At 39.1% G+C, this 144,179-nt stretch overlaps 1 protein-coding gene across 4 annotated transcripts; it reads left to right on the top strand.

The window, feature by feature from the left end:
• The first annotated feature begins 3,029 nt into the window (after nucleotides 1-3,029).
• LOC136874732 (tyrosyl-DNA phosphodiesterase 2) lies at nucleotides 3,030-112,346 on the top strand. 4 transcript variants are annotated; one of them, XM_068227792.1, is made up of 7 exons: nucleotides 3,030-3,076; nucleotides 3,524-3,673; nucleotides 40,178-40,269; nucleotides 54,048-54,191; nucleotides 71,090-71,300; nucleotides 100,412-100,582; nucleotides 111,478-112,346. In XM_068227792.1, the coding sequence occupies exons 2-7, from the start codon at nucleotides 3,539-3,541 to the stop codon at nucleotides 111,787-111,789; spliced, it is 1,065 nt and encodes a 354-aa protein (XP_068083893.1). In that variant the 5' UTR covers nucleotides 3,030-3,076; nucleotides 3,524-3,538; the 3' UTR covers nucleotides 111,790-112,346. The 4 variants fall into 4 exon arrangements, with proteins under 4 accessions (XP_068083893.1, XP_067004499.1, XP_068083892.1 ...); XM_067148398.2 differs by lacking the exon at nucleotides 3,030-3,076 and adding an exon at nucleotides 3,088-3,123; XM_068227791.1 differs by lacking the exon at nucleotides 3,030-3,076 and adding an exon at nucleotides 3,271-3,303.
• Nucleotides 112,347-144,179: the final 31,833 nt, after the last annotated feature.

Here is a 144,179-nt window from a genome sequence, read left to right on the forward strand (position 1 = left end):
GATCCTGAACAGAGCCCTTAGCCTGCAATCTCCTTCTCCTTAAAACATTAGACCACCTATCTTCTACAATTCCCCAATTTCCTTCCCATTCCTCCTTTACACCAACTGTATCCTGTACATTATTTGAGTGAGGCCTAGTTTCCTTCCTGTCCCCTGAGAGAATCCTAATTATCTCCCTCAAACTCTCCGACTCCTCCCTCATAATGCCTGGCCACACCCACAGTTCCTACACTTGCACTGCGTAGCTATTATTTACGGAATCATGGGAAGAAAAGGAAACATAAAATAACTTATTCTGTGCAAATAAAAATGAAAGGAAAGAAATATTGCCTATAAAAATGAAAGGAAAGAAGTATTGTCTAGGATAGTACACAAAGATCACACAACAACAATGTAATTAATATGAGCTACTACTACACTACTATACTACTTAGTTGTACGAATTTTTTCTACAACACCCTAACAGAGTGAAAATTGCTGTTAATTACTGAAAACCGAAAGTAATGCATAAGAATTAGGTCTACACAATTCTAAACTTCTGTTAAGTCTACCCTAATTACTGCAACAGAATTCTAGTAAGAGAGTTAATACAGATAAACAGATACTATAGATACACAAATATTTCACTGTAATAGAATAACACACTAATTTATAATAAGATCCCTACTATAATACACTACAATGATTTTAAACTATGTTCAGACGTATCCTAATTATAATACAACAGGTTATTACTATGCACAAACTGAAATGGAAATTACAATTAAAGTTTGAAATTCGCAAGACTGCTCAAAATAATAGAATAAGCACCCTAATTTCTAATAAGTCACTACAATACACTACAACAGTTTAAAAACTACGTTCAGACGTATCCTAATTACAATAGGTTATTATTATTAAGCAAAAATAGAAATGAAAATTGCAATTAGGCCTAAAGTTTGAAATTCGCAAGAACTACCGTACTCAAGGATTACGAACAAAGTTAAACGCGTAAACAGAAGATTATTTCTTTAGTATTATTTTATCCCACTATGCTCTGATAGAAATGAAACCTTGCGTTTGGTTAAATGCTTAAGTATCGAAAGGATTGCCGTACACAAGGAAAAACACGAATATAACAGGCAAGATACTATCTAATATACCTTATCTTCACTACAATTCTCAACTGAAATGTAGTTATGTGATTATTACAGCTGGTGGATTCCTATTATTTTCGCTACTCCACGGGACGGAGAATAAAAGTGTCTTTAATTGGGCCTACTGAAAAATACGAGGTTGTCTACAATAATTTCTCAAAAATGTTTCTGTCAAAACTACTCCAGGGACTTTAATTGCAATTACAGGGATATATGAACTTTATTATTGTTAGGTAACCGCTCATAAATACTGAAAGATCGAGGGAGCGAAATACAAATTACGGATACTTTAACTACCTACTCATAACTACAAATGATTAGAATATAAGACCAGCTGATTTTTATTTATATTTACTTGACTACACTATTTTATACACTCTTTGTTCACGACTGTTGCCAACAATGCAATATTTGAATATGAGGAGCGACAATAATCAATAACAATACAACGACTGTTAACTATTACCGTGTAATCTCTTTAACTTCTTTCTAAATGGAAATTTACAGGCGTGTCGTGTTTTTTAATGTAGTAAATTATTACCTTCGCGATGGTTTGAGCGGATATCTATACGAAATACCGGAGAAGTTTCGGCGGGAGTTACGATACTATTCCTTATGATAATCTGTGTTTGTAAGTATTTTACCAACGAACCTACAGATATTTACAAATATATTTAAATTTAATATTATTACCTAAAGTATTTCCTAAACGTAGATTCGAAACAAGGTACACCTAGCTGGCCTACTTAACCTAGAAAAACGTAATTTACTGAAGACCAATTGAATTTAATTAATATCACTACTCCCAATTTCTACCAACAAGCACGAAACTTCACTATATAAATAGCACTAAATGAATCACAAATACACTATATTAAGCTATTTCAGTAGGTGTTAACTACTTTATCACTACCATAATGCAAGAGCTCTCTCAACAGCCAACCGTTCTCAAGTGCATCCAACAATGCAGAAGCGGCCATGTGAAAATAAGAAACCACGCAAAACCATCCTCAGTGTTGCGGGCAGTGGGGTTCTAATCCACAATCTCCCGGATGCAATCTCACAGTTGTGCGCCCCTAACCGCACGGCCAACTCACCCAGTAGAATGAAGGAAAAATATATTAAGGATGATGGCAAAGTTTGCCATTTCCTTGTAAGGAGTAAGTTTAAAGGAATATTTTGTAGCCTACTTGTTGGTCCATTGGTTTGTTGCAATAACATTAAGGCCCTTTCAGTGGAACTGCACCACGAGCATACACCATTAGATTGGAAACTTTTCACTGACTCCTCAGAACAATGTCCGAAAGCTGCACTTTTCCAGAACGGTAATTTAACACCTTCCATTCCAATTGCCCAGTCTGTAGTTCTCAAGGAAATGTATGACAAAATGAAACTGCTCTTGAAGGCAATTTCGTATGATCGTTACCAGTGGAATTCTAAGGTTATCGGCATGTTGGTGGGCATGAACGTAGCTTGACAATGTTTTCCAGTTTCATACGTTTATGGGATGGCCGTAGTACAAACCAGCATTACATTAAGAATGTCTGGGAACTAAGGACAATTTAAGCATCAGGAGATGTTCTGTTAAATACCAACCCCATTGTGAATACCAAGAATGTATTTCTTCCATTTTTACTTTTAGAATTGGGGAACACAAAGTCAGAAGGGAACAAATTTTTCCCAAGAACGCAAGTAATATTCGAAGACTGGCCTCGGTAAACGGAAACCTAATTATACGTTGAACAGATCAACACCTCCTAGATATCTATGAGATTAGCTAAAACCATATTTAGACATTTCGATTTATATCTGTTCTCGTCATTTAATAGGAAATACTGTATACTAATATCACGGAAGACCAATATTTCCCTCTAAAATATAAGTCTTCCTTGACGAAAAATTGGTGATTCTGTTTTGAAAGGTTTTCGTCGGACTTTATAGTACGTATTATTTTATATCTTAGTTGACATGATATGTAACCGGTCTGGTAGGCTTTCTTTTATCAGTCAGTTTGAAAATTGACCTTTTCGGATGTGTGTTTTTGTTATAAGGAGTGGAATTATGATTTATTTCGGTATTGACAGAAACACAAGTTGCGTTGTGTGGGGATACGTGAATAAGGGTTTTGGGTTAGGAAGTAATAAATAAAATGTCATACAAGTTAAAGGTCTTCTTTTCCCAACTTTATTAGTGCATTTTAATTTGCTGCCTAGTTTTCCTGCAATAAATATAAACTGTTTCTATTAAATTTTAAATGTATGGAGAGAAGCAAATACTATAGCCTAGCTGTCATTCTGTCTTTGTTTCGTTGCACGCTGATGGGATGTTTTAATATTATGCTTAAGATTTCATCATCCCTAACAAATCAATATACTGTTTCATTTCAGGTATACATTTTCATTATGAGCGACTCTGATGACGGTGACATACCTGATCGAGATACTTGTCAGAAATTAACTGAGCAGTTTGCAGAAATAACCGGGACAGACGAAGCCTGTGCCCAGTTTTACCTGCAGGATAGGAAATGGGATTTAGAGGTAAAATTTAACCTCTGTTTGTGACAGTAAATTGGAACACGTGGCTTCAATAAAGACTTTACTGCAGGGTACCTAACTTAAGCACCATCACTGGCTCTAGATTATTCCATATTAAATCAACATTTCATTGAAATATTACCATGCCATTTCTGATTTTAACTAAATTTAGAGTAACTTAGTGATTACTGTTGAGTGTTTGGCACATCAAAACAAGGTCCTTAAACTTTTTTTGTTTTTGATATATCAATCAGTTTTGAAGTTAAACAGCTTTAAAATTTCCTTTACGTGCGCCGTAATAATTGCCCTGTAAATTGAGTCAGAATTTACCTTTCTTGAAATTTTTTGATGGGTCATATTTAAGAATTTTGATAATAGTCCTAAGAATTTGTTTGTATTGATGTTAAACTCTCAAAATTTTGTCTTCAGATGGTAATTTGTTAATGTGCTTCAAAAGCTTGAATGTTTGTTATAGAAATACAACGTTGTAATGTTTTATGTCCCACTATCTATCTTTGCCACGTTTGGAGATGCCAAGGCATCAGAAATGTTGCCTTATTGGAGTTCTTTGATATGCTATTAATATACAAACACGAGGCAGATGTATTTTAGCATCTTAAAGTAGGCCTACCACCAGACTACTGGAATTGAACTTGCCAGTATGGAATTGGAAATCTAGTGCTCTGCCATCTGAGCTATTCAGTGCCACTTATTTTATTAAAGCTTGTGTTGTTATTTTTCACTTATTGTCATAGAGCAGTACTATAACCAAAATTTGTGTGTTTATTTATTAGAAGGGTATTTATTGTCTTCCAGGCTATTAGACTATGGTAGCATTTGGACGATTGTTAACATTTTGTGTAATACACAGCAGGTCTTGTTAAAGTCTGGCATTGAGGTGAAATTGACATCCTCTTATATAGCTGCAAGTGCAAACATAGCCTGCATAGTTCAGAATTTTGCAGAAATGATACGGCCTCTAAGCTGCTGCTTGTTTCGTAAGTACTGGGATCCAATCTCAGTTTAAATGCAGTCCTTTCTTGCGATTGAAATTGATGCATGCTACTGTTTCTGTTGCCCTTCACTGTAAATGAGCCTACAACTGGGAAGTGATAGCCAGAACAACAGTTTCCTCGAATCTTAGTTCATAGTCCTGAAGAGGGAGTGGATGCTTAGCTGCAGCATATTTCTCCAATTGGTTCAGATGACAGTGACACTAATTATGTGCCTGTATTCTGTTGTTAATACTACACTTACTAGTTACTATGTACCTTCCTGAAGAAACAAGGAACATTGTTCCAGAGCTGGCAAGGGAGGTCCTTGGCTGAACCTAACTTCTGAGCTATTCTTGTTGAGTTGGAAATGATAATTTTAATTCTGTGGCGCTTGAGGACATTAAGGTCAGACAAGGATGGTATGAAAGGTATATAGGCTGTTTTTTCCAGAAGATCAGGTTCTTGCTTTGAGTTGTGTGATATGGCAGCCGTGAAATCCTTTCATTATTCCGCTAGAATATGTAGTATTTGTGAAGTTTTGACATTCTACTTTCTTATAATTATAAGAATATTACAATACAAAAAATGGAAATGGATATATTACTGTACATGCAAGTTAAATCAGCTAGAAATTTACAATAACCGACTTACTGAATGTAGTCCCTGATGATTTTAAAGTCTTTTAAAAAAGACTGCCTGGTTTTCTTAATTATTGACAATGCAAGGATAGTGCTAATGGGCGATTTCAATGCGAGAGTTGGTAATAGAACTGAAGTATACAAAAGGGTGATTGGTAAATATGGGGAAGATACTGCAAGCTAATGGGAATGGTAAGCGTTTGCTGGACTTCTATGCTAGTATGGGTTTAGCAGTTACGAATACGTTCTTCAAGCATAAGGCTATTCACCGCTACACATTGGAGGCTAGGGGTACCAGATCCATAATACTATATCTTAACCGACTTCGAATTCTGGAAGTCTGTTCAGAATGTACGTGTTTTCCCAGATCCCAGGGAATCACTGGACATATGGAGGGAATATTTTGAAAATCTCAATATAAAAGGAAATCTTCCCGGTGGTGTCTCTAACAACCAAGCTCATGGGGAGGAGGAAAATTATGTTGGTGAAATAACGTTTGAGGAAGTGAAAGGATGGTAAATAAACTACATTGTCACAAAGCTGGAGAAATAGATGAAATTAGACCTGAAATGGTGAAGTATAGTGGGAAGGCAGGGATGAAATGGCTTCATAGAGTAGTATGATTAGCATGGAATTTTGGTAATGTACCTTCAGATTTGACAAAAGCAGTAATTGCACCTATCTACAAGCAAGGGAACAGGAAGAATTGCAACAGCTATCGAGGTATCTCACTGATTAATATACCAGGCGAAGTATTCACTGGCATCTTGGAAGGGAGGGTGCGATCAGTGGTTGAGAGGAAGTTTGATAAAAACCAGTGTGGTTTCAGACCACAGAGGGGCTGTCAGGATCAGATTTTCGGCATGCAGCAGGGAAATGAAAAATGTTACGAGAGGAATAGACAGCTGTGTTTGTTTCGTAGGTGTAGAGAAAGCATGACAGGGTACCGAGGGAAAAGATGTTTGCCATACTGGGGGCACTATGGAATTAAGGGTGGATTGTTAAAATCAAAGTCATTTATGTTGACAATTGGGCTTCAGTGAGAATTGATGGTAGAATGAATTTTGGGTTCAGGGTACTTACAGGAGTTAGTCAAAGCTGTAATCTTTCACCTTTGCTGTTCGTAGTTTACATGGATCATCTGCTGCAAGGTATAAAGTGGCAGGGAGGGATTCAAGCAGGTGGAAATGTAGTAAGCAGTCTGGCCTATGTTGACGACTTGGTTGTAATGGCAGAGTGTGCCGAAAGTTTGCAGTCTAATATCTTGCAACATGAAAATAGGTGCAATGAGAGTGATATGATAATTAGCCTTTCGAAGACTAAATTGATGGTTTTGTAAGAAAATATTTTTGACCTAATTGATACCTTTTTATTTTGCCTTTCCAACAATACATGTTTTGATAGCTTTGCGATCATCATCAGCTGTATGCACAAAAGCGTAGATAAAAAAAGCATTAAAGTAAGCACATAATAAAATCCTTGTTGACTTCAAAACTATTGTTAGTAAAGGACTTATGGGTTGGAGTGGGGTGTTTGTGGAGGGATGTGTATGGGTGTTACAAGGAAGTTAATTTAAAATAAGTCAAAAACTTCTATCTAATTGAGATAAGAGGTCTTTAGTATCTATTTAAGTCCTGAAGGCATAATTAAAATCACTTATTGTTTTAATACTAGAAGTTGGTGTCATAATCTTCGTAGAACGTGCTTTTTTTCATTGAATTCTAGTCTTCTTCCTAGTCGCATTGTACTGTGCTGGAAAATATATAGAAAAGGTTGATCCACTTGTTTGTTCTTTTCTAAGCTCAAAAGGTGGATTCACTGTTGGTTTAAGTTAGTTGTGTTCACAGATATTTCTTGTTGCATGATCTGTAACTGGCAGAAAAATATGCGCCACTTAGTTGAAATCGTCTCTGGAAGTGTTATCCAATAAATTGTTCCTTGTTAAAATAACGGAAAATGATTGAGAAATTTTTTAACTTACCGTACCCCTTACCGATTCACTTTCTTTACATAAAATCAGCTTCATGGTCCGTATCGCACTTCAATAGAATGTGAATGCTGAAAAACATGGAAGATTCTCAGCAATGGGATCACACATGACTGCCACAGGTCATAAATTTACCAACATAGAACAAGACCTGACCATCATAAAAAAGTTAAAAAAAGGGCAGCTTAATGAACACATATGAAGACCTGTACATTCATCTAGACCAACTTGTAAAGAAAAATGATAACCTTAATGAGGCTGTAGAATATAAGAATCCATTATATTATCAAATTCTAGTATATTTGAAAATGCTTGAGAAGGATCACGAAAAAAGAATTGGAATTTCTCCACCTACAGATAGCCCTACAACTTATTCCTCCTCAGTTGAAGCTATAGGTGACAGCAAGGAAGTTCTTGACACACCTATATCCCCCGCTCCTCCACCTCCTCAGGTGCAAGAGCAAGGAAGAACGCATCATCAATATTACACCTGGCGCAAAATTGTGAAAGAATGACAGGAGTTACTGTTCCAGAGGAAAGCAGGCTTAATAAGATTTGACAACTAGGAATTAGTTATATTTTCATCTACATTAATAATAAGAGCCGCACTGTGATATCAGGATTTCTTCATTTCGATAATTACTTATAAATTGTATAATTTTTAATTTATAAATTGATCTTTTTTCATGAATTATTAAGAAAAGAATATTTATTAGGACAATTTCTCTATGGAATATTGTACAAGTGTTTCCTTGACGACTGCTTTCTATTGTAGAAATAATTTATATATTTTCTCTTGAGTTATTTGTTTGTTTTAATCTTGTCAATCTTATGTTAATTTTAAGGACACTTCCTCTAAAGCATTACTTTGTCAATTTTATATATTTTTCATCTAAACAGTGTTATGTGGCTGAAGATGTTGATAATATACGAAACATGTACCACTTTTGACCATTAAAAATTGCCTTAAGCAATCATTGTATCGACTAGGTGGAAAATAAATAAATACTTAATTGTGAATCACTTTCTTTACTCGCCGTGTTTAAGGGCGTGGGTCTGTATCTACTGTTCTTGATCTGGTGTAATAGTGGTATGATGTGATCTGCTTGCTATCGTGATTCAAAGGGGAAAGGGGAAGCAAGGTCGTGTCGTCATCTGTTGTTTCTAGCGTTGAGGGGTTTCTGGGTGTGACATAGTCCTTGCGCCTGCTTGTTACACTTGTTTGGTGTGTTTGTTTCCTACCTAATAAATCCATATATCTCGGTATAAGTTTGTATAAGGGATTTCTCTGTTCATTCGTCTCATTAAGTTCTTGTCCTTATTTGTTAGCTTATCAAGAAAAATACGGATATTTTCTAAACTGTTCATCAGTCTTCCTTTATTTAATCTATTAATAATTGCAAGGTCTTGTTGGATGTCTCTAAATTTATGACCCGTCTCTTTCATGTGTACACCTATTGCGGATAACCTTCTATATTTTTCTGCGTTGACGTGTTCTTGATGCCTTATTGCAAAGTTCTGTCCAGATTGACCTATATGCGTGGCCTTGCATTGGTTACAAATCAACTTATAAATTTCCTGAATCTTGGAATCTTTCTTCTTTGTACTTGTTAACTGTGTTGTGGTTGAAAAATCTGTGCCTAGTATTATTTGTTGAAAACGCTAGGTACCTTGATGTCTTAGCCTATTTCTTAAATAAATTTGTAATTGCGTAAATGTTAGGATTGTTGTAGGTGAACTTTACTTACTTTTTTGTTTTCGCTGACTGTTTTACTAAATTTATTTGTTGTTTGCATTTACGTTTGGCGATTAACCCGTTAATAACTTTAAGACTAAAGCCATTAATCAAGGCCTGTTGTCGGATAAAAGTAAGTTCTTTATTTCTCTCTTTGTTGATTAAAGGAACCTCGAAGGCCGTATTTATAAAGCTATAACACGCAGATTTCTTCTGTGAGTCGGGATGTAAAGAGTTATTATTAATCGTGGTTGGAGTGAATGTAGGCTTCCTATGTATTCCAAAGTAAAATTGGTTTCCTTTCCTAGTTGTTTTAACATCTAAAAAGTTGATCGAACTGTTTTTTTCTTCCTCAATAGTAAACTGTATATTTGGGTCTAAGGTGTTCAGGACTTTCAAAATATTAGGTAAGACTATCATTAAAATCCTTATTAATTATAGCGTATGTGTCATCTGGATAGTGCACCCACAAATCAAGCCCTTTAGTGTGACCTAAGTTGTTTTCTAAGTTGTTCAAATGGTTGGCTAGTAATGCCTGAGGCTGGGGCCCTCATAGGGAGGCCGTCGTATATGTTGTTGTTAACTAAAAAGTAGTTCTGGTTAAGTACGAATTTAAGGATTGTCATGAACTCTTCTATTTCAGGTGTGCTAATCTGCTTGTGTTCTAATAAATTAGTTTTTATGATCTTAATAGTCTTCTCTATAGGGATGTTGGTGTAAATGTCTTTTATATCAAATGAACAAGTGACGTGAGGAGGATTGATTTTAAAGTCCTTCATCTTCTTTCAGAAATCACTAGAATTTTTTACGGCTATTTTAGTATGAGAAACATAATATTTTATGAATATATTGCAACGTTTTGTACGTGGGGCTCTTACGGAAATTGATTACTGGTCTAATAGGTATCTTTTTTTTTCTTTTTGTGCAACTTCACCATGGCTCTTGCACCATGGCTCTTGCCATAGGGAGTCCTGGGTTCATATTCACCGGTTTCTGCGATTCCTGCTCACTTAGAAGGAAAGTAGTTTGTTTGAGTATTCCTTTCAAATTTCTTTGAATCCGTGAGGTGGGATCTTTATTTACGACCTTGAACTTGTTATTGTTGAAAAAAGTTTCAGTTTTCTCAATATAATTGGTTTTATTTAATATGATTATTGTTCCTCCCTTATCCGCTTTAGTTACGACTACGTCACTTTGCCTGATTTTGTGTTGTAATTCATTGTGTATCCTAGTGTTATCATTTTTCTTAAATTTGTTTATTAGGGAAGAGATTTTTTCCTTTGCTTCATACCTCAAGTCGTTTTGTACTTCGACTGGGAGAATTTGTATGGCTGCTTCAGTTTCTGCTAAAGTCTTTTACTAACAACAGTTTTAAAGTCAACAAGGATTTTATTGTGTGCTTACATTAATGGTTTTTTATCTAAGTTTTCGTGTATACAGCTGATGATGATCGCAAAGTGTTCAAATCATGTACTGTTATTTTTAATGATATTATAAATTGCTAAAGGCAAAATAAAAAGGTATCGATTAGGTGAAAAATATTTTCTTACGAAACCATTAGATTATATCATTGATATGGCAATGAAGTGGATAGTTTGCAAGACTAAATTGATGTCAGTAGGTAAGAAATTAAACAGAATTGAATGTCAGATTGGGGATACAAAGCTGGAACAGGTCGATAATTTTAAGTATTTAGGTTGTGTCTTCTCCCAGGGTGCTAATATCCCTTTTGCTCCCTGCACTCACAATTGTGAGTGTAGATTTAACATTGCCAGTTACAATTTTTTTTTTTGTTGACTTCGTTCACTCCGCTCTCACACGAAAGTGAGGGTTGTGGTTTATGTGAAACAACTGCAGTCTGGCGGTATACCTCAGAATCAAAGTTGAAAACAAGGAGTCTCATTGCTTGCTCTGTAACAAGATGTCACAAAGAGGTAATTATGTTTCTATTTTAGTCAATTTTTACTTTTAATTATTATATTGTTATAAATTATTAACTTAATACTCTCTAGAATTAAATTATATACGTTTATTTCCAATCTAAAAGTATTTTGGATATTCAGTTCATCTATGAATTATGCACTCACGTTTGTGAGTGTTGGGAGTGTACGTGTACCACTCGGCTTTGAGGTTAAGTTCGTCAGACATGCATTTATTGCTATTAAAGTAACTTTAGCTACCTGTCTGTTGTTCCTATTACTAACTACAGACTCGAACCATATTTTTACTTGCTGGCTGTATATTTTCACGTAGTTGTAACTGTTTTAATTTACATTACAGTCTGTACTATCTGTCCCTAATTTTAAGAAAAATGTACTTCAAGGCTCTGTAGTTTTTCAGATAAACTACGGGCACTAGAAAACCTCCTAGATGATCCAGGGGCTATTCAAGATTAATTAGACATGTCAGATATTGAGAAATTTGATGACAGTGATGACCAGTCAGCATGGCAACCAGAACCTTGTGCAGATTGTTCTAGTTCAGCGTCTGAAATAGAAATGCCAGTGAACCCAGTTCCTTCGCCAAGTGTCTCATGGTCTAAAAAGACATTAAAATGTAAACCTGGTCCTGAATTTATTTCTATAGAAGGAGGAAATCCAGTTTCGGCGAGTCAAATTTACGGATTGCTACTTGAATGGGAAGGTACCAGAAGAGATGATGGACCTACTAATGTTCTGGTTGGCCATTGGAGAGTATATTATAGGTGGACCCAAGAGAAAAAGGTATGGCGATTTCAGTGACCAGAATGGGAAACTTCTCCCCCACAAGACATACCTGCATGTATGCCCGAAAAAGACAAACGACTTGATGGTTTTGAAAATTATCCAGTTGTAAATTATCCAGTTGTAGATAATTTGAAGACGCCACTATATTGCACACTTCATGGCTCTCAATGGAGATCTCACACACAATGCATGAAATGCAATGTTTACCTCTTTTTAAATAAATACAATAATTGTTTCCGTTTCAGTGAAGTAGACATACTAATGCAGTGCAGATATTCCGTTAAGAAAAATCCTAAAGTGACACTTACCTTGCTGTAGTCAATGTTTATGTTGTTCTAATTTGTTATATTTCTGGTTACAAACTATTAAAAATTTACTTCAATTAAGGATATGATGGCTAAAATTGATTTTTCATTCACGAAGCACATTTTATGATGACAAATGCACGATCTCAACCATCCTCATTGCCTTAGTGATTCTGATACTCACAATTGTGAGGGTCATGGTTTACTACTGACCCCCACAATTGTGAGGGGTCAAGAAATACCCCTAGTGGCGTTTGTAAATGCGAAAAAATTAATTTTTGGTAATATTTAGACCATATTCACTTAGGAAATGGCAATTACTCACCCGTATTCTCATAGTATATGTGTCGGGAGTGAAAGGGGTAAAGCAAGTGAGATTGAATCAAGGTATAGTAAAGCTAATGCATTGAGCTCGCAGTTGCGATCAACGGTGTTCTGTTCGAAGGAAGTCAGCTCCCGGATGAAACTGTCTTCATATCAGTCTGTTTTCAGGCTAACTTTGCTTTATGAGAGCGAAAGCTGGGTGGACTCAGGATATCTTACTCATAAATTAGAAGTAATGGACATAAAAGTAGCGAGAATGTTTCCTGGTACAAACAGGTGGGAACAATGGCAGGAGGGTACTCAGAATTAGGAGATAGAGGCTAAGTTAGGAATGAAATCGATTAATGAAGCTGTACGCATAAACCAGCTTCAGTGGTTGGGCATGTGAGGCGAATGGAGGAGGATAGGTTACCTAGGAGAATAATGGACTCTGTTATGGAGGGTAAGAGGAGTAGACAGAGACCAAGACGACAATGGTTATACTCAGTTTCTAACGATTTAAAGATAAGAGGTACAGAACTAAATGAGGCCACAGCACTAGATGCAGATAGAGGATTTTGGCAACATTTAGTAAATTCACAGAGGCTTGCAGACTGAACATTGAAAGGCATAATGGTCTATAATGATTATGTATATATTTACTGTTTATTAGTGCCATGTTCTAGGCCAAATAGAAGTTAAATTATTTGTGGCTGACTGTGCAATGCATACCAGTTCTTTGATATACTCCAAAGCTTGCTGACTTGCTGATGAGTGGGAGGTTTTCCAGGAATATTCATCAGAAAATGTTTCTTCATTCTTGTCATCAGTTAACCAAAACCTTCTATAGCACTTCTTGAGCTGTATTAGGAACATCCATATGCATCTGTAACATGTGGTCAAAATTCCCTATAGATTCAAGCTAAGAAGGTAGCTACGATAAACTTCAGGGAAGGATTCCAGTTTCTTCATTTGGTGAGATATCCTCCGTAACGGGTCTTTTGTCTTCTCTCTTCTACGGCTTTTGCTACATTGTGGTGGGGTCGTGGCTGCGAGCCGTGTAGCACGTGTGGGTTTGGCTTTGTTTTATGGCTGGATGCTCCTCTTGATGCCAACCATATATGGAGGGATGTATTCACTATTACATTTTGCTGTGTTGGTTGGTAGTGCTGTGTGAATATGAAGAGGGGTGTGTTTGGATAAACACAAACAACTACGATACTCCCTAATTCAGAGGAATTAACCAGATGTGATTAAGATCCGACCCAAACAGAAATCAAACCCGGAATCCTCTGAACGAAGGGCTTTAGTGCTGACCATTTAGGCAAGGAGCCAGACAGTGGCAGGTCGTCTTTTTTTTTCTGTATTATTTTTTTATGGAATTTCCTACTTCTGTCACTGTAGTAGCATGCTAATTGTCCAATACATAACCAATATAAATGGTCCGTTATTGGACATTATAAATTTATAATGTCCAATAACGGACCATTTATATTGGTATTATAAATTTGCTCATTCAGGACAAATATTTCAGATTCCCTATGGAAATCAACATCTATATCATATCAATACATAACCATAAAGGATGTCCAGCTTCGAGGATTCAAAGATGTCCAACATAGAGGATATATTGGGACATGTAAGAGCATAGAAATTTGTCTGGTACCGAGAAAATATGGCCAATATAATAAGGTGTATAACATAGAGGTGTCCAAATACAGCCATTTTACTGTACTTCCAAACTTGTTTATGTATTTGCATCCTATCCTTGCCTCTAGATGGGAGCTTCATTGATTCCATTCCTGATCCGGTCGAATAAGTGGAAACAAACTGTGGATTTTCATTTTCATAACAATGTTGGCATCCTTAACTTCACCACCGATCATACTCATGTCATTGAACCAATACGTGATACACAACTAACTCTGCAGCTGAGGGAGCTAACAGATTGGAACTCAGGGGATTCACTAAGGATGTGACAGCATACTAATATTGATTGGACTGCTTAATTGCAGAAGGAGCTGGGTGTGGATCCTCTCTCATAGTTTTAATTTCACAGTATTATTGCACATCCTGGACCTTCAAACTCTTACACATAACCTAATTTTGACATTGTGTTTGACTGAAGTTAGGCCACTTTATTTATTAGTCAATAAAAAGTGCAATACAAAGCTTGTTGGTGGATGTGCGGTTAGGGTTATGTAGCTCTGAGTTTGCCTTCAGTGGCTGGTGAGTTCGAATTCCACCGTCGACAGCTCTGAAGGTGCTTTTCCATAGTTCCCCAGTTTTACTCCAGACAAATGCTGGGGCTGTACCTTAATTAAGGCCATGGCTCTACCTTCCTAATCCCCCCTTTTGTATCCGTCCATTGCTGAAAACATTTGATGTGTTAGTGTGACGTTAAACCACTAGGAAAGAAAATGTAATCGGTGATAAATGATGGTTGGGGGTGAAATGTACATTTTTCAAATTACAATTTTGGGTAAAATATGCTATTTTAGTTCAGAATCATAAAATAAGCCTTTACAACCATTTTCCTGCAGAATATAAGCATTTATAAACACTATCAAACAGTTAAAATTGCTTAACCCGCCAGTGCACGGGTTGGGTCTGTGAGACCCATGCGCTGCTATTTCCTAGATTTTCCGATTGACAGCAGGAGCTTCATATTTCCGGCTTCTGCTACCTTCCTGTTTTCACCGGTGTAGTACTCCTGCAGACGAATAAGGAAGTGGTTGCATTAGTACGTGGGCTGTGACAAGTTATAGTGCTCTGTGGGCCTGTGAGACCCAACCCTTGTAGTCATGTAAGTTTTTATATCATAAGCATGTTGGTTTTTCAATTTTAACCGTGTACATAAAGAAGATTTAATGTTGGTTTATAGGGCAATTATATTGTAGCGTCTTGTCCAAATCCGTGGTGTAGTGGTTAGCTAGCCTGGCTGTCTTTCATCTTAGTTCCTTGGGTTTTTAGTACAAACGTGAGACTGAAAACAGGTTGACCTAGGCCAGTGAGTTCGTTTCTTCGTAGGTCTAAGAAAAAGGAGTGTTATGATGCCAACAATCCACGTGATATGGAACGAGTTACCGCATTATTGGAGGAACCATTATCAGATGATATATCCAATATCACTGATTCTGATGCAGAACCCGAGTTTGTTATTACAAGTGACCATGATACAGACTCGGAGACTGACACCGACATACAAGAAGAAGACGAAGAGGTAGAAGGAAATGAAAAAATGAACCAGTCTGAATCCAACAATCATTTCATGGGTAGAGATCAAACTACAAAATACAAGAAAATGAGACCCACCCCAAATGTCCGTTCAAGAAGGCACAATATTGTGCATAAACTGCCTGGGGTAATAGGGGCTGCTAAAGGAGCAAAAGTAGTTACATAATGCTGGAATTTGTTTTTCAGCAATGGTATGATCAAAAGTATTGTTATGTACACGAATATCTTCATTGTGGAAATTTCTTCCAAATATGAAGATCTGAATGACTGTAAACCTATGACAGTTTCAGAAATCAGAGCACTTATAGGACTTCTGTATGGTATGGGTTTCCTTCACGGTGGAAGAATGAATATTCAAGATTTCTGGTCTACCGATGGCTTGGAAACAGATCGCTTTCCAGTGACTATGGCTTTCAGACGTTTTACATTTCTTCTGAAATGTATTCGCTTTGATGATGTGGGGACCAGTCAGCAGAGAAGTAAGGTGATAAATTGGCAGCTGTAAGAGAAATGATGAAAACATTCAATGGAAACTGTAAGAAAGCCCTACTACCTTGGGGAATTCATGATATTAGATGAGATGCTTTGGTCTTTCCGGGCAGGGTGCAGTTTTAGAATGTACATTCCACGAAACCAGGTAAATATGGAATTAAAGTATTCGCTCTAGTTGATGCAAAGATGTTTTAACATACAGTTTAGAAATTTACTGTGGTAAGCAACCTGAAGGCCCGTATCAAGATGTGAGTTTCAGACCTGCTGATGTTGTAGAGGGAATGTGCATCCCTGTGTCCGGAAGTGGACGTAATTTAACAGTTGACAACTGGTTTACCTCTTACCCTATTGTCAAAAAAATGACGCATGAACATATTACCATGGTCAGTACTGTTAGAAAAAATAAGAGAGAGTTGCCCACAAGCTTTGTTGTAGCTGCAAAACGAAAACCTTACAGCAGTTTATTTGGCTTCCAAGAGGACATGACGTTGGTTTCCTATGTTCCGAAGAAGGGAAGAACTGTTGTTTTCCTGTCGTCGATGCACAGCAATGATAAAATTGACAAAAGTATAGGACAGGGTCATCCAGCAATTGCGCTCCGAGAGCGCGCCTGCGATTCACAATTAAGTATTTATTTATTTTCCACCTAGTCGATACAATGATTGCTTAAGGCAATTTTTAATGGTCAAAAGTGGTACATGTTTCGTATATTATCAACATCTTCAGCCACATAACACTGTTTAGATGAAAAATATATAAAATTGACAAAGTAATGCTTTAGAGGAAGTGTCCTTAAAATTAACATAAGATTGACAAGACTAAAACAAACAAATAACTCAAGAGAAAATATATAAATTATATCTACAATAGAAAGCAGTCGTCAAGGAAACACTTGTACAATATTCCATAGAGAAATTGTCCTAATAAATATTCTTTTCATAATAATTCATGAAACAAGATCAATTTATAAAGTAAAAATTATACAATTTATAAGTAATTATCGAAATGAAGAAATCCTGATATCACAGTGCGGCTCTTATTATTAATGTAGATGAAAATATAACTAATTCCTATTTGTCAAATCTTATTAAGCCTGCTTTCCTTTGGAACAGTAACTCCTGTCATTCTTTCACAGTTTTGCGCCGGGTGTAATATTGGTGATGCGTTCTTCCTTGCTCTTGCACCTGAGGAGGTGGAGGAGCGGGGGATATAGGTGTGTCAAGAACTTCCTTGCTGTCACCTATAGCTTCAACTGAGGAGGAATAAGCTGTAGGGCTATCTGTAGGTGGAGAAATTCCAATTCTTTTTTCGTGATCCTTCTCAAGCATTTTCAAATATACTAGAATTTGATAATATAATGGATTCTTAAATTCTACAGCCTCATTAAGGTTATCATTTTTCTTTACAAGTTGGTCTAGATGAATGTACAGGTCTTCATATGTGTTCATTAAGCTGCCCTTTTTTAACTTTTTTATGATGGTCAGGTCTTGTTCTATGTTGGTAAATTTATGACCTGTGGCTGTCATGTGTGATCCCATTGCTGAGAATCTTCTATGTTTTTCAGCATTCACATGTTCCAAATATCTAACTTTAAAATTGCGGCCGGATTGTCCTATGTATGTATTCTTACATTCAAAGCATGTGAGTTTATATATTCCGGAATCAAAAAATTTATCTTTTTCCGAGAGATTTATTGTATCATGGTTGAAAATACTATGTTTCATGTTGTTATTGGTGGAAAATGCAATTTTGAAATTTTTTCTCTTAAATAAATTTGTTATTACATGAATGTTTGGATTATTATATGTGAACTTGATATATTTTTCAGTTTTACTAGGTTCGACTGCTAATTTAGATTGTTGCTTCTCCGAAAATTTATTAATTATTTTATCAATCATGTTATTGTTGAAACCATTCAAGAGGGCTTGTTGTCGGATAAACAACAGTTCTTTATTCCTTTCAGATTTGGATAAAGGAATACTAAACGCTCTTTTAACGTAACTATAATATGCTGATCTTTTCTGTGCCTCAGGGTGTAACGAGTTGTTCTTGATAGTGGTCAGTGTGAAAGTGGATTTTCTGTGTATTTTGAAAGAAAATCCTTTTTCTTCTCTTGTTGTGACTATGTCCAGAAAATTCAGTGATTTTTCAACCTCTTCTTCTAAAGTGAATTTTATATTGGAATCCAAATTATTCAATATATTTAAAACTTTATTGCTATCGGTGAGTCTGTTATCTATTATAGCGTAAACATCGTCCACATAACGTGTCCAAAAATCCAAACCCTCTATTTGATTAATAATTTTCGTGTGTTCCAAATAGTCTAAGTATATATTAGCCAATATTCCTGATGCTGGGGCTCCCATTGAGAGTCCTTTTTGTCGGTAAATTTTATTATTAAACGTAAAATAATTTTGATTTAACACGAATTTTAAAACATTAATAAAATCTTCAATTTCTGGTATGCTTACTAATTTGTTCTTCGTTAAATTCTTCTTAATGATTTTGATAGTGTCTTCTATTGGAATGTTTGTATACATGTTGGTTATGTCAAACGAACATGTCGTGTGAGATGATCCAAGTTTAAAATCTTTTAACTAGATTGCAAAAATCCACTGAGTTTTTGATAGGTGTTTTACAATGAAATACGTATTTACTTGCTAGGAAATTATGTATAAATCTAGAAGTTTTATAAATGGGGGCTATTTTTGAAATTTATGATAGGTCTAATCGGTTCTCCCTGTTTATGTAATTTCGGTAGTGCTCTTGCAGTCGGGAGTCTAGGGTTCATATTTATTAATGTTTGCACATCATGTTCATTAAACAAGAAAGACGTGCTTTTTAATAGTTTTTTAAGATCCCTCTGAATACGTGATGTCGGGTCTTTATCAACTGTACTAAACGAATTGTTATTAAAAAATGTTTCTGTTTTTTCAATATAAACATTTCTATCTAGGGCTACAACTGTTCCTCCTTTATCTGCTTTTGTGATAATTAAGTTATTTAGTTTGATTTTTTGTTTCAAGCTATTAACCGCCTTGTTGGTGCCTCGAAGTGATTGTAAACCTTTTACTAAAATAGGAATTTTCTTCTTAGCTTCATACCTTATGTCGTTCTGTAAGTCTACAGGTAGATTCTGTATTGCTGTTTCTGTTTCAGCTAATGTGGTGATTAAATCATAACTTTTGTTTGAACTTGGCCAATTGAAATTAGGGCCTTGACTTAAAATAGAGGTTTCTTCTTCATTAAATTCTATCCCAGACAAGTTTTTAATTGGAGGTGGATAAACACTATCATCAAACGTAACATTAGGAACTAACCTTCTTTCTTCTCTATTAGATGCTAAATTTTTCAACTTAAATAATTTATTATCCAAAATTTCTTGTTTCATTTTAAGTGTGTTCTCCATTTTTTCATTGATATGTTTCTGGAAAGAATCCCATTCCAGAGGAAGCAAGTTCAGTGGTGCTGAGAGGTGCGCGAAGTACATTTTCTCATTAAGAAGTTTCTTTTATACATAAATTGAATTTCTCTTTTTAACCATATTTTATTGACCTTCATTTGAGTAAACTTATGATGATTAGAATATATAGTTTTTCTTTGGGCACTTTTTAGAAAACTGGGAGTCAAATTATTTTTAAGGCATTCCTTCAAAAACACTATATCTTTTGTCACTTTAGCTATTTTCATCTTTAAGTTGAGGTAGGTGTTAGCTTCTTTGCTTGCCTGGTTGGCATTAGGATTACATAAAATCAGCTTCATGGTCCGTATCGCACTTCAATAGATTCACAATTAAGTATTTATTTATTTTCCACCTAGTCGATACAATGATTGCTTAAGGCAATTTTTAATGGTCAAAAGTGGTACATGTTTCGTATATTATCAACATCTTCAGCCACATAACACTGTTTAGATGAAAAATATATAAAATTGACAAAGTAATGCTTTAGAGGAAGTGTCCTTAAAATTAACATAAGATTGACAAGATTAAAACAAACAAATAACTCAAGAGAAAATATATAAATTATATCTACAATAGAAAGCAGTCGTCAAGGAAACACTTGTACAATATTCCATAGAGAAATTGTCCTAATAAATATTCTTTTCTTAATAATTCATGAAACAAGATCAATTTATAAAGTAAAAATTATACAATTTATAAGTAATTATCGAAATGAAGAAATCCTGATATCACAGTGCGGCTCTTATTATTAATGTAGATGAAAATATAACTAATTCCTATTTGTCAAATCTTATTAAGCCTGCTTTCCTTTGGAACAGTAACTCCTGTCATTCTTTCACAGTTTTGCGCCGGGTGTAATATTGGTGATGCGTTCTTCCTTGCTCTTGCACCTGAGGAGGTGGAGGAGCGGGGGATATAGGTGTGTCAAGAACTTCCTTGCTGTCACCTATAGCTTCAACTGAGGAGGAATAAGCTGTAGGGCTATCTGTAGGTGGAGAAATTCCAATTCTTTTTTCGTGATCCTTCTCAAGCATTTTCAAATATACGGGGAGCACTGGGCAGTCAGACTAGCGCTCCTTCCCCTACCACCACTATAGTGTGGCAGCGAGGAGATCTGAGACGGACGATGTTCGGACCGCGCTGACTACATACGTATGTACAGTCGTGCGTCTGTCGGCTTTTGTGGGTTTGTTGACATCATATAAGGCTGTTTTGCCATAACAAATAGACCGCATATACAAATCGAAAGGTACTCCAATGTATGGAATATGCAGGAAACGAAATCAAGTGTTAAGTAAAGAATGCAGTAATGCGATTTATTCAAATTGAAATTTGGACATATCTGAGAGGAAAATTCAACAAAATTTTACCAATATTGTACCAATATTCTTAAACAATTACGCAAGTTTCTATCGCTCATCGTTGCACGATGTTTACTTTTGGTAAGCTTAAGAACCGAAAAGAAACGCTCACAAATGTACGTTGAGCCGAACATTGACAGAACTTTACGTGCATCTTTATATAAAAGGGGGTATTCTCCTTGCGGAAAGCCACTATAAAATTCTTCCAAACTTCGTGTCATTAGAAAGCGGTCTTTAAGACGAACATTGCACTGCAGTTCAAGCTACTCTAATTGAAATAGTTGTGGAGCACTGTCTGCACTAAGAGAAAATGTTCAAACAATTACATCTAACACTGCTTAGGGTTCTGATAATTCTGAAAATCTCTTTTCAAACTCTTCCTGTAATTGGCGAATTGCCTGCAAGTACTCATCAAAGTCTACACCTTATTTCACTGCTTCAAGCAATGGAAAATGTCCTGTGTTCCTTGCACGCAACTGGTTTTCCCACAAAACCAATTTTCTTTTGAACGCTTGAATTTCTTCCACCAAATCGCAGATATTGTGCTTTTCGCCCCGAAGCGAAGTTTTTTTCTGTTTGCTATTGACTTTACGTCGCACCGACAGAGATATGTCTTATGGCGATGATCAGGCAGGAAAGGGCTAGGACTGGGAAGGAAGCGGCCGTGGCCTTAATTAAGGTGTGAAAATAGGAAACCCGGAAAACCATCTTCAGGGCTGCCGACAGAGGGGTTCGAACCTACTATCTCCCGAATACTGGATACTGGTTGCACTGAAGCTATTGCAGCTATCGAGCTCGGTAAGCGAAGTGTTCAAGATGGGCAGTAAAGTCACTTAAAAAGACCCAGTCCACCACCCACTTAGGATTACGCAAAAGAATTTCGGGCAGCCCTTTTGTGTCATAAAAGGTATCTATTGCATTCCGCAAGCAAAAAACTCGATGAAGCACCTTCGTCTTGCTCAGCCATCTTACTTCTGCATGGCACGGGATATCCGGATACTCTACTTCGAAGTCATCCAAGAACTCTTTTTTTTTTGCTTTACGTTGCACAGACACAGGTAGGTCTTATGGCGACAATGGGACAAGAAAGGCCCAGGAATGGGAAGGAAGCGGCCGTAGCCTTAATTAAGGTATTAATTAAGGTCAGCCACAGCATTTGCCCGGTGTGAAAATGTGAAACCACGGAAAACCATCTTCAGGGCTGCCAACAGTGGGGTTCGAACCCACTATCTCCCGAATGCCAACTCGCCCGGTACTCTTTGAATCGACGGTGCATGAGTCCATAGGATCGAAGAAAATTTACCACTCGCACAACTGTTCCGATTACGTCTTTAAGCTTGGCGACTTTTGCACAGATTGCCTCCTGGTGTATCAAGCACTGGATCACCGCCATTAGGGTAGTACCGCTCTGTCATTTTAAATTTTACATAGCTGAGGGACCCTGTTCGTAGACTACGTAATGCAGATGCTCAATCCGTCGTTACTCGTCAGCCGCTCCCATTTTAATCCCATTGACTCAAAAACACCCCCCACTGCTTTGAAAATATCGAAACCGGTAGTGGTGTCTTTGAGAGCTACCAAGTCTAGGAAATCCTCGGTGAGCCGAATATCGTCATCCACCCTCGAATGAAAATAACGAGCTGAGCTGTGTCTGCAATGTCGGTTGATTCATCGAGGGTGATGGAAAAGGATACAAAATTTGCTGCCTTCTCCATTAATTATTGTTCCATATCAACGGTCATATTGTCTATTCTGCGAGCCACAGTGTGAGGAGAAAGAGATATTTTGTGAAATTTCTCAACTAGCTCCATAGGACAAATACATGCCGCTGCGTCCATTAGGCACTCCTTGATTACATTCCCTTCCGCGAAGGGTTTCCCAGCTTTGGCAATTTGCGACGAACATTTGTAGCTTGTTCGTAAAGTGGGTCCACCAACCTCATTCTCCTCAATCTCCTTTCAGACAAAAATACGGCAAGTCACAACTTTAGTGATCTTCAGATAATTCAATCATTTATTCATTCCCGTTTGTAAACAAGCATTTAAAAATTAAAACAATAATACAGAACAGTGCTGCTTGAAATTTTCGTTCAATTCTTCCAACTTCGATTGGCGACTGGCGTCATTCAACTCACTGTAAATATCCCTGTGGTTGGCACTGTAGTGCTGTTACAAATTTTGTTTTTTTTTAAAACACATAAAATCTCAGTGGCACACTAAAAAATCGGCTGCTCTCTTCGGCCCGGCGGGCAGACCGCTCGCTCAGCTAGCCAAGCTCCTCCCACCACTACCGAAACAACCTTCCCTCAAAGCGCTCGGAGCACTGGCTTAGAGCGCGGCCAGAGCGCTAGCGCTCGGGGAGCGCTGTTTGGATGGCCCTGGTATAGGAGAAAAGAGGAAGCCTGAAATAGTCGCATTCTATAATTCAACTGAGGGTGGTGTAGACTGTGTAGACGAGAGAACGGCATTCTATGATGTGCCTCGAAACACCAAACGATGGACAATGGTGGTTTTCTATGCATTGCTGAATATTGCAGGCTTTAACGCATATTTAATATTCAGAGCTAACAACCCTAACTCTCCAGACGCAAGGAACAGAAGACATTTTAAAAAACTCTTGTTTCTTCTAACTGAAGAAAATATAAGGGAAAGAGCTGTCTCAAGATATCTTCCAAAGAGCATTCGCGATACTGCAAGAAGGATATCTGGGGTGACGGAAGAAGCAGGACGTGAAAACACAGAAAATAAAAGATGATGTTGTGCATACTGTAGAGACAGGAAGACCCGCTACTCGTGCTATTTGTGCAGAAAGTTCCTGTGTCTTGAACACTCTGTATTTGTGTGCAGTGAATGTAAAGCTGACACATGAATGTTCCAGTGAACTTTATGGACAGTGAAGATTAGGTTATGACGATTTCATAAATTTTGACTTGATAAGTTCTGAATTTTGTGATCAAATAAAATATTGTGTGTATATTTGCAGTGGTTACAGAAATGCTTTGTAAAATGTTAAATAAGTGTTAATCATCAATGGTTTTCTGACAGCAATGTGTTTATAATATTATCCGAATAGGAGAGAATGAATACTGAAAAATAAATATATATTAGCTTACTATAAAAAAATATTTCATGATGGGTTTGTGAGACCCAACCCGTTTACTCATGTAACTTTTTGTGACCCGTGCACTGGCGGGTTAACAGTGTGTATGCTATGACGTATAACTTTTTAATAATAATTTCTTTAATGCGTACAGTGTGTAAAGAATTAAATTACATCAATCTTTTACAAGTGATTCCAATCGTTGTTTGCAACTTGACTCATGGTACCTAGTACAGTGCGTGCCACATCTCAAGCAGACACAGTTCATGCGTGGTTTATGATAGTGCTATATGTTACATAATTTATAAAGAAACCCATGAACGGAGAACCTTGTTAGTAGGTTCCACAGATCTTATGCACATTGAACTCACTCATGATTTATCATGGCACTGGTGGAGTAGAAATCTTGCCTGATGTTGGCTTTCTTCGACCATAGGTCTCGAATGGCCGGGAGTAACAACTGTATTCTTAACTCCTCCATATAAAATTACTGTCTGGATAACTCGTGCACAAGCTGGGCTATAATTGTTATTTAGATGTTCTGTTTGTGTTTCTCCTTCATAATTTACCACATATAGGTAATTTGTAGGTTGTATACTTGCCCATTGACAGCTTCGGGCCTCATCCTACATGATGAATGAATAAGCAAATTCTCTGCAAAAACTTGGTGAACTGCAAATTATGAATATTTGTGATTCGTGAATGATCTTTGTTGTTTTGCTGCACATCATGGCAAATACAAAAAAATGTTACAAATGAAATACCATCAAACTCTTGAGTTGACCACTATGTAGATTTTATTATTGAACATGTTTATTGCCAAACTGTCTATGAGCCATCGCTGTCAAGACAACTTTGTCTTACCATCTGACATGGACATACTGAGCATATTGTGTGATGTTAACGATGCAGCAGTCCATGTAACCAAGAAATAGGAAAAAAATGCAGTGTCTAAGTTTTACCAGTTTGGCCTTGTTAAACTTGATTAAAATACATAAAAAGTATGTATTTTTATTTCCAGAATTTGTGCTGAACATCAGATTATAAAAATTATTTTTCCTTATTAATGTAAAATTTGGCAAGATGAAGTTGTATTCCTGTACAATCACCCACCTGCATGGTAACACAGTGTGCAATGCTTTTGGCGCAAATGTTTCTGACACGTAATTGTTGACCTATGTAGAATCTTATGGTAATGATACCGTTCATAATGGGGTTCATGATTTTACTTTCGTGATTTTCTTTCTCCAAGTCTGTTGGTCTGTTGCTATAAGCGTAGCCTTGTGAAAACATTTCCCCACCCAAGGCTGCAGCTGATCCACCGATCTGATTGGATGTCTTCCTCGCGGTCTGTTGCCATTAATCTTTCATTCCACCACAAGTTTCTCCAGGCAGGCAGTTGTTGGGGAAAAGGAATAAAAATAAGCACTGTTGTAGGATAACATAAAAAGTAAGGGCCGATATCAGAATAACTTGTCGCGATCATCAGAGGGCTGTCAGATACATCAACCTAGAGGGATTCTGTTGTATTTATTGCCAACTAAGCAAACATGATAGTGACACTACAAGATACAGATATTGTTTTCCTTTTTAGATACTCGTTGCACTAATTCAGATAAGATTTTAATGACTATGAGATAGGAAAAGGCAAGAACTGGGAAGGAAGAGCCATGTGGCCATTATAACAGCCCAGTATTTGTGGGGTGTAAAATTGGGGAAACGCCAGGCTGAGTGGCTCAGACGGTTGAGGCACTGGCCTTCTGACCCCAACTTGGCAGGTTCGATCCTGGCCTAGTCCGGTGGTATTTGAAGGTGCTCAGATACGTCAGCCTCGTGTTGGTAGATTTACTGGCACGTAAAAGAACTCCTGCGGGGCTAAATTCCGGCACCTCGACATCTTCGAAAACCGCCAAAGTAGTTAGTGGGACGTAAAGCAAATAACATTATTATTATTTACCAGGAGGTACACCTCTACTTCGCTCATTCAAAATCAGTGCCTTAATAAACTCCTCTGTTGATCAAAATATGAAACAGATACTATATGAAGTTGGAACTTTAATCAGAAAATGTCAACACTGAAATATTAAGTAATTGCATTATGGTAAAGTTTCCTAAACTGATTGAATTTCTCCTTGTTTTGTTTTGCTATACATCAAGAAGTTTGGACATTTTTCCACAGATGACGCTACCAAAAAACTATGATCATGCACTCTGGTGCAAAGTAAAGGAAGTTGTTATTGGAGGAAATTTTTGTGTTTATAGGTTTTCTCACCTTTCATTTTTTTTTTTTTCTTTGTAACTCTAGGTTTGCAACACTTCTGTCTCATTCCACCAGTTTTAAATCTGGCCAATGAAAAACTTCTGTAATTTTCAACCTATCACAGGCTTCTTGTTCGATTTTGAGTGTAACTTTTGAGTTTAATCAATAAAATTGAGAGGGTGTGTACGGATTAGCTCAGAATCCTCTCGAACCTTCCCTGAGGGTATATAAACTGCACTTTTCATGTTTCCTTGTCAATTGATCGTCGTCTTTCTAAGTGTGTGTGTTAATGCAGGAGGCACCTCTTTCTTCGGCCAGCGGAACATCTACAAGGTAATGGCCACATAAATTCTCTTGTCTGTTGCTACCTCCGCAGCTTTATCCGAGGGGAAGGTCCGAATTCTTAACTTTGTAACAAACTTTTCTAAAATGTAAATCTTCTTTCAGCTAATGTAAAAATTTCGTAAAGTCTTTACTGTAAATTGGGGGTAGAGAGTGAGTTACCCTCTCGAGCTCCCCTTGATCTTGGTTTGAGGTGACTACGTTTTCATAATTGTTTTCTTCCTGTAATGTGTTAAAAATGATTTCCATGCGAGCCACCTCAGTAGTTTGGGGATAGCCCGTTTCATCGGCCGAGAGCCCTGTAAGATTTTATATTTCATTATCTGGAGCGCAGTGTTCGCCTCCATTCAGTTTGTGTTCGGGCCATTTATTTAACCTGTTCTTTTCCACAAGGGCCCTGTAGGTTGGGTACTGGATACCTCTCTGTAATATTATTTATATTATTTGTAATTCTTGCCTTGAGAGGCCAGAGAGTGTTAGATTTTGAGGTAATTTTGCCTCGTGTAGGCTGGAAGAAACTGAGAGCCTGTTAGCTCTTTTCAGGGTTTTGTAATAATGAAGAGTGCCTCTGGAAGGCTAGATATTGTAATTTAGGGAGCAAGTGCTCTTGAATTAGGGGATTTCTGCCCTTGACTAAGTTGTTCCTCATTTTTAAGTGAAAATTTTGTAAAATTGAACTCGTTGCTCGGAATTGTAGACTAAGGGCTTGAAGCCCCAAATCTGTAAATATTCATTAATCTTGCATTTTTCCAAGTCTTGTTTCAAGATTGCAAATTGTACCTGTCATGTTGTTATTTGTTAATTTTTGAAATTCTAAAGAAATATAATCTTTGTTAAAGTTCTGATTCAATTTTTGATGTTGTAGTTAGACCCATTTAAGCCCTCACCTTCTTTCACCATCTCTGCGTTCCACAAATACCCCAGAACAATTATTATTATTATTATTATTATTATTATTATTATTATTATTATTATTATTATTATTGTTACCGAGTTTTTGTGGTAGTTAAGCATGAAAGAAGGTGCTGGGTGGTGAATAGGTCTCAAGCTACTAAAGAGAAATTAAATTTTAAAATTTAACAAGGTTATATTTTCTTTTCAAAATTAGGTAACAACAAATAGAACAGGTACTTAGTAGCCGAAATACAACTTGAAATGTACAATTACAGGGATTAAAGAATTTGGGCTTCGAGCCCTGAAAACACAATTCTTGAGCAACTAGCTCAACTTTACGATATACCAATTTTAACAAAAGGGGCAGAAGACCCCACTCAAACCCTGGAGCCCTTGCTCCAAATTACACAGCAAAGCCTCCTCGAGGCATACAACTCTCAGTTTTAGAAAAGAGCCACTCGCTCTTAAAGTTAAGCCTCTCCCAGGCCACACCAAACTCAACTTTCAAGTTGTCCTCAAAGGACATATACACAGGGGTAAAATACCCAACCTACTGAGGTCTATTAGGTGAGAAAAGATTAATACATGACCTCTAAAATACAACTTGAGAGGAGGCGAACTTGCACTCCTAATACACTTTGCTTTTAAAACCTAATCTGGCTCTGGGCCACTAACGCAAGGGCTAATCCCATACTACAGAGGTGACTTAGAGAAGAACACTTTACATTACATAAACGAAGAAAAGTTTGAGAAAATAAGTTCACCTCAAAACAAATGTGAGTGGGAGCTCGAGAGGGTTAGCACTCTCTATCCCAATATGTAACTTTACAAGAAAAAGAAGAAAAGAGTAGTTACATTTTAGGAAAAGGTTACATGATGGAAAACGCTTCGAACCCGCCGCGAGAGTTAAACTGCCGACCTAGCAAGAAAAGAAGATATTAATAGGCCATTACCTGGTAGTAGATCGCTGCCGAGGAAAGAGGCGCTTCCCGCCTCCTGCTATGTACTTAATACACTGAAAGATGGAACAGAAGTGGCCCGGAGACCCCAAAATCAGCAGTTTATATCCTCTCGCGGAAGATTCTAGGCGTTAGGGGAAATAAAACACCCTCCCACAAAATCTTTATTGGTTCGGGAAAAGAAACCCCTACATAGAGGAAAAAGAAACACATTATTGGTGGAAAATTAATTAAAGAAATTCGGGATTGGCTAGATCCAAACTAAGGGGAAAAAGAGGGGTATACAGCCAACTTAAACAATAACAGAAAGAAATTTAACAAGAAACAAACTTTTGAAATAAAAATTTCTCCAACAAAATAGTTCTTTGATTTCGCACTAGGTTGCACTATTGTAATTCTTCAGTAGTGTCCTCTAGAAGAGAAAGTTCCCACTTCTTACTTCAAGCGAAACAAAAACACATCAAAAGTGACACAGTTCAAAAACTCAAAATTTTTCCACGTGGTGACATCTTCTGAGAAAGTAGAGAATTAATAGAATAGATAAAGTTCAACCTTCCTCCAGAAGAGGTGTTTCAACTGGCGCAACTTTTAAATAAACAGAGTAGAGGTGTACCGCCCGGTACAGACCTCCCCCCCCAAAAGTTCCTCCAAGGGGTAACACAGAAGAACATAAACTTTGTTTCCAAAATAAGGTCCAAGTTTTGATGTTGATATTAAGATTAATTGCGGAAGCATTTATAAGATTTTAGTAATTTGGTTGGTTGCAATTTCAAAATTTTGTTGTTGCCGGTGCAGTAAAGTTTTTATGTTTGTAGAATTTGTATTTCTGAAGATAAACTTTTAATACTTAAAGGTGAAGAAAAATTTTGCAATGTCCACCAAATATTGTTGTTAAATTCCCAAATGTAATTATTGCTTATGGTGACTGTCCATGTAGTTGATGTAGATTGAGTCGGATGGCCAGACCGGCCGTTGCAGCTTGCGTCCAACGGAGGCCGCTCGGACCCCTTAAGTACCCTGAGATACCGCTCGCCCGCACTATGAGGGGAGCAGAGGTGTTGAAGTACGCCGCGCCCGCGGTGAACAGATACAGGCTGCGGGCATGTAGCAGGTCGTGCGCCGCACATCAGCCTTGGCCGGGAGGTGAGCTCCGGCTCGCCGTGCACATGTCGTCCTCGCTGGAGAGGAGGGGGCCCATCCCCCTCCCCAGTCGCTGCACGGCGCTGCGCGGCTGCGGGGGCGCTGAAACATTAAAGCTAGGCGGCAGAATTGTGTTGGACAATTATTTTCTTTGAGGGTACAGGCTTGTAGAGAGAGTGAGGGGCCAGCGGCGTGCAGATATTCATGGTATTCATTAAGCCACTGTGTAGAGTGGAGCAGGAGACGGGAGCGTGGTAATGGCCGTGGCAAGAACAGGATGGCAGTTTAACGGGTCGGGGCAGGTTTTACATAAGGCTTACATCTAAAACCAAAATATTACAGAAGGGGCAGAATGCCTTAAAAGTGAAACTCAAAAAAAATATAACCTTCATATCCTTTCAAAATAATATGGAGCAAGTTAACACAGAAATTACACCGGTTTCACCTGGGACAGGTGAACTCTAAATATCCTCTCGGTGGCTGGATTACTTAGCAATAAGGTAACCGGCGTAAGAAAATCGAGAATGATACAAGGCCCATGAAATCTGGGGGCAAGCTTGCCCGCGGGAACAAAATTTTTGACCATAACCTGGTCACCTACCTTCAAAGTGGTGGGTCTCCGTCCACGATCATACCTTTCCCTAACCTTTTCATGAGACACTTTAAGATTAGCTTTAGCCTTCTTCCAAAGATCTTTAATGTTGTCCGGATCTATTGTCTCGGGCAGAATGTCATTCAGAGACCAGAGGTTAGAGAGCGGCGTGTTGGGAACGAACTTAAACATCAAAGAAGCTGGAGTAAATTTGTGAGATTCATGAACCGCCGAATTCAAAGCAAAAGCTAACCAATGCAGGGACGTGTCCCACCTAGAATGATCTTCATGATGATAGGCAATAAGTGCGGACCTGAGATTGCGGTTAACCCGTTCAGCCAGAGATGGTTGAGGGTAATAAGCAGATGTAGTTACATGAGAGATGGACAAGTCAAAACAGAATTTACGAAACAGATTTGATGTAAAAGCTTTAGCATTATCAGATACAATGTATTGGCACGGACCAAAAGAAGCAAAAATAGAATTTAGGCAAGTAATGGTGGACTGAGCGGTAGCCAGCTTAGTCGGAAATAACCAGGAAAATCTTGTAAAACCATCTACACACACAAAGATGAACTTGTTGGCATTACCCTTTGACTGGGGGAAGGGTCCCACATAATCGATATGCAGGCGTTCCATGGGGCGCGACGCTTGATGAGAAGACAAAAGGCCTACTTTAGTGGACATGGTGGGTTTACTGATCAAACAAGATTTACAAGCTTTTACAAGTTCTCGAATTTCACCGTCCATACCTTTCCATATGAACATTTCACGAATCTTTTCACGAGTTTTAAAGATTCCCAGATGCCCCCCCAATGGGGTCTCATGATAGTATTTGAAGATCATAGGTACAAGAACCGCTGGAACAACAACTTTCATCAACTTATCATGCCTCGAAGGGCAACATAGAACACCATTCCTCAGAACATAAGGGACAACATGTTCCCCAGAAGAAAGGGTTTCCATTATAGGAGCCAGCGTCGGATCTTCACGTTGGTATTTCTCAATATCCCTAAAAAGCATGGGAGCACCTGTTAAGATGGCATTAACACCAGATAGTATGGACTCGGAAGGTGATGAACTATCGACCGGTTCGTGGGTCTCGACGTCGTTATGAAACATACGGCTGAGTCCATCAGCAACAACATTTTCGGTACCTCTGATATGTCGTACATCAAATTGGAAGGCAGAAATACGGATGGCCCAACGGGCTATGCGACCAGTACGACGCGGCCTACCTAAGACCCAGCTTAAGGCTTGATTATCTGTCTCCAGGTCGAATTTGACATGTTCCAGATAGAGACGGAACTTTTCTAAGGCGAATAAGACTGCCAACCCTTCGAGCTCATAGATGGAATACTTGGCTTCTTGAACCGATAGAGTCCTAGATGCATAGGCGATGGGACGCCTCCCTAGTTCAGTCTCTTGAAGAAGGACTGCAGCTACAGCTGACGACGACGCGTCCGTTTGGACGATGAATTTCTTCGAGAAATCAGGCATAGCAAGTACAGGGGCATTACAGAGAGCTAATTTAAGATCTTCGAAAGCGGCTTGTTGAGAAGGTCCCCACTCGAATTTGATGCCTTTCCTACGAAGAAGGTTTAAGGGCGCCGCTCTATTAGCGAAGTTAGGAATAAACTTCCTGAAGAAATTCACCATACCAATGAATCTAGCGATACCTTTGATGTCCTTAGGAGGTTTAAAATCACGGATGGCCTGTGTTCTAGAATGATCGACTGCTACACCATCAGGTGACACAATATGCCCTAGGAATGACATAGAGGGCTTAGCAAAGGCAACCTTGGACAACTTAACAGTTAACCCAGCCTTACGAAGGCGATTGAGTACTTCTCGCAAATGATCTAGATGTTCTTCAAAGGTTTCGGAAAATACGACGACATCATCCAAATAGTGATATAAGTACTCAAATTTGATGTCGGAAAAGACCCTATCTAGTAGCCTAGTGAGCACAGCTGCCCCCGTGGGGAGCCCGAAAGGCACGCGGTTGTATTCATATAAATTCCAGTCCGTGGCAAACGCTGTAAGATGTTTAGACTCTTCGGCAAGGGGAATTTGATTATAGGCCTGATTCAAGTCCAAGATGGTGAAGAACTTGGCCTTACGAAACCATGAAAAGCAAGAATGAAGGTCGGGAAGGGGCACAGATTGCAACACCACCTTCCGATTGAGAGCCCTGTAGTCAATGACAGGCCTGAAGCCTCCTTGGGGTTTCGGGACTAGAAAAATAGGCGAAGAATACGCTGACTTAGAGGGCCTAATAATACCATCCTTCAACATCTGATCGATGATTTCTTTCAGAGCCTTCATTTTAGGTGGAGATAGCCTATACGGTGGAAAACGGACAGGAATTGAATCCGTGACCTCAATTTTGTATTCAATAAGGTCAGTAACACCAAGAGTATCAGAGAACACCTCGGGAAACGACTGACACAGTTTCCGAATACTATCAGCCTGCTCCTCAGGTAGATGTCTAAGGTCTAATAACATCTCATCCTGGGTAGGCGAAATAGATGAACATGATACAGAATTACACTTTAACAAGGGAATTCTACAATTGGACGCAAATTTGAATATGCACGACCTACTCTGGAGATCGAGCACAAGACCAGTGTGAGAAATGAAGTCCGCTCCCAATATGATGGGGCAAGACAAACGCTTGGCCACAAACAATTTGATCTTCCATGTAAACTTAAAAACCCGAATTTTGACATGTATGGAACCTAGAATTTCTAATGGAGATGAATTAGCCGAAACATATTGAACAGGAGAAGAGACATAGTCAGGGAGTTTACAAACAGATTTCAATTTAGAATACCAATCAGCCGAAATAATGGAACAAACACTGCCTGAATCTAAGAGAGCTGTTATAGGCTCGTTATTTAACTCAATCTTAAGAAAAGGAACAGGTGCGGGGGTATCCGCCGCAATCCTAAGACACTCTTTAGGGCATTCAAAAGATGAATTTGAAGGCTGGTCGTTCTCTGCATTTACAACCTGTTTACTAGGGGCTAAGTCTCGGGAAGATGGATTAGTCGGCTCAGCCGACGCCACTAGTCACTTTTTATTATTGGAATAGCTGGAATTTGCACCAGAAGTTGAGCAGGAGGGGGTGCTATTTGAGTTTGGGCAATTCTTGGCGATATGTGAGAAGGCCCCACACTTAAAACAGCCTTGTGATGACCCTACTCCATTCCTTGTCCCACTTGACTTGATCAGAGGACACTTATTCCGCAGATGGTCAGGCGACCCACAAGCATAACATTTACGGGGATTGACTGGTCGGCGAGGTGGAGGCCGAGTGTTACTAAAGGAAGGCGGGGGTTCTTTCGCCACACGCAAGGAATCGGCATACCTAACTCCTTCCGCAGAGACGGCTAATGCTTCCAGTTCAGAGAAGGTTTGCGGGCACGCCGCGAAACACAAATATGACCTGTAGGGTGGTGAAATCCCTTCAACAATAGCTTGCACGATCTGATCCTCAGGGAAGTGGAGAGCAAACACCCTAGTATAAAACTTAATATCTTGGATGAAGTCTGCCAGGTTTTCATCCAAGCGCTGTACCCGATAATAGTATTTCTGAATAAGGGAGGACCTGGCCCTAGCCGGGATGAAGTTAGCTAGCAAATGGGCGTGGAAATCCTCAATAGAGGATTGCTCGGCAATGGCTCTAACTATTTTGTCAGATAGAACACCAATAGCATAAGGATAGATAATTTGCAAAATTTGACATGGGGAAAGAGAAAACACAAGGGCATGATCCTGAAATTCCACTAGAAATCTTAAAAATGAAATTACGTCACTGGTGGTGTTGACGGAAAACTTAGAGATACCTCTAAGCAACATTGCCAATGGATGAGGCAAGCTGCTGAACCCAGGTGTCATAGTCGTTAAAGGTTTCAAGGGCAAGGAAGTTAATTCAGAGCGGATGTTACTCAATGACGCACGGCGTTCAGATTCGTTGTTCGATGGGGCAGAGATAGTTTGAGCAGCAACGGTTATCCTATTGACTTCTCCCTGAGGAGGCTCTTCCTCGTTACCTACATTCACCGTGGCGGGTTGATCAGTTTTGGGAGGAGCTTCGCCGGTTAGCAATTGAGTGACCTTATTAGACAATTCAGAAATAGTTTCAAGGAGCGTATTAGCTTGCTTCCTCTGAACGTCATTCACCTTTAGAGACAATAGATCATTAACTCTATTTGCAAAGTGATACAGCCTGCCTTGCACACGCTTAATTTGATTAGGAGATGGATCGTTTTCATCAAAAAAGCTGACTACCGATGCTAGCCCAGTAATATTCTCGACAATCGTGGAAAGAGAGTCGTCAATTTCTTTCTCTCCCAAATTGGGGATGGAAATGGGCAAATCAAGGGACTCTCTAAGCTTGTTAGTGTCTATTGCAACCGTGCCTCCAGATTGAACGTTTCTGATAGTTAACTCATATATCAACTCCTCTTTGCGCAAGTAGTTAAGGAGGAGAACATCGCGAGGGCCGGGCATGATGACAGAACAATTTTGAAAAACTCAAAAAATTCCAGCAACTGAGAAAATTGTTAGAGTTCGAATCAAAGCAATGTTTAGCCGTCAAAAGGGGCTAAATTGAGACCCATTCAACCACGCTCTGCTACCACTTGTTACCGAGTTTTTGTGGTAGTTAAGCATGAAAGAAGGTGCTGGGTGGTGAATAGGTCTCAAGCTACTAAAGAGAAATTAAATTTTAAAATTTAACAAGGTTATATTTTCTTTTCAAAATTAGGTAACAACAAATAGAACAGGTACTTAGTAGCCGAAATACAACTTGAAATGTACAATTACAGGGATTAAAGAATTTGGGCTTCGAGCCCTGAAAACACAATTCTTGAGCAACTAGCTCAACTTTACGATATACCAATTTTAACAAAAGGGGCAGAAGACCCCACTCAAACCCTGGAGCCCTTGCTCCAAATTACACAGCAAAGCCTCCTCGAGGCATACAACTCTCAGTTTTAGAAAAGAGCCACTCGCTCTTAAAGTTAAGCCTCTCCCAGGCCACACCAAACTCAACTTTCAAGTTGTCCTCAAAGGACATATACACAGGGGTAAAATACCCAACCTACTGAGGTCTATTAGGTGAGAAAAGATTAATACATGACCTCTAAAATACAACTTGAGAGGAGGCGAACTTGCACTCCTAATACACTTTGCTTTTAAAACCTAATCTGGCTCTGGGCCACTAACGCAAGGGCTAATCCCATACTACAGAGGTGACTTAGAGAAGAACACTTTACATTACATAAACGAAGAAAAGTTTGAGAAAATAAGTTCACCTCAAAACAAATGTGAGTGGGAGCTCGAGAGGGTTAGCACTCTCTATCCCAATATGTAACTTTACAAGAAAAAGAAGAAAAGAGTAGTTACATTTTAGGAAAAGGTTACATGATGGAAAACGCTTCGAACCCGCCGCGAGAGTTAAACTGCCGACCTAGCAAGAAAAGAAGATATTAATAGGCCATTACCTGGTAGTAGATCGCTGCCGAGGAAAGAGGCGCTTCCCGCCTCCTGCTATGTACTTAATACACTGAAAGATGGAACAGAAGTGGCCCGGAGACCCCAAAATCAGCAGTTTATATCCTCTCGCGGAAGATTCTAGGCGTTAGGGGAAATAAAACACCCTCCCACAAAATCTTTATTGGTTCGGGAAAAGAAACCCCTACATAGAGGAAAAAGAAACACATTATTGGTGGAAAATTAATTAAAGAAATTCGGGATTGGCTAGATCCAAACTAAGGGGAAAAAGAGGGGTATACAGCCAACTTAAACAATAACAGAAAGAAATTTAACAAGAAACAAACTTTTGAAATAAAAATTTCTCCAACAAAATAGTTCTTTGATTTCGCACTAGGTTGCACTATTGTAATTCTTCAGTAGTGTCCTCTAGAAGAGAAAGTTCCCACTTCTTACTTCAAGCGAAACAAAAACACATCAAAAGTGACACAGTTCAAAAACTCAAAATTTTTCCACGTGGTGACATCTTCTGAGAAAGTAGAGAATTAATAGAATAGATAAAGTTCAACCTTCCTCCAGAAGAGGTGTTTCAACTGGCGCAACTTTTAAATAAACAGAGTAGAGGTGTACCGCCCGGTACAATTATTATTATTATCATTATTATTATTAAAAATTGGGGAACGGAAAACATTCTTCAGGGCTGCTGATGGTGCATTTTGATCCTACGATCTCTCATACAACTCATTCGGTTACACAGTACCATAGTTTCATCTTATCGGGCGAGTTGGCTGTGCGGTTAGGGCACGCAGCTGTGAGCTCGCATCTGGGAGATAGTAGGTTTGAACCCCACTGTCGGCAGCCATGAAGCTGGTTTTCAGTGTTTTCCCATTTTCACACCATGCAAATGCTGGGGCTGTACCGTAAATAAGGCCTTGACTGCTTCCTTCCCATTCCTGGGCCTTTTTTTTATCTCATCGTCACTATGACACCTATCTGTGTCGGTAAAAAAAGTTAACAAGTTTCATCTTCCCTTTGCCGATGCTATTTAGATTACATTCACTCAAACAACATTATAATCAGAGCTGCACTTCCTTATATGGTAGTGTGTCGCTTTACTTTCTATAATGTGAGGCTTTGCCATATGTGTGTAATATGAAGGAAGACTACATCTGACATAACATTTGGCGCGCACAGCAATGAATTTCAATGGTTGTGACAAGAAAAGAGTTGCATGGAAGATACTTCTATTTCCATTTTTGAACCAATATTGAAACTTTAAATGACATCTAGCTAAACACTGGCTGAACATTGTTTATGCAAGGAACATTGTGCATAATTTAGACATTGTTTAGACAGATATTGTCTAAGACTTAAAACTAGTCATTGTTTCTGCAGTTTAACCATAAACATTGTCTAAATACCATTTCTGCAATCGGCCGTAATAGTTTATAAAGAATGTTGGTTATTTTAATAATATATTAAAATGTCGTATACATGTTTTGCCACTTTGTCATTAACCTTATCGAAAGTTTGTTTTGCTGCCTAAAACTTAGATCAGTTAAAACGTCCTTATATTAGCCATTGCTGCCTTCAACCAGCATTTCTGAGATAGTCCGTATCTCTTTTATCTTTCAGTACATGTTTAAGTTGCGTTGGTGATAGTGTGTCTCTCTCGTAATTCCAAGTTCACAGGTTCAATTTCAGTCAGTGTAGTCAGCAAATCTTGGGACTTTTATGTCATTGGCTTGCTGGCACAGTCAGCGTCATCTGACAATATTAACTTTCCTTAGGAACCTACAGTAGGTGTAGAGCAGTGGCGTATCCTGGAATCTCCACTGAGGCATGCAACTAGTAACCATGCAGTTAACACAATGTATTAAGTAAATTTCAATTCTACTCACCCTAATTACATGTAGGTGAACTCGAGCCAAACAGTTTTACTGTAAGTTTCTGGATGAACGTGCGTACACAATTCTTGTTTTCTCTTTTTAAATTTACGAGGGTCCGCCTCTGTGGTGTAGTAGTTAATGTAATTAGCTGCCACCCCTGGAGGCCCGGGTTCGCTTTCTGGCTCTGCCACGAAATTTGAAAAGTGGTACGAGGGCTGGAACGGGGTCCACTCAGCCTCGAGAGGTCAACTGAGTAGAGGTTGGTTCGATTCCCACCTCAGCCACCCTCGAAGTGGTTTTCCGTGGTTTCCCACTTCTCCTCCAGGCAAATGCCGGGATGGTACCTAACTTCAGGCCATGGCCGCTTCCTTCCCTCTTCCTTGTCTATCCCTTCCAATCTTCCCATCCACTGCAAGGCCCCTGTTCAGCATAGCAGGTGAGGCAGCCTGGGCGATGTACTGGTCATCCTCCCCAGTTGTATCCCCTGACCCAGAGTCTGAAGCTCCAGGACACTGCTCTTGAGGCGGTAGAGGAGGGATCCCTCGCTGAGTCCGATGGAAAAGCCAACCCTGGAGGGTAAGCAGATTAAGAAGAAGAAGAAGAAATTTACGAGGGAAGGTAGAGGTCTCGCGGCTTTAACTATTTGCATCTTTTCATCAAACGAACGGCCAGTTAATGGCTTTTCAAACTGATTTACAATTATATCCGTTTTAGACTCGTCCATCGTTAATACCACATTGCGCAAAATATAATAAAACACCAAAAACGACGAATAGCACAGGAACAGCACACACAGAATGAACTCACTAATCAGCAAAACACACAATGAATTAACTCACTAGTTAGCCACAACTCAAGCACTGGAGGTCACCCCAGTGGCATTGGTCAGTTTCGTCACGTTGGGTTCTCGCTGGGGGTAATCTGTGTGTCCCGTTCGCTGTAAACATGTCGATTTTCTCCAAGTTGCTAACAGATGGCAGAGGGTAGCACGGGTATGGGGTGACAAATTCTGACCAAGTTTCAATTGCAGCGACATCGTTCGGAGGGTTTTAGAACTACGTCTGCCACTGAATGCAATTTTAAGATTGAATGCCTTACGTCGTTAACTCCTCCATTTGCTGTCTCTTTCTTCCGAGAGTGGAGTAGACGGCGAGACTACACCAGCACCACACATAATCAAGCAACAGAACTAGTACAGTTGCGCGGACCTTTTGAACTTCTGAGAGATGAAATCGTTAATATTTGACCTGAAACAACCTAAAATCTTAAATCAGACAGTTCTTTGTGTTATCATAACGCATGCAATGAATGCCTTGCATTCAAGGAGAATACGCCCCTGGTGTAGAGTTATGCTTTAGTTGCTAAACAACAAAATTGGGAGGCAGATGCTACCTGTATTGCACCCATTCAGAAGGTCTGCATCTGAATAGCTGAGATGGTACAATTTATAATTTATGTCCATCTATGCAGGTGCACAATAATGTAATTACAGTTTAACACATTGGAGACGACAACCATAGAAACTAGGCGATTTGCTTAATTGGTGCTGACGGAGCTTGAAGAACCTATGGATGCACGATTTCCCTCAGGAAAAAAATAGTAGCCACTGTTTCAGTGAGCGGTGACTTTACCAAAATACTGATGGATGCTTCTATAAACATAAAATGTACTAGTTATGAGCAGAAGTTAATAGCTCTTCTTTCAAGGTATTGATAACACAGCCACATTCCTATATAACCTGAGGCTGAGTCATTGTTCACTTTCAACTGTGAAACAAGTGGAAAGCACGTGTCTGCGGACAGGAAGAATGTGTGTTCAAGTAACAGGCTTGTTTGTGTAATTCTTGCAAGTATTTAGCATATCTAATTCAAGTGTACAAAATGTAGACAATACATCCATACTGGTTGTTCTTATGGATTACTCAAGTTATGATATTGAGGAAGAGGATAACACACACCAAGTGAACGTGTTGATTCTGATACTTCAAGCATGTAAACATAGATAAGGAGCTTATTTCAAATTGGTGTGCAGTGGGTTCTGTTATATAGTTTTATACCACTCCCTGAAAATTTGGGTTGTTGCCAATGTACAGATAACATGCACAACCCGATGCGAGCCCATCAAGTGACGAATGGTGGGAGAGCAAATTACTGGTTGTAAACAACAATACCCGTGCTAATTGACCAATTAGATTAGAATCTCTATTAGGCCTAGTATGTTTTAGTAGATCTGTCCACAATATTTGTCAAATTTCAAAATATTAACCTGACTGGCATCCATAGTCGTTTGTAGAACTTATCGTCTTCATAAAGTTATATTTAAAAATTGCTGCACTGTTATGATAATTAAATCTTACTTTTGTGTCGAGGATAGTGTGATCTTTCTAATATTCCAAAACTTGTTACAATAATTGAATTTCCCAACGTTGAAAAAATTTCAGAAAACATTAAAAATTGTGCAATTTCTGGAGAGTAGCACATTGAAGTATGGTCTTCTCCAATGTGTTAATCTTTTGTAGACATTTCTCTAAATGTTTGATTTTGAGCAACTGTTTGTCATATTTACCATAGTTTATTTTTTTATTACAGCGCTCTGTGAATGCTTTCTTTGAAAGTACATCGCGTGGTGGCATAAATGCTCTTCATGATGGGGATGAGCCTGAACTTGTTATTAAAGTCGAGTAAGTATATAAATTGTATTTGGAGGTTAGAAAAGTATTATTTCTTAGAAATTGTTAGAACTTTCCATTTCTTCTGCGATTATTTAAATTTTTTAAATTGCAGAAATACAAAATCCATTCATTTTAAAGATGATTGGGGTATTGTTACAGAGAAATGAAAACTAGTCACCCATTTAATACACTTTCTAAGTAGGGGACTGGTGCCAGGACATTTTCTAGTCTTGAAAACTCTCCGTTCTTTATGTAGAAAGTGTAGAATCAAAGATAAGGAAAGAGCTAAACAAGAATTTTCAACATAGCATTCTAAGATTTCTTGGTATTATCATGACCATAGCATAAATACCGTATTTACATCTGTGTTTTGTAGTTATGAAATGTCCGCCTCCGTAGCGTAGGGCTACTGCAGCTCTGATGATGTCGCACAAATAAGTGAACAGTTTCGTGTCCTACCCGCGCATTGCAGGCATGTATCAGTCAAGCTATATGTCTCTGTTTTCTAGTTAAGAACATCTGCCAGCGTAATGGTTAGCACAGTTAGTTGCCGTTCTCTAGAGTCTTAGTTTGATTCCTGGTACCGTACTGCCAGAGAATTACGAATGGCAGGAAGGTTTATATGAGGTAAAAATGGTACATGTTACTCCCCTCCCCTCCCCTCCTCGGGATGACGAAATGAGTTTACTTTAGTTGAGAGATATCCACGGTTGTTGCTATTAACATACACTTAAGAAAATGGAAATTGCAACACCTTGAAGGCATTGGTCATTTGTGTTGATTTTCAAGATGTAGAACGATGCCATGTAGGTACGTAAACGGAAGTTTCAGACCCATTGGATTGTTGCTGCAGATCTCCCTACGTGACTGGTCGCGGAGGAATCAACTCCAGTATACGGACTCTGGTGTAGAGTAGTTGACTTGCAGTCTGTGAAGTGAAGTTTTCCCCGTCAAACATGATTCGACGACAGAGAAGAGCACACTATCAACAACTGTCGCTGTTTGAGAGGGCTCGGATAACTGGGCTGTGTGAGGCTGGATTATCGCTAAGGACTGTCGCTGAACGTGTTGGCTGATAGGCATCTGCGGTACGTGTATGGCAGCCGTGGTCAAATGAAGGTACCCACACTCATAGACCTGGCACAGGCCCAGCGTGACAGACAACTGTGAGAGAGGATTGCCCGTCATTCGGATGGCCCGGATGGATCCCCATGCAACAGAGGCGCAAATTCGAGCAGCTGTGGCACCCCGCGTTACACAACAAACAGTTGGTAATCGCCTGTGTGCAGCTGGCTTGCGAGCCCGTGTCCCTGCAGAAGGTGTTCCATTGACCCCACAACAGCGACGTGTAAGGCTGGCCTGGTGTCGAGAATGATCGATGTGGGTCGACGAATAGCATAGGGTCATCTTTAGTACTGAATCGTGCTTCTGTCTTGCCTGCAGTAATCGCCGGAATCGTGTGCGCCGACGTACCGGGGAGAGGGGCCACCCAGATCTTATTGTCGAGAGATACACAGGGCCAACACCAAGTACTATGGTCTGGGGAGCTATTGGCTTTAATGTGAAATCATAATTAGTGCTTGTTGAGGGCACTATGACTGCTCGACAGTACGTTGATGGGGTACTCAATCCAGTGGTTGTCCCTATGATGACAAACATTGCTAATGGGATGTTACAGCAGGACAGTGCCTGGGTTCACACTGCACGCATCTCCAGAGAAGCTCTCCACGACATCGCAACCTTAGAATGGCCCGCCAGATCACCAGACCTCAGTCCTATTGAGCATGTGTGGGACATGATGGATCGACAACTGGCCAACCGTCCTCAGCCACCCACAACACTGGAACAACAGACCTGCGCAATTTCAATTTTCTTCAGTGTAGCAAGTGAGATCATTAACAAAGTGGTCATTTAATATATCGTAACTAGTACCAATATAGTTATTGTTTGGAGAGTAGTAGTTTTAAGTTTGATTAAAAACTACCCAATCATAACGATTGTTTTACTCGCAACATACTTAACAAACAATAATAATGACTTGCACAAACGAGACGTTTCGGAAAAAGCATTGTGACTTTGGGGACTCTCCAGGATGTGAAGTGGACAACTGGTGCAGAGTGGTTGGATAAACGCCATGCTCAACAGAGCGAGCTAATGAAAACCTATTTGATCAATCGAGAAATTAGTAAACGCCAGAATGTATAATGAAACTTTTCGTGGTCCCCAGTTGGCCCAGTAGCTAATAATAATAAATAAATAAATAAATAAATAAATAAATAAATAAATAAATAACTTGTACCGGATGTACACCCGCCCCGTACGTTTAAATGTAGCGCCTTGGAGAATGCCGTCTAAAATCTATAATACCAATATAAATGGTCTGTTATTGGACATTATAAATTTTCCAGCTAACTCATTCCTGGTTGCCAGAGTTTCGCCCTCGTGTGCTAGGTTGGGCTCATCAGTTGGTACCTAGCACACCTACCAAGACGCTGGCTAGTGCATACCATGGAGACCACTGCATAGGCTAATTGTAGCCACCGGCTGTGCCAGTACACTCTGAGAGACTTTGTCTCATTATCAAAAATTGATGCCTGCTTGGCCATCAGATGATAGATGTTGATTCCCGTAGGGAATCTGAAATATTTGTTCCGAATGAGTAAATTTATAATACCAGTATAAATGGTCTGTTATTGGACATTATAAATTTTCCAGCTAACTCATTCCTGGTTGCCAGCATTTTGCCGTCATGTGCTAGCCCTATTATGCACTTTATAAACTGTTACAGTGATGGCCAACCAGCAAGCATTAAACAAGCAAACAACCAGTTGGAGAGTGTGGACTGTCTGCTTACCTTGACAGCATAGTCTCCAGAGACAACTTAACCACAAGAGAGATCACCAGCAGAATGCAAGAGAGTTCCATCTTCTACCAACGGGTGAGGACTCTTCTTAGGCAAGATAAGATTCCACCTCAAGCAATATTAGGAGTATTTAGCAGAAACTTCATACCAATTTTACGGTATTGAACAACATACTCTTTTGAAGAGAAACCAGTCAAGACTGCAGGCATCAGAAATGAAGTTCCAGAAGACCACCGGGATGGACAAGTTAAAAAATGAGGAGGTGAGGCAGGAAGCTAGGATGAAGACATCTCTACTAGACAGTTAGCACATCCAAAACTATGGTAGTTTGGACACTTGATGAGAATATGGACTCTACAAGAACAGCCTGAGCCGGGCTGAATGGGTCTGACGGCGCTGGCCTTCTGACCCCAAGTTGGCAGGTTCGACCCTGACTCAGTCCGTTGGTATTTGAAGGTGCTCAAATACGTCAGTCTCGTGTCAATAGATTTACTGCCATGTAAAAGAACTTCTGCAGGACAAAATTCCGGCACCTCGACGTCTCCGAAGACCGAAAAAGTACTTAGTGGGATGTAAAGCCAATATCGTTATTATTAGCCTGGGCACTTGGAAAGAAAAGGTGAAAGGAATAGCCAGGTTGAAAGACCTTAGAACCCGCTGGATGGGTATGGTTAATTTTACAATTTTTTTTAAACAATTTTGCTTTTATGTTGTACCAACACAGGTAAGTCTTATGGCAACAGTGAGATAGGAAAAGGCTAGGAGTGGGAAGGAAGTAGCCGTGGCCTTAATTAAGGTATAACCCCACCATTTGCCTGGTGTGAAAATGGGAAACCATGGAAAACCATCTTTAGGGCTGCTGACAGTGAGGCTGGATATGGTCAAGACTGACATTGCAGCTACGGGAAGGACATTGGGTGATGTCATAGATACCAAGACATTCATGGATATAGGAGAGTGGAGAAGGCTTGTCGACAGTAACTAGAACCACAAAGAGATGATGAATTGGAGAAGACAGTGCTGCTTAATCTGGGGAATTCCCTGTGTTGAATCACTCCTGCAGTGATTGTTGAGTCTGTATTATTGAGAACAAGAGACTCCATCATTAGCAATTCAGTAATTTCTTCATACAGTACTGTACTCTACACTCCGCACGGCCTTACTTCTAAATTGAAGTTTCGCAAAACAAATGAGCATCGCCTTCCCTCTGTTGCCAGCGCGTTACGCCTGCGAGAACAGCTGATGCAATATGACCGCGGTAAACAGCCATTTTAAATTGTAATACATACTTAGAAAAACAAATGAATATGGATTGAAAACAAATTCACAAGAACTACACTTTCTAACAATATCTGGCACTAAAAGATAATATATTATTAACAATAAAAGAGAATGAGGAAATAATACATCACTAACGGCTGATGGCTGGGACAGAAAGGAGGTTATGGCCTACAAAGGGAACACTGTACCGATCTGAGTCACTGCAACCCTCCAACAATATGAAAAACACACTAAGTATTGAAGGAAAATGCAAAAGATCGCGAACCGTACCGAATACCATACACGCTGAGCGAGAGAGGTTAACCACGTGGCGAATGTTAATATTAGAGTTGGCAACTGGGTTTCGAGATCGTGCTCTGCCGATATAAATCGATATGAACGGCAGCTTGGGATTGGTTGGATGTCTATGCTTCAGCGCATAACCACCAGACAGAGCCAAAATCTGCTAAAACGTCAATTTAGAAGTAGAGCCGTACGGAGTATAGTATAATGTACCAAACGAAAGTAAACTACCATCTTCATCACATTCAATCAGAGTGTCAGAGCATAAGGCTATTTGTGCACTGGAAGCAACTACACGTTATTACGAGATTAGGCGGCTGTGTGTGTACTGGCACGACTGATCCCAGTGTGAAGAGTGTAATGAAACCGCATCCACTGTAAATGACCTGGAGCAGAGTATTTCATGCGATGACAAGCGGCCAATCTCCTTGAATAGGACTTGCCACTTGTAATAGCCAGTACACTATGGTTCCTACAAGCACTTAGTTATCTCCCAATATCATATGCAACATTATTATTGTTACAGGGATTCCGTGGTTTACATAGGTGAAAGAAGGCGTGGGCATGGATGGGTCTATATAAGACAATTTGAAGATTCATTTAAAACTATAAAATTATAGCTATGTTCCTTTCTCTGCTATTTTTGGTTTCTTTTCAGATGTTAAATTTTAACAAACAATTCATCAAGCGAAAACAAGGTTTCAATTACAGAAGTACTGTCGGATTTTAAATTATGGACACTCGAGTTTAGGCTTTAATTACAAACGAACCAATAGGCCTATTGCAATACAAGTTATACCAATATTTCCCTTGTTTAATTCTACATTAGCGTATATGACACACATTGTTTTCGGCGTTCATTAAATATTTTTTATTTGTGGTTGTAATAAAAATTACCTGGGTTTTTGGCTTCTTCTCTAGGAAGCGCTCACTTAGGAATATATACAAGGAAAATTACTTGTCTGATGGTAATGCAATTTTTATATGTTATAACCACATGTATTTGTAGTGTAATACTCAAGTTACAATTTTTTTCAACCATCCCAAAAAATGTTCTTATCATTTTTCTAAAGCAACTCTTTCTCAACCCATGATAAACGTACAACAGCAAACTAGGGCTTGTTTTGAAGCACTCGGTCATGCCAGTCATGGTTATCAGAAACTACAGCAACTGTAACCGTACAGTTAGGTACCGAATTTATGAAGTGTAATATTGAAAGGAGGTTTTGTGTACGCCAGACCGTGCAATTAACAGCAGGCCGGGTGGTGAAAACGGGCGCAGTGTTGCCGCGCTCAGTAGTAATCACGCGCGCAACGAACACAGTACACTCGCCCCGGGTAGTTGTGCAACGGAATGCCCATGACCTTGGTTTATCCGCAAGCTATTTTCAGTTGTCCTATGTTCTGCATGTTTGCCACGTCACTTCAAGATGCCTCCGAGACCGCCGTTATCAGAGGGTAAACTTACAATGATTTTGAGTGCCGTTTGTTTCTTTCAATGTGAGGGGAAAAAAGTAGGGGACAAGAGGTTCCCTGTCTACAAGAAGGTGGCAGATTGTTTTGGGTTATCGCTGTCGTCAGTGAAGAGAGTAGGAGCTGCTTCAAAGTAGAATGATGGAAATAAGTCATCTAGGTCAAGAAAGCAGTAGTGTGTGAGACCGGGCCGTCCGAAAATCCATCTCGATGATTTTACTTTGGGCACAATACGAATATGCACGATTTTTATATAAGATATTACCCACAATTAAAAGCCTACGCATGAAACTGTTAGAAAATATGCTGGATTTTCCTGATATGTCAATTTCTACGCTTTTGAAAGTAGTTCGAAGCTTGGGATTCCGATTCAAAAAACTAAACAGGAAACCAGTGCTAATGGAATCTGTGACAGTTGTTGCATCCCGACATACCTACCTTAGACGAATTAGAGACTTAAGAACACAGGGCTACAAGATCTTCTTTACAGACGAGATGTGGTGCGTACAGAACCATACTATGAAATATGGGTGGCAAGAAAACGTGGTTGAAGCTTTAGAAAACAACTTTGACAACTATAATCAGCAAATTTATGGATGGCGTGGAGGGTTCAAAACACCATCTGGAGCTGGGAAACGCATCATAATTTTACACATCGGAAGTGAAGAAGGATATCTTGACGGTGCAGAACTTTGTTTTATTGGCAAGAAAGGCAGTGGTGATTACCACAATGAGATGAACTCGACTCATTATGAAGAATGGTTCACGAAAGTCCTGAGTTTATTGCCTCAAAGGTCGGCTGTCGTTATAGATCAAGCTCCATATCATACGATGGTCGATCCTTCATCTAAAAACCCAAACATGTCATGGCTGAAACCTGAAATTAAATCCTGGATAACATTGAGGAATATTTCACTACCACCTGGAGTTGATGATTATAACAAATTAACGAAATCAGAGCTGATTGCCCTTGCCAGGCCTAATTTTCAAACACCGGTAAAGAAGCTGGAACAACTGACTAAACAACTTCGACCAGATGTACAGCTTGTTTGGTTACCAGTGGCCCATTGCGAGCTTAATCCAATTGAGCTCATTTGGGCTTACATAAAAGGGAAAATAGCAAAAACAAATCTGGCTAACACATTAGAAAATGGTAGAGGTATGGAAGCAATTAACGCTTTATGCCGAGAAGCCTTATGTACTGTCACTCCTGAACTCTGGAAACAACACATTAAACACGCTAAGAAAATTGAAGACCACTACTGGGAAAAAGATGGACTGTCTGAAAACGTCCCTTATTTCGAGCCAGTCATAATCAACATGAATAACAGCAGCACCAATTTTGGAACACAGTGATTTTTCAGGCGAAGAAAATTGATAGAATTAAATATTGTAAATATATATAAATAATAATGCAAATAACTCTTGTAAAAATTGTACAGTGTGATATTTCTAAATTAGGAAGTCAATCATTTTTAAACCTGCCTTTGAAGGTCCAAAGCCCTTATGAGAAAAGGTGATGGGAAGTGGAATTTGTAAGAGGAAATAAAATTAAAGGTTGAAAGTAAACGAAAAGCTGTGTTCGTTGCGCGCGTGATTACTACTGAACGCGGCAACACTGCGCCCGATTTCACCACCCGGCCTGCTGTTAATCGCATGGTTCGCGTACACAAAACCTCCTTTCAATATTACTCTTCATAAATTCGGTACCTAACTGTACGGTTACAGTTGTTGTAGTTTCGGATAACCATGACTGAGTGCTTCAAAACAAGCCCAAGTTTGCTGTTGTACGTTTATCCTGGGCTGAGAAAGAGTTGCTTTAGAAAAATAAGAACATTTTTTGGGGTGGTTGAAAAAAATCGTAACTTGAGTATTACACTACAAATACATGTGGTTATAAAATATAAAACCTTCATTACCATCAGACAAGTAGTTTTCCTTGTATATATTCCTAAGTGAGCGCTTCCTAGAGAAGAAGCCAAAAACCCGGGCAATATTTATTATAACCACAAATAAAAAATATTTAATGAATGTCGAAAACAATGTGTCTTATATAAGCTAATGTAGAATTAAACAAGGTAAATATTGGTATAACTCGCATTGCAATAGGCCTATTGGTTCGTTTGTAATTAAAGCCTAAACTCGAGTGTCCATAATAAATCTGACAGTAGCTCATTAGTTTAGGTACAATGTAGGGAAAAACAGAATAGGCCTAATCAACAAATTGCCAATTAACAGTCTGAGCTTAAAGCCCCCAATTTACAAATATGACTTGAGCACTACTGCTCCATTCACTCAATTATAAAGGAGACAGATCTCCCAATTTCATTTACACCACTAGGAGACAGAGTATCCAAAATACACAATCTTCCAAGAGCACCTTTTGATCCACAAAATTATCTAGGAGGCTACTCTCCGAACATTATCACATTATAACCTTCCAAAGGCACCATTAACACCTTTACATTAGTAGAAAGACCATCCATGCTCAATAAAATTTACCTGTAACTCCCAGGCCTATCAAAGGCACAGCCTACATTTTACAAATTCGAGCAGTATTTACTGTCTGCTATGCTCAACAGTCTTAACATCTTAATATAAAAGAAATGAAATCGAATTTCACAGGGGTATTGAATATCCATTCTACCTGGCCTTTGTGAAAAACAATAGCTTAAAGTAACTGGCCCAAACAATCAAAGTGGTGTGGAGGCGGACACTTGCACTCCTTTAAATTTGCAGTGAAAAGCTGAAAACCCTATTTGGGCTTATGGCCTGAAGTTACAGAGGCTAATTCTATGCTACTGAGGTGACTAGGTGGAGAAAATATTTAAGTTACAAAGGTTACAAACAGAAAACGGTTACAAAATCATAGTCGCCTCAAAATCAAGTTGATAGGGAACACGAAAGGGTAGCGCACTCCCTGTTCCCTGATTACATTTAAGTTCCGTTGGTTTGTTTGAGATTTACATTAGAAGTTTGAAATGTACATTTTAGAAAATTGAAGTTACATAATTAAAGATTGGAAACCTTCCCGTTGAGCTAGCTGTTAAAAACGATCACTTAGTTAAACCAGGACTGCCATTACCTTGAGCTGATGGACTACTTGATGATGGACGAGGCACCCCGCCTCCTTTATAAACACACACTCTAGACTGGGGCGATGAATAAGACAACCTGTTCGAAAATGTGCCAGCTTTTATATTCGAGGGGAAGGTTCCAGAAAACTCTAGGCCAAGGCCTGACACACCCCCAATTTTGATTGCTTAATTATATAAATACAATTGGCCAACATCTTAAGTTGGCGGGAAGGGATAGAAGTGCTGCCAACTTCAACCTGCCAAAAACAAAGAACAATCAACTCGGTTTAGGAAACCTAGGAATACAAAATTACTTTATCAATTTAGTCGTCAATCTTCACACCAGAAGGCATAACATAAATTTATAGTAGACACATCTGTAGAGAAATGTCCGAACTTCTTGTATTAGTTGCTGCAAGTTTTAGATTTAAGATGGCATTCTTCAAGGCGCTTCATTTGAATGAACGGTGCAGGTGTACCTACCGGTACAATTATTATCAAAGTACCAATCAACATTAGTCATGGCTATAGATGGTGAAAAGCGGATCAGTGCAGTTTTTTAAAAACACCCCTATGGACTATGAAAGATAAGCACTATCATTCTCGAGATATAAAATTCAAACTATGGGCGATGTTACACAGAAAGCGGGTGCTGATAATGGTATGCAGTCTACCCCTTAGTCCCTTTTCTTGATGTGGACTCAAGGATGAGGTCAGATGAATTTACATGGCGTGTTTTACGGCCAGATCCCTTCTTGATGCCGACCTCAGTTGTGGGGCTAATGATGGTGAATGAAACTGGGCAAGGAGGTGGAAGGAATTGTCTGTGGCCAATGAATAGGAATCATCCTAATACTTGCCTGGAAGTGAAGATGGGAAACTACAGAAAACTATTCTCAGGACAGCCGGCTCTGGGACTCCAATCCCAGCGTCTCCTGAATGCAGAGCTAGACTTCATAGCCGAAGCGCGGCCTCTCCGCTCAGTAAGTGTTGATAATGGTAAGTAGTCTTGTAGTCTTATAAAATTATGATTTATGTATAATATGTTTATAGTTTCAATAACATGTGCAGCTCCTGTTGTAAATGATCCAAAGCAGTGTAGCTCATCTGCTGAACAAGCTAAATTGGGGCCACCAACACCAAACACAGAAAAATGAATGATAAAAATCTTCATGACAGCAAAAGTTCCTTGAAACAGAGAGCAAAATTACAATTACGTGTTGAAAGTAAAGCCGTTAAGGACGACAGCGATTTCCGATTTTTGGTAAGCCTCATTCCATACATGAAGAAGTTTCCCGACAAACAAACATTGGCTGTGAGAAATAAGCTCCAGCAAGTTTTTAAAGATGAGAATGATTTACATCAAACTTCTTTACACATGCTGTCAACGTATACATATGACCCCATCATCCTGATCCATTGAATCAAAACCTGAAATAAGCCCACTCAGTGACATTCGAGTGAAATCTGGCTCTTTAGATGTGGGCTTACGATAATGGTGTAATAAGGTTACAGGTACATCATAACAAACATAGTCAGTGTTAAAAGTGATGTGTGTGGTGGAGTTGCAACAAATATTTCTTGAGGATTATACAATTTTAGAACAATGAAAAGGGAAATTGTTGAAAACATATAGAAATTAAAAAGGTTTTATATTCCTGTTTTACTCTTGTTAAGTGAATTTTTCTGATGGATGTGTACGTTCCTTACTTTTGTATGTTACATTGATATCGTAAATTACATTCTTAATTTGATTTTTGATTCTTTCAAAAATATAAAATCTTTAAAAAACTATTCACATCACTTACTACAGATTCACAGTTAAATGTTTCAGAGGCGTTGTCTCCCTGAAGGTTGACATTTTGGCTTTTCTTGGTTCTATTGTGTTCAAAATGTAGTTTCTAGATGTTTTTGGACACATAATCATCATCATCATCATCAGTTAACTGTCTCCAGTTTCCCCCAGGTGCGGTGTATGAGCGCTTGTCACTTCAGTCATTCCGGTACCATTGTTCTTCCTGTGTGGCAGTTGTTTACTTTAAGTTTCTTACATGGTATATAATCATCACCGTTGATTGGAAAGCAGGATGTTTCAAAAGCAATAGTAATGATACGCCACCGATTCCTCTAACAAAGATGATCACACCAACATCTTATGTAAACAAAATTTGAAACGAGCAGAGTAAAGGGAGCTACACTGTGGGAGAGAGAGAGAGAGAGAGAGAGAGAGAGAGGGAGAGGTTCGTGATAGGTACACAATAAAAAAAAGTGACCATTTTATAACGTGGATAAACAACTGTATTAGATAAATATAATTGTCTTTGCGCAGTACACACACACACACGCACACATAAGATATAAAAATATCACAGATAATCATGGACGAACTCCATTATTTCTTTTCCTACTTTCTGATTTTTCTTTAAGAGAAGAAAAATTACAATATTCACATTAAAGGTGGAAATACAACAAGAAGGGCAGTGAAAGAATAACTGGCTAAGATTATACAATTCTCAAAATTGTACATACTGTACATTATCGCATCAACAGTATTCTTTTTAGGAAACGTGGAAAGTTTTCAAGAATGACATTTACAATAAAAGTATAATATTTGGCCACGTATGAAATACATCACCTCCAGGGTGTTTTATAAAAGCCTAACAATTGTTCTAAAAACATAAAAGTGAAAAAAAAATAGGTGGGGAGGTTAAAGGAGATTAGAGATTAGTAATAGCTAGGGATAAGAGAGAAGAGTAAAGTTCAAATCCGACTGCGTAACTTAAAAAAGTTCATCCATCTGTTACTGTTATTAATAAATGCACTGAGCAATTATGTCCACAATGGTCACTCTGAGTCCACATTAAAACTTTTCAAAACACATGTCGTGAAAATTTAAATAAGCTGCAGATGGTAAATAAGAAGCTCCAATAATGGATAAAATTGTTAAGGTACAGATCAAGGCCTCCAAAAACTTGAGATTTAAACAGCATGCCTGAAGGGCTAATTTAGAGTTCCAAAGAATAGTAAGCAGATTTTTAGCTCACTCAGATCCCAAGTAGACGATATTAGAGTTCCAGTTGGACGGAAAATGTCACGTATCGCACGGAGAAGCCGCACGAGGCCAATAGTCCCTCCACTCACACACACTGTACAAAGGTCGATGCCAGGCTGACCAGATGAGCGAGGCTGTCCGTTATATTTCCGTAAGGAAGCGGAGACTAATAGGTTCGAGAAGTTTTGATGACGTAGGTAGTAGAAGATAGGCGCAGAGAGACAGTCAGTATGCAGTAAGTTACAGTAGCAGAGACGGGTGAGCACAAAATGTTTAGTCAATAACATCAAATAATTAATACGTAGAAGCGTAGATGGCAAAAGCGGGCTAGAATATTGACGTAGAAAGTAGATGATCATGTAAAAACGTAGATACGAAGATTATGTCAGGAGCATATAGATACGAAGATTATCGCAGGAACACGTAGATACGAAGATTATGGCAGGAGCACGTTACATATGTGCTTGGTTCCAATCCACTCCTCTGTGTTCTAGATCTTATTTGACTTGTTCGATCCATCTCTTTCGAGGTCTGCCTTAAGGTCCTTTGTCGTCTAAGGTTTTCTCCAAACATTCCTTAGCTACTGAACAAGAATCCATTCTCATTACATGGCCATACCTTTTCAATCTTGATCTGATTATGGTATCACATAACAATTCTCTTATTTGAATCTGTTGGCAAATCCTCTTATTGCGTACCTTATCTCTCCTGGTTTTTTGTAGCATTGTCCAGAGGATTTTCATTTCTGCAGCTTGGAGTCTACTTTTATCTCGGCCTGTGATCATACAAGTTTCAAGGCCATAGGTTGTTATGGGAAAGAAGTAAGCTTGATAAAGTGTTTGATTGGGTAGTATTGGAATGTGGCTGTCCCAGAGAAGGCTTCTGACCTGATAGTAAAGGACAGCTCCTCTTTGAACTCTGTTTGTGATTTCAGTATTTGATCGGTTATTTTCAGTCAGGACACTACCAAAGTATTGGCAGTGGTTAACTTCTTGCAATTTCTGTCTGTCTACTGTGATATTTGCTCCTCACTTTTGTCTGTTGACTGTCATAACTGTTTCCTTAATTCTGATTTTAAGTCCAAATTTCTTAAAATTCCTTAATTTTTCCTTGAACTTCTTCCTCGTTACCTCCCCAAATCTCCACATCATCTGCAAATGCAAATGCCTTGAATGCACTGTTCTTGCTGTGCTGTTTCACTCTTTTCATTATCTCATCCATCAATGTGATAAATAGTAGAGGTGACAAAGTGCAGCTTTGTTGCACTCCTTTACTTCCGATAATAATCAAAGAAATGCTGGTGTTCTTTGCCTATATCATTGTACAGATGATGGAATTCTCCTTTTAGCTAGTACTGTATTGGTTTACCTAACACCGATGTCTTCTACTGCGATTTTTCCTCCATTGCCTCATCAAGTAGGGAATCTCCAAAAAATAAACTAAATCCATATCATCCATCTCATAGAATCTTTAGTGTTTGTAGTAATTTAACTATGCCTACTACAGAAATTCACCCAAACCTGTATGGAGTACAGATGCTAACTGAGAGTCGCACGAAGTTGCCGGCAGTGGACGACCCCAGTCGTACATAGTCATACAGAGCAAAGTTGGCTGTGGTTGCCTGATCGTATAGTCGTGCGTAGTCACTGAAGAATTTCTCCATTTACTGTTGTAATTAATGTATTTCATTTTTTAAAGGTGTATATCAGAATTTGATATAAAGTCATCTGTATAGTAACTACTGTATTTCTTCTTACAGTAAAGCCATGGCAAAGGCTCTGGGCATGGGTCAGCCTACTTCTGAACCCCCATCAAAATTTAGTCTGATATCGTGGAACATAGATGGTCTTGATGAAATTAATCTCAAGAGAAGAACAAAGGCAGTGTGCCAAATTATTTTTCAGTGAGTATAGTGTGTGTTATCTACATTTTTTTTCTTGAAACTTGTGCTTCATTGAATAATTGGAAAAAAATTTCAAACAGTAGTGGTATCCTAAAAAAGGCATGTTATCTTGTAGTTTCCTACCCTAATCCAGATCTGTTACAAGTAAATTCCTCTTCACTGTTTCCTACCCTTCTGCTCTGCCCCTTGTGCTATCATGTATGTTTTTTATTTGCACCATCACTGTGTCCTGATCTTCCTACAGGTTTCTTTCCTTCCATCTTCATATCAAACATCTTTCTTGGCATTATTAGTTCACCCATTAGTATAAAATGAAAGAAAGGCTTATTTCAGTTAATGATCCATAAATAATTTTTAAGACTTTAAAATAGATTGTTTGGAATAAATAAATGTAGACCTTAAAAAAAAAAAAAAAAAAACACAAGGATTTGTACTAGAATGACAGTCTTTTTTTCACTTTGGTATGTAGTGGAAAATTTAAGACAGTCATTATTCTTACTATCTTAGGAGCAGTCTGGTGAAAAAGGAAGTAAAAATAAAAATAGTGGACTTGAATAAAGGCACATAACGGTGTTTTCCGCATAAGAAACTGATTTTATGTTTCAGATATTTTGGAAGTCGGTGGCTGAGTGTCGAATGTGATGACATCACTTCTATTTTTCACTAGCTCACAAGGGAACTATCCATACGGTCATATCGAAATCGACAATAAAATTTTGCAGAGGGGATGAGAGACCATAAAATAATGATGTACAAAAATTTAGCTGCCATTTCAAACTGGAAGGTGTTGAAATCTTGATACATAATCTGTGACAAAGCAATTACTGTACAACCCTTGCAACTTGTTAGCTCACTCGGCGCACAGTAAGGTGGAGTTGCAGTTGTGCTGGAGAGAGAGAGAGAGAGAACAAACTGGCAGGCTATCATCCGCCATGGTCACTTTATAGTTAGGGAACGAATGTGAAACATTAATGAGCTGCATTAATCGCATGATAAAAAATATTTTTGGCATCATGCACAACAGATATGCACTTTAAGGCCACATTGTTCTTCACAGTTTTCCTTACGTGTTTGAAGGCCATAGTTCGCAAGCACTTCGAACTCAGGAGGTATCTCCATTGTGTAATTGGTTTGCGAAACACAAATATTTAATTATGTCCTTGAACTGTGGGGTGGAAAATTGAAAATGAATGAGGGATTGCAATTTCAGTATGGTGTTTCTCTGATGAACATCAAATTGAATGTCTTCACAAGCTGGCACAAAGTCTGTTAAATGGTGATACAAAGCCTTCCAGTCCTAGAAGAAAAACTTTTCCAAGGGCTGTATTTTCCCTGTAGTGCTGAGAGGAATCTGGAGAATTTCTGTACTCTTGTCTGAGGAATGTCTTAAAGACAGCTTTTATCACTATAAGTAGTCCAGGTATCTGACAGCAGCAAACACTTCACTTCTACGAACGAGATGAGGGATTCTTTAAACCAATATTTCAATTCCTTTTCCTCATTTTTCATGATTTTCTGGCTATTACAATTATATTTCTGGCATAAAACATTTCTTTGGGTGAGTGCACTAACTGACTGAGCAACTGTTTCTGTATGTTTCCCACTGTTAATTTTACGTTAAGCATGTACAGTATCAGTAAAACGAAGGTTCATAGAAAAAATAAGTCGCATTTCGCTTACTACCGATATTTTATTCAAACTATGTGAACAATACATTACCATAACAACATAAACATAGGAAGCCATTTTTTACCCTGCCGCAACCCCTCTGCCAACCCTGTGCATCCACACTTCCACACCGGGCGAGTTGGCTGTGCGCGTAGAGGCGCGCGGCTGTGAGCTTGCATCCGGGAGATAGTAGGTTCGAATCCCACTATCGGCAGCCCTGAAGATGGTTTTCCGTGGTTTCCCATTTTCACACCAGGCAAATGCTGGGGCTGTACCTTAATTAAGGCCACGGCCGCCTCCTTCCAACTCCTAGGCCTTTCCTATCCCATCGTCGCCATAAGACCTATCTGTGTCGGTGCGACGTAAAGCCCCTAGCAAAAAAAAAAAAAAAAACCACACTTCTCTCACCATAGCATATGTACATTGAAAACACAACATCCTCCCACCTTGATTTGGTGGTTAACAAATCAAAAAAAAAAAAGAAAAAAGAAAAAAACGCATGTAAAAATGTATATACATACAAGTCGGAATACTACAAAAATGAGGGATATATACAATACAATGAAAACCTACTGAACAATAAGCTCAACCATTACAAATCTAATCTTTCAGGCACCTTTATCTGCCTGCCACTCCTGCTAGTCCTTGGCATTCCTTCACTCTCAGAAGGATCCTGGGATTCCTCAGTTTTATCTGATGACCTAACTTCCTCTACCCAGTCAGACGACACTTCTAGAGGGTATACCCTTTGAATGGGCCTAAGTAAGACAGATGTTGCAGTCTGCAACCGTACTAAACGAGTGACATTGTCTTTACCTGGCAAAATTTCAATAACTCGTCCCAAGGGCCAATCTATACATTTGACATTATCGCTCCCTACAAGGACTATGTCTCCTAGTTTGATTTTGCTCTCTTCTTTCTTTACTCCTGGCCTCAGGATTAACAGCCCTAAATACTCTGATCTAAACCTTTTACGTAGATCTGCCTGTACTTTCTGGCAATATTTCAACCTTCTGTTGAGAGACGTTTCTTCAATAAAATCACAATCCAGCATTTGAGTTTCTTTAACATCCTGCAAAAACAATGAGGGTGACAAGGGAAGAAGTTCACCATCATTCTCAGAAATATATGTTAAAGGTCTGGAATTCACAAGCGCTTCTGTGTCACAGAGAACCGTAGACTTTTCTTCATAAGAAAGCAGGGCTCTGCTTAGGACTTTTCGGAGAATCTGTTTCATCACACCAATCAACCGTGATGATCAACTTCCACTCAATTTTCCTAACACTACTGTACTGTATAATTCTATTCCAATCAACTGCATTGAGCTCATTCGAGGTTCCAGTCAAGTTCCGACCATTATCAGAGTACATTATTGCGGGTCTCCCCCGGCGTGCAATGAATCGTCTGAACCCCTGCGTAAAGTTCTCTGTTGACAATGCAGACAATTCAAGGTGTACTGCCCTATAGACGGCACATGTGAATAAACAAATCCAGGCTTTGGTAGCACCTTTCAGGTAGAGTGGCCCTGCAAGATCAACTCCTACCACTTCAAATACAGCTGAATCCTTAATTCGATCCATTAGCGGCGATGCTGTAGGGGCATTTAGATTATGTCCCACCTGTCTTAAACATACCACACATTTTGAGAGTATTTGGATGGTTTTCCTGGCTTTCAAGATCCAAAACTGTTCCCTCAAAATGTTAATAAGCGTTTGGACTCCGACGTGCGAGTTCTTCTTGTGTTCACTCATAATTAACCGGTGAACCACTGGATGAGAGGTTGGCAGGATCATGGGGGCACAAAAATATTCCTTATCTTGCCTATTAACTAGTTTTTTTTAAAGTCTCAGAATCCCTTCATCATCCTTAAATACCTTTAAGGCAGCGAGGCATTTGTCATCCTCTGCGATGAACGACTCTTTTTGTGTCGGACGTATTACTACTTTTTCCGCCATATGGATCTCTTCACCTGATAATTCTCCCCTCCTCATTGATCCTGTTTTCTGTGAGTTATGGATGGACCTCCTCATCCACGCAATCATTCGTACGATTCTATCGTAGCTTGAAAAATACCTATAGTACCAGCTAAAACCATGATACTTGCACTGATTGTTGTGTGTCTCCTTGGGTGTATGACACCATTCACAGACAACCGATTCCTTCATAAGACAGCTCACCACCTGTGTCGACTCGTCTATTTCTTGACGAATCACCTGCTCGTTCACAACTATCTCTCCCGAAGGCCAATCTCGTGGAGGTTCTTTCAGCCAATCTGGTCCCTCCCACCATTTCAAACTTAACAGTTGATCTGCTCGGCACCCTCTCGAGACAAGAACTGCGGGATTCTGGTGACCAGGCACGTGTTTCCAGGATTCGGGAAGAGTCAGCCTTCGTATTTCCCGAACTCTGTTGTTTACAAACACTGTCCAATTCTTGTTTTTGGATCCAGGTCAAAACCGTGGAAGAATCTGTCCAGAAATAAAGTCAGTATCCTTCAATGTAAGCCCATCTCGCACAGATTTACATAATCTGGCTCCTACCATCGCAGCAATCAATTCCAATCGAGGAATGGAGACAGCTTTAATAGGAGCTACTCGTGCTTTGGCAGCTAGAAGACATACCTTCACTTCATCATTATTCTGTATTCTTATAAATACAACCGCTCCATAGGCTAGCCCACTGGCATCACAGAAGGTGTGGATACTTACTTTATTGTCCCTTCTTACATAAAAGAACCAACGTGGTATCTTTAAGTTCCTAAGAAGTGAAAGATGTTGATACCACGTCAAAAATTCAGTTCGAGTACCAGCATCAGTCTCCTCGTCTCAAGACACCCCATTCTTCCAAAGTTTCTGCAACCATAGCCTAGGAATTAGTAATACAGGACTGGCTATACTAATTGGGTCGAAGATCTTTTGAGCAACAGAAAGGATAGTACGTTTTGTCACCTCACCTACTACAAAATTTTCCATCCATTCTAAATTTAAAGTCAGAGTATCCGAACCAGTGTCCTAAAACATTCCTAACACCCCAATTTTTGCAGCGGAATCAAAACTGTAGTGATTGGACTGTCATCCCCTTAGATTAAATTTTCCAAGTTTCATAGTATCACAGGCTTCACTGATGAACTGCTTTAATTCAGACTCACATTCAACACTAGTGACCACATTGTCAACATATAAGCTTTGTTTCAGTTTCAACATGATTCCATCGTTGTAGTGAGGGCTTTGCATTGTTTCGTTAATGTGATAATTGAGAACCGCTCCCAAGATGAATGGACTACATCTCAATCCAAACACCACCCGTTTGTGTCGAAAAACTCTAACCTTTTCTCGGTCTTCTTTATCCCACCAGAAGAAGCGGACATTATCTCTGTCTTCTTTTCTAATACTAATTTGCAGGAAAGCCTTTTCTATATCCGCTGTTATACCAAACTTACTTTCTCGAAATTTGAGCAAGACAGAGGGAATGAGTTCAATGAGATTAGGTCCACTTTCTAAACACTGATTGAGGGAGGGCGAGGTTCCCTTCCTAGCAGAGGCTTCAAATACAGGATGTACCCTAGTGGTGCTATTTTCCTTCACTACAGCCCGGTGTGGTAAGTAGTGCCCATAAACCATAGATACCTGAGGAGGAACTTCTTCGATTATTCCAAGCTGTTCCCACTCGCTCAGGACATCATCGTAGAGATTAAATAAATCCTGGTCATGCAGTTTTCGAGTCATGGACTCAAGTCTCTTCAATGCCAAATCTCGGTTATTTGGAAGAGGTAAATGCTCCTCCTTCCAAAGCAAAGGCTCATAGCGTCCATCGTCAGTTTTTTCAATGCACGTTTGAAAACTTGTTTGGATCTCAAATTCTCTCTCTTCTTTGGACTTCTGAATGGCCGAAACTGAGATACCGATTGTATCCAACTTCCAGAGGTCACTGACATCATTGATGAACAGCGAGGTAACCTCTACTGCTTAGTTGTTTGCCGATTGGCACGGTACTTTACCCATCACCGTCCATCCTAATTTGGTTTCTATAGCCACTAGTCCTGAATCTAACATTTTGAGCCTCCCTGTCATTAATTTACCTGCTACATCTGCTCCAATTAGTAAGTCGACAGGTCTATCCCTACCTTCTACGTCAGTTAAAGGAATATTAGCTTGTAAAATCTCTGTCAACCACGGCCCTTCTTCGACTGAAGGAATACCATCACATATGACAGACTGATCCAGAGCTTCAAAATTACATTGAAATTCACCCTGCAAACTTTGTAATTCTACTTTATAACATAAATGTTCTTTCACGTTAGTTTTTACACCCCCAAAGAGGCTGTGTTTAATAGTTTCATTCCTCAGTGGTGTGTAACCCAATTTTTCCATAATCTCTTTCCTGACATAGGATCTCTGTGATCCTGAATCAATCAGAGCTCGTGCTGAGACAGAAAATCTAGGACCCTTAATAATTACAACTAAGGTCTGCAAAAGAACTTGGCGGTTAGTGGTACTGCTTAGGGAGGTTGTTTTCGATTGATCTTTATGTTTGTGATCTGAACTATGTGAGTCAGAACTATTTTAGAATTTTTCTTTCCGTTACTAGGTACATCAGGACACATTAAAACATTGTGATTCTTGCTACAAACCAAACATCTCACAGCAATTTTACATCTGTTTATGCAATGACCCTTCTTAAAACAACAAAAACAACCACCCTTATCTTTCAGTAACCTTTGTTTATCTGGTAGTCTGAGCTTCTGGGCCTTAAAACAACTTGAAGCCTCGTGTCGGCCATCACAAAAATGCAACCCTGTTTTTTATCTTCTACCCTGCTGTTTATTAGCAACTCGGTAGTAGTGACAGGCTTATTACATGACAATACTGTCTGAGCGTTATTGTAACCATTATCGTGAATACCAAACCCTGCTACTGCTAACCTGATTCTTTCTTCAGATTCAACTTCGAGTTTCAGAAATTTCATAATGTTTTCTAACCTATCTTTACCATCACCAGTGGTTACAAAAGTACTGCTTCTTTGTCATACCCTCAGCAGTTCTTCAGGTAAGCATGATTCAACCAGAGGATGTAGCATAGCAGCACAGTTATCTGAAGTGACACCCAAAGTTTCAAGTGATCTAATTTGTGATTCTAGACTGTCATAGAGACTGCACAATGAAGTGGAATCATTTACAGAGGAAGCATTCTTCAAAACTAAAGTCAACAATTCTCTAACATACACTTCTACAAGTAGATCATCTCTACCAAATCTATTTTTCAGGCTTTCAACAGCTTTAATATAATTTTCACCAGTAGGTGGAAAACTCTCTACCACTTCTCTAGCACGAGAACCTTCAACAGTAGCTTGCACTAGATACTGAAATTTGTCCTCTGGTACAATGTCCGGGTCCTTATCTATCTTTTCAAATTGTCCCCAGAACTGTTACCATTGTTTCACATCACCATCAAATTTCCGTAATTCCAGCTTCGGGAGCTTGAATTTCCTCCTACTTGCGATATCAGCACCACTGTTGATACTCGAAACATCTTTCCGCCTACTTGCGATATCAGCACCACTGTTGATACTCGAATCATCAAGTGCGTTCGCCGGGTGAGTTAATATTTCATTCACACTTACCTCGGTGTCAAGAAATAGTCGCTGGTAGTCGTCGGTCACACGGCATTCATCTTCCAAGCCTTCGTGACCCGCCTCTATTTTCAAACTTAAGATCTTACCGTCCAGCGTCAGAAGATCTTCGTTCTTCTTTTGAAGCAAGGAAAAGGAGATTCTGACTTTCCTCCTTCTTTCTTTGTGATCTAATTCTTCGTTGTTCAGTTCGTCTTTGAGAATGTTCAGTTGCCGTGTAAACCCTGAGCGTTTCACCTTCCTGATTATAATAGAGGATTCGAGATCCATATTTCACGATGTCTTCCTTCCGTTCCAAACGCAATATTTAAATATCAGGACCAGTAAGTCCTGTCGCGGTCGCCACAATGTTAATTTTACGTTAACTACGTATCAGTAAACGAAGGTTCATAAAAAATTAAGTCGCATTTCGCTTACTACCGATATTTTATTCAAACTATGTGAACAATACATTACCATAACAACATAAACATAGGAAGCCATTTTTTTAACCTGTCGCAACCCCTCTGCCAACCCTGTGCATCCACACTTCTCTCACCATAGCATATGTACATTGAAAACACAACACCCACCAATAAATGATAGTCCTTTCTTGCTGTTATTTTGTGCATGAAACCACTCTGATCTGTATTGTATGTGTAAGATGGGATGTAGTCTAAAAATCGCTCTGTAGTTGCTTCCATAAATTTCTTTGCGACTTTATCATTTTCATCTTCTTTTTGCAGATACCCATGGGATACAAATTTTGTGGTTTCTGTACGTTTTCTTGAAATTACTCAACCAACTAGTAGATGTGCTGAAATTAGTTTGCCCCATTGAAATCTCTCTTGAAATTTCCAATGGCCACAGTTGCAGGTCTTCATCGCATACATTCAGCTTCAGGCTTCTTGCTTCTGCAAGGTGAAAAAGTAATTTTGTATGCATCAATTTCCTATGTTCAACAGGACTTACTGATGTAGATTCTAATTGGTTCTTTCACCTGTACAGTTGTCGTAGTGACATCACCTAACGACAAAATTTGTGAACAGTGGTTAATGAAAGCCGTCCCTCCATTTAACCATAAATTTATAGTTCTCCTATATGAAAGATCTACAGTTTGTTTCATTTTCTTCTGTGGACTGGAAACATAGCTAGAATTAGATTTGTTAGGTGACTGCCGCATCTCTTCACTGGATTGATGGAAATCAGACTGGGGGTTCAAATTTGGATCCGTAACACCTCTCGTACCTGACAGTGGTGGGCTGCCTTTTCTTTAAGATAATGCAGATGAGGTGTCACAGCTTCCATTATCACTTTCACTGTTACCATTTCTCTCCAGACAAGACTCCGAGACGATACTGGCACCCATGGGATGATTTACAATTAAGTCGATCACATTTCTTCCAAAGTTATTTCACGGGAAGAGGAAAAATGTTTTTCATGAAAATAGCGTAATGCATACTTCAGAACATTAGCCAGATTCATGGTTGCTCTCTCAAAGGAACATGTGCTAACTGCCTGGCACAGAAAGCTCAAGGTAATGCGCTCGCTTCAGCTGAACATCAGAGCTCTCCGCGTTGAGCTATATGCTAATGTGTGCAATCCTATTAGACATTTCCGTGTTGATTTCAGGACCTTACAGCTGGAAATGGCAGCTAAATTTGTGTACATTGCTCATACTCTCTGCAAAATTTCATTGTTGGTTTTGATATGACCGTATGGATAGTTCCCTTTGTCAGCATCAAGCAGCAGCATGTGCGCAATGAGATTACTGCTGCCCCTGAATAAATTGGTACTAGTTGCAAGATGCCTCAGTGTTTTCCAATGCCAGTAGTAATTATGCAATACACTTGCTTATGAATATAATGTGTACTGAAAGCAAGTTCAATAGAGACATTTATGTTTCAGGCAACTGTAATTCCGAGTTTCTTCACTTTACGTAATTTTTCAGGTTAGAAAATTCCTTATTTATGTTTAAGCAAATATGTAATATTCCTGTCAAAAAAAAAAAAAAAAAGCTGCGTTTGGTATTAATGTATTGTTGATGATGATAATAATAATAATGGCGTGTGGCCTCCAGAGGGGCCTGGTGCAGTTATTTCGATTTGATGCCGTATAGGCTACCTGCGTGTCTGGGAGGATAGGGCACTACCTAAGATGAAATCTAATGTTGAAAATCCAAACACCCATTCCTTGAGCCATAGGAATTAAGTAATTAAGTTAAAATCCCTGATCCGTCCAGGAATCAAATCCGGGACCCCTTGAACAAATGGCCAGCATGCTAACCAATTAGCCTTGGAGCCGGACAATGTGATGATGATTGTACTGGGAGGTACACCTCAAACCCGTGCATTTAAATGAAGCGCCTTGAAGAACGCTATCTATCACGTAAAAATTGAAACTAGTGTGGCCAGTATCCAGTATTCGGGAGACAGTAGGTTCGAACCCCACTGTCGGCAGCCCTGAAGATGGTTTTCCGTGGTTTCCCATTTCACACCAGGCAAATTAAGGCCACGGCCGCTTCCTTCCCATTCCTAGGCCTTTCCTGTCTCATCGTCGCCATAAGACCTATCTGTGTCGGCGCGACGTAAAGCAACTAGCAAAAAAAAAAAAAAAAAAAAAAAATTGAAATTACTAGTGCAAGAAGTTGGGACGTTGATCAAGAGATGTCACTACTCAAGTGACAGAGTAATGTGTTATTTTAAGGTTTTCTAAACTGACTGGATATCTTTTTTTTTTTTTTGTCTTTTTTTTGGTATCACAGTTTACAACAATTATTTCAAGAAGTTTGGACTTTTCTCCATAGATGGTTCGATTAAAGAACTGATGTCAGGCACTCTGGTGCAAAGTGGAACAAGTAGAAATTTAAAGAAATTTTGTGTTTATAGGTTTTCTGAACTGAATTGACTTTCCTTATTTGTGATACTTCAAGGTTTGCAACACTTCTTACTCATCCCGCCAGCTTTGGAGTCTGGCCAATTGGAAGTTTTTGTATTTATTCTTCAGCCAATCAAACGCTGCTGGTACCTATTTTATCTGCCAATAAAATGAGTGGGTGTGTCTGGTTTTAGTCCATAGTCTTCTCGAACCTTCCTCTCGGGTGTAAAAGCTGACGCCTTTTCGAGTTAACTTGTCTTATTGATCGTCGTGCTATTGAGTGTGTGTGCTAAGAGAGGAGGCGGGGTCTCACCTATCGGTAGGCAGAACATCAGCTAAGGTAATGGCCACCATTTTTCTCTGTAGTTATCTCCGCAAGCTGATTCGAGGGGAAGGTTCCTATCTTGGTGCTATACTCCTTCCGCTGCTCAGGCTGGCCAGGTAGTGAAAGTCATCCCACGCTGAGAGGTTAACATGTTATGCTAGGTAATACGCGGCAAATCAGTGAATTCCAGATCAGAATAATGAATGCAGTGACTTTGCATTTATTTAGCGTGCCCTCAAATTTAATTTCATCAGCATACACTGCAGAGTACTAAGTAAACGTAATGAGAAACTGCAGGCAGAAAAACCTTTGTGGCCAAATGGAAAACCTATCTCTGAAGCCAAACTTGGAAACCTTAAGTCGCTGATGCACCTAATACTTGCAGATGCGAAACAATTTTACCATAAACTTCAAGGAGGTTCTGGCATCGTGGACGGCATAGATGGATTCAATGGAGATCCTGATTTCGAGATTGAATGAACTGAGAGTAACAATCGTATTACCTGTCCAGTGTTTTATATGAATTTATGGAGCAAATATTTTAATCACATTTTCTGTTCCTGTTCTGTTCGACTGAGATAATTAATTAAAATTTTATACTTTCCTTCAGAATAGCTTTATTTTTCGTGGAATAAGGTAATCATAAACACATATACTGGCCTCCATATCCTTTACTTAGTTTAAGGGACTGCCATTCTGATGATGATGATGATGATGATGATGATGATGCTTGTTTAAAGGGGCCTAACATCTAGGTCAACGTCCCCTAATGGTATGAGAGACTGCCATTCTACTTGGTGACTAATGTGTGTCTAAAGCACAACAAAACTTAACCCATAGGCTTGAAAATATAACGTCGGTACTATACTCTCAGAACATTATAGGACTATCGTGAAGGAAAATTCATAAAGAAATATGCATAGCATTGTATAGACTACAATGGCTCACTTCTTACCATTTGTATTTGACTCAGATCAGTTGAAATTTGTCAAATCAGTATGTAGTTATACCAGTGACTTTAGGGAATAGCTCCCCTTCTAATGTTTCTCCATCTAAAACTTGAATAATGTGCCGGAGTTGTGGCGCGGCTCACAGTGGTTCAAGCACTTAGTGCAGTAGGAGAGTTAGGTTTTAATCACGACTGCGGTCACAAATTTTTTGAAGACTTACTCAGTAGATACTCAGCACATGAGAAATACCTTAAATTGCATCAGTAGACTAAGCTTAATTTTTCAAGAAAATCTATGAACTTAGAGTGTAAAAGTGTTTAAATTTGGTGAGAAGGTACAACCTATTATCCTACAACACCAGGAATGCCATGTTTAAGAAAACTATGTTTGCTCGAATTTACACATAAACCTAATGTTGGATGCGAATATCTCGTGACCAACTTTTGGCGCTAGATCTAATGATGCATAATGGCATCCAGTTGATCATAAGAATTGTGTTGTGATACTGTCATGTGTAGTGAATTGGATAAGAAATAAGTTCCATGAACTTAGTAGAATTGATCAAGGATTTAGGGTTTCACAGGATGTTCTACTGGGCTATATTGCTGATTATTTAGAAAGGTGAGTAAATAATGATTTAATTTGACTTTCCCCAACTGGTGATTGCTCCTGAGGACAAAGTATTCTGTAAAACAAAAGAAATTGTGAGTTGACTACATGTTAGTTTTGACATAGGCCTACAGTATGTTGTTTCATTAAAAATTTTGGGAGATACAGTTCTTAAGAATTTGGATTGAATGTTTTAAGGCAGTCATTGCATCTTCTGTTATTTACCTTTTCCATCCCATGCCTGAGCTAACTTGGAACTCAACACATTTTCCACCATCCCAACACCAAGTTAACTCCCAATCTGACGCTCCACTTTAGTTGTTCAACATGAGATGGTATCATCTGATAGTGCCCTGTGAATAATAATATAATGGCATATGGTCTCCATAGAGGCCTGGAGCAGGTCTACTTTTTTAAAGGTCTTTCAAGTTTACAGCCACAGGTAACTTGCACATCTGTGAGGATGAGGCTTTACCTACAATGAAGTCTAATATACTATTCTTGGACCAAAGAAATTAACTAATGAAAATTTGAAATCCCTGATCCGGCCAGGATTCGAACCGGGAGGGGGGCACTTTGTCCATAGGCTGGCGTGCTAACCATTTAGTAATGGAGCTGGGCAGTGCCCTGAGAAGATGACAGTCAATTAGATTCATCACTTTACAATATTCTTACCATAATTCTGTGCCTTATTTTCAACGTGGGCAGCTTTCTATCTTTTACAAGTCTCTACCCCGGTGTAATGAAAGCATGATGGACAATATTTTAGATATTGTTGGGAATAATGGTAAGTTTTGCTTTTATGATGATGGTGAACACAAGTTTGCAGTGAATGAATCTGTGAAAAAGGATCACACAGTTGTTCAGTTCCAGAGAAAAAGGCAAATAACAGTTGTTTTCTTTTCAAAATTATATGATAACTGTGTAAATGTTTGTAATTTTAAACTACTTCACCCATTTGAGCCATTACTAAAACATTCAGAAAAACTCAGGGTGGGCATGCATGAGGATGAATAAAACTTTTGTACTAAAAGGGTTAATGCCTGATCGAGGTTAATTGATTCGCAGAACTGGACAATCGGAGAGGAATGGTTCCTCTGGCACCAACCATTAATCTGATGACTTCAGTATCATCCAAATAGTATTTTTGTTGATAGAATGGGATGGTTATGAATATGGTGGTGATTATTGTTACACCATTGGTTTGGACTGGACCTTGCTGTGCGGGTGGTTAGGATAGGACCTGTACAAGACCTGTGATATAGGGGCAAGCAAAGATATAACTTCATTGCTGTTCTGTATCCTACGTTGTTTCCATAACATGTTACATTTCCTTGCGCTTTTATTGTGCTGGGTTTGGTAACGGAATATGATTATCATAATTGGCGGGAATTACATCACATGCCGCTGCTTCACGTTGGCCAATAGGAATGCAAGTAGCTAGTTCAGCAATGAAAATGGCATGTAATACTCTTCATTAGGTTGTACAGTTGAAGTAAATGTAATTCTCTGGGGCAGGATGGTGGGTTCCTGGACATCGCTATGCACACATCTCTCCTCTGAGATGCATTCCAAGTAAGATTTCATTATTTTCCACTAACTTATAATGTTAGAAAAAATATTATCTCCAGGTGTGAATTTTTACCGGGTTTTTACTACAAGGCAAAAAATGAAATTATTAGCCCATTCTATTAATAAACTAGCATAATATCTCGTAGAAAATGGCTTTTAATGACCATTCAGAGTGTCCTGTGTGGCTCTCCGTGTTGTCTAACTGAACCTAATTCAAAATTCAATTATAAATGCCCAGTCAATAATTGTTGTATGTGGTATACCTACTCATCACCAAGCCAACTGTCTTCGTTTTGCTGATTTTGAGACCTAAGGTTGTAAAAGCTTCATGCCAGAGATCGTCTAGTTTGTACTTCCGCTTCTGCCTCACCCCATACCATTATATCATCAGCAAAAACCAGGGCATTAGTTGTTGTATCCTGTCTTTTAACAACTTTTAAAACTTCATCCATTATGATTATGAAAATAAGTCGTGAAAGACAATTTCCTTGCCGGACTCCACTCTTCGTTTCGAATCAACCTGTGATTGTGATATTTTTGCTTGGTTGATAGAGGAACTAAGTCTGGGAAAAATTATTTTTATATATACCGAATAGGGATATCACATTAGGGTCCACTATTACCAAGAACACAGCAAACTGCTTTTCTCCTGATATAATACCGATATTGCATTTATTGGTATTCATATTTTGCTTCTCTCTCTTTGCTGTATCACACTTTGTTTCACTTTTGGGATTTGGTGATTGTGCATATTTTTTCTGAATATTAGGTCCTTCCCAACATTTTCCAACCACCACAGAAACACACAATAGTGATCACGTCCCTCCATATAGGGTTGGCATTAGGAAGGGCATTTGGCCATAAAACTGGTCCAAATAAATACATACATACATACAAATGTATGTGTGTGTATGACGCAGTTTGCACCTGCAACCTCACAGATGTGGGAAAAGTGGTAGTAGAAGAAGAAATATAATAATTTCATACCCTATTTGTGTTTTACTAGTATGTTTTAACACTTGAATGGACAGTTATTTGCCTCTACCATGTATGTGGCTGAGTGTGAGTGGAGCAAGTTAAGTCACACATTTTATCGAGCTCTCCACTTCTCCTAAATGCATGACGTTCAGGCAAAACCCAGCATTCTGGTGATTGTTTTTATGTATTTTTTAGGCAATCATACTGAGAAGTGATTTTAGACCGGACCGCTTCTTTAACTGATTGCTTCACTATGCCAAGCTTGCTATGTTAAGGTGGCAGGAGCTCTTTTCACAACTTATCAAACTTCATTTTTATCTTTTTTCAAACAGTCTACTCCCTTCTTATCCAGTGTAATTCATAGCTCCGGCTGTCACATTTACCTAATTACCTAATATTAGCTTCATGTCCGTATTGACAGCGCTGAATTACCGTATACAATTATAAGTCTTTTTTCAACCCTCCTATTCAATACATAATTCACCCTCCATGAGGGGGTAAGATGTTAAAAAATCATACAGGTTTCTTGAATCAACTGAAGTTGAGGGCAACCTCCTCCTTACATTGATGCTTTAAACTACCACGTAAGAAGTACTAAGGATTATTTGCATACACAAAGAACAAGCCGCTAACTTAATTCATTTTATACATAACACAAGAGAATACATTCTGAAAATTTTAAAGCCACATTTATCCCACATGTAAACAGTAATACTTAAATACATAATGTTTTTTCATGTACTAAAAATTGTGTCTAATTTTAACATTCAAATCCTTAAACTGAACAGTGTTGGTTTTTTTTTTTGCCTTAAATTACACTTAATGAAATGGAAATTGCAACACGATGAAGGCATTGGTCGTTTGTGTTGATTTTCAAGATATGGAACGATGCCATGTAGGTACGTAAATGATCAAAGTTTCAGACCCATTGGATTGTTGCTACAGGTCTCCCCACATGATTGGTCACGGAGGAAAACTCCAGTATATGGACTCTGGTGTAGCGTAGTTGACTTGCAGTCTGTGCAGTGAAGTGTTCCCCGTCAAACATGCCTCGACGACAGAGAAGAGCACGCTATCAACAACTGTCGCCGTTTGAGAGGGCTCGGATAATTGGGCTGTGTGAGGCTGGATTATCGCTAAGGACTGTCGCTGCACGTGTTGGCTAACAGGCATCTACGGTACAACGTGTATGGCAGCAGTGGTCAAATGAAGGTACCCACACTCGTTGACTTGGCACAAGCCCAGCGTGACAGACAACTGTGAGGGAGGATCGCCGCATCATTTGGATGGCCCGGATGTAACCCCATACAACAGCAGCGCAAATTCGAGCAGCTGTGGCACCCCACGTTACACAACAAACAGTTGGTAATCGCCTGCGTGCAGCTGGCCTACGAGCCCGTGTCCCTGCAGAAGGTGTTCCATTGACCCCACAACAGCGACGTGCAAGGCTGGCCTGGTGTCGAGAAAGATCGACGTGGGTCTACGAATGGCATAGGGTCATCTTTAGTGATGAATCGCGCTTCTGTCTTGCCCATAGTGATCGCCGGAATCATGTGCGTCGACGTACCAGGGAGAGGGGCCGCCCAGATCTTATTGTCGAGAGGCACACAGGGCCAACACCAAGCATTATGGTCTGGGAAGCTATTGGCTTTAATGTGAAATCACAATTAGTGCTTGTTGAGGGCACTATGACTGCTCAACAGTACATTGATAGGGTACTCAATCCAGTGGTTGTCCCTATGATGGCGAACATTGCTAATGGGATGTTTCAGCAGGACAATGCCCGGGTTCACACTGCACGCATCTCCAGAGAAGCTCTCCATGACATCACAACCTTAGAATGGCCCGCCAGATCCCCGGACGTCAGTCCTATTGAGCATGTGTGGGGCATGATGGGTCGACGACTGGCCAACCGTCCTCAGCCACCCACAACTCTGGAACAACTGACCCATGCAGTGCAGCAAGCATGGGCTACAGTTGCTCAGGAAGCGATCCAGGGCCTTATTGACTCCAAGCCTCGACAAATTCATCAATGTATTGCAGCTCGTGCTTGGCATATCCTGTATTGATTGTTGTCCAAACTTGGGGTCAGAGGGACCTGAAAGTGTAATCATCGAAGCACAACCGAACACTCGTCCTGCATGTTCAATTGCAGCAATGTAGCACTACGCCTTCTGGGTGTTGCAATTTCCATTTTCTTCAGTGTGCATTTGATTCTGATACTTTGAGTTTAGTGAAGAAATTAAATTTTTACATATTGTATATATATATCATATCATTTAAGTATTAATTTTTAAAATTATTTGTTCCAGGGAGAAACCTGACATTGTATTTCTGCAGGAAGTAATTCCAGAAACATTTTCTTATATATCAGATAAACTGCCTGAATATATGTGCATTGCAGGCAATGTTGAAGGTTACTTTTCTGCCTTGATGCTCCGAAGATATACAGTTTATTATGATTCTCATAAGATCATTCAGTTCCCATCATCACTGATGCAGAGAAATTTACTTTGTGCTGAGGTGAGCTGCTAATTTGGTACTATTTTTGTTGTAATCACTCTTCATATAAATAAATTATTTATGTTATTCTTTGACAGAAATATTTGTGGTAATACTGTATTTACTCTCGTATCAGCGGCATCTCTAATTTTTTGACCAAATATTTCTCATAAATTTTTGTGCTGATTAAGAGCCGCTCATCCAATCCGTGAGCTTGTCACAAGAATGTGCGTCTGTAGTAACAAACAGGAAGTGTCACTGCCACGCACTGTTTGAACTCAACAATGTGGAGAGCTTGTTAGTAAATATTTTTCATAGGGAAAATTAACATTACACGGCTTTATTCAAGCTAAAAGTGGTGAAATTTGCAGAAGAAAATAATAATAGAGCAGCGGGTCATGAGTTTTCTGTTCACGAAAAATAAGTGTGAAATTGGAGAAAGCAGCAAGTGGCATTTCTTAGGCCAAAACTAGGCAAGTTCCCGGGTGTTGAGGAAGTGTTACTGGAATGGGCAAGAGAGATGCGGAACGGTGGTTGCAGTGTTCCTCACGAAATGTTAAAACTAAAAGCAAAGGAAATTGCACAATCCCATGATATTCCAGGAAACTTGTTCAAGGTAAGTTACAGTTGGGTTACTCAGTTTATGCAGTGTAATAACCTGTCATTGTGACGGGAAAACTTCTTTGGGCCAAAAAATGCCTAACGACTGCTCCAATAAATTTAGTGTTCCACACGCACATGATCAGGTTAAGGCAGCAGAACTTGTATCTCCTTTTGCAGATGGGCAGTGCTGATCAAACCCCTGTGTATTTTGACATGCCAAGAAACAGTACTATTTCTGAGGAGGGAGTGGCAACTGTTCTAATTAAAACTACTGGCCACTAAAATTTACGTTGTACAGTGATCTTCGCCATTACTGCTGACAGCTGTAATTGTAAACTTCCTTTGTACATTATATTTAACTGCAAATCATTACTGAAGGACCTTGCATTCTCGACTAGTATCCACAAGAAGAAAGTGAAACTAGCCACTCTGCCTGTGATTCCGAATAAATGTTCATGAGCAGTGTTTTTTTAATGACATGGTACTGTAGGATTATAATGTATTTTCCCCCCCAAAGTTCTTTAAATGTAAACAATCTAGCCTCTCCACAAGTGGAAGGTCTACAGTTTTGGTAAATTACAAGCAGAATATGAAGTAATAAATAGCCTCCATGTGGAGTTTCAATCTTCCTTTGTTTTTGTATGTTTGTGAATAAGTTAAAAACTTGAGTGTATCCGGCAACATTTCTCCTTTCACACTTTATGCTTTACTGTGTTACTGATTGTTTTTTGTGTTTTATTGACAGAGCCGCATCAGTAACATGTGACAATTGTAAACGCATGACGCACTGCCATCTCAGCTCAAGGATTCGATCAAGCTATGACCTTCACGACAATGCGTGAGAAAGCAAAAGATGAATCACCGACCTGGCACACAAACAAGCTGACGTGGGAACAAAGAGCGCACATCTCCTACTAGTCATCAGGCTGACTTACAAATCTATGATTAAAGTTAATTACACTCTCCTTTTGGCGTGATGATGTGCAAGCAAGGTCTATATGCACAGCTCAAGACACAAATGTTACTTATGGAGCCACCATTTTGGGACTCAATGTGGGCGATCCCTACAGCATTTCCATGTTGCATATAGGCGAGTTTCGGATTTAAAAATGTATTTAAGAACACAAAAGTTGTTAAAGTTAGTGTCATTTGCCTCGGACTACATATATTTAATAGCTTTCTTATAACCTGTGAGTTGTGATATATTGATATCTATTTTGCCTTCTATAAGACCTGGGATGTCATAAATTGTGAACAGTTGCAATGGAATTAAAACCAGGCTACTGTATATGGTAGATGTAATTTGGGTGCCTGAGCATGAACAAAGTATTATCAGATCAAGCAAGTGTGGACGGTTAATATTAAATACATTGAAACATCATTTAAGAAGTTTCTGCAGGGGACAAGGAAAAATAACACATGAAGCGAGAAAACATTCTAAAGAATATAGAAATAAAAACTATCCAACAGGGATATGGAAACACTAGATAAGATTTTTTCCGTCATGAGAGCATTTTATGTCGTGTATCCATGGGTACATTGAAAACTACAGGCCTATCTACCGTTTCTAAAGATGAGAGGAAAGTATTAAAAGGTGTGAAAAACACAGGAGAATAAACATGAAATTCTTTTCTGCTGGAGATTATAAAATAAGTACCAGTACACTGAAAGGTGTGAAAAACACCAGACAACAAATATGAAAACGTGCACAGGGACCATAAAAATATCAAAGTATTATTGCAGATCACACTCTTTCTAAAACAAATGTTAGTAGAAGCCTTTTATTTTGGAGCAGTGGGTTATTAAACGTTTTCTGGTCACACTCTTAGACAGTGAATGGAGGTTACACTCGACCGTGTGTGCAACTGCAAGTAATGACTTTGGCCGCCATTTTGAATCTAACAAAACTTCAACCAACATGATTGATCAAGTCAAAACTTGAAGGTGCGAGTTTACCATTCGCAACCTCTGCACGCTTATGCCAGTCCACTTTTTGACAGATTTTAATCTTTGAATTTCAGGAAAGCCTTTTACCATAATCACGCATCTGTAGCGATGGTTTTTACCTGAGTTGGAAATAGTTTCTTTCAGAAGGGATGACAAATACAGTAACATTTTCAGATCTAGGAAATGTATGATGGTAACTAAGTGGTAATAGTGAAAATTCATGACGCGATAAGTGAGGTATTTTTATATAGATTTAATACGATGAGAATCGGGTCTTCGAATTTACGACATGTTTAGTGGGAAAGCGTGTTAATGAGGATCACACTAATGAGGTTTCGCTGTAATAACCTGCAGGTATGCGGGAGGAACCAAAATGAAAGCGTATGGAATCTGGCCGTAAACTGCTGATAGGAAATTACCTCAGTATGTTGGCCTAAAACAACATTATTACAATAAATATTACAGCCAGCAATTTAGGCTACATTTCTAGTAACAGTAAAACATGCTTATATTCGAAAACTGTGATATTTTACAGCAGGGTTTCCGCCTCCGTAGCGTACCGGTTAGTGTTATTAGATGTCTTCGGGGCCTGGGTTTGATTCCCGGTACTGCCAGAAATTTAGGATTGGCAGGAGGGATGGTATGTGGTTGAAACGGTGTATATGGCTCACCTCCATTGGGGGTCTGCTTGAAAAATGAGCTGCACCACCTCGGGATGAGGACGTGAGTTTATTGTTATCATGGATTGATATAAATTGTATGCTGTTCAGTTGAAACTGGTTAAGACGCCCTCCTCTAGTGCATTTCCCTGGTTATTACGCCATTATTCCAAAGTCCCAGGACGTGTCCTATTAAATATATGCTGACGAAACCTGGATAGCACATTTACGTCACTCTTTAGTCCGTTCGTAACTCCCACCATAAGAAATTTAAATTGGTGTTTCCGGCCACGTTGCACGCACGACAGGCCAGTGACAACTGGCCTAGGTGAGGATTTGGTAGAGAACTTAATTTCACGGCGCCAGAATCGGTTGCAGGTCGGCCTACAGCTCCAGGGAGCTTCAGTCCCAAGCCAGTTGTATTATCTTTGCATCTGACATGTTCGTCGACGAGCTCGATAGCTGCAGTCGCTTAAGTGCGGCCAGTATCAAGTAATCGGGAGATAGTGGGTTCGAGCCCCACTGTCGGCAGCCCTGAAGATGGTTTTCCTTGGTTTCCCATTTTCACACCGGGCAAATGCCGGGGCTGTACCTTAATTAAGGCCACGGCCACTTCCTTCCAATTCCTAGGCCTTTCCTATCCCATCGTTGCCATAAGACATATCTATGTCAGTGCGACGTAAAGCAAATAGCAAAAAAAAAAATTAATTTTACGTTCGTGAGGCCTCTTTCAGATGGCGTGTGTTCGACCCGCTTCCACTCTTAGCCACCGATCCACCTAGGCCTAAACTAAGACCTGATTGTTCAAATGGAATCTTTCAGATGATGCGTAGGCAGAGAGTAACAGCACTCAGGAGAAATGTTTCAGCGGGCAGCCTGTGGCAAGTTGCGATCCCATGCCCACAGTTACTTGTTATTGGACATCTTTTTTTATGCATGTCATCATACACAGCGGATCGGCTGTGCTCGCGACATCAGTACTGCGACCTGTATCAGAACCCAATAGTGTACCTATAAGGAAGTAGAAATGGATTTAGGCGATAAACAAAATAGGTCCGCTCTCACCCATTCGACATATTTATTTCTCATTTTCAATTTAAAAGTTATTTGTATTTTTTTCTTTTCCTGTGTGATTTACAGCGGTTGTTATGGAACCCGAAATAGACATTGAGAACTTAATAACTTCAATGTCAGAAATACTAGTGGCGTCATGTTTTGGAAAGCGTGATATCATTTAGGCCCGTTATTGAGAGAGTATCCTCAAAATTGTACCCATCTCCTTCTCTAATGAAATGTGAAGGACATAGCATGTGTGAACTATTTTTATATTTTCTTAAATGTAGAAGGTAACCGAAGACTATGACGGTCCATATTTATTACCCACACTGAAAAGATTGTTGAAAAGGATCCGCTCAAAAGCGGGGGAAGTTTTACATTACTCGATCCATTGTGTAAGAGTCAGCGGAAGCGGGTGAACCCGCGCATGCACATGGGCGCATTTTACTCCCGCACTGCCTGAAAGAGGTCTGAATGACTTGTGTACGTGAATTAGGCCTACTGTACTTGCATGAGTAACAGCGTATGTAAATTAGGCCTATTCTACTTACGTATACAGCTGACATGTTGGTGCTTAATTTTACGTTCGTAAATGAATTGTGTAACAACGTGCATAAATTAGGCCTACTGTACTTATGCATAGTGGTTTGCAGGACATTCAGTTATGGAGAAGAAGAAAGCTAGACAGTTTATAGATGAAAAATTAAAGTTTATTGAGAAAGTGGGTGCTAAACCTCACACGAAACATGTGCAAATCACCCAGATGTTGGACTTTCCTATTACAATTTTAAAGAAAATTGTCAGCGACGTGTCTAGTTTCAGTTTCTAAGAACGTTTTTCTGTGAAGTTTTACTATGTTGGTGTTCTTAAAATGTATTATTTATTTATTCCATTAATTATAATTGTAAACACTTGTTTCTTTGTTTTCATTGTAATTATTTTACATTCAAACCTAACCTTAAATTTATCAGGGAAATTGTTTTTTTTTAATTTTTTAGCACGTTCCCGCTTTACGACGTTATTTTTTTCAGTCCTTTCAAAAACATCCTCATCAGTTTTGACTGTATAACAATAATAATAATAATAATAATAATAATAAGTGAATAAGTTATGCAAATTTTTCATTACTATTATCATCGCAAGAAGTAAATTTCATAATAAATCCGAATTGTCTGCCTTAATAAGAAATAAGGTCTAATTGATTGATTCCACTTTTACAATACAATACAATATTCTCTTTTATTTTATTTTTAAGAAAAGGGACATGTTTCCTCTCTTCTATTGTGAGACGTCTTCAGCCTGTGCTATTATGGTAAAACACATGATAATCTTAATACTAAAAAACAGTGATATATATTAAAATGTTGAAGAGTCAATGTGATTCAATCTATTACATTTAAACTCAGATTTAAAAAAAAAACACAGTTCGTGCAAGTTTTAAGATAAATTATGAATGATAAAAGTCCCAATTGAGTTTTTAATGTACAAAATGAATTAAAAAGATCACAGCGTTCTAAATACGGAGTTTAAACTTGAAATACGTCGATGTGATCTCATGTTTGAAGCCTTGAGTACAGGAATATCTGATCAAACAGGGCTTGTTTACAGGTGGAATAAGTCAATGTTGAATTATGTGGCCGGGCAATTCTTGCAATCCATATTATGTTATTTGGAAGTTTTCTCCTCTCCCTTGTCCGGCCGGCTCGTGTGTGGCTCGGTGTGGGACTTGACTCTTCAACATTTTAATATATGTCATTGTTTATGAGTATTAAGATTATCATGTGTTTTACCATAATAGTTCAGGCTGAAGATGTCTCACATTAGAAGAGACGAAACATGTCAATTTTCTTAAAAATAAAATAAAAGAGAATATTTTGTTAACCCCTGGTAGTGGATAGGGAGACTCTACAATTCAGTAAGGCTGATTGAAATACTCAAAACAACCTGCAGACCAGCAGGCAGCCCAGTTCCTGGGGCCTTTAAAATACTGGGACACCCTCTCTCCAGGGGTCACAAATATGGAGGGCCCAAGCCCAGGGTATGGGTGAAGACCCCCAACGGCATCAGTGGACTTCGTTGCGGCATCGGTGGCGGAAGAGGGGGAACTTATAGAGTCTGTACTCCAGAGGAGTGGCTACAGAAGGTGTCTGTACTCCAGTGGAGTGGCCTAGAATAACACCTGGCAGTAGGTATAAAATGCCTTTGGAAGTGGTGACCCCATCGTAATAATAGCCTATATATGGTATGGTACTAGGAAATCAACCTCAGAAAAGGCTAGGGCATCCCCTGCTTAAAGTGACGTGCAGTTCTCAGGGTACTGGTTGAACTGTCAGAAATGGGTGACCAGTAACCAACATTAAGACAGCAATAGTAAATCTTACAACCCTGACAGGAAAGGTGGATGAAGTAGTAGATTTCATGGAGAAGAAGATGATGATGGGGCTGAGTGAAGTGAAATGGAAAGGTAACGGAAGGAAGAAATTGAGGAAAGGACATGCATTATACTGGAGTGGTGGCCAAGAGGCAATAAACGGAGTGCGACTAATCATTTCGAAGCAGTTGGAGGAGTATGTTGAAGTGGTAGAATGTGTTAGTGACAGGATAATGAAGATTACACTAAAGATGATGAATAAAGTGATGGACTTCATACAAGTGTATGCACCACAGACAGGAAACAGGGAAGAAGATATTGAAGGATTCTTGGAGATAGTAGAAAGAGAAATTTCAGATGTGGAAGTGGTTATTATGGGAAATATGAGTGCACAGGTCCGAAACGAGAGACAAGGACAGGAAGTAGTCATTGGACCGTATGGATATGGGAAAAAGAATCGCGAAGGAGAGGTACCAGTGGACTTCTGTGCAAGGAATGGACTTAAAGTTGGGAATACATGGTTTTGAAGGAGAAACAGCAGGAAAATTACAAGATATGGGTGGGGTGACAGAAGAACAAAATCAGAAATTGACTACTTTTTGGTGGAAAGGACTAATCGCAGGAAGTTGATGTATGTGACAGCTTTACCAGGAGAAGCATATGATGGGGACTATAGAGTTGTGGTGGCAAAATTACAGTTGGGGAAAATGTAAAAACTAAAAGAGATAAGAGAAAGCAAAATAAAAGTATGAAAATTGAAAGACAAAAATGTACAGGAAGAGCTTTAGGAGAGATTGAAGCAACATATCCCAGTTATTGAAGTGGAAAATGTAGAAGAGGAGTGGGCCAAATTTAAAAAGGAATTTATTAGTGCAGCAGAGAGTGCTTGTGGCAGGACATGTACAAGAGTGAAAGAAAAGGAGACACAGTGTTGGAATGAGGAAGTGAGGAAAGTGGTGAATGAAAAGAAGACAGCCAGGCGAGAAGGGAACCGAGTTCAAACAGAAGAAAGCAAAAGGAAGTATCTCAACAGCAAATGGAGATGTAAGAAGGTAGTAGGGGAAGAAGTAGTAAGAGGACAGAAAGAGTTTCCACAAAGCTAGTGAAAAAGGAAAATGGGGAATTGTTAACACACCCAGAAGAGATAAAGAGAAGACGGAAGGAGTATTTTGATAAGCTATTGAATGTGAACAACTGTACAGAGGAGATAGAAGCAATACAGTGTGAGGATTCAACAACAGGAGATGATATATCAATGCAGGAGGTGGAGTTAGCAGTACAAAATATGAAGATGGAAAAAGAAACAGGGATGGATGAAATCAGTGTGGAAATGATAAACGCTGCTGGACCTGTTGGTATGCGATGGTTGTACTCACTACTAAAGTGTCTATGGAAACATAAAGGCTCGCTCCCACCTAGTGGAATCGAATTGAACCGAACAGCTGAAATTTCCACTCGACCGCTCACATCTAGCGGAACAGAATCAAACGGGATTCTACGGGAAACTTCACAGGCTTGCAGTGGACGGTCTGATAGAAGGTGTGAGGAGGTAGAAAATTATGAGAGATTGGAGAAGTTTCTGGGTACATGAAATTAACAAGACAGCCAAAAGGAGAGTATTCAAACTAATTTGAATGTTGAATGCGCGATGAAGCTAAGTTTTGACGGTAGGCCTACTTCAGAGTTACTGTACTGCAATTTCAACAACTATTTCAGATAGTAGAATTTAACAGAAAAGTCCAGTTTTACAGGAGGAAATGCTACATCAGATGCAATGGGAGGCCGTGATCATTTTTAAAACTACTTTAATGCATTAGATTGCGTCCCGTAGGAGGATGAAATCATTAATCGATGTAGCTTCAACATTCCTTTCTATTATTATTTTACAATTTGCTTTACGTCGCACCGTCACAGATAGGTTTTATGACGACGATGGGATAGGAAAGGGCTAGGACCGTGGCCTTAATTAAGATACAGACCCAGCATTTGTCTGGTGTGAAAATGGGGAAACCAGGGAAAACCATCTTCAGGGCTGCCGACAGTGGGTTTCGAACTCACTATCTCCCGAATGAAAACTCACACCTACGCAACCCCAACCGCACAGCACAAATATGACAGTTTGAAACCTAGGGAATGCCACTTACGAAATCGTTCACTGAAAATATAATAAACACTTAAAGATGCATCCTATGTGAGATGTGATGTCAATTATCGTACTGATATACTGTATGTGGACTCCAATATAACATGATTTGGTGATGAAGTCAACAAAAATTATGAATTAAATTTTATATAGACTTCAGAAACCTACCACAAAATTGAATATTGTAATAAGTTTGGTTTTCCATAGCCTTGCTTATATCCTCCCAGGCATTATTTTTTTACGTTGTTGCAGTAATGCTTGTGGGTCTTGTAGTAGAGGAAATTATACGTATTTTTGAACTAAACTAATAAGTTTTTCCGTGTCTAGTATCAATAAGTAAAATAAACGATCACAAAACAAAATTTTCCCAACCGTATCCAAGAAACAGCTGACTCTCCAGCTGAAGCTGATACACGTTTGCCGCCAAATGGTCGTCCTAAAGATCTCAACTCGATCCGACCGTGTACGAAGTGCACGAATCTTGATAATTCTGTTCGATTCCACTCCGCTAGTCGAAAAATATTCTTGGCAGAGAATCCTGTTCCGTTCGATTCGATTCGACTCGTGGCGATCGCCATCTCTATCTCCCATTTAAACACATGTTAAAAACAAATTCTGTTCGGTTCGATTCCATTCCATTCCACTAGGTGGGAGCGGGCCTTAAATGCGTACCAGAAGACTGGAAAAAAGGGTTAATAATACCTGTGTTTAAGAAAGGGGACAAGAAAGTTTATGTAACCATAGAGAAATCACACTTATATCGCAGGTAGGCCCCTGATCAGCATAGCAAGTGAAGCTGCATGGGCGAGGTACTGGTCCTTCTTCCATTTGGATCCCCTGACCCAGTGTATCACACTCCAGGACACTGCCCTTGAGGCGGTAGAGGGGGGATCCCTTGCTGAGTCCGAGAGAAAAACCATCCCTGAATGGTAAGCGGATTAAGAAAGAAAAATTTTCATAAATTGACTGAGACAATTTTATATACAAGCATTGAAGAGAGCCCTTCTTCGTGTGGGGCCTCCCTGACACACAAGAAAGATTTCAGGGGAGTAGGAAAGTCGAAGAGTGTAGGGATGGCATTCCATTTTAGCAGCTTCCTACCATCTGCTCTCTTTACTTCTAATTGATATTCCTCAAGGCGAAGCTGCAGGAAAAGATTATAATCAAGATATGGTCAAAAAAAGAATACTTTGATAGACAAGCTTTCTACAAAAGCAAATAGAAAAACTTGGTGATTATTACATATTTTATTGTATAATTAACGCCCTTATGCAGAATGTATATTGTGGGGTCAGCACAACTGAGTCCGTAGCTTTTAATCTTAGTTTACCAGTTTCATTTCATACTACAATCCATCCTGTTTTAAATATTACTGTGGCAATTTATTTTGCAAATGAAGTGCGTTCATTATGCAGGGACTTTTCCTCAAAAATTCTAAGTAGAAGTGCTTCCATTATGCGGCAACATCCATTACACAAATAGATTAAATGAAAATTCACAGCCTGTTTCCAGTCATTCGACCAGGTCAGGAATGGAATGAAGCCCACATCTGGTGGCAAGGATTGGGATTATGCCAGCTGCCAAAGCCTGTCGCACTTCTCTATGACAATGATTAATGACTGACAGATGAAATTATATTGAAGAGTGTTGCTGGAGTGAAAGATGACAGGGAAAACCTGTTCCATCTCTTTGTCCAGTACAAATCTTACATGGAGTGACCGGGATTCGAACCATGGTACCCAGCGGCGAAGGACCGGCATGCTGCCGTCTGATCCATGGAGGCTGTATGCAAATAAATATGGTAAATTTTAAAAAATGACATGTCGTGAAATGGGATCTGTGCTGCGCCTTTCATACACAAAAAGAGAAGCAAATGAATCGAACAAGGTTCGATCCATGACCTCCCAAATGACTATCCCTTATATGTAATTAAGTTAATATAAAGAAATTTAAGAAGTGAACTCAAGATGTCAGTGTTCTTGCAGTGAGATACTAAGTGATTGTAAAAAAAGGGCATAAATATTCATAAATTACATGTTTGTTGAGTTTCAATGCAAGGCATTCAGTAAAGTTTAACGTGAAGGCAATATGGTGCTAGCATGTGATTTCTGAATTGAGTGAAACAGTGAGGGATGTTGTCACAGCAAAACTTGAGGGCGCACAAAATGGATAAAGTTTACACGGTGAAGTCACTTGTAAGAATGCATATTTCGAACATTATCACATAATAGCAATTATGTGTGCTTTTGCTGGCAAGACCTAGTGTTTACAGTGCACTATGTCCTCTGGTATAGGCTAGAGCAATTTTACTTTCATTGATCTGTCTCTGTCTTATATTTGGCTTTGACAATATGAAAGTGACTGAGGTATGAGCGATGCTAGTAATGCCATTCCTTATGCAGCCAGTCCCTGCTACGAATGGTGTGAAACTATTGCTCATAGGGTCGGTTGGTGCATGCATTTCGGTGGGCTTGGCAGACTGATATGTAATAGCATCTTCTGGCTCAGTGAGGAAGGCAACAGGAAACTACCTCACTTCTCATATCCGTAGTATGCCTCTTCAGTGATGCCTAGGCCATCTATGACAGCTGATGGCGGAGCTGTTGAGGATCCAACCAGCCTTCGGGCTGATGACTAAACATACATACAGCTGTCAATCTCAAGGAATAGTAAAATATTTCAAGCTCCATCATCTCTCTTCGTGTCGCCAGTCTATATTCTCGGAGCTCAGCGGCTATCAACCTCATCTAACAATGGATATGTGCAATATCTGTAAAAATAAAACATCTAGTAGGTCAGACAAAACTAACAGGATTACGTGTGGTTTATGTGATAAAGCCTTTCATACTAAGTGTCTAAATTTACAAAAAGAGGACATAGACAGTTTAGAAAGTACAGCTGCTTGTTGGACATGTGACAGTTGCACTGACAAAAATAACAGTCTCCCAACAATCGGGCATGAGGGAGATATTGCTGGCACTGTTGACAGTAACCAACCTGAAAGAGAGAGTTGTAATAATAAAACTCTTTATTCAATAAAATTGTTGATGAGTAAATTAAGTGAGATACAGGTAAATATAATAACCATGGAGAAGACACAGAAATCTTTAGAAACAGCTCTTGGAGAAATGAAGTATGAACTTGTGGAAATGAAACAGGGAATTGGATTGGTGAAGAATTCTCAGAAAGAACTTGAGCATGATCTAGGTAAATCTATAGAAGTGTGTCATGAAAAGTTGGACCACAGTATCACACAGCAACAAGAATATAATAAGGTGTTACAAGAGGCCCTGGGGATGATCGAGAGTTTGAAAGATGAGAATATAAAACTCAAGAACGAAAATCTGGAGCTAAAACAGCGCATTGAAGACTGTGAACAGTACTCAAGTGTAAATACAATAGAGATTCAAGGCATTCCAACACAAGCTAATGAAAATACAGTGAATTTAGTGAAGGCGGTGGGAAGATCTCTGGACATAAATATTAATGAAGAGGATATTGATGCATGTCATAGGCTCTCAAGTAACCCTAACTACCCGTCGTCCAATACTATCATCGTCAAATTCTGTCGGAGAGTACATAAAGATGAACTGCTGAGGAAACGCCGCGTGAAAAGGAATCTGTCGACTTTGGACTTGGGATTCACCCACAACAATCCCGTTTATATCAACGAGAGCCTTTGTCCTACCAGGAAGCGGCTTCTGGCTCAATGTCGTCAACTTCGCAGGTCATCTAATGTGAAGCACCTTTGGACAAGGAATGGCCGAATCTTCATGAGACAAAGTGACAATTCACCAGTTGTCAATATCGCCTGTGAAGAAGACATCAGAAAATTTAAGAACACTATTCATATTGGGTAATGTGTTTGTTAGATAATGAATTTGTAATTTATTATCAAAACGTACGTGGATTAAGATCTAAAACGCATACTTTATACACAGGTATATTATCTAATAATTTTGATATAATATGTCTGACTGAGACTTGGCTGAATGATACTTTACATGATTCTGAACTATTTGATAATAGGTATACTATATTTCGTAAGGACAGGAATGCCATAACTAGTCGCAAAAAAGATGGCGGTGGAGTCCTAATTGGTGTTAAGGCAACATTTAATCCAGAAATGGTTCATTCATTAGACTCAAGTACTGAGTCAGTATGGGTTAAATTTACTGTCAACAATAAGAAGTACTATATCTGCACAGTTTACTTTCCCCCAAATTCACACTAAGATGCCTACGTAGAATTTTTTAGTAAGTTAGAACAATATATTAATTTACTTGGAAATAACATTATTATAGTTGGCGACTTGAATATCTCTGAAATAGCTGATAGTACGTATGATTTGAACAAAGGAAGTAATATAAGTCAATAATTAAGTAGGGTATTACATTTTTCGAATCTCCACTCTGTTAACAATGTACAGAATAGTAATAATAAGACACTTGATCTTGTGTTAACAAATTTATTAGGCATACGTATTGTTGAGGAAATTGATCCAATCATTCCAAAAGACGGGTATCATCCTCCTCTTCAGATAATACTTAAAGTTAACCGAAATAGGAGAAAAGAAAATAATCATCATAGAAGGTATAATTTCACAAAGGCAGATTTTGAGAAACTTTACAGTCTGTTGAAGGAAACGGATTGGATTAATATTAAAGAATGCAGAGATGTTAACTTAGCCACACAACTTTTCTATGATAAAATGTATGCTGTATTGGATCAGTGTGTTCCGAAAACGAAAAACTACAAGAAAAAATATCCCATCTGGTTTACAAAGGATATTATAAGTAATATTAAATTAAAAGAAAAAATTAGAAGAAAAATTCTGAGTATTACATGCATATATTTAAAACTCTCAGAGCAAAAATAAAAAGAGATATAACTATTGCATACAACCAATATGTCGAGAAGATTGAAAATAACTTGAGTAATGATTGTAAGGTATTCTGGAACTTTATTAATAATAAGAGGAGATGCTTAAAAAATAACCCACAGTTTGAATTTCAAGGTTGTCTGTTACAATCACCAGATGAAATAGCTAATGGATTTGCAGACTATTTCAAAACTATATACTCTCAGGAAAAGTCTAAATATAATTTGGAATTTAGGAATAATGATCAACCAAATGAAATAGGTGTACTTAATATACAGCAGATAACTATAGAAGAAGTGCTTAAAGCAATTGACCACCTAAAACCGAAGAAATCAGTAGGACCTGATGATATTCCCCCATATATTTTGAAAGGTTGTAGAGAAGTGTTAGTATATCCTTTAACCATTCTCTTCAACCTAATTGTAAAAACAGAGACATTCCCTGACTTGTGGAAACATACCAAGGTTACTCCTGTATATAAAACTGGAGATATCAAATTGTTCAGTAATTATAGACCTGTTACTATTGTTTGTGCCCCAGCCAAAATATTTGAAATTATATTGTACAAACAAATTTATGATCATGTTAGAAACAGTATCTCACCGAGACAACATGGATTCATGGCGAGAAGATCCACTGAAACAAATCTTTGCAACTTTACTGAATACATATCCGCTAGTTTAGATGATCATGCTCAGGCTGATGTAATTTACACGGATTTTCAAAAAGCTTTCGATAAGGTTAATCATGATTGCTTAATAAATAAATTTTCTTCCTTTGGATTTTCTACTACATTACAAAACTTACTGATATCGTATTTAAAGGATAGAACTCAGGTTGTAAGTTACAAAGGTCATATATCTTCCAAATTTGATGTAAATTCGGGAGTTCCACAAGGTTCTAACTTGGGGCCTTTGCTATTTCTAATCTTTGTTAATGACATACCGGAAACTATAACATCTTCTGAAATTCTTATTTTTGCTGATGATATTAAAATATACAAATCCATTAAAACAGTATCTGATTGTCAACTACTTCAAAACGATTTAGATTCTCTTGTAGACTGGAGCAAACAGAATAAGTTAAATCTTAATATAGATAAATGTGTAGCCATGACATTTACTCGGAAGAAACAGAAGATTAAATATAACTATGCAATGGATACTGACATATTAACTCGTGTCAAGACAAAAATGGATTTAGGAATAACATTCAATGAAGATTTAAGATTCAACGACCATATTCAAAAAATTACCAGTAATGCTCTTAAAATGTTAGGCTTCATTATACGGAATTCATTATCATTTCGTCCAAAGACACTATTAACCTTGTTTAACTCATTTGTAAGGTCCAGACTTGAGTATGGCTCAGTTGTTTGGAACCCAGTGACCACAAAAAATATCAATCTTATCGAGAGTACTCAAAACAAGCTTTTAAAATTCATGACTTATAAAATCACAGGAAATTACCCAACCTTCATAAATTACTCAGGTATGCTGAAGGAACATGGTGTGAATAGCTTGCGCCACAGACGAAGTTGCAAAGATTTGACTTTCCTGTATAAAATAATTAATTCTGTAATTGATGACTCAAACATATTGAAATCAATAACATTTTATGTGCCACATAAACTAAGTCGTCCTAGAAATATATTCTTTCTATCAAAGGCTAAGACCGAAATACATAAGAACTCCCCAATTAACAGAGCAATGAGGTTCTACAACAATATTCATCCTTATGTTGATAGTTTTAGTATGGCTGAAGCTGCATTCATTTCAACATGTAACACTGTACTTCTGAACATAATTTAATAGATTATGAAGATTAAAAAAAAGGAAAAATAGTATAAACTAGTATAAATGTTGTAAACCTTGTTTTTTAAATGTATTACATTCCAAGTGGAAATCCTGTTAAAATAATTGTTTTAAATGTTATACTGATTTTAATTAGAATATATTAGTAATGTAATGTATTATTAGTTATATTAACCATAATTATTCTTTTTTATTTTTTTTTATTTTAGTAATGTGACTATTGTGTCAGAGTAATTAAGTTTTAGGATTACTCTAACTAGGTAGTGGTTTTTGTTCTTAATATGTATTTTTAACATGTAAGTAACAATTGTCGTGAACATTGTAATTGAGACCAATGACCTGTTATGTTCACAATAAATAAATAAATAAATAAATAAATAAATAAATAAATTATGTTGTTTAGAGGGATATCTTTCAAGAGCATTCCAAAACAGAGAAACATGTGCACATGAGTATTTGAAGGGGACTACTAGAACCAACGGCGAGTCCCCACGTCAATGTGACGTTTGGGAGCTATGTCAGTCTGGTGAAATTAAGATCAACATTCTATGAAAATGAAAATCCACAGCCTATTTCCAGTCATTCGACTGGGTTAGGAATGGAATGAATGGAGTCCCCATCTAGCAGCGAGGATAGGAATCGTTCTGGCTGCCTCATCCTGTTGCACTTCTCTGGGGCAATGATTAATGACTGGCAGATAAAATGATATGATGTTGGAGAGTGTTGCTAGAATGAAAGATGACAGGGGAAACCTGTCCCACCTCTGCTTTGTCCAGCACAAATCTCATGTGGAGTAAACAGGATTTGAACCACGGAATCCAACAGTGAGAGGCCAGTGCACTGCCGCCTGAGCCACAGAGGCTCTAGCATCCTTCTAGAGGATTGGAAATCTTATAATGAGGAAATGAGATGCAAACAGTGGTGGGGTTTATTTCAGTCAACTGTAGGTGAGTGTGGTCCACCTGGCTTTTTGTCATTGGTGTTCAAGTATACTTACTGCCAGGCTCTTTTGCCATCTTCGAGAGTGTAGATCATCCAGCTCTTAACTATTTCAGTGTCCGTGTAGTGCACCCTCATCCCTTCTGTTACTTGCAAGCAAGTAAAATTCTAGGTACCTAATCATTTCTATAGAACCATGTCTAAGCGACACTACAGTTGGCTCCTGATCTAAAAAGTAAAGAAGAGAGAGAAACTTAGCTCAGTGGCTGAAAGGTATATAAATATTTCTGAGAACTCCTATCGCCCAGGCTTGAGAAAGAAAGTAATGTTTATTGTTCGACCCTTCAGATGAGTGTGTTAAAGTTTTTCAAAGAAATAATTTGAATGTAGGTAGAGCTTAAATTTTCTAATTTCATTTAAGTGTCTTTGTTTTGTGTTATTTGTTACTAATCTAACCTCAAATAATCTGTTATGCTGAAGTATGTACCAGCATATGACGGTTACAAGTTTCTGGCATTAGAACTACTAGGACTATGTCAGATATTTATCTTGGGAAGTCCTGTGTAAAACCTAGAGGGCCGGGCTGAGTGGCTCAGACGGTTGAGGCGCTAGCGTTCTGACCCTAATTTGGCAGGTTCGATCCTGGCTCAGTCCGGTAGTATATGAACATGCTGAAATACGTCAGCCTTGTGTCGGTAGATTTACTGGCACGTAAAAGAACTCCTGCGGGACAAAATTCCAGCACCTCGGCATCTCCAAAAACCGTTAAAGTAGTTAGTGGGATGTAAAGCAAATATTATTATTCTGGTTATAGCCGAAATATGAGTGGCTGGTTTGATCTTACGATTTTGAGGCATGGTTTAAGAAAATTATGTTGCCTTATATAAAGACATTACAGGGGCCCAAGGTCGTGATAGGCGATAACTTGTCGAGCCACCTCTCAATTAACGTAATCAAGTTATGTGAAAAGCGTGACGTCAAATTTTTTCTATTGCCTCCGAATGCTACCCACCTTTGCCAGCCTCTTGATGTTGTCTTCTTTCGTCCCCTAAAGATGGCTTGGCGAAGTGTGCTGGATGAATGGAAGAAAACGAATATGGGAGTGGTACACAAATCAGAGTTACCTAAATTTCTAAAAGAGACATTTAATAAGATAGGTGTAAATTGTGCAACGAATGTTATTTCTGGGTTCAGAAAAATGGGTATTGTTCCTTTCCATCCGGAAGACGTGCTACGCCAGATTCCATATGATGACAGTGCTGATGACATCAATTGAGAACGATTGTAGACTGCATCGTTCATTCAACATCTCGAGCGAGCCCGGGTTGGAGAGGCAAGTACAAATGCACCGATTCAACATGCGAAGCGCTTGACTGTTCCTCCCGGCAAAGGGATCGTGGTGAGAGATTTGGCCACCAATGTAGCTGACAAGGATGATGATGATGATGATGATGAAAGTATAGAGACTGAAGTAACTTCAGAAGAAGAATCAACATCGGAAGGAGACAATTCAAGTTTTGAGTTGAGCGAAACCTGTCACGCCATCTCCACCACAGAAACTCTAGCTTCTCATGAGAGAGAGGGGTAGATGGGTTGTCTATAAATGACTTTGTTCTCGTTTCATTTCCGACTAAGAAGAGAATTCGGCGTTTCATTGGCCAGCTGGTGAGAGTTAGTCCGGGCACACTCAAAGCAAATTTTCTGAGGAAGAGGATCCTGGCTGGCACAACATATTTTGTATTTCCAGACATTTCCAATGTAATGGAAATCAAAAAGGAACAAATTGAGAGGAAACTTATACCAGCATCCTGCAAACGAGGGAAGTTCGTTTTCTTTGATATAGAACATGTTGATGTGGAGTAGAAGGCGACTATGTCCTTCTGTAAAAAATTGTGATTAGTGCCTCTTAAATGTAACATTTTTATCTGTTTAATATGTCTTATCTATTTTATTATGTTTTACTTTACTATTAGTAAAATATCCCGTATCTTATTTACTATTGGTTCGAACAGTTTTACTAAGCTTGAAAATAGAATGTGTTTAGAGACTTTAATTTTCTGTGTATTTCTATCAATTTTATTATTTTTAGTGATTTAATGATTGCTTATTTGCTTTGTTTTAGGTTTATGTCTTCAGAAATATTTTAAAAAAAGTAAAAATGTGATCGGTATTACCCATGAGACGGTCAAGTACCGATAATCAAGAAAAATAAATGACTGATCGGAATTACCCCACTCCATGAGGTAACACCGATCACCGAATTTTATTAATTTTTTCAATATTATCGACTACTTACGATTCTTTGTAACGTCAAATAAAAGCTAAAGAATCATTAATCTTATATATTTAATTTCGTAAGTACTACATAAATAACGCGGGACGTATCCGAAAAAACCTTAAAATATGATCGGAATTATCCCATTTGACGGTATTTTGTGAAATAAATTGTCATACCGATCGATGTTTCTTATGAAATCCTCCTTATCATATGGGGTGAATCTAATTTTGTCATAAGGGTTTTTAAAGAGAACTCTTATAATATATGCTTGTTATTAAATCTTAGAACAGCCAAATATACAAAATGTTATAGAAACAACAAATATATAAATCACTGATACCTCAAAATAAAGTTAGGTGATCTGCCTTGTAATATGAATTTATACATAGTTACATTTTTTTACATGTTCAATTACTTGTCTCCAAAGTACATACTAAGCATTGTTTCAACATTTTCAGCATGCAGAGTTGTACGACAGTTGGAAAGTACTGTATCTTTGGGTAAGCAGAGAAGCCCCTCTCGCTGTCCACATTAGACGTCGGAAACCATAATGCTTGCAAACACTTGGATGCAAATTCACTGTGGTCTTCTATAAGCCTCCTAAAACTTCACTAACAATGTCTTCTTTCTTCTCCTCCCCCAGATGTGCTTTTGCAGCATTTTGCAAAGCCATATAACCCTGGAAGAAACTGTTCGTGGATATGTTAGCAAGAATAGGAATGCTCTTCACACTGTCCATGAGAGTAGTGTTCGCTTCATTGCTGAACATATTCGGAAGATAAAATAGTGCCGCAGTGGCTTGAAATATTTTTTCTAGCTGGATCCTGTTCGATCATTTTTTTTCAGCTTTTCTGTGCATTTTTTTTTTTTTTTTTTTTTTTTTTTTTTTTTTGTGCCAGATTCTTGATTTTTCTCTCTGCTCTATCTTTTCTTTCTCCTGAAAGCTGGTTCAGGGCAACAGTAGTCTCTTTATCTAAAACTAACTTTCTGGCTAAATCAAATCCTCCAACTATAATGTCTAGTTTACGGGTGAGTTTGTGGGCAGTTGGATAGTGTGATCCTTCTAGCACTGAGATACAGAAGTCCAATGTTCCTTAGCACAAATAGCTTCACACAATATAGCCTTCCGCTCATTGCTGGTTAGATCCTTGAAATATTTTGCAGCGTCACCGACATCATCTGACTCTTTAAAGTACTCATCCAGATCACAGAGATATTCTTGTAAATAGACAGCTGAATCGAGCCAGGATCCCCAGCGGGTTAATACGGGCATCGGGAAAAGTTTTTCTCCCGAAGGAATTTCAAATACCTATGCTTGTGCTTCCGGGTATTTTTGAATGCTTTCTTAGTCATACTTTCGCACTTATTCAGACTGGTGAAGTAGCTGGGCACAAGCTTGGTTATGATATCTAGTTTGTGGGCCCAACACTGCACGTGAACTAAGTCATCTGAAATTAAGCCTTTGAGAGTACGCACACACTTTGTCATATATGGAGCACTGTCAGAGGATATGCCAACAACATCATTGTAGTCTACAGAGTACTTCACAATTGCATTGTTTATAGATTGACAACACTCATGCGAATCAACATTCTGCAAAATTTTCACTAAAGCAATGTGTAACTTTGAAGGTAGGGGCGTCTACAGGAAGTATACGGAACAGAATTATGGAAACCGCTTCCCTTTTCCGATTGGTAGTTTCATCACAGTGAATTATCAGTTTTCTATTTCTCACAGCTTCTTTCACTTCCTCTTCATATTCTGTTTTAACAAGTGGAATGTAATTTTGGCGGCAAGTATTTGCCTGTGGAAGATCACCAGCACCTGTAGAAAAAAAGCATAGAAATGAATACAGGAATACTATTAATACTATAATACCAGTAAATTGCTAATTGTTTGGTTTTACGTCCACTGACAACTTTTACGGTTTTCAGAGTTACCGAGTTGCAAAAATTTTGTCCCGCGGAAGTTCTCTTACATGCCGGTAAATCTATCGACATGGGTCCATCGTAGTTGAGCACCTTCAAATACCCCGGCCAGATTTGAGTAGCTCAGACGGTTAAGGCACTGGCTTTCTGAACCCAAGTTGGCAGGTTCGATGCTGGCTCGGTCCGGTGTTATTTGAAAATTAAAAGAAATAAGTTTCATAATGATAGATCCGTATTGAACTGTGATTACAATAGAGTAAAATAATATATTATTATTGGTCCACCTTTTCAATACAAAATGAAAATTACATAGGGACTAGTTTCGACCTAGTAATAGGTCATCATCAGCCTGAAGTAAATTAAAGCGTAAATATCGAAGAAAACATAAACAATGTAAACACAAGTACAGTCTTTTTAAAGGTACATACCATGAGGGAAGTTGAGTAGAGATATATTAAAAATAATAACTCTTCCAATTGACGAAGCACTGAGCGGAAGTTATGTAAAGTTCGGTGCTTCGTCAATTGGAAGAGTTATTATTTTTAATATATCTCTACTCAACTTCCCTCATGGTATGTACCTTTAAAAAGACTGTACTTGTGTTTACATTGTTTATGTTTTCTTCGATATTTACGCTTTAATTTACTTCAGGCTGATGATGACCTATTACTAGGTCGAAACTAGTCCCTATGTAATTTTCATTTTGTATTGAAAAGGTGGACCAATAATAATATATTATTTTACTCTATTGTTATTTGAAAATGCTCATATACATCAACCCCATGTCAGTAGATTTACTGATACATAAAAGAACTCCTACAGGACAACATTCAGACATCTCCGCGTCTCCGAAAACCGTAAAAGTAGTCAGTGGGACGTAAAAACAACATTATTACTACTCAAACCGGTAAATTATTTACAATAGGCCTACAAATACGGTCATATTTTACAATAAAGACAGAATTATTTATCTTACCTTTTATATACTTGGTTCATCCACTCCCTCTTGCCAGGATTATCCCATTTCTCAAGAGGAATGTTAGCTTGCATGAATGCTTTTGTTGTGTCTATTACAAATTATTCTCTATCACTTTTCAACTTCTTTGCGATGTGTAGAGTATTGTCGATTGTTATTTGCCGCTTAGAATTACGTTCATTTGCTTCATTCTTCTTTTTATGCGTTTCTGATTCCCTGCAGTGTTTATCGCACGTGTCCTTACGTTCCCACTTCATACGAACATTACAGTATTTACACATTAGTACTCTTTTTGCAGCATCAAATACATAGAACCCCTCACTCTTGTATTCCTCGGCCCTAGAAAAAACTGGTGTGACTTTAGTTTTCGGCATTTTAATAATTAAATGCTGGGCATTTGCCAGTTAAGTTTCATCAGTAGCAAACTCACACTGCTAAAGAATATAACGTGCATTGTTTTATCGAAGACAGGTCTTGCTACATGATCATTGTTGCTGTAATCGATAACAGATATTGATTTTTATCAATTGTCTTAAAGATCGCGGAACTGAATACACGTACTTCCGATACACAGTGTGCATCGATTTGCGTGTAGAGAATATACAATACCAATATAAATGGTCCGTTATTGGACATTATAAATTTTCCAGCTAACTCATTCTTGGTTGCCAGCGTTTCGCCCTCATGTGCTAGGGTGGGCTCATCAGTTGGTACCCAGCACACCTACCAATACGCTGGCCAGCGCATACCGTGGAGGCCACTGCGCAGGCCAACTGGAGCCACCGGCAGTGCCAATGCACTAAGAGACCCTGTCTCATCACCAAAAATTCATGCCTGCTTGGCCATCAGATGGTATAGATGTTGATTCCCATAGGTGTGCTGGGTACCAACTGATGAGCCCACCCTAGCACACGAGGGCGAAACACTGGCAACCAAGAATGAGTTAGCTGGAAAATTTATAATGTCCAATAACGGACCATTTATATTGGTATTATATACTCATTCAGGACAAATATTTCTGATTCCCTATGGGAATCAACATCTATATCATAGAGAATATATGGCGCTATCAAGCAACTGAAATTGAAAGCATTTAAACGTTTCTGGTGATCTTTTTCAATAATATTTTGGCATTTTTCGTACCAAATGGGGTATATTTCGTGATTATTTGCTCAATTCGTGCAATAAATCAGATTTTGTGATATTTCGCGAACTCATTTTACTAAAATACGATATTTCAAGTATCTAGAAGGTCATATATAGATAAGAAAGAGGATATGAAAAAAATTCACGAGTATCGCTATTACCAAAAAATACGGCCCCTACTGATAACATTCGTAGATTTCAAGAAAGCTTATGCTTGCATCCATAGAGAATCTCTGTTTAAAATTTTAAGACACCTTGGACTACACCCCAAATTAATAAACATGATAAAATTGACTCTCACTAACACCAAATCAAAAGTGAAGTTTAGGGGTGAAACATCAGAGACATTTGAAATTTAAACTGGACTACAGCAGGGAGATCGGCTCTCACCACTATTATTTAATTGTGCTCTAGAAATGGTAATGAGGGAATGGTTTAGGAAATGTCCCCCCAAAATAAAGATTGGCCGAAAAATCAAAACAAATTGCCTGGGTTTCACTGACGATTTAACATTACTAGCAGTGGACATAAAAGGAGCGAAAACCCAGATGTCAGAACTTCAAAACATTGCAAATTAAATTGGCCTCAAAGTATCATTTGTAAAAACAGAAATTATGCCCCAAAAACCAACACAACTAAAAGTTACCATAAATGGTAATAAAATCAAAATAGTAACTCAATTTAAATATCTTGGAGAAGTAATAACACATAACCTAAATGAAAAAAAGCTCAATCCACACAAGAACAAATAGATTAGCTAAAGCACAAAAATTAACATGGGATATGTACAAAAAGAAATGTCTATCAATAAGTGCAAAAATAAAACACTACAACACAATTATAAAACCGGAAGCTACATATGCAGAAGAAGCACTTTTTCACCTGAGTAAACAATCAAAGACTGACAGACTTCAGAAAATTGAAAGGAGGATTGGAAGAATCTGCATCAACAAAAAATACCAGAAAGATGGACAGTGGCAGTTAATACCTAACAAAGTCGTGTACAAAGAGCTAGAACCCATTACAGATACTATGCATACGAGGAGACAGGAATTCTTTGGACATATCGTGAGTATGCAGGATTCGAGTCTTCTGAAATAACTAGTACAACACAATCTCGTCTCAATAAAAAAAGAGAAGTAAGAGAGGATCTGAAGGAAATAGGCCTTACAACAGAAGACACCACAAATAAGATAAGATTGAATACAAAACTCAAGAATACAAACCTCCGCTTTACCCTTACACAAAACAAACCAACATGCATATTTTCAACTGTGGAAAGGGCACGAAGATCGGAGCGTCTGAAGAAGTACTGGGAGGACTGCAAAGCCTGGACAATCCCTTCAAAGAGACCTGAACGACAGACTGACTGAAGTGATCCTATGTGGTCATAAATGAAGAAGAAGAAAACTTGTATTATAGACAGTACCGATAATAAAATATGGTGAAATGACATTAAAATCTTGTAAAAATTGTTAGCTCCATCCACCGGAATTTTTAATTTTTTTTTTTGTTTTTTGTTTCCAAAAGGGCATTCCCTTTATTCCAATATTTCTCCATTAATTTATGGACACTGAAGATTAGGTCTGTTGTGGATCTGTTAGGCCTAAAGCCATACTGTTCCTCTTCTAACTGTGGCTCTAAGATGACTTGTAATCTGCTCTCTCAAGATTTTCTCAAGAAAAGCCCAAGAGGAGGAGTGTTATTTCCTGGTAGTTGGAGCATTTTCAGCGATTTTAAACAGGGGCATAATGACACCCTTGCTCCAGTCAGCAAGTATCTTGTCATCTTTCCGAACTGCATGGAGCGCCCTGTGTAGCCACTGTAAAAATAAATGTATTCTCACATAAACACAACCAGTTAGCGAGTAAAGGACCAGAACAGAATAGAAAGATTACGACTAGTTTCGCAATATATGAGAAAGGAATTTTACAGCAATTTGACCTGGATTTTATCCAAATAAAATTAACAAATACAGTGAAAACTCATTAAGATGTTTCTGCAGGGGGCAAGGGAAAGAATGTGTTAAGCTAGAAATCGTACTAATGAAGATACGAATAAAAACTACCCAACAGGGATATGGAAACACTGGTTACAATTTTTTCCGACATGAGGGCATTTTATATCTACTAGGAGGACTCTAAATTCTGTGAAGTGCTGTTTGTTTCTAGTGATCGTTTTCTGGATTGCGTCGCCGTTGATTATTGCAACATTCATTAGGCAAAAGAATATATTCTTATATCCCTTAGTGTACCTACGCATTACAGGGAAAGAATACAGCTGCTGATTCTGTTTACCTATACCATTCATACGGTTATTTTAATCTATTATTACATTTGACATTTTCCTGTCCCTATCATTTTCTCATAGCAAGTGGGTAGAACAATGACAGCTTTCCTGTCCATCCATTTTAGTGCCATCTTTTGTGAATACACTTACCACAATTAACGGCATACTGACGATGAGACAGGAAAGGGGTAGAAGTGAGACGAAAGCGGCCTTAGCCTTAATTAAGCTACAGCCTGGTCTGAAAATGGGAAACCACGGAAAACCATCTTCAGGGTCGTCAACAGTGGGGTTCAAACCCCCTATCACCGTAATGTTGGATACTGGCCCCAGTTAAGCGACTGCAGCTATCGGGCTCGGTAAGATATGGTTCCATAAGTTACATGACTAAACTCTCACTCGACAACAGTCCAGTCGCTTCTGCGTGGGCTGGCTTTTTTCTCTGTGTAAATAAAAAATCCCAGACACTATCCACTGTTAGACTCACAAATTGTATAGATTTTTATGCCAGATTGGGCCTTTCCTATGGACTGCTTCTGCTCTGGATAGTAAACATGTCTGAAATTTTGTTGCAAATGGTTTACAATAGATGCAATTTTTCTGAGCCTGTTGCTATCCATGTGGGTTTCATTGTTTGTGAAATGTAGAAATTAAGAAAGGATTATGAATCTTTTGAAAGACATGTCTTCAGAGAAAAAGTGGGTGAGCATAGACTTGTGGATGGACCAATATGACTGTAAGGTGGGTTTTCTTACTTGAGCCATTAGAATACACAAAGCAAAGTAACCCTTGATTTCATCTGATGTGGGAAACAATAGGCTCATTTTTTCTTTTTAAACTGATCAGCAAAACAGTTTGCTCCTTCGGCCGCAATTTCTTCCCATAAAGATTCATGAGCCACGTGCTGAAAAATGTCTAGGAGGAGGGGTCAGAAGGAAGGTTCCTGTTTATGGTGGGATTTATTCCAGGATTTCCTGTAAAACTGTATTTCGATGGGTTATCGCATGTTTTACTCAGTTCCAGCTGTCTTCCTTTGCCTTCTTCATCTTTTGGGGGACAGGCTTGTCTTTATCATCACTGTCACATTCAAACTCTGCTCACTTTCAATCGAACTTGTTGTCATGCTGCTATTGCCTTCACCACTAATAAATAAACCTGTATCACTTTCTGAAGCTATATGAGTGCCAAATTCACTCCTGCTATCCTGTAATATATGCTCAGTTTCATTCCTCGTAATATAAGGTTTGCTATGGCCAACCATTTCTGCTAACTAGCAAGTGGGAAATTGCCCTACTCTGAGACAGATTGGATGCAGCGTGATGGAATCTGTGATTCCAACTTCGAGAGAGCAGATTTTCAGCTTTCAAACTGTATACTGAATGTCATGCCATCTATCGACAGAAGGCTTGGAACTAGTTATAAGGCTACCTCTCCTTAGACCGCCTGCCAGGCGTCTGTATATGAATGGTCTCGGCGTGGGTGACCACCTGGGGGGCGGCTAGGTACACCAATAAGTTACGTGAATGAGAAAATGAACCTGTGCAACAATAATTTTTATAAGGCTTAAGTTTAAATAGTTACATTAAAATTTACAAAATTTCTTTTTTATTCTGTATGCATCATCTGGTGTACAGTAGTATTTTGTTTCTCCTTTGCCTTCTTGAAATGCCATATTATTCCATTTGGTATTGAAATCTGAGAAAATTCTGGTGTACTCAAACATGGTTAAGTTGCCGATCGCGATGAAACTTGGAAAACACATTGAGGTACATGTGAAAAAGATGTCAGCATCAATTTTGGGTGCCGACATTCATTAGGGCGTTAACTAAGGGGCGTAAAAAGATTCATAATCCTTTCTTAATTTCTACATTTCACAAACAATGAAACCCACATGGATAGCAACAGGCTCAGAAAAATTGCATCTGTTGTAAACCATTTGCAACAAAATTTCAACACCAGACTCAGAGCCAACAGAAGGGCAGCAACCAACACAACAGTAGATAACAAATAACAACTTTCAACTAACATAAAACATTATTTCAGTATGTACTGACATTTCCTGGCAAGGTTTCAGCCAATAACATTACCTACGGTGCTAAGGGCCACTTACAATTTTTCAACTGATGCTTCTGTCTCACTTCATGCTGACGAATTTCAACAGCGGCCTTATATTTATGACAATCATGTTTATGCTTATGTTCACGCCCTCATGCCGTTGGCTTTATATTATTACCACTTTGGTTTTCCACTAACATTTTAAATGAACTGTTTTAATTGGAATTTTAATGGAAGAAGTTTGTCTCCGACAAGATTATAGTTTAATCATTGACAGTGTTTCCATTAGCATCTTTATATATTGCATCATTTTTCACATTTTTATGTCCTGAATTTTAATAACTGGCTAAACTTTTAGCTTCCACTTTTAATATTAGTTGTACTCTTGATTGTTTTTAGGCTGAAGATGCCCTTAATTGAGGGCGAAATATGTCCCATTTAACTGTGAATCTATTTATCTAACCACTATAAGTGGAAATAAAACTATTGAATAGGTGGATTAAATTAAAACACCTTTATTATTGTTGAAAACTACAGTTGACGTACAAATAAGTGACTGAAGTTGGTCGCGTATCAGTTCCTTCAATGAAATTTAAAAATTTATTAATAATTTTAACATTCATATTTCGCACGACAAATTTACTTACTACCTTTATGTTTCATGAAATAAGTCTATTTCCTGTGTCAGAAATACACGACCAACTTCAGTCAGGATTTGTACGTCAACTGTAGTTTAACCAAATAAGCAAAACTGTATAATAATAAAAAATTTGTCCACTTGAAGATATGGCAGAGAAAAATAAACAAATAAAATGCATACCTCTTCTTGCAACACGATTCAACTGGCTTGAACTTCTTGGCTGGTATTTTCTTTCCTGTGCGTACAGATATATACATCTTGCCAGAATTTTGAAGCTTCTTAGCAACATTCCATTTCCAAACTCCCGAATTGTGTTGTCATTTTAGCCCTACACAGTTACTTTCATTGTCATCAACGATAATTTCTTCTTCCAAAGTCACATATTCATCACTCGCAGCCTTCTTTACCATGTGGCCACGTTGCGTGTGTAAACACTGAACAACTTGATCATGGGTGCAACAACAGCATTGCACGCAATCTTCTTTCCCAGGAGCTCCTCCCATCAAGCGACATCATATTGAAGTAATTTTTGTACAGACGATAGCTGAATGTTTGAAGAATGGAATGCATGCATTTATGTAATAACAGTGTTAGCCATTTAACGCTCTTGTTGCACCCAGCTACTGAATTGCCTTTACTGTAAGAAAAACTAGGTCACATACACCAGTTGTAGAAATTGTCATTAGCTGTAGCAGTTGCTTCATATTCAATGCATAAACTTGAAGCATTCTCCTTTGCTTCATAGCAGTAGCTTGGAAAGAGTTAATCATGACCTAGTTGTACTTCCTCTTTAAACATTAAATCACTACCATCTCCAATGTGGACATCATTGGATGAAGAAACCAGAAAAATACCACACCTTTTACAGTGCTCCACCATTGTGTTAACACTTGTGATGAAGTTGTACAATCTGTCGCTGACGTATGGACGACATGTCTGTCATTCTGTGGTGTTGTCACAGTTTTATGATCCATTACCAGATTTTCAATGTGTTCAGTTTTCTTTGACCCACTGCTTGCACATCCTTGTTGCTGTTGGGACACTACATTTCATATTAGCAGCAAGATTACAATAAAAAAATTCACCTTCACACGGGCCCCATTCTTTGTTGTTGGTTTTTACTATGACCTTTTAGCACGACCTAGGCCATAATGACTCCTGGAGAAAGGTTTCCAGCTTGTTTACTCTGATACTTGTCCTGGGCACCTCAGCAGTCTTCTATTTAATAAATGCCTAACATAGAATAATAGTCCAGAAAGTACTGCTGGATCCCAGAATGTAAAAATACACTGAAATTCTAATCACTTGCTTATCATACCCTGCTTTGCCTATACTCTAATTTTCACATTGTGTATTTGCCATGTTTTCTCTTTGAGAAACACTTCCAATAAATTTGTATTTTGTTTTAGGTTCACATTGGCCCTCTTAAGTTGCAACTCATGACCAGTCATCTTGAAAGCGGTATGGAACACACAAAAGAACGCCTAAATCAATTGCAAACTGCATTCAAGATGATTCAGAAAATGCCTGAAAACCAAACTGTCATTTTTGGAGGAGATCTCAATTTAAGAGATAAAGAGGTTTGTATTTGTGTTAAGGAGAGAACGGTGCTATTAATATATTTTGGGTGTATCTGAGCTGCTGTGCTTAGTGCGGGGTGAAATATCAAATCATCTATACTCTTCACATTCACAGGATGGAGGTAAATGAAAGCACTGTAGTTGATTCACATTTAGCAAACATCAATTGTAAAGACTACCACACATTAATTGATCAAATGAGAAGAAACAATAAAATACCATATTAGAACAAGTAATGTTCCCCCATTAGCCTGAGACAAGCACTGTAGATTGATGTTGTTACGCGGTTACCCGTGAAACGCAGAGGTGAAAGAAGGTGCTGGGGTGAATGGGTCTAACTACAATGTCAAGAAAAGAATTTAAAACTTAAACTGAAGGTTATATTTTCTTAAATAACAAAATTTTCGTAACAATGAAATGTCAGGTACACTGACGAATTCTAGACCAGACAAGAAATCCAAAATTTAGTGACGGTTTTACAAAAAAACTGGGCTTCAAGCCCCTCATTTTACAATTCTTGAGCTCCTAGCTCAAATTTACCAAAAAGCACAGTACACGAAACTTCACAATAACAAAATTATATCAGATTTTAGTGGTGACATCTTCAGAGTAAAGTTCTAATTTGTTGAATAATGGTTTCACCTTTGGTAGATAGAGGAGTTCTTTTAGGCGCTCATTTTGAACGCGCAGCGTTGAGGTGTACCTCCCGGTACAGATGTGATATCCTGGCTTAACTTCTGCAACCCAACCTTGTCTATGAATTACATGTATTTATTCCTAGTGTTTGAAGGTTATTTCTACACAGTCTTCTAAATTACCCTCCAAATAAGTCACAAGATGTAAAATCAAGTGAAGAATCTGGTAATAAACTGACACTAATTATTCTGTGCCTGCTTTAATTAAATTATGTGCTAAAGCTCTTGTCTTGTTGGAAATATCTAGCTAAGAATTAATAAATTAGTGGTTCCCAAGCTTGAGTGGGGACATAGGGTATGAGAGAAATTGGGGGACAACTTACTCAGAAGAAAATGGTAAAAACCATTTGACCTGATAAATAGAGAGATTCATATTCATCCCTTTATGTTCCTGTGAGATTAAAAACAAATTTTTAAAATGGCTAAGAGAAAAGAATTGCTCCTATGCATTTGAATTCATCATCCTCCTCATCCTCAAGCCAGGTATCAGACAATGTGTTCTGTTATGACCTCAGTCAATCTGTTAATCAGATGTTCGATAGATCTTTTCCCAATGGGTACGTATTGTCCAATTTCTCAGTATCCTCCTCCTTTCCATTTTCCCAACATGATTCTTCTATGTGGTTCATTACTTCATAACTTCTCTTCAGGCCAACACTTTGGATTTGAAGGAGCACTTTGTTGATGTATGATTTTTTTGATATACACTGTATTTCTGTTTACATTCTCGTTTTAGCCACTTATCCTAGTTTTTGTTAAAATTAGTTGCTGTGCTATTGTATATTTTGAAATCCTCTGATTTATTTTATTCTGAGGAAAAAGAATATTGCAATAACAATTTGTGGGGAAAGGGCATGAGATTTGAGATTTGCAGAGATTCTAAGTGGGGGTGCCAACAAGAAAAGTTTGGGGATCACTAAATTAAATCATAATAATTATTCAGCAATCGCCAGCTCTGAAGACCATGTGCTGCCTTAACAAATTGCCTCTGTCTCTGCCAATCTAGTGCTTTCTTCCAGTCTCCTGTGATGCCCAACTAGTTTAGATCTCCAGCCTTGGTATAACAATGTGATGCTGCTTGTTAACCCATTGCCCTTGAATAATTCCTAGCCATAATGTCTCTCAACTTGTAATTATTTCAGTCAGTTTTTGCCTTACTGGGAGATGTATTATGAAACACTGATTTACATATTTGCAGCAACTTTGTGCACATTCAAAATGCAAAAATATTGTACACAAAGACATCAGGCAGACACAGTTTTTCCCCACATTTTCATCGGAATTTCTGGAGGGTGTGATACTTTTCAGAGCACAGTCCTGGGTGCTTCTCACAGATTTTGCAGAAATGAGCCGTTTCTTGCCTCCCGCCCCGCAACTTTCCTTATTGCTGCAAACCTTGCAGTCCTTTGTTTTTTCTTCGGGATGGGGATAAAGCAGGTGCAGCTTGCCATTTAGTAGCACTTCATCTGTAGTCGATGGCCTGCCCATTTTCCGGTTCTGTGTGTTCCGGATGTTCCCAACAAATTGGCTTACTATGTTCTTCCTGAACTTCAGATGCTACATTTTAGGCTTGGATTGCTTAAAGAGAAGGTAGGCATTCATGATGGATACCTCCAGAAGCCTTGAAAACATTTTCTGCCACCACTTAACCAATTTACATGTAAAGGGGTACGAGTTCACATAGTGGTCTGAAACTTCAACTCCCCCCATGTAATTATTATAACCACATACAACTGGTTTATGGACAACTTCTTCAACTCGTCATTTTCCTTTTGACCACGTGAGTGGAATGGTCGTAGAATGTCGGCGGCATAGCAGTGATTCTCTTATCCTTCCAAACTATATATGAAATGTCATCATTTCTCACTGCTGCTACGTCATGCTGCTTGATTTTCTTTGTTGCTTCCTTTTTTACCTGGGGAGTTAGGCCTTTCCTGCTGACCATTACCGCACCTGTAATGTGGACTTTCAGTTTCAATAATTCAGCTGCTAACTTCTAACTAGTATAAAACTGGTCCATGAAGACGTTTAACATTTATAGAAAGCCCATACAGACTAATGTTACCATAAGACATGATTCGGCACACCCACAAGCCCAAGAAAGAGCGACATACATTAGTCTAGTAGATCGTGCTTTTAGGATCCCAATGTCTAAAGCTGACTTGAACAAGGAGTTGAATACCATCCGCTCTATAGCTTATGCCAACGGCTATAAAGAATCTTTCATCGAACGTATAATCAGTAAGATTAGACATCGTCCGCAAACCTCGCTTAGCAGAGATAAACCCAGCCACAATTCCTATTCAACCTTCACATTTAATGACAAGATTTATAAAGTCACTAATATACAGTAAAACTTCGTTAATTCGAAGTCGTTGGGACTCAAAAATCGGACTTCGAATTTGTGATTTCGAATTAACCGCCAATCCGCAATTCAGAAGTACCAACCCTTGCCGCGTTATAAAATATTCTAAGGCCCGTTACTGCATGCATTTAACCTTGATTCACAGTTTATACCTTTCAAATGCCATGAAAGAAGAACTATTTCCAAAATGTATCCAAGAAGGTGCATTTACAGTATTCAAATAATACACTCGGATATCTCACTGGTAAACATAACCTCACACAACGAAAGAAAGAAAAAAAAAAAAAAGCACGATTCAAAGACGAGGAGAAATCTATGCTCGCTCCCATGTGCAAGTGCTTTATTGATTGGATTACTATACTGTATGCATTTTAGATGCCTTGTATTTACACAGAAAGTACCCGATGCCCTTAAAATAGAACTTTCCTATGACTCTATCCTTGTACGATTTCCTGCCGTGGCACTTCTATCGCAAGGTAGTTAGAGTAAGAGGTAGGGATCACGCGCAGGTCCCCCCACCACGCTTGGCCGTCGATGACGTCAACATGAACCCTCAGCGCCTTGTCTTCTGCATGATGTAGGCTAATACACTACTGTAAGCTATTCTGTTTTAGCCACAAGAGAACTTCATTGATATCTTAACATCACCTAAGAAAATGCATTACACTTCACTATTACAGTAGAGTACTAATAGGAGATCAAATACAGTGTGAATCCAGCTGCGTTTCTGAAGTATTTCGATCTGTATAAAAGGTTTTAACAATGCTAAGACTGTGATCGCAGTGGAATGACCATTCCATATGTTCATGTTCTCAACACCTATGATAACAATACCAAGGGGCTCTAATTGTTACAGACTCGAACATTAAAGCTTGATGACTGCAATAAATATGTCCGTTGTTACAAGCAATATTGGGAAACTATATACACTGTCAACAACACAAACAGCAAATGTTAGGAAACTGTCCACAACACAAACAGTACAGTAAATGTTCTCCAAGTACCAGGAAATGACAAATTCCACGTTAACATTAGATAGGCCATATTAATGAGCCTGTATGTTAACATACTTAGCACTGGTTTCATAGACAACGTAATAAATTGCCTTTCATAAAAAACAGGTATGTTATACACAAAGAATAATGCTGATATTAAAAAAAATAATATCAAACACACTTATCCATAGCATCAGTGGAATATCTTTGCTTTTCTTCTTTCTTTATCGATGTTGTATTAACTGAAACCCGGTCTCTTCAATGTCTTACTTTTGTTTAAAGCGTCCATTCGAATAAAAGAATGGCTTCTCACGAAGCAACTTGCAAGTTCATAAATTTCGGGGAATTTCTTTTTCAGGATATCCGTAAGGTTTGTGATGATGTTCGAACCCTCTTTCAGTTCTTTCCCATGGTAAAATTGAAACCACCGAGCTCGATAGCTGTAGTCGCTTAAGTGTGGCCAGTATCCAGTATTCGGGAGATTGGGTTCGAATCCCACTGTCGGCAGCCCTGAAGATGGTTTTCCGTGGTTTCCCATTTTCACACCACGCAAATGCACAGGCTGAACCTTAATTAAGGCCGCGGACGCTTCCTTCCCATCCTAGCCCTTTCCTGTCCCATCGTCGCCGTAAGAATTATCTGTGTCGGTGCGACGTAAAGCAACTTGAAAAAAAAATGGGACTCTTTTTTGCAATTTAATTTCCACCCCTTGTATTTTGACCTGTTTTCTCTCCGTAATTACTTTCTATATCGAGGTTCTTCTTCTTTATCCTAAAAGCTATATAGCCAGTGAAGTCTTCAAGCAGCTCCTTGGTTTCACGACTGTCCTCGAGCTGTTTTATTAGATCTTCAAGGGCTTTAACGAACCCTTGCTCATCCTCCGATAAAAAATAGGATGTTGTGGGCTCAACGCTGGCCTTAGACTGGCACACGATATCAGAGTTCTGAACGAGTTCATCAGTGCATATTTAGGCATAATATTTCATAATCTTCCGGAGAACAGTTGGAATTTCTTATCGTCTCGGAAGTATTGAGGCTAGAAGCAATGATTTCACCTTTCGCATCACAGCTGTCGGAAGAGGATCATCATAAAGCCTTCCGAACCCTAGAAGCTGAGAAAGATAGCTTTCGATAATGTCTTGATTACTTCTGTCACCATTCATTTAGGTCAGTGGCTTTAGGGAATACATGAAAGTGTATGTTTCGTTCCTTCGCGTGCCTGCTATGATTTGTGCAGCCTGCAATGGTATGACAGAGCATACTGAAAAGTGTAAACTGTTACTGTTTTTTACGTTTTATCTCATAAAATAAACACACACGGTTTCTTATACACCACAGATATGCTACTACCGGTGTATTGTTAGCACCTAGCTTCTGCGTGCACAGCGATTCTTATTCGAACTACCTCTACCTCATTCAGGCAGATTCAACGCGAGGGTCCTGCGTGACGTCACAACACTGCTCTGCCACTGCGCAGCTCTCTCATGATCCCTACCTTGTATTCTACGTACCTTGCTTCTCTCGTACTTCAGAAATATAAACACTTGCCGCGTCACGAAGTATTCTAAGACCCATTAATACATGCAATCACCTCGATTCACAGTTTAAACCTTTCTAATGCCATGGAAAAAACTATTTCCGAAATGTATCCAACAAGGTGCATTTACAATGTTCAAATAATGCACTTGGATAAATCGCTGACAAACATAACCTCACGCAACGAAAGAAAAAAAGTCGCACAATTCAAAGACGAGGATAAATTATGCCGGTTCCCCTGTGCAAATGCATTATTTTTTGGATTTCTTTACTCTTTGCATTTTTATTATACATGCTTTGTACTGGCATGGAAAGTGCCCGACGCTCTTAAAACATCGTGGCTTATCGAAGTTTCCTATGACGAGGGGATAAAGTATATCGCTTCCGTGTGCATTGCAATGTACTACTATGACCCCCATCCCTCACACTACGATTTCCCGGCTGGCAATTTCTCCTTTAAAACCATAAGACCGTTTGGGCTCGCATTAAAATAAAACAATGCAGTTTCACCGGCAATGTCAATGTTGTTCGGTGCCTACGAATTTATTATATTTGCCACGTTTTTTCGTCAACTGTCGGCATCGCCAGTGTTCGCGGATTCTGTTTTCCCGCACACTGCATGTAGCGTGATATTACGGCGTTCCTTGAAAGGTTGAACACAAAAGAATTCCGATTTCATTCGACTTAGCAATCATGAAGCGCACTGTAGACCCACCGAAGTGAGTGTACGTGCAGAAAGCTACCCCTCCACGTTCCGGAACACGCGTTCTATTATGACGCGGAGCGGATACATTTCGAGTTTAAATTACTCTGTAACATACTATTGTTTTAAAATGTAAAGGCAGTTTCGAATTAAAAGTCTGAATTTCGGTAATGGGGCCGACATTGTACTTCGAATTACGAATTGTCCGTATTTCGAATTAAACAATTGAAATAACATGCAAAACTGTATCTCATGTTTCCGGGAACGGGAGCTTCTTCGAATTAGGCGGGATTTTGAATTAACCGATTTCGAATTATCGAGGTTCTACTGTGTTTAAAAAGAATATGGTAAAGATATCTTTTCGTACTGATAACAGGAGTACTGAGGTCTTACATAATGCAGCCGCTATGAATAAATCCAACCCTTATTTCAGATCAGGAGTATATAGATTTCAGTGCAATGACTGTGGCAGTGCGCAACTTCAAGATAAGATATGCTGAACATGTTAATGCCGTGAGAAACAATAGATTCTCTGCTGTAGGCCAACATGTCCATGAATTAAAACATAATTTCACAAGCTTGGAGCAAGACTTCAAATACTAGAGACTTTAAGTAAAGGACCATTGTTGGATGCTACTGAATTTTGTTATATCCATCTAGACCAGTATTTCACTGCAAATCTCAACCTAAATGACACATCAGAGACACCGAAAGTTCTCTTTGATTTCCTTATAGCATTTTTCAAAAATGTTCAAATTCCAAACAAGAATTTAATTTTACGTATTATATGCAACAAGTTTTCCCAACATTCATTTCGTAGTCCATGCCCACCAGATCCCCTCCACATGCCTGCCCCACGCCCTGCTTCGGCCTACCCCTATCGTCCCTCCCTTTTTTCGTCCAGATATGCATACCTGACTCGAGCTGTTCATTGTTTACTGCACGTTACTTCCAATACGATCAGTCTACGGCTGTATGAGATGAGTCTTGCATACATTTATATTATTGAGTAGAGCCTCAACACTTTCCGCTTCGAATCGTTAATAGTGGTTTTTTTATTTATTTATTTTTCACAGGTTCCACATTTGAACTGAGAAACATTGATCTTATATACACCTTAAGGAGCTGTTCATATGTTTCCACCTCATAGGCCTTAGATATAGAAGAATTCCGTCATACCTGAATTTTATCCAGCAATATTCACAATTTTTAAGATGACTCAGCAGTTTATGAACCATAGTTGAATGGACACAAAATGTTTTATTAATGTAAACCGCACATCATACTTAATGAACTTACTACTGTATGTCCACAAGGACAGCAATCAACTTGAGAACTGTTCAGTATATGTTTGACTCGTAAGTCTTCTACTTGTTCAATAAGTTTTTATTAGGTGTCATTATTTTTATTGTAGATTTCATAGGGTTTTATATTGCACACAATTTAAGGTATATCATGAGTTTTTTTATATAATTTGCCTATTTTCCATTTCTTTGTACAGCTGAAGATGACACAAAAAAATGTGTCGAAACTAGTACTGTATATAGTTAGTATGTTGTAATTACATCTTTATAACAACATTATTATCGTATGGAATAGGTGGACATTAAAAGTTTATTTATTGTAATCACTATGGGTTTGCAATACCCATAATTAGTACCGCTATATGCGGAACACCACGGGCTATTGCCTTTGATCAGTATCCTTTTGTGAGAAACACCATGGGTCTGGACATTGCCTGTGATTAGTACCACTATATGAGCAACACCATAGGCCTGCGTTTCCTGTGCGGCGTACGTTACTTATGAGTCGTACCACAATGTGTGGAACACCGTGAGTCTACATTACTTGTGATTAGTACCACTACATGAGAAATACCATGGTTCTACTTTACCAGTGACAAGTACCATTATGAGGGGCCGTTGACATGGATGTTGGACCCCATTAGACAACAAGCATCATTGATTCCGGATTGTGCTTTGGAAGCAGTCCCTTGGTCCATATATACTATTAAGATAGTTTCTGGGAAAGAGGGACATTGCGGGTCAGATCCACTGGTTGTTTTAAGTTCATAATCATGTTTCATCATAGTCTTTTTGAATCCTAGTCAGTGGATTGATTTTGGAATTATTTTTAAGTTTCAATAATCTTAGTTGGATCTGCTGATTATTTTAAATTCATATTCATCCATTCATTCTCCATCATCACATTTTTAATTCTGGTCATTGGATGAATTTTGAACTTTTAACCCTTTATAGGGCAAAAGACTGGGGGTATTAAAAAAATGTCCGACTCGTTGGCTGAATGGTCAGCGTACTGGCCTTCGGTTCAGAGGGTCCCGGGTTTGATTCCCGGCCGGGTCGGGGATTTTAACCTTCATTGGTTAATTCCAATGGTCCGGGGGCTGGGTGTTTGTGCTGTCCCCAACATCCCTGCAACTCACACACCACACATAACACTATCCTCCACCACAATAACACGCAGTTACCTACACATGGCAGATGCCGCCCACCCTCGTCGGAGGGTCTGCCTTACAAGGGCTGCACTCGGCTAGAAATAGCCACACGAAATTATTATTATTATTTAAAAAATGTATTTTATGGTTAATTTGTACATGAAATGTATGTAAGACTATGGATGTACAACTAGTTTATGGATTTACACCTTATTTCGTAAAATATGGGGTGGGAAATTATTATCCCACTGACCGTTCCAGATAGGTAACGTCTGTGTGTGGGCAGTGGGATAATAATTTCCCACTTAAAAATATGTATTACGTATTAATTACTTTATTGACATCAATATAATACAATAACATTACATACTACATGGTCTATGGATTAAAAAATGATAATCAAATCTCTCAAACCTAATTTACTTTGGTTGTAGAAAAATTTGAAAATACTGTCTGTGATTTGTGAAATTGTTCAAAGCATGATTTACATAATGTAACATTACATTCCATGTTACTCCTTTTACTCGATACTACACGGTGCAAAGCGACGATATGTTTTTATTAGCTCAGGTTGATGGCTGCCGATGTCTGATAATCTCACGGTATTTTCGATCGTTGCTTGTCCATCAGACCTGTTTCTCTTCCTTCTACGCCCGTTCGCTGGGGTATAGCTAGGGCGTTTCTTGCTCGAAAATGACTGTATCAGTTCACTTACTAGTTGTGACCTTACCTTCAGGTGTGATGTACCTTTTGTCTTCTCTTTCATTTCCGCTTTGTACACTGTGTATGAATTGACAATCACAATATCCAGGAAGTAATAAAAATTTTGATCCACCATCTTCTTGACTTCTTGACCTGCCAATAAAAGATAACATGAACCTATAAGACACTATGTATAGGAATTCCAATCATAATAGGTTGCGTGGGTTGAACATTGTTTTTTCTTACCTACCAGAGTACTGGACACGATCTTCAGCATCAGAGTTTCCACCTTCCTCCGAGTCCACAGCTTGTTCTTCCGATATTTCATCCAGCCAGACTTCAATCTTTGCTTCCATATTCAGAGCAGTAGTAATCAGCCTACAAATAGTTCCAATATAATACTGTATTATTATTATTATTATTACTATTATTATTATTATTATTATTATTATTATTATTATTATTATTATTATTATTATTATTACCAAGCTACTATTAGAGGAAACATGCTTTTCCTATGTTTATGATTTGAAACCACTTATGAAAAGAACTAAATAACACAAATACAGTCCAAGCAAATTTAGGCCTAGATCTTGCATAAATTCCAAGTACTGACTAAGTGCAAATGACAATAACATCTTTGTCCGTCGTCATAAGAGGAAACTTAAAACAGTTTTAGAATAAGGAATTATAGTAGGTTTGAAAAATATGTAAATAATTTTGAAATAGCATCTTACTAAGTTGCAGAGAAACTATGAAATTATCATTGATTCTGTTAGTAGTATTCCAAATGACACAACGGATGGATCATTATGATATTCACGGCACAAATACATTTGCTCCTTGAATAAAACATGATAAACTGCATCTCTGAAGTATATATTAACCTTTAGAAATCTTCTGTCTTGAGTATTCCACACCTTCTTACTACAAACACCGTTTCACTGCAACTGAATACAAAGTGACAGCCACTGTACGCGCGCTAGGAACCACTGGGATATATACTTCCCACCTAGTGATTTAGGTCGCAGTAGCGATCAGGTTATTAAGTTTGAAATGAAACTGTGCAGCCCTCTTACACTAGCAAGTGGAACTGCATGCTCTGAAACAACTGGGAAGATAATCTCCCTAAACCCGTTACGTATATACGAGGTGGGAAGATAATATCCCAAAGACCTATAAAGAGTTAAATTGTCATTACATTTTGTCTCATTTCATACCATTAGGGGCTGTTGACCTAGAAGTTAGGCCCCTTTAAATAACAAGCATCATCTTCATCATGATATGAGAATACTGCATATCTCATAATTTTTTTTTAAAGGGCGAATGGACTGGTCATTGATATCCAAATATACCAAACATAACAGATAGCTTGGTTTGTGGAGACTTATTTTACATGTGTTTTGGTGTCCACCTTTGTATTATAATTTTTCTTCCTCCATAGTTGAGTGTTTCTGGCGGTGTCCCTCCTGGAATTGAAGACCTGTGGATTGCTTGTGGATCTCGTAAGGAATGCCAGTATACATGGGATAATGTTCGTAACACTAACAAATCAGTACCTGGAAAATTCAAACCTCGGTGTCGTTTTGATCGCATCTATATTCGTCATGCACATCCTAGAGCAGTTGTACCAATGCATTTTGGACTAATTGGTATTCAGAAGATTATCAATACTCAGAGTTTCCCTAGTGATCATTGGGGGATTCAGGTATTTTTTAACATTGAGAAAAGTAACTTGCGTGATGCAGCAGCTTGAGCACATTTTGGCCTGCTGTGTCAGTGTTTTTTATAAGCAGATGTTATTGAAAACTGTAAAGGCTTTTTAAGATGAAGTGTGTTTCCAGATCTATGAAGTCAGTTCTCAGAACAGTGAAGGTTCTAGCATTGGTCCCTTCTGTCTTCTACCTGTGTCAAATAATTTATATTAATCTTTCAAATGAGAATCATCTTTTTCTGCTATTTTTGTATGTCCTTTTTTTATCATGTACAAGAATGTTCTTAGTTCCTAAGTAATTATATGTATTATAATTCAACTGCCCATGACTTTTGAAATATTTAGTTTGTGACTGTTATTAATTAAAGTTGGAAACTGGTATCAAAAGTTGAATTTTGTCTGTTCTTAGTTGTTTAAAATGTAACATTTTACTCTCTAGGATACCTTGTTTTACACATTGTTCATCATTTGTACTTATTTAGTACTTCAACCCATTGATAGAATGTATGTGGAAAGAGTATCTGAAACTTGTTTCCTAAAATAAAGTAAAATAAACCAAGTGCCATTTTAGTCCCAATGGCCTGAACTTTTTGACTGAATTTTATGATTTTGTTTTATATTAAATAAAATTCCCTCCTTTGGCTAAATGCTCTCAATCAAAAGTAGTCATCAACATGAAAAGTGATATACTGTACATGTTGACATTTTAAAGACATTCAGGTCCTTCAATTTTCATTAAAATTGCCTCATTTTGTTTAGATGGACTGTTTTTTCATTTTTTCATAATTAGAACTGGAAACTTAAGATTCAAGGCTGAATTAATTCTTTGGTCGCAAAAATGTTGTCACAAGCTCTATTCTTTGACATTACTTCCTACTCTACCTGAATGATGGATTGATTGAAATATCCACAGACCAGAAAAATATTGTAGATGTTTGTTGATTTAATTGTTATCAAAGAGCTCGTGTTGAAATGATTGATTGGTCGAATGACAGATGTAGTAAAATCTTCTCTCATTAAATGAAAACAATCTCATCCAAGTTAAGTTTTAAAAAACGAAGGAGCTGGCACTCGCATACTTCATGATCAAAGGCCAAACAGGCCTTGACTTCTCATCCAGGTATCTTGTGGCACAATGAAATCTTAACAGCTTTTACCCAATTTGACACCCGCTGCCTTTACTCGACAGGGAAGCAACATACAACATATTGATCGGAAGGATCCAGAAGAAGCAGGAGCAGAATCTCATACTGCACAGCCAAGAATGACAAAATGAACGTTTAATAGGCTAAAAACAAGATGGACTCACTCAAGCAGTCCATGACATGACTGCAATAAAACCAAAAGGGGCAGAAGGCCCGATGGCTCAGAGGATATGGCATGCTACATGATGACTAAGATGAAAAAGAAGCAAGAAGAAACATTTAGAAATTAGAAAAACTTTACGTCACCAAAGATGCAAAGTGAACAAGAACTTAGAAGCAGATGAAATAAGCAATTGAGTGCCAACTCGCTAACAGATAAAATTCTATATTTAACCACATTCACACCAACCAAAATAGTGACATCGTTAATAAATTAGAAAATTATGTAGTTTTCATTGAGTTCAGACTGTCTCTGCAAGACTTCATCACATTCAGGTACAGTATTTAAGGTGTTGCCTATCACCTGGAAGAGACCATACAGATCTTAATAATAATTATGTTATTATTGGATGATTATTATTATTACCACCAGGTGGCAGGGCAGGAGACGGGGGAAGAAACGGCAGATTCTAGGCACTAGACGAAAAATCACAACTCTAAGAAAATTTGGAATGTATTTTCAAAATTATCTTTCATTTTTTTTTTTGCTGCTAGCCATATTAACAATTTAACAATATCACAATATAGAATACAAAAGGATATTTACAATATAATAACCTTTATCAGGGGTAAGAAAGCTTCCATTTAACACATGACTAGGTCTGCATAAAGATTTGGCAAGTGAGATAAAATCGAGTCTTTAGCCTCTACCAACAAATTTGCTAATGAGAGGGATGCCGGTAGTCAAACCTTAAACTTTGTTTAAAATTTTAAGAAAACAAGGTTAACAGTAAGAGGTGAATCTAAGCCTCAGCTTCAGATGATTGCATATCGGGAGATTGTCAAACCCTGAACTACAGTTTCAATTTCCCATGGCCGAATGGGCCAAGAATCCACATCACGTTCATCTAATTACACTTAAGAGCTCACTAACTTTTATATCGCGTGACATCTCGCTGCCCTTACTTAATAGGGGAGCCACACCAAGACTTGGATCAAAAGATCCAGAAAAGAGGAGCCGAAGCTCATATTACATGGCCAAGTAACGGAAAACAAAAGGTTAATCGGAAGGCTGAGAACAAAATGAAATTGGATGCTGAACACCTCAAGCAATCCCATGACATCACTCGTCATAAAACCTAATGAGGCAGAAGGCCCGGTGAAACAGAGGATAAGCCATATTACCTGGTGACTATGACCAGAAAGAAAGTTAAATGCCAAAAAGCGGGAAGAAATTTAAAGATTCGAAAATTTAGTCACCCGAAAGCAAAAGTGATCCTTAAATTAAATAGTAGGCCTACCCACTTGGGGGTTTTGCACTCCCTCAGACCGCCTACATAATACAAACTAACACTCCTACATTAAAATTAAAGGTGATCGCAGCACACCCCAACTGTTATATGCTAAAGGTGAACGCTGGTATATTCCCGTCGCCACACGCAGGTAAGTTTATATTTTAGGGCAGATTGCTGCAACCTTGGGAGGGGAACCTCACGATAAGTAGAAAAGAGACGGTAGATGTCACAAGACGGATGCGCAGTAGAATGGTGTGGTGGTGATGTCACTGGACTCTTCCTCCCACTACGCTACGCGTTAATGTCAGTCTATATACCTTGGTGTCAGTGTTTTCATTCTAAGGAGTGAAGTTCGGTGCATTGCTGTTCGCCTGCAATCTGCACATTGTTTCTTTAATTATTTAGTTACTTTCGAAGTTTGCAAATGTTTTAAAAGTTGTGAACGCGTGCATATCGTTTGCGAATGAAGAATTTCGGTATATATGTCATGTTTGTGCATTAAATTGTTGTGCTATGCAGTTACAGGGCTGTACAAATCATCCCAACAATGCAAAGAAACATAAATTGTCCTTTTATAGTCCCAAAATACCTAATTTTGTACAAACAATGGGTAGATCTTTGTAAAAGAAAAGATATTTTTAGTGTTTAAAATCGCACATATATGCTCCGAACATTTTCTGCCCTTTATTTTGAAAGAGCTTTACAGTTTTTACTGTTAGACACTTGCTAAATAGAAGGAACATTTCCTTCCTAAAACATTTCCACACTTTCTGAATTTAGAGAAATAAACATGCATAGGGCACTTACTTTAAATTCTTTCAAGTAACTGGGTGCTGTAAATACTAAAATTTCCAGTACAGTATATTCAAACACTTAAAAAGATATTTAAACATTATTAGCAAAAGGGCTCACTATTCTGGCTTTCAAAGTAGGTCTGCAATATTTACAAAAGCACACAAGTAAAATAATGAAACAAATAGTTTTATACAATATCTTTGTGGTTTTCATGTGCAAATATTATATTACAACATAAACGTATTTTTGATACGGGAGATACGATTGGCACTCGGCACAATTTGCAGTAAGTTACACGGCCTGGCAGACTAGTCCGCTGACGTCACATGTTCCTGGCTGGCTGCGCGTGACACCTATCATCTCTCTTCTAGCTACTGTGGCCTGTGGAGAACCTCACCCTCACTTCACGTCACACAGATCCAGATAGTAAGGGTGTAGCCTACAGTTATAATATAAATAAAATGTGCCCTATTGTTGGGTGCTAATTGTAACATACTACTTGTCGTGAATCTTAATGGGAGAGCAAGGTTAATGAAATTCTTTTATGTAGGAATGCTTTTCTTTATTCACGGAAATTATAAATAAACAAATGAACATATAGAAAGATGCTCTATTCACAAAGTAAAAGAAGATAATTTAGGCGAGATCCCCAACGTCCTCCCCACCCTGGTCACTCTCCAGAAGCACGACCAGTTGTATCAGTTAGCTAATTCTGGATCCCCCTGGCTGACATAGGTGACCTTTCTTACCCATCCATCTCTTCCTTGGAGATGTTCCCCGATGTGGGCTCTTCTTGACATCAACCTGGACATCGTGTCTTCTTGCAACAAAACAATATTCCCTATTCGGAGTTTTGAATGTCCACTATGAGGACACCTAAACTTGTGGTAGTTTCACAGTTGGAGAAGGTAATCCGTCTTCAATTGCCGCCAGAGATCATCCATGAATTGTATCTTCATACGGAACTCCTTATTTAGGTCTGTCCTTGTTTCTGGCTCCAGTCCTGTTGAAAGAGCCGTTGTCTTTCCTCCATAGAGGAAATGGGATGCTTTTACGCAGTGCTTTTTTTTCTAATAACATTTTAAGGGGTACTCTCAGTTGTAGTGGACAATACGTCACGATCTTACAATTTTCAGCAATTATGCACAGTCCGATTATCACTTTTAGGGCTGACATGTTTATAGAAAAATTTATTATGCTATTTGTTCGACATGTCAAGGTGGTAACTGCACTCAGTATTTCTAATCATTTTTCATTTTTAAATTAAGTGAACACACAAATATAAGCACTGTAGTTGTGTCTCATTTTGCTGACCTGCTTGCAGTAAATTCCACACTGGTAAAAGAGGCTGATCACTGCCATCTTCATGCTTCCTGTCCTTGCTTTTTGTGTCAGTCTGCCAGAGGTCTTCCTTTCAGGAACCACAGGTATGAAAATTCTTAGTGGAGGGCCAACAAACTTGCTACTGTATTCAGATGCAATGATGCCCTTGTTGGAGTCATGATTAAGTTCATTTGTAAGAAGCATTTTTTTACATTCATTTATGGAAATTGGGATGCTTCTCATAGTGTTATAAGGGGCGGGAGAGACATTGGGCATTTCTTCTTAGTAAGAAATTCATGGAAACTTAAGATTTGTCTTTCCTGAAGCTTAAAATGTTTACACAAGTTTCTTGTCTCTGCTTCTCCATAAGTTACATCAGGATTTTCCAGCCAAGTGGTAGTGTCCAAAACTGTAGCCAATTCTTGGAATTCAATGTCTTCTGATGTTAAAAGGCAGTTCTCTAAATGCCTGCCCAGGCACTCATAGAAGTTCACAGTATCAATATGATTCCCTTTATTTCATGGTCCATTTTTTGAGATTCACACCTTTAAACATTAACAGTGCTTCTGCTTCCAAGGCTTTAGTGTAGTAGGGGCCATGTTTTATCTTTCTCTCAGAAAATACCTTAATTTGCTGGTATATCTTCTTATGGACCGAATAACTGTAATGTCACGAGCTTGCAAGTCAACACTAAGTTCTGCCAACTCCTAAAGAGCATCACACATCAATGCAAGGTCTAATATAAAGTTGACATTGGTTATGCATTTAAGGAGTCTTCCATACATGGCTTGCTCAGTTTTCTCTCTTGACACCTTGACACTTTTGAAATGTGCCACTAAAACTTCAAAATTTTTCCACTCAGCTGAGACTGGTCTGAATGTAGAAACATCCCATCTTGTATCTAGAATCCTTCCAATTTTTAGGAGTACGGTTTCAGGTTGCTCTGCATGAGCTTCGAGTTCCCTGGCATTTTTAGGTGACTGGTGGTAAACTGTATACAGTTTATCAAGGAAAGATTTGAAGTGGTTTACGTGTGAGGAGAAATGTTGACTCACAACGTCATCTATGGAAAGCTCTAGCCTGTGATTGGCACAATGCCAGAACAAAACATTGACTAACTGTTGCATTATTAATTTCACTTCCTACCCATAAGAGTGGAAGTATTATTTTATACATCGAAAATGCTGAAGTGTGTGAATACCTTTGATTCTCATTGTACTTCCTGCTCCTGAGTAAAATCCAATGCATCCATCCCATTTGAAGGAGTATAATTTTGATTTAGAATAATACTAACTTGCACCCAAAGAAATCAGAGTACGTTAAAACAAGCACACAGCATAATTTCCGTATTTTAACATTTTTGGCAGATACAATCTGGACAGTTCCATTTTTAAAACGAAGTTTGTATCAATTTCTCCATTATTCATTATCCCATGAAAATGAGAAAGATATTTGATGAGACAATATCATCGAAAACAGAACGTCAACTTTAACTGACAATGAAATATTGAACTTGGGCGTTAACTCTTTCCATAGAACATTACTTTAAGAACTATATGCACGCACTGATTATTGTTCTAACGGTGTCTACCTATGTTTCAATGCCAAGATTCTCCGGATGAAAATCCTTACTTCATAGTTTGGATGTAGGCCAACGTATTCATAACATTTGATGTCATTTGCGATTTAGACCTCTGAAAAAGAACATTACTTTAAGAACTATATGCACGCACTGATTATTGTTCTAACGGTGTCTACCTATGTTTCAATGCCAAGATTCTCCGGATGAAAATCCTTACTTTATAGTTTGGATGTAGGCCAACGTATTCATAACATTTGATGTCATTTGTGATTTAGACCTCTGAAAAGCATTTAGTGAGTTTTCATTCAGAGTTGCTTCTTCATTTACATGATCAATTGAAAATCATTCATCAATTCATACGATGACTGTATGAGCTTGCTGGTGAAATATGTAATGAGGTGATAAACATTAGGATGTTTTATGGCCTCCGGAGGGGTCTGGTGCAGGTCATTCAAGGTAACGGCCACATAACATCTTACTTTCTTGTTAGCTCCGCAGTTTAACCCGAGAGAAAGGTCCGAAATCGTTAACCATGTAACCTTCTTTTCTAAAAATGTAACTTTCTGCCAGCTAATATAAGAACTTCATAAAATCTTCAACTGGAAATTGGAGATGGAGAGTGCTGTACCCTCTTGAGCTCCCCTTCATCTTGGTTTGAGGTGCCACGTTTTGTTTCTACAATGTATTAAAGTGATTTCCATGCATGCTACCTCAGTAGTTTGGGAATAGCCCCTGTTTTGTCGGCGAAGCGCCCTATAGGTTTTTAATTTTTTTTTTTTTTTGGAGCTCAGTCTTCAACTCCATTCAAATTGTACTCAGGCCGTTTATTTAACCTGTTCTTTTTCTCTAAGGCCCTGTAGGTTGGGTAATAGATACCTCTGTGTAATTAGATTTCTATTTGTAAATAGCGCCTTGTAAGGCCATAGATGATTAGAGTTTCATGCTATGTTGCCTTGAGTAGGCTGGGAAAACTGAGAGCACGTTAGCTCTTTTTCAAGTGTTGTAAAAAGTGCCTCTGGGATGCCTGACATTGTCATTTTGGGAGCAAGTGCTCCATGTATTGAGGGATATCAGCCCTTGGGTAAATTTGTGCACTTTGTAAATTTGAGATAGGAGCTCAGGAAAAGTGAAGCGAGGGCTTGAAGCCCATGATCTGTTAAAACCACTAACCTTGCATTTTTCCCTATCTTGTTTAATCTTTGCTACTTGTACCTGTAAAAATTGTGAAGTTGGAAATTGTTGAAAATATAACCTTCAGTTTAAGTTTTAAATTCAATTCTTGACATTGAAGTTAGACCCATTCATCCCGGCACCTTCTTTCACCTCTGCGATCCACGATAAACCCCGGAACAAGGACAATTGTAGGTTACGGTTGCATTTCCACAATTGAGTATTGTACTTGGAAATAGAATCACTTGTTATTATTATAAAACTGAATTCATGATTATACTTTACGTCACAATGAACTAGCATTGCCGTACTTCAATTTAATATTATAAAAATACATTGTGAGGTTTGTTACATATACAGAAAATTTGATGTACACTGACTGACAGTGACAATGCAACACCAAGGAGGAGTGGTTCGAAAGGGATGAAAGTTGGGGAAAAAACAGAGACGGCACGGACGAATAATTGATGTTTATTTCAAACCGATATGCAGGTTACACAATGCGCACGGCATCGACTCAGTAGGATGTAGGACCACCGCGAGCGGCGATGCACGCAGAAACACGTCGAGGTACAGAGTCAATAAGAGTGCGGATGATGTCCTGAGGGATGGTTCTCCATTCTCTGTCAACCATTTGCCACAGTTGGTCGTCCGTACGAGGCTGGGGCAGAGTTTGCAAACGGCGTCCAATGAGATCCCACGCGTGTTCGATTGGTGAGAGATCCGGAGAGTACGCTGGCCACGGAAGCATCTGTACACCTCGTAGAGCCTGTTGGGAGATGCGAGCAGTGTGTGGGCGGGCATTATCCTGCTGAAACAGAGCATTGGGCAGCCCCTGAAGGTACGGGAGTGCCACCGGCCGCAGCACATGCTGCACGTAGCGGTGGGCATTTAACGTGCCTTGAATACGCACTAGAGGTGACGTGGAATCATACGCAATAGCGCCCCAAACCATGATGCCGCGTTGTCTAGCGGTAGGGCGCTCCACAGTTACTGCCGGATTTGACCTTTCTCCACGCCGACGCCACACTCGTCTGCGGTGACTATCACTGACAGAACAGAAGCGTGACTCATCGGAGAACACGACGTTCCGCCATTCCCTCATCCAAGTCGCTCTAGCCCGGCACCATGCCAGGCGTGCACGTCTATGTTGTGGAGTCAATGGTAGTCTTCTGAGCGGACGCCGGGAGTGCAGGCCTCCTTCAACCAATCGACGGGAAATTGTTCTGGTCGATATTGGAACAGCCAGGGTGTCTTGCACATGCTGAAGAATGGCGGTTGACGTGGCGTGCGGGGCTGCCACCGCTTGGCGGCGGATGCGCCGATCCTCGCGTGCTGACGTCACTCGGGCTGCGCCTGGACCCCTCGCACGTGCCACATGTCCCTGCGCCAACCATCTTCGCCACAGGCGCTGCACCGTGGACACATCCCTATGGGTATCGGCTGCGATTTGACGAAGCGACCAACCTGCCCTTCTCAGCCCGATCACCATACCCCTCGTAAAGTCGTCTGTCTGCTGGAAATGCCTCCGTTGACGGCGGCCTGGCATTCTTAGCTATACACGTGTCCTGTGGCACACGACAACACGTTCTACAATGACTGTCGGCTGAGAAATCACGGTACGAAGTGGGCCATTCGCCAACGCCGTGTCCCATTTATCGTTCGCTACGTGCGCAGCACAGCGGCGCATTTCACATCATGAGCATACCTCAGTGACGTCAGTCTACCCTGCAATTGGCATAAAGTTCTGACCACTCCTTCTTGGTGTTGCATTTGCTCTGTCAGTCAGTGTAAATAAAGAAAGCTATTGGCATGAACTTGGATCGAACTATAATGCCGTATCGCCACTGATTACATTCTTCTTCGTGTTATTTATGCATAGCATGTCTGATGCTGTAATTACCGGTACCTGATGTCTGCACGCAACACTGTTGAACTTAAAATTCCTGGAAAAACCATAGGGTTGAAGTCGGAAACCGTCTGCTGTTAACTTCTTATGTAACCTGAAGTTGACCTACATTCCCTATCCGAGTGCAGTAAGCTCCAATGCGGTGACGTCCACTCAATATTTATTGTTGTAAATGGGAAACTTTACTGAAAGAACCTGTAATATCCAGGAATCCTATCTAGTTTCACACGTCCTGATAGCTAATATAGAGTTTGCTGAAATATATACAACAGTTCTATGCGATGTTAGATGCATCTACGTTAGAATCAATTCTCGAAAAAAGTTCACATATTGCATAGCAGAATTCAATAAAAAAAATTCGTAGTACCATGACGAATGTTAACTGCATATATCGGTTAAATTCGATATATATATATATATATATATATATATATATATATATATATATATATATATATATGTGTGTGTGTGTGTGTGTGTGTGTGTGTGTGTGCTATACTATACCTCTGCAAAACACGGAACTGAATTTCTGGTAAATCTACTGAAATAAACTTACATTGCAAAATTCTACACCGCAATTAGATGTTGCTGCTTCATTATCAGAAGTGATGGTCAGTCTGAGACGAGTTCTCAAGATTTCTCGACATTTCTCGAGACTAACGCAGGCACTATTTCTCGCGGGAAATTTCGAGAGATCTCGAGAGCGTTGTCCCCGCATTGTGTGGTGAGCAGCGTGTCGTAGGCGTATAGGTATCGGAGCTGAAAGCTGTTTATGCCGAGTATGCGAATAGCAAACCATTCGCCTTTTCCACTCCGTAAATGTCTGTCAACAAGCGAATAGGGCGTTCATTTCTACCGAGGTCTATTTTGACGCAGTGTAACATAATTGTAAAGGATACGCATTTTGGCATTGTATGCACTGGTAGGCACATGAATTAATAGGCTAAGTACAGAAACTGATGGCTACTGTAGGTACACATATATTAGATGCGTGCATTATTCGAACTCAAGACGAGGCAAGATGCGCCTTGCTGCATTTGCATCCACCATTACGCACGAGTTGAATATTATGTAATCTAAAATGCTTTAGTTTCCTCCAATTCTTTTGACAGACCCCACATTCAATATCATATGACCACTGCTTGTGTTTAACGATATTTTGGTGACAAAGGAAATAATTACTTACAATGTTATAGAGTATTCGCGTCCTAATTAGCTACTTCGATATATGATGGTGCAATGTGTAATAATTACACATTTATTGTATCTAGTTGTAAGCGACAACTTGAAGACGATGTCCGAAATGCAACGTAAATCGATGTCGGTTATTTTGAAGAGATGTCGCATAGCACACCCCGCTGTGTTGCTTGTTCAAAATAAGTAAAATACGTCGGCAGAAATAATTCTGGGAAGACCCGGCACTTAAAAACGCATAATATCTGTACCGGGAGGACACCCCAACGCCGCGCATTTAAACTCCTCTACTGGAGAATCCGTGAAGTTGAAACTAGACCAACTTATAAATTTACCCAGAAAATGTCACCGCTAAAATCTGATATAATTTTGTTTTTGTGAAGTTTCCTGAACAGTGTGAATTTCTACTTGTTTTGTTTTCCATTCATCAAGAAGTTTGAACATTCTTCCATTGATGTCACTACAAAAAACTATGATCATGCACCCTGGTGCGGAGTGAAAGAACTTTTGATTTAAAGAAGTTTTGTACTCATAAAATTGTTTTACTAATTGATGTTCATTTATTTTTGGGTTGGCAATATTTATCTTTTCTTTCGGCCAGTTTTGAATCTAGCCAATCCCTAATTTCTGTAATTAATTTTCTACCAATCACAGTCTTCTTCTTCGATCCTGAGTGTTACTTTGGAAATCTACCAATAAAATTCTGTGGGTATGTCTTGATTATTCATGAATGATCTCGAACCTTCCCCGAGGGTTTATAAACTTGGGATTTTCACGTTTATTGGCCAATTGATCGTCATCTGACCTAGTGTGTGTGTCAAAGCAGGAGGCGGGTGGCGCCTCTTTCATCAGGCAGCAGTACACCGACAAGGTAATGGCCACATAACATCTGCATTTCTTGCTTGCTCCGCAGTTTAACCTGAGGGAAATGTCTGAATCATTAACTGTGTAACCTAGTTTTCCTAAAAATGTAACTTTCTGCCGGCTAATGTAAAAAATTCATTAAATCTTTAACTGTAAATCGGGGATAGAGAGTGATGTACCCTCTCGAGCTCCCCTTCATATTGGTTTGAGGTGACTACGTTTTGTAACTGGTTTTCTTCCTTTCCGTAATGTCTTAATTTATTCTTATACGAGTCACCACCATAGTTTGGGAATATCCCTGTTTCATCGGCCTAGTGCCCTTTAGGTTTTAAGTGTTCATGTCTAGGAGTGCAAGTATTCGCCTCCATTCCTTGTGTGTTTGGGCCATTTATTTAGCCATTATTCTTGTTCCATGAAGGCCCAGTAGGTTGGGTATTAAATTCCCCTGTATAATCCAGCAATTGTAAGTGGATGTTGCCTTGAATAAGCTTGGAAAACTGAGAGCCTGTTAGCTCTTTTTCAATGTAAGATTACTGTATGCCTCTTGAAGGCTAGATGTTGGATTTTGGGAGCAACTTCTCCATGAATTAGGGGGATTTCTGCCCTTGAGTGAATTTGTGCTCGTTGTAAATTTGAGCTGAGGGCTCAGGAAATGTAAAGCGAGGGGCTTGACGCCCAGGATTCGTGGAATTCACTATATTGTATTTATCAGAAATAAATTGGGGCACAACTCTCAATAATATTGTACCGGGCGGTACACCTCCACTCCGTTAATTTAAAATGTGCGCCTGTTGGAACTCCTCTGCTGGAGGAGGGCTGAACTTTATCTACGCTGTTAATTCTTTACTTTCTCAAAAGATGTCACCATGTGGAAAAATTTGAGTTTTTGAACTGTGTCATTTTTGATGTGTTTTTGTTTCGCTTGAAGTAAGAAGTGTGAAATTTCTCTTCTAGAGGACACTACTGAAGATCTACAATAGTGCAACCTAGTGCGGAGTCAAAGAACTATTTTGTTGGAGAAAATTTAATTTCAAGAGTTTGTTCTTTGTTAAATTTCTTTCTGTCATTGTTTAAGTTGGCAATATTTACCCCTTTCTTCCCCTTGTTATGAATGTAACCAATCCCGAATTTCTTTAATTAATTTCTGACCAATCAGGGGTATCTTCCCCCAACTTGAATCTGTTGCGGGGTCCTATCCAATAAAAACGTTGTGGGCGGGTGTTTTCTTTCCCCTAACGCCTAGAACCTTCCACGGGAGGTTATAAACTGCTGATTTTTGGGTCTCCGGGCCACTTCTGTTCCATCTTTCTGTGTGTTAAGTACATAGCAGGGGGCGGGAAGCGCCTCTTTCTTCGGCAGCGGTCAACAATAAGGTAATGGCCGATTAATAACTTCTTTCTTTGCTAGCTCAGCAGTTTAACTTTCGGGGCGGGTTCTAAGCGTTCTACCATGTAACATTTTCCTAAATGTAACTACTCTTTTATATATTCTCTTTTAAAGCTTCATATTGGGATAGAGAGTGCTAACCCTCTCGAGCTCCCACTCATATTGTTGTGAGGTGAACTTAGTTTTCTCAACCTATTCTTCGATAATGTAAAACAAAGTGTTCTCTTCTTAAGTCACCTCTTTAGTATGGGATTAGCCCTTGTGTTAACGGCCTAGTGCCAAGTAGGTCTTAATCAAAGTGTACTAGGAGTGCAAGTTTGCCTCCTCCCCAAATTGTTATTTTAGAGGTCATTTAATTAACCTTCTTTTTCATTTAATAGACCTCAGTTGGTTGGGTATTTTACCCCTGTGTATATGTCCTTAGAGGACAGCTTGAAGGTGAAGTTTGGTGTGGCCTGTGATTGGCTTACACTTTGAGAGCAGATTGCGCTTTTGGGAATTCAATTTTGTATGCCTCGAGGAGGCTTTACTGTGTAATTCGGAGCAAGTGCTCCAGGGTTTGATTGGGGTCTTCTGCCCCTTGGTTAAAATTTGTATATCGGAAAGTTGGGCTAGCTGCTCACGAATTGTGAACTCAGGGCTCGAAGCCCAAATTCTGTAATCTCTGTAATTGTACATTTCAAATTGTGTTTCGGCTACTAAGTACCTGTTCTTTGTTATTACTTAATTTTGAAAAAGAAAATATAACCTTGTTAAATTTTACAGTAACTTTGATTCCGTAGTTTGAGACTCATTCACGCCCGCACCTTCTTTCACCTCTACCTACCACCAAAACACGGTAACAAATATAATTGATTAGAAAAATGTATTAAAACATTCTGTCTACACTCAACAGCACATTGCGCCATTACTCAGCACAAGTAAAAACAAAAGAATCACAGTTTTAGTCACAGAGTAAATATAAATTTAGCGCAGTTTCGGTGTGATAAGATAGGCGACACAATCTCTGAAAAAAAAAAACAGTTGAATAATCAAAAACACTACCAGATATGAAAAATACTATACACACTACGAACTATTATTCTCATCATGTCAAATTTTAAATGACACTCAATACAGAAGAAGATTATTAATTCCAATACCTCCCCTTGTCATAAAAATTTGACCACAAACACAAATAAGAAAAGATAAGCAACATACATAGATAAACATGTGGACACTAATCAACAAGTCCTAACAAGTTCCTAAATTTAGAAGTTCCCTTCCCCGACAATGCCTTCGTGAAAACGTCTGCCACATTTTCATCTGATGGTACAAACACAAACTTTACCAATCCCTTGGCCACAATGTCCTTAACAAACAAATAGCGAACATCCATATGTTTAGTTTTTTCAGACACAACATGAGTTGAGCTCACATGTATAGCACCTTGATTATCACAAATAATTAGAATTGGCACTTTAACGTAATTACAATCAAATTCATTGAAAAAATTACGCATCCACAACATTTCCTTTGTGCACATTACCATTGATACAAACTCAGCCTCCACAGTTGAAGTAGCAACAATCTGTTGTTTCTTACTAGACCATATAACTGGACAACCAGCAAATTTGCACACATACCCAGTAATAGATTTCCTGTCCTCAGAGTTAGCATAATCAGCATCGCAATTAACACTCATTGAATCATCACTAGCTTTGTAGCATAATTTCACACCTCTTGTTTTCTTCAGATATCTAAACACCTTCTTTATTCTTTGTCAATCTTTTACGCTAGCGTTCTGAGAGTACTGGCTTAGCTTGCAGACCGCAAAGGATATGTCCGTTCTTGTATTGTTGGCTATATAAAGTGGATTGCCTACAGCCTTTTGGTACAAAGTCTGATTACAACTATCAGCCTCCCCTGAAATCCTCTTGTCCTCTACAACCAATGGAGCAACACATCCTTTGGCATTTTCTAAGTTATACTCATGTATCAGATTATCAATATATTTGCACTGATCAACATACACCGCATCTTTGATTACGGTCATAGACATTGATAAAAAACTCTTAATTTGCCCAAGATCCTTGAAGTCTAGATAGCGACACAACTCTGACTTAAACCACTCCAGAACTTCTACAATACCAATAGGTATCATATCATCAACATACACTCCAACTAGTATATTTTTATTTCCTCCCTCCCAAGGTTTCAGGCTTTATATAACAAACATCAGAGTAAACAAGTTCTAAGGGAGCTGGTGATTTCACTAGTCTATCTAGGAAAGGAGCCCTTTTAGCTTTGCCTTTCATGCACACTTCTCACTACCTTTCTGTTTGCTAATCAAATCACTATCAGGCAAATTTTCAGCATGCCCAAAACGGCCATGCCATATCTCTCTTGTTACCATCTTGCAAGCAACTGCACACACAGATTCCTGTTCACCATCACTATCTTGACAGTCAGATTTCTCTAGTTCATACCAATCACATTTGATGATATACATGTCATCTTCTTCTCTTGCATAGGCGCTGAACAATTCTTCATCTCCATCTTCTTTGTCATAAGCAGTCAGCTTTCCATTGTCTATCTCAAAACGCACATTAGTTTTCTCAAGTTGCCTCACTGACAAAATATTATCAGATGCATCTGGAACCCACAGCACTTTGGTTAGTTTCACACTGATCGCTTATTTTCAGTACTATGGACCCACTGCCTTTCACATCATATACGACACTTTTCTCTCCCACCTGCACTGAACCTGAAACATTTCTTGTAAAGTTGTTCAACAATTCACGGTGAGGTGTAATGTGATGGTTACAACCATTGTCCACAATCCAGGTGTTTGCATCACTTGACTTTTCGTCCTGTTTACATTCTTTGTCCTCAGGTCCTCTCATCAAATGCACAGCATATTTCACTTTCACAGTGCTGTTTCCTAACTTCTTTTCTTCTGACTCTGGTTCTTTCTTCTCTTCATAAGTGGCAACTTTATTCTTGAATTCTCTCTGTGGTTTATTGTTGTCATGGGCATTCCCGTCTGAGCCCCTATTGTCACTTGTACTAGCTTCAGAGTTTCTACACTTAAACGAAGGATGTCCCTCCTTGCCACAAGAGTAACAAATCACATTTCCTCTTGACTTGGCTTCTCTTACTTTTGGACACTCTCTTGCAAAATGCCCAAGTTGACCAAAAGAAGAGCTGAATTTTTCACCAGAATAATTGTGTTTCTTCTTAAAACCATGGAATTTTCCTTTGTTCTTCATAACATAGCTTCTCAATTCTTGATTTTTCTTCTCACGTTCATCCTTCTCTCTCTCTCTAGTCTATCTTCTTCCAGCAGCAATTTACTCTTCACATTTTCTGACGATAGTTTTTCTTCATTTAACTCATCACATGGGCAATGTGTTTGTAATTTTCTTGCTTCAAACCTCTCAGCATGTAGGCCGCCAGGTCTTGATCATTGATGTTGGATCCATGATTTCTCAATTTTTCCACTAACTGCTCAACTCGATTCAGATATTCCAAAACAGGTTCATCATGTTTCTTGATGCAGCTTGCCAGTTCGTCCCTGGTACTCACAAACTGAAAAGGAGAAATCTTGAAATGGATTGCTTTAAGTTTGTTCCAGGCATGCTTTGCTCGTTCATGTCTTGTTACATCATTCAAGTAACAGTCCTCTACCAACTCCGTCAAGTAACTAAGTGCAGTGGCGTTGAGGTCATCTTCGTCTGTAGTTAAATCTTCATCATCATCGTAACCGGGATCGATGGCAGTCCAGCATTTCTTTCTTATTAGGAAAGCCTTCACTCGCTTGCACCACACCACATAGTTTTTTCGGCCCAAGTCTCTCAATCTTTGGCGTATCCGCAACTGATGCCATTTTTTACTCACGACTTACTGACTCACTGGGCCCATAACCTATCAAAAATAAATTCGGACACAACTCTCAATAATATAATTGATTAGAAAATTTATTAAAACATTCTGTCTCAACTCAACTCTACACTCAACAACACATCGCGCCATTACTCAGCACAAGTAAAAACAAGAGAATCACAGTTTTAGTCACAGAGTGAATATAAATTTAGCGCAGTTTCGGTGTGATAAGATTGGCGACACAATCTCTGGAAAAACAGTTGAATAATCAAAAACCCTACCAGATATGAAAAATACTATACACACTACGAACTATTTTTCTCATCATGTCAAATTTTAAATGACACTCGATACAGAAGAAGATTATTAATTCCAATAGTATTTTTGTTGACTTGTTTCTAAACTGCTAATTGTATCTGTTACGTTGTTATTTGTTGACTTTTGAAATTCTAAAGAAATATAACCTTTGTTAAAGTTTTAAATTAACTTTAATATTGTAGTTAGACCCATTCCCCCCGGCACCTATTTTAACCTCTTTCTGCTCCACGGATAACTCCGTAACAAGTGATAGCAGAGCGTGGTTGAATGAGTCTCAATTAATCCCCTTTTGTCGGCTAAACATAGAATCCGCTTCGAACTCTAAGAATTTTCTCGGTTGCTGGAATTTTTTTCTAAAGTTGTAAATTTTCTTTCATCATGTCCGGGCCTTGCGAAGTCCTCCATCCCGGCTACCTGCGCAAGGAGGAATTAATTTACGAATTACTTATTAGGAATGTTCAATCTGGAGGCACGATTGCGGCAGATACCACCAAGCTCAAAGAGTTATTAGAATTACCTATTAGTATCCCAACTTTGGGAGAGAAGGAAATGGATGAGGCTCTCTCCACTATCACTGATAACACCACTGAACTAGCATCTGTAGTTAGTTTTTTGAACTGTGTGATCCATCTCCTAACCAAATTCAAAGAGTACAGGCAAATTGTTCCATTTTTATAACAGGGTGAGCGATCTATTATCTATAAAATTAAAAGATGATCATGCTAAGGAGGCGAGTAATTTCGTTGATCATCTATCAAAGATGTCCAACAGAGTTAGTCAATTGTTGCCTGGGGCAGCTACTTCAAAATCCGATCAAGCCACTTTAGTCAACCTGCCTGCTGAGGAAGATTCTTCCAAGGGTGAAGAAGGTAGAAAATCTGTGGCAATTCGACAAACTTCTGCCGCATTAAGAAATGAGCCTGATCGTCGTACATCCATTCCTCCATTCTTTTTTAAATAATGTTGTGTCTGAAGCTTCTTCACCCCCTAGGCCGTTACATATTATGTCACCCGGGTTTAGTAGTTTGTCTCATCCTTTGGCTATGTTGCTTAGGGGAATTTCTAAATTTTCGATTAATTTTACTAATGATATAATTTCATTTTTAAGGTTCTAAGTTGAATTTCAAGATCACGCTCAGTAGTATAATTGGGTGGTTCTGCCGCCTCCTCCTCCGCCCGCGGCGCGGGAAATTTGAATTCTGGCGGGAAATTTGAATTTTGGCGGGAAATTTGAATTTTGGCGGGAGATTTGAATTTGTAAACAAAGCCACGTGCTTTTTGACAGCTGTCATCGACAACAACGCATCGCTAACCTCACTGCTGCCATCTTGACGGGCCTAAACCTCACTAGTGCCAACTTAATCTAACTAGCATGAGGTAAACAAACCCACGTGTTTTTTGACAGCCACGTGCTTTTTGACAGACAACAACACATCGCTAACCTCAGTACTGCCATCTTGACGGGCCTAAACCTCACTAGTGCCAACTTAACCTAACTAGCATGAGGTAAACAAAGCCACGTGTTTTTTGACAGCCACGTGCTTTTGACAGACAACAACGCATCGCTAACCTCAGTACTGCCATCTTGACGGGCCTAAACCTCAGTAGTGCCAACTTAACCTCACTAGCATGAGGTAAACAAAGCCATGTGCTTTCTGACAGCCACGTGCTTTTTTGACAGCTGTCACTTAACCTAACTAGAGCGAGGTAAACAAAGCCACGTGTTTTTTGACAGCCACGCGCTTTTTGACAGACAACAACGCATCGCTAACCTCAGTACTGCCATCTTGACGGGTCTAAACCTCAGTAGTGCCAACTTAACCTAACTAGCGCGTGGTAAACAAAGCCACGTGCTTTTTGACAGCCACGTGCTTTTTTGACAGCTGACATCCGCCATCTTTAAACCACAAAGCCCTCTTTCATCACCTGTCATCGGCAGTGCTGCCATCTTGACGGGTCTAAACCTTAGTGCTACCAACTTAACCTCACTAGCGTGAGATAAACAAATCCACGTGCAGCTGTCATCCGCCATCTTTAATCTATAGAGCACAGTGCTGCCCTCTTTAGCTACTTACCTTTGAAATGTGGTGGCGGATAATTTGAAAAATGCTTTTTGACAGCAGCCATCTTTGTGCACCGTGCTGCCCTCTTTAGCTAGATACCTGTGGTGGCAGGCAATTCCACATGACAGCAGCCATCTTTAATCAAGAGAGCACTGTGCTGCCATCTTTAGCTAGATACCTTTGAAATGTGGTGGCGGCAAATTGAAAAATTTCACGTGCTCTTGTTTGGAAACAAACTCACGTGCTTTTTTGACAGCTACCATCCGCCATCTTTAATCAACAGAGCATAGTGCTGCCCTCTTTAGTTTGAAATGTGGTGGCGGCAAATTCCACGTGCTCTTGTTTGGAAACAAAGCCATGTGCAGCTGTCATCCGCCATCTTTAATCCAGAGAGCACCGTGCTGCCCTCTTTATCGTAGTAGATGTAAATTCGTCACCTGTCATCCGCAGTGCTGCCATCTTTAGCTAGACACCTTTGAAATGTGGTGGTGGATAATTTAAAAAGAAATTCTACAGCAGCCCTCTCTCGACGCTAATTGCATAAGATGGCGGCTATACATGACTCCTTAAGGGTGCTTACGCAAGATGGCTGCTATACACAGGTTCTTATGAGACGCCCTTGGGATGCTTGCGCAAGATGGCAGTTATACATGGCTCCTTATGAGATGCCCTAGGGATGCTTGCTCAAGATAGCGACTGCTCTTATGGGACGGCTTAAGTGTCCTTGCACAAGATGGCTTGAGACGCCCTAAGGATGCTTGCGCAAGATGGCGGACACAAGATGGCGGCTATACACAACTCCTTATGAGACGTTTTAAGGGTGCTTGCGCAAGATGGTTGCTACTCTTATGAAGAAAGCTAGCTTAGAGGCTAACGTGTCGTGCTAGTTCGATTCATTAAATTTAGGGCTTAAATGCAAAACGGACAAAAATTTTCTGCCTAATACCTAGGTTCGCAGTATGAGGAACAAGAAAACCATAGTCTAATGATGGGATCAACGGTTCGGTTCCTACTTAGGCCCTTTGGCATTTGCTCTGTTTTAGCTTGTATTGAAGCGAGTCTTCGTAACATGATCAGGTCTAGCTATGGTAGAGAGTATAACGTACCGTGCTGGTTCGATTCATTAAATTTGGAGGCTTAAATGCAAAATGTTAAATATCTCGAAAACGGTGCATCGTAGAGCAAAACGGACAAAATTTTTCCGCCTAATACGTAGGTTCGTAGTATCAGGAACAAGAAAAAACATAGTCTAATGATGAGATCAACGGTTCGATTCCTACTTAAGCCCTTTGGCATTGGCAGCTATCTATTTCTACAAGATGGTGGCTGCTCTTATGAGACACAAGATAGCTTGAGACGTCCTAGGGATGCTTACGCAAGATGGCGGACACAAAATGGTGACTATGGCAGCTACTCTTATGAAGAAAGCTAGCTTAGAGGCTATTGCGCAAGATAACAGCTGCTGTTATGCATGTGGTGGAGGGCAATTTGAAATTCTATGTGCTTAATCAACAGAGCACCCTGCTGCCCTCTTTAGCTGAAATGTGGTGGTGGATAATTTGAAAAATTCTTTTGACAGCTATCATCTTTAAACAATGGCGAATATACATAGACTGTTAAGGCCTTATCATTCTCCTCCTCCTTCTCTACCTCCTCCTCCGCCTCTTATGTCAAGGCATAGCTTTATATCGAACAAGTTTAAACCTGCATCGCGAAGGCAAGCGTGTGCAGCGATAACATTATTGTGCATGTTTAGACTTTCGAAACATAAGAAGAGTAGAATCAAACGCTGTACTCCATACGACATGTGATCAGAACATTGATTGATGCGTTCAAAAAACAAAATAAGTGATCAAGACTAGAATCGAACACTGTACTCAATACATCATGTGTTTAGAATATGTCAGGGGATACCCTTGTTCTAAGAAGATCAGATTGAAACATAACAAGACTAGAATAGAACACTGTAATCGATGTTGTTAACTTCAACATGTGATCAGAACATTGATTGATGTGTTCAGAACACGAAATAAGTGATCATGACTAGAATCGAACACTGTACTCCATACAACATGTGATCAGAACATTGATCGATGTGTTCAGAACACAAAATAAGTGATCAAGACTAGAATCGAACACTGTACTCAATACAACATGTGTTTAGAACATGTTAGGGGGTACCCTTGTTCTAAGAAGATCAGAATGAAACATAACAAGACTAGAATCGAACACTGTAATCGATGTTGTTAACCTCAACATATGATCAGAACATTGTTTGATGTGTTCAGAGCAAAAGTACAATTTTGATGATTTGCTTAGTGTAAAATCAAAAACTATGGAAACACACTGTGCACATATCGCGTAGCTAACTCGCTCAGTAAGCAATATTGCAAAACTACAACTTCAATGATTTGCATAGTGTAAAAATCAAAAACACACTGTACCCATACTGCGCAGCTAACTCGCTCGGTAAACGATATAGCCAAAGTATAACTTCAAATTATTTACCTTCCATCATTCGTCTTGTGTGAAAATCAGTCGAACAAGTTATCGCATAAACATGGCTGAAAAAAATCGTGATAGGGTATGGAACCCAGGGGTTACGTCTTATCAGAAGGGCAAAAAGGATGAAAGGACTCTTCCTCCTCCTTACCGCACATTTCTTGTAGGGCTAATTGGCTAAAGGGCTAATGGGCAAAAAGGCTAATGGGCTAAAGGGCTAAAGGAGCAACAACCTCATCGATCGCTATCAGCAAGAACGCTTGTACTTTGTTAAGTGTAGAAAATTAATCTTTATTGGTAAATGGTTTTATGTTCAGAACAAGGAATGGAACCTAGGGGTTACGTCTTACCTAATAAAATCCCTGAGGTGCGATGAGTTACGTTTTTCTAGCTAGTTTTTGGAACACTGAACTTTTAAAGATGACAAGAGTGAGGTTAACAATGTTCCGTTGTTGGATTTTAAATTCCGCGCTATAACATGCATAAGGTGGCAGCCTTGAGGTTTACCGCCGTAAAGATGGCAGCAGTGAGGTTAGCGACGCTCTATTGTCCTTCAAAGTGAGGTTAGGGTTCGTCAAGAAGACAGCTGTCAAAAAAGCACGTGGCTATGTTTACCAAACAAGAGCACGTGGTCGTGACGTCACGGTCACGTAGTATGCTGCCTCAGCATGCAAAGTTCAATGTCTACACCTACGTAGTTAACACTCTGCTATGTTCACTTACACATAACTATTTTTTATGCTTTAAGTTCGTGCACATAGGTTATGTTAAGATAGCAGCACAAGTGCAATCGATGGTCGCACGCTCGCGTAGAGGTTGTTTAGTACGATAGTTGATGTATGCATTATCAAATGGTGATATGTACACGCTTGTAAGCCTTGCTATTCTTACTGCTACTATGTTCGCAAGATTTTCAAACATCGCTATTCTTTATGCTTTAAGTTCGTTCGCTTAGGTCATGCTAAAGTAGCAGTGCAAACACATGTGAACGCTGTACATTATAGCGGAATGTGTTTAGTATAATAGTTGATGCATGCAAAATCGAAAGGTGTTGCGTACACACTTTGAAACTTAACTATTCTTCTTGCTTTAAATCTATGCACATAGGTTATGGTAAGATAGCAGCAAACTCTAGCGGGAGAAGTTTTGTACTCTAGCTGATGCATGTATAATCGATAGGCAATGCGTACACGCTTTTAAAACATTGCTATTCTTACTGCTGCTGCTATGTTCACAAGATTTTTATACATCAGTATTCTTTATGCTTTAAGTTCATTCGTATAAGTTATACTAAGTTAGCGGCATAGTTATAAGGTTGTTGCACGCTCTAGTGGAAAAAGTTTAGTAAGAAATATGATGCATGCAAAATCGATAGGTGATGTGTACACGCTTTGAACTTGGGTATTCTTTGTGCTTTAACTTCGTGCACATAGGTTATGTTAAGATTGCAGCACACACAAGCGATGATCGCACGCTGTTGTGGAAGAAGTTTAGTACAAGAGTTAATGCGTGCAAAATTGACAGGTGTTGTGTACACGCTATTCTTTGTGCTTTAAGTTCACGCACATAGGTAGCAGCACACAATTGCGAACGTTGTACACTCTAGCGGTAGACGTTTAGTACGATAGTCGATGCATGCAAAATCGATAAGTGATGTGTACACGCTTTGGAGTATAGCTATTCTTTGTTGCATGCAAAATCGATAGGTGATGTGTACACGCTTTGGAGTATAGCTATTCTTTGTGCTTTAACTTTATACACATACGTTAGCAATACACATATGCGATCGTTATACGAAAGTCGATGCTTGCAAAATCGATAGGTGATGTGTACACGCTTTGAACTTAGCTATTCTTTGTACTTTAAGTTCATGCGTATAAGTTATGCTAAGATAGCAGTACAATCTAGCGGAAGAAGTTCAGGGTGATCTGTACACGCTTTGAAACATGGTTATTCTTTGTACTTTAAGTTCATTCACATAGGTTATGCTAAGATAGCAGCACAATCTAGAGGAAGAAGTTTAGTACGAGAGTCGATGCTTGCAAAATCGATTAGTAATATGTACACGCTTTGAAACATGGCTATTCTTTGTACTTTAAGTTCATGTGTATAAGTTATGCTAAGATACCAGCACAATCTACCTGAAGAAGTTCAGTACGAGATTCGATACATGCAAAATCGATAGTTGATGCGTACACGCTTTGAAACATGACTATTCATTGTTCTTTAAGGTCATGCGTATAGGTTATGCTAAGATAGCAGCACGATCTAGCGGAAGATGTTTAGTACGAGAGTCGATGCATGTAAAATCGATACGTGATGTCTACACGCTTTAAAACATGGCTATTCATACTGCTGCTCTGTTCCTAAGATTTATAAACATAGCTAATCCTATTGCTGCTCTTAACGACGTAGAGCTAAGGATTGATTACGTGACCGTGATGTCACGACCACGTGCTCTTGTTTGGTAAACATAGCCACGTGCTTTTTTGACAGCTGTCTTCTTGACGAACCCTAACCTCACTTTGAAGGACAATAGAGCGTCGCTAACCTCACTGCTGCCATCTTTACGGCGGTAAACCTCAAGGCTGCCACCTTATGCATGTTATAGCGCGGAATTTAAAATCCAACAACGGAACATTGTTAACCTCACTCTTGTCATCTTTAAAAGTTCAGTGTTCCAAAAACTAGCTAGAAAAACGTAACTCATCGCACCTCAGGGATTTTATTAGGTAAGACGTAACCCCTAGGTTCCATTCCTTGTTCTGAACATAAAACCATTTACCAATAAAGATTAATTTTCTACACTTAACAAAGTACAAGCGTTCTTGCTGATAGCGATCGATGAGGTTGTTGCTCCTTTAGCCCATTAGCCCTTTAGCCCATTAGCCCTTTAGCCAATTAGCCCTTTAGCCAATTAGCCCTACAAGGAATGTGCGGTAAGGAGGAGGAAGAGTCCTTTCATCCTTTTTGCCCTTCTGATAAGATGTAACCCCTGGGTTCCATACCCTATCACGATTTTTTTTCAGCCATGTTTATGCGATAACTTGTTCGACTGATTTTCACACAAGACGAATGATGGAAGGTAAATAATTTGAAGTTATACTTTGGCTATATCGTTTACCGAGCGAGTTAGCTGCGCAGTATGGGTACAGTGTGTTTTTGATTTTTACACTATGCAAATCATTGAAGTTGTAGTTTTGCAATATTGCTTACTGAGCGAGTTAGCTACGCGATATGTGCACAGTGTGTTTCCATAGTTTTTGATTTTACACTAAGCAAATCATCAAAATTGTACTTTTGCTCTGAACACATCAAACAATGTTCTGATCATATGTTGAGGTTAACAACATCGATTACAGTGTTCGATTCTAGTCTTGTTATGTTTCATTCTGATCTTCTTAGAACAAGGGTACCCCCTAACATGTTCTAAACACATGTTGTATTGAGTACAGTGTTCGATTCTAGTCTTGATCACTTATTTTGTGTTCTGAACACATCGATCAATGTTCTGATCACATGTTGTATGGAGTACAGTGTTCGATTCTAGTCATGATCACTTATTTCGTGTTCTGAACACATCAATCAATGTTCTGATCACATGTTGAAGTTAACAACATCGATTACAGTGTTCTATTCTAGTCTTGTTATGTTTCAATCTGATCTTCTTAGAACAAGGGTATCCCCTGACATATTCTAAACACATGATGTATTGAGTACAGTGTTCGATTCTAGTCTTGATCACTTATTTTGTTTTTTGAACGCATCAATCAATGTTCTGATCACATGTCGTATGGAGTACAGCGTTTGATTCTACTCTTCTTATGTTTCGAAAGTCTAAACATGCACAATAATGTTATCGCTGCACACGCTTGCCTTCGCGATGCAGGTTTAAACTTGTTCGATATAAAGCTATGCCTTGACATAAGAGGCGGAGGAGGAGGTAGAGAAGGAGGAGGAGAATGATAAGGCCTTAACAGTCTATGTATATTCGCCATTGTTTAAAGATGATAGCTGTCAAAAGAATTTTTCAAATTATCCACCACCACATTTCAGCTAAAGAGGGCAGCAGGGTGCTCTGTTGATTAAGCACATAGAATTTCAAATTGCCCTCCACCACATGCATAACAGCAGCTGTTATCTTGCGCAATAGCCTCTAAGCTAGCTTTCTTCATAAGAGTAGCTGCCATAGTCACCATTTTGTGTCCGCCATCTTGCGTAAGCATCCCTAGGACGTCTCAAGCTATCTTGTGTCTCATAAGAGCAGCCACCATCTTGTAGAAATAGATAGCTGCCAATGCCAAAGGGCTTAAGTAGGAATCGAACCGTTGATCTCATCATTAAACTATGTTTTTTCTTGTTCCTGATACTACGAACCTACGTATTAGGCGGAAACATTTTGTCCGTTTTGCTCTACGATGCACCGTTTTCGAGATATTTAACATTTTGCATTTAAGCCTCCAAATTTAATGAATCGAACCAGCACGGTACGTTATACTCTCTACCATAGCTAGACCTGATCATGTTACGAAGACTCGCTTCAATACAAGCTAAAACAGAGCAAATGCCAAAGGGCCTAAGTAGGAACCGAACCGTTGATCCCATCATTAGACTATGGTTTTCTTGTTCCTCATACTGCGAACCTAGGTATTAGGCAGAAAATTTTTGTCCGTTTTGCATTTAAGCCCTAAATTTAATGAATCGAACTAGCACGACACGTTAGCCTCTAAGCTAGCTTTCTTCATAAGAGTAGCAACCATCTTGCGCAAGCACCCTTAAAACGTCTCATAAGGAGTTGTGTATAGCCGCCATCTTGTGTCCGCCATCTTGCGCAAGCATCCTTAGGGCGTCTCAAGCCATCTTGTGCAAGGACACTTAAGCCGTCCCATAAGAGCAGTCGCTATCTTGAGCAAGCATCCCTAGGGCATCTCATAAGGAGCCATGTATAACTGCCATCTTGCGCAAGCATCCCAAGGGCGTCTCATAAGAACCTGTGTATAGCAGCCATCTTGCGTAAGCACCCTTAAGGAGTCATATATAGCCGCCATCTTATGCAATTAGCGTCGAGAGAGGGCTGCTGTAGAATTTCTCTTTTTAAATTATCCACCACCACATTTCAAAGGTGTCTAGCTAAAGATGGCAGCTCTGCGGATGACAGGTGACGAATTTACATCTACTACGATAAAGAGGGCAGCACGGTGCTCTCTGGATTAAAGATGGCGGATGACAGCTGCACATGGCTTTGTTTCCAAACAAGAGCACGTGGAATTTGCCGCCACCACATTTCAAACTAAAGAGGGCAGCACTATGCTCTGTTGATTAAAGATGGCGGATGGTAGCTGTCAAAAAAGCACGTGAGTTTGTTTCCAAACAAGAGCACATGGAATTTTTCAATTTGCCGCCACCACATTTCAAAGGTATCTAGCTAAAGATGGCAGCACGGTGCTCTCTTGATTAAAGATGGCGGATGATAGCTAACAGAACTTTTCAAATTGCCCGCTACTACGTGCTTAAGGTAGTAGCCATAAAGAGGGCAGCACGGTGTTCTGTGGATTAAAGATGGCGGATGATAGCTGTCAAAAAAGCACATGGCTTTGTTTCCAAACAAGAGCACGTGGAATTTGCCGCCACCACATTTCAAACTAAAGAGGGCAGCACTATGCTCTGTTGATTAAAGATGGCGGATGGTAGCTGTCAAAAAAGCACGTGAGTTTGTTTCCAAACAAGAGCACGTGAAATTTTTCAATTTGCCGCCACCACATTTCAAAGGTATCTAGCTAAAGATGGCAGCACAGTGCTCTCTTGATTACAGATGGCTGCTGTCATGTGGAATTGCCTGCCACCACAGGTATCTAGCTAAAGAGGGCAGCACGGTGCACAAAGATGGCTGCTGTCAAAAAGCATTTTTCAAATTATCCGCCACCACATTTCAAAGGTAAGTAGCTAAAGAGGGCAGCACTGTGCTCTATAGATTAAAGATGGCGGATGACAGCTGCACGTGGATTTGTTTATCTCACGCTAGTGAGGTTAAGTTGGTAGCACTAAGGTTTAGACCCGTCAAGATGGCAGCACTGCCGATGACAGGTGATGAAAGAGGGTTTTGTGGTTTAAAGATGGCGGATGTCAGCTGTCAAAAAAGCACGTGGCTGTCAAAAAGCACGTGGCTTTGTTTACCACGCGCTAGTTAGGTTAAGTTGGCACTACTGAGGTTTAGACCCGTCAAGATGGCAGTACTGAGGTTAGCGATGCGTTGTTGTCTGTCAAAAAGCGCGTGGCTGTCAAAAAACACGTGGCTTTGTTTACCTCGCGCTAGTTAGGTTAAGTGACAGCTGTCAAAAAAGCACGTGGCTGTCAAAAAGCACGTAGCTTTGTTTACCTCATGCTAGTGAGGTTAAGTTGGCACTACTGAGGTTTAGGCCCGTCAGGATGGCAGTACTGAGGTTAGCGATGCGTTGTTGTCTGTCAAAAGAACGTGGCTGTCAAAAAACACGTGGCTTTGTTTACCTCATTCTAGTTAGGTTAAGTTGGCACTAGTGAGGTTTAGGCCCGTCAAGATGGCAGTACTGAGGTTAGCGATGCGTTGTTGTCTGTCAAAAAGCACGTGGCTGTCAAAAAACACGTGGTTTTGTTTACCTCATGCTAGTTAGGTTAAGTTGGCACTAGTGAGGTTTAGGCCCGTCAAGATGGCAGCAGTGAGGTTAGCGATGCGTTGTTGTCGATGACAGCTGTCAAAAAGCACGTGGCTTTGTTTACAAATTCAAATCTCCCGCCAAAATTCAAATTTCCCGCCAGAATTCAAATTTCCCGCGCCGCGGGCGGAGGAGGAGGCGGCAGAACCACCCAATTATACTACTACGCTCTAGTGTTTTCCTTTTCTCCTTCTCAAATTCTTCAAATTATTTACCCTTACTCCACAGGTGTCCTCTCGGACAAAATAGTCAGAGCCATAGCTGAGCAATCTTCTATAGAAACTTCCATGCACACCTTCTGGCGAATTTCCTTCCGGCTAGGGCAATGTCCTCTCTAATACAGAAGTACTATTACAGAATACAGCGACTGAATGAAAATCTCGCTGACTTCCCCCAGGACATTAAGTTTTACAGCAGGGTTTTCGCTCTTCATTTCCCTGAAGATCAAATCGTGCAGACAATTGTTGAAGGGATATCCCCGCCCTACAGGTCGTACTTGTGTTTTGCGTCGCGTCCTCAAACTTTTGGTGAATTTGAGGCTGTGCCGGTCTCAGCCGAAGGAGTTAGGTATGCCGACACCTTACGTGTCACTAAGGAACCCTCTCCATCTTCGAGCAACTTTCGGCCTAAACCCCGCCGAACTTTCGCCACCCGCAAATGCTATGCTTGTGGGTCGACAGATCATCTGCGTAAGAAGTGCCCTTTGATTAAATCCAGTGGGACAAAGAACGAAGCAGGTTCATCACAAGGATGTTTCAAGTGTGGCTCCTTTAATCACCTCGCCAAGAATTGTCCTAATGCCAATAGCACCGCCTCCTGTTCAACTTCTGGTGCAATCTCCACCTATTCGAATAATCGAAAGTGACTAGTGGCGTCGGCTGAGTCCGCAAATTCACCTTCCCATGGCTCAGCCCCGGTTAAAACCACCGAAAGCTCGGAACAGGGTAGAAGTTCTTCTAACCCCGCATTTGAATTCCCTAAAGAATGCCTTAGGATTGCGGCGGAGACCCCCGTACTTGTACCTTTTCTGAAAGTGAAATTGAATAGTGAGCCCATTACCGCTCTATTAGACTCTCGGAGTGTTTGTCCTATTATTTCGGCTGACTGGTATTCTAAATTAAAGTCTGTCTGTAAATTTTCTGATTATTGTTCGTCTTCGGTTCAATGCGTTTCGGCTAACTCCTCTCCCTTAGAAATTTTAGGGTTTATCTTTGCCAAAATTCGGATCTCTATTGAACTATATTGGTCATAGTCCAAGAGTCATTATTTGAGCCTGAGATATCAAGTACATTTGAGACCACCGTAGAAGTATCTTGGAGGTCCTTGTATTCTAATTTATTGCCTGGGAGCGGTGGAGTGTGTGCAGTGCTCGTGGGAATGGAGCAGCTAAATAATTAGGAAATCTCTGGAATCTCATAAGACAAATTTATTACCCCAAGCCAAGCGCGTTAATTTAGAAGCAGGACGCTAAACACTCGACAAAGGTAGCGTGCCAACTAAGATTTGGAGCGAAAGGGAAATTAATTTATATCTTAGAGCACAGAAGAAATGCATTTAATCCGAGAAGAATATTGCAACCTCCATAAATTGAGCAAAATTTTGATATGCGACTTGAGTATAAGTGCATGTGCGAGCAGAGTACTTAGCGCGCTTTCTGCAAGGAGTCCGCCGGAAGGAGAATCTCGCGGGGAAATCATAAGCGTGGGCACGCGAGACGTGTTATAAATATGCAGCGGTAGAGCGCTGGAGCTCACTCTTTGACTGTCTTGATAGTACGACGGCGTAATACGACTTCAGGAGGACATCGTGAATCAGATCTGAACTGCGAGCTGTTAGCATCCAGTACTATCTACTTGGGAATAGAAGTAAGTAAATAATCTGCATAATCAAGCTGAAGTTTTCAGACTACATGTGTTTACCTGCCTAGTATGATAATGTACTGCCTATGACTCCACTGCCTCGCTTGTAGTTTCAAATGACTTTGAGGGCCAAGTATTAGGAACGAGGTTCGTAATCTTATTATAGCTCAGATGATTTCTGGCAGTTTGGAAAAACATCTCTATGATAGAAAGACTGAATCTCGGCACCATATTGGTGTTGTTGACTTAGCTCTAAAGGGAGCTTTAAAACGTGTGAAAGGGGCGTGAGTGGAGACTGACATTGTAGCAGAACTCTCGGTAACTTATGTCTCTTTACAGTTTCCCTTCGTGGATACAACGTGAGAAACGTCGCAGAGAACGAGAGAGAAGAACAGCAAGCTGTAGCAACGGAGCAGCTGTCAAGACAATCGAGCATCGACGCGGGGACCCCAGGAAGGCGAAGCTCACCGCAATACCGGAAGAGACACCGGACCACCTTCACGGAAGCTGTCGAAGAATCATTCACCAGCCAGCATGAATCCAGTAATCCACATAACTTTGCAGCTGGCAGTGTCATCTGTCAACATGAGCTAAGCTCCAGGGTTCCATAGAAAGCTGCCTCACAATGTCATCGGTATTCCCAGGTCAGACAGATCCAATTAATTATAAGCATGGGCTAGATTATAATTTGAATTCAAGGTGGCGTCAGCCACGACAGTTACGCTCCATTGTAAATAAAGTTTTGTATAGGATAGGTATGCACAGACCTCGAACTCAGGGCTGTAGAATAAGTAGTAAATTTTATATTTTCCCCATGTATATAGTTTGTTTCTTTTCGTGGCATCTTTTACGCCTTGGTTACGTTAGCTAGGTCTTTTAGCCAGACACGGGAGTTACAGAAGCAGAGGATTTTTTATTTCATTGGTTATTGTACGTAAGTTTTCCAAACTGGAGACTGATTCCTTGACTTGCACAGGTTAGCATGGCTGGAGGTGTTAGACATCGTGCTAGTGCATCAGGTGCACTGAATAGATAGCTAATCGCACATATGTACGTTATGTGACTGAGTGCTGTTGAATAATGAATAATTATTGTAGTGCCAGGGAATTGAACCCAGGTGTCATGATGGAGAAGCCCTGAAGAGGCAATATATGAGAGAATAAGATTTGTGTCTAAGCCCTATGAAGGCAGATATGATGTGATGATGTAATTTCGGCATTAAAAGGTTAGATGTATGTGAGAGTAGACGGAAACTTGATGTACGGAGTAGGAACCCCCGGTAGTTGAACAGCTGTGCGCATCAGAAAGGGTGGCACGGCGAATACTCCACCATGTGATTTGTGTAAGGCAAGGCAGTCGAGTTTGACGTCACTGGCAAGGAGATATTACCTCGCTGTCTGAGTGTTTGTTTTGGTTTCAAGTGGTCTTAGGGGGGAGACGCCCTTGGCGTATGGCCTTGACTATGGCTGCCTGTTAGGACCGCAGTTCGTTTGTTTGGTTTTTTTATTCTGTCTTCTGAATCTCGCCACATGTTCATTTTGCCATGTACTAATGGAGCGGTGATATCTATAGTTTTATTGATAAGTGTGTGTACCTTAGTTATGTTGGACTGTGAGCTTTCATCCAGTCCAGGCCCTGTAGAGTAAAACTTTGTTTATGGGGAGTAAGGGTTCGAGGTCCTGTGGTGCAACGTTTTTACGCATGGGAGATTGCTTTTGAGTTTTCTCTTTTTGCCCAGGTAGTTCACTTATCTTCCTATCTCGACTTATTCTGTTGTTCCACCCTTGTTTCAGCCCGGCAGACCGATGATTTTGTGACATGGAAGTCCCCGGCGATATCATATTGGGAATCTATCAGATGTTCAAACTCTTTGTATATTCTTTTGGATTTAATTTTTTTGTAATAAATTCATCATATTAATTTATGAATGCAGCTTGGTTTCTCGTAATTTTCATTTTTTAAATTTAGATTATTCTTACCTGCTATGTCACATATCCCGTTGTTTTATCGTATTTTCGCCCTATGTTTTCCCCTGTACCCCTGAGATGTGCGTGAGTGAGTTGCTGTGTTGCAGTTTGTGGATATGTATTACAGGTAAGACTATGTGCACAAGCTCACGCCTGTGAGAGTTTTGTTCACTGCAGTGCTCTTGGTTCGAGACCGATATTTGCCTGGCCGGAACCACAGGGCCCTGTAGGGCACACTATATTCACCTGAAAAGTTAAATTGTTTGTGGCTAAGCGCTTGTCTTGCCCCATAATATTAGGAGCAGACTTCATGTCTTCTACTGGTCTAGTGCTCGACATTCAGAGCAA

This window comes from Anabrus simplex, chromosome 5 (genome assembly GCF_040414725.1).
Source record: "Anabrus simplex isolate iqAnaSimp1 chromosome 5, ASM4041472v1, whole genome shotgun sequence".
Lineage (NCBI taxonomy): Eukaryota > Metazoa > Arthropoda > Insecta > Orthoptera > Tettigoniidae > Anabrus > Anabrus simplex.

Bases quoted from the DNA above. Each gene is read 5' to 3' on its own strand.
- LOC136874732 (XM_068227791.1), top strand. The intron at 71,301-100,411 runs GTGAGCTGCTAA...ATTTTGTTTTAG, and splicing joins GAAATTTACTTTGTGCTGAG to GTTCACATTGGCCCTCTTAA. The intron at 100,583-111,477 runs GTTTGTATTTGT...CTTCCTCCATAG, and splicing joins TCAATTTAAGAGATAAAGAG to TTGAGTGTTTCTGGCGGTGT.